The following is a 144,179-nucleotide window of genomic DNA, read 5'->3' on the forward strand; positions in this document are numbered from 1 at the left end:
TGAAGTAAATGCAAATTTACTTAAGAACTGTTTTTTTTTTTTTTTAAATTATACCACTTTTTTCATTTGACTTGGCTTTTCCCTTCCAAGATTAACATCCTAATGTCTTGATTTCTGAAATGTGTTCTCTTAAACACAGTGAATGCTGGACTCTTTTTATGTAAGGGAGTGTGTACAGTGAGAAGCAGACTTCCGTCCTAGGAGAGGTGGGTAAATGAGCTCACCACTGTCTCTGCATGCTTCAGTTACTCCCCGAGGACTGACTGCAGTCAAGGGCAGCATCGTGAGATCAATGCGACATCTAAAGTTCTCTGTACATAGTACCCTGCTCAAGAAATAAGAGCTAAAAATAATCTTAATTGTTTCTCTTCCCAAAGACCAGGTGACAGTAACAATCACACTGAAAGAATTATCTATGGCCTTTCCTCACATGCGTGGAGCCTGGCTCACACACACTGAAGCCCTGACCTAAAATGGCACTAATTTGCATGCACCCCACACTATCTTACTGGATAATTTATTTAACTAGAACAATGCAAGGTTTCCATGGACGGTGGTTATGCAGTGATGTTCCAGGAATTATGAAAAGTCCACATGTTCAGTATAGACACACTTTCATCACTGCTCACATACTTTCTGTCCAGCATTGTCTGAGTCTGCAGAGGTACATGGAATGTTCAGAGAGCCCACCATATTTCTTGCTATCTATTTTCTGATGTTCAATTAATTTTACCTCTATCCTACAAGATAGTGAATTGTTCTACATTCTTAATATTTTTCTGAAAGCAGGTCTTGGATATATTATGTTGACATCCTCTGTATAGTTACATTACCGTGTATACAATCTGGAATTAGAAAGCATATGATGATGGTCATTCTAAATTATATGTCCCAGGTCATTCCAGACTTTGAGAAAGGCTTCACCAGCCCACAAGAATATAGAGATAAACAGCAGAAGCTTTCATGCAATCTGTGTGTGTGTGTGTGTGTGTGTGTGTGTGTGTGTGTGTGTACATATAATTAAAAAAATCTATATTTTCTGATTTCTCTTTTGAAATATTCTATGTGTTTTTTTCAACATGTTAATTCTGTATTTTGTCAATTTTCTTTTGTGTTTAAAACTGCTAAATATTGTAGCTTTCGACTATCAAGAATCAGTCAACAATGCAAGCTAGGTTTTAAGAAATGTCTAATCATCATCCATTTTCTTTCACAACAAAATTAGCCTTAAAGGCTGCTGAAAAACATCCACATTTTTAAGAGATTTGTGAAAAATAATTTTCTGTTTTGCAAACCAAAAATGAAATGATAATATATTGTAAGATATGGATGATGTACATAATCTACAATGTTAAGAATAAATTTTGTGAAAATCATATCACTTACACACTGAAAAGAGCAAACAACTAACCCAAAAAGTAATGAACATTTATTTCCACAGTAAAATACTAACAACAAATTTTAAATCAAAATGAAAACATAGGGGAAGTCATTTGCAAGGGAGACAAAGTGCTTAAGTTGTCAAAGGCTGAAAACCCAAGGGCAAATATAAAAGAATAAACAAGTTACCAGAGTGAATTAAGAGGACTGTGAAAGAAGTCCACTTATCTCCATACAGGCTTTCCAGGCACTGAAGAGAACAAAGGGTTGATCCTCCATTTCCTTAAAAAAAATTCAAGAGGGAAATTTGCCTCACAGAACGATATGAAGATTTTGTTATGATGATATATTTAATGTTACAATTTTGAAGATGTGACAGATTCAGAAGGTACTGACAGAAGAATACAGCAGTCACAATCAATAAGCAAACAAAAAGCCAATTCAGAAACATATCAAACAGCAGCTAATAATCTCTCAAGGGCAGTAATGAAAGAAATGATAAATTACACAATCTATGACCCTAGGCTGAGAATTTATGTGCAGCTGTCAATCAGAAAGCTTGCTTAATGACTTCGTTCAAATGACACAACTCAACTCACAAGTTTCAATGTTTTTTAAATTAAGAACTTGGTTTGTTAAAATATTTTAAATATTACTAACATATTGTGAGCCCAATTATCCCTCTACAAAAGGGATGTCATACAAGTGCTGATCTTCTTCCTTGGAGGAATAAACCAAGAGTAACTCATCAGAAAAATTTCACATGCGTTCACTTCGTGGCATGAAGGGGCTTTAGCTTTTCTTATCATATGAGCTACAATTTTAGGGATAAATTTTATAAAAAATAATACCACTTCCAAGTGAAGCATAGCAAATAAATAAGTAAATAAAAGATGAACAATGGCTTTCAAAGCAAAACACTTTTAAGCAATAACTACAAAAGTGTAGAAGAAATTATTTGCAATCCCTTGTATATAGAATCAAAGGTAAAATATAATCTATTCATTTCCAATGATGACAAAGTTTGAATTAAACCAAAGTTTAAATAAATATTCTATGTCACTTTAAGTGACTGGACCTGGTTCATCTTTATTCCATGTTTTGGTCCCAAGAGACCAATTATACACATACATTTCCTGCTTTGTTTTCCTTGTACAGATGTGTGAAGAAACTACTGGGTTGGGAAAGACCTTTGAGAAGTTCCAAGGAGGTCTACTGGAATTGTATTAAAGAAAATAAAAAACAAAAAATTTCTTTTTTTTTTTTTTTTTGGACCAGTTTCTCTTCACATCATAGTGGCTTAGGTCCTATGCTCTGAATTTCATCTTGCTAAGAGGACTTAATTTAGATTCAGATTTTAAAGACCGTAAAGGCCATGTGTGTAGATAAACAGTTTGAACACCATAAAGCTCAGAAAATTATCCAATTATTGTTTTGCTCCAAATCTGTTGTAAACATGTGCATGAAATGTATACCAATCTTGGTCCCAGGAGGGTCACTGAAGACATGATAGCGAACTCCGAGGGGCAGTTCCTTTCTCTTTAGCTTTTCTGACAACTGTTGCTTGTAAGCAAGCTCCTGCTTTTCATCGGCTGCTGTTATTGCAACTACATCCCAGAATTCCCCAGCTGCCACAGGTTTGCCTATTGGAAAACAGCAAGAACTTTTTTATTAACATTATTATAATTCTCTATTACAAGCCTGCCTATTCCAAATGAGTGGAGGACAAAGAACAAAAGCATAATCACTGCCAGCTTCCTAAATAACAATGCGATGCAGAAACAAAACAAACAAACAAACAAAAAAACAAAAACAAAAAAACCCACAACAATCTTTAACCTAAATCAAGCAAGTTCCAGGAGTCAGGTCAGATATTTCATGAGAAACAACAACTCTACTCTCCTTGCATGTTTCTGTACAGACATGCGGGTTTGTTTTGGTGCCACTTAATTTTTCTTCTCTTTAGTTTTAAATTGCCTTGTGGTGGCGCAGATAAAACACAGAGCCCTGTGTATGCCAGGAAAGCACCCCATCGCTGAGGTATATTCCCAATCCCCTTTTTATTTATTGTTTGAGAGTGCCTTACTAGTTGACAGGCTGACCTTGGACTCTTCCTGTCTTCCAGGCAGGGCTTGAGCCAAGACCCAGATGCCTCAGCCTCCTAAGTAGAATCTGTAGCACCAGGCTCAACTCTTAATATTTTTAATTAACTTACGAGGACCCAACTAAACTTAGGTAGGCCATCAGATATCACGCAAAACTTAGGGTCAAATTCCCCAATAAGCTCGTTAGATGACAAGTTGCTCTGGCAAACAGTGGGGCCCTCTCCTTTACCAAGGAGGCCGGCGGCCCTGCCCCTCGCTACAACCCCTTAGCTCGCCTTCCCAGAGCCACGCGGACACAGGGTCTGTCCGTCTGTCCGTCTACTGCGTCCCCGAGGCTGCGGATCCAGGTACGGCTGCACTGAAGTCCGGCAATCCCTCTCCTGGCCTGCACCGTTAACTTAAATTAAACCCCAGTCTGACCCTGGGCGCCCCGGGCCCCTTCCCTGCTGCCCCTGCGCTCTCTCCCGGGCCGAGAACGTGTCACTGGGGCCGTGGGAGGACGACGAGGGCCGGGGGAGCGGGGACGGGCGGGGCCGCGGCGGGCGGACAGGAAGCGGCAGCGAGGGTCCGCCGGCAGAAGGCGCCCTCCGGGCGGGCCCGCGTCCCGAGCGCCTCAGTTCCGCCCCAGGGTACCTCTCAGGGCCGCAAACCGCCGCAGTCTGCGCAGGGCCGCTTCGCGGACGGACGCCATGGGGCCGCACTTCCGGGAGACGGCACGGCGCGCGCCCGCCCGCGTCACCGCGCAGGCGCATTCTCCCGCCCCCGTCTCCCGGGCAACGCTGCGCGGCGCACACGGGCCCCGTCCCCGAGCCGGGCTGCGTGCGGCCTGCGCCGTGCGGTCCCGCGTCCTCCGCGCCTGACGGCCCAGCCCAGCCCAGCCCGCGCTGAGGTGACCCCGCCCCGCCCCGCCCCGCCCCGCCCCGCCCCGCCCCGCCCCGGGAACTCAGCCTTAGGGACCCGACTTTGTGGTCGCAGCGGGGTCTGCACACAGCCTCCTCTCCAGGCCCACACAGAGCGCACACTAAAGAGCAACCCGGGGAAGACTTCCCAGCTCGAAGCCAGAGAGCCTGCCGTCCCCTACAATTTGACTTGAGAAGGCTCTCTTCATTAACTTCTTTTTAATATTGTTATTTTTTTCCCCTTATTTTATGTATCGATCCCAGTTCCCTTTCCCTGCCTCCTGTGGGCCCGAACCCCCACCCCACCCATCATCAAAATCCCATCTGCCCCCCCCCCCACTCCCTCCAGGAGGGATCATCAAAATCTGTCAAGTCATTTGGAGTAGGGTCTAGGCCCTCCCTCCTGCCTCTAGGCTAAGGGAGTATCCCTCCATGGGGGATGTGCTCCCAAAGTCCTTTCATGCACCAGGGATACATCCTGGTTCCATTGTCTGAGGTCCCTTAGACTGTCCAGGCCTTCTATCTGAGACCCATGTTCAGGGGCTCTGTCGGTCCAATGCTGGATTCCCAGCTATCAGTCTGGGTCCATGAGCTCCTCCTTGTTCAGGTCAGCTGTCTCTGTGAGTTTCTGTAGCCTGGTCTTGACCCCTTTGCTCATCACTCCTCCCTCTCTAAAACTGGATTCCAGGGTTTGGGCTCATTGTTTAGCTGTGTGTATCTGCTTCTGCTTGCTCAAGAATTCTACAAAACGATTTCCAATGAGCTTAGCTAAGATTCTAAGTAAGCTTAGTTTTCTTTTTATCTATCTAAAATTTGACCTTGGCATTTAATTCTGTGAAGTAGAGACATTTGTGGGGAAAGACTACTGTTTGACAGTACACTCTTGCTGAAGGAAACTTAAAGAATATGGAAAGTTAAAGGATCTGAGAGTAACATCAATAGAAGTCAAAATTTGTGGTTTTACTCTTGAGTGAATTGGAGTCATCCCGGGGTTTTGATAAGACTTCCCTTATGTTTAATGGGGACACACTGAAATGTATCAGCCATGTAGGGCAAGAATATAAGCAGATAGCCTTATTTGGAGGCTACTAAAGCAGTGCAAGCTGCAAAGGTTTGATAGAAATTTATAAGATTATAATGAGGTCTGGTAAGATACTTCTTAGAGTCTAGAAACATTCTAAAGGCAAAGCCAACAACATCTGTCCACTAGTGGAGGATGAAATGGCCAGCGTATGAGATGAGGAAAGCTATATATAATGACACATAGTGAAGTGGTAAGAATGTACCTTTAATTTAATATTGGCTATGTAGAACAAACATGTATGTATATGTAGGGGATATTGTTGTGTGTGTATGTGTGCGCTATGTATGTGCACAAGACAGGTCTGACTAGAAATTTCTGTGAATTGTTAGAATATATATAGAGTTTATTTTCAGCTATGGAGCTAGGTTGAGATCCAAAAGGGATAATGAAGGTAAAAAGGTCCTACATATTAAAGTACCACACATTCTTATAAGTGGAAGACAGAATATCTTAGGGCGTTGGATTGCTATGAAGAGACACCATGACCATGGCAACTCTTACAAGGGAAACATTTAATTGGAGCTGGCTTACAGTTCAGAGATTTGGTCCATTGTCCTCATGGCAGGAAGGCTGTTGGCACACAGGAAAAGACTGGGCATGCTTAGAGCCTCTGGGACCTTAAAGTCTCCCTCCCCCCAGTAACACACTTACTCCAACAAGGCCACACCTCCTAATAGTGCCACTCCCAAAGAGCCTATGGGGGGGCATTTTCTTTCAATCCAATACAGTAACCAAATTTAAAGATATATGGGACTTAGAGGCCCACCTTCCCCGTCCGTGCTGGGATTTACTCTGTCTTGAGCTGGTGTAGGTGTTTTACAGCTTATGCATGCTGTCACTACCACCACGAGTTCATTAGTGCAGTTCTCCTATTGTATCTAGCACTTTCTCTCTACTTCCCTTCCACAGTGGTCCCCTAGCCTCTGGAGGAAATGGTATACTATAGATCACCAGTTTAAGAAGCTGAGCATTGTACAGTCCTATTCTCTACAAATTGACCAGCTGCAAGTCTCTATGCTAGTTGCCATCCACTGCGAAAAGAATCCTTTCTGATGAAGGTAGAGTCTAGTGATGTATCATTAGGAGTTAAACAACTATGTTTAGCAGATAAGCAGTAGTAGGGTCTCAAGCAGAGTCTTATGGCCTCTCTGGGCACAGGTTCTTGGTGTCAGGTATGGGCTCTCTCTTAAGGAGGGTGACTTAAATCCTGAAATTCAAATCAGAATGTTGTTTATTACCCCCATGAAATTCTTTTCCCTACTGCACCAGTAGTTGTATTTTCCAGCTCAGTTGTTATAACTTGTACAAGTCCTACCCCTAGCTGAGGAGCTATGGACACTTCAAATGCATAGCTGCTGCAAGAGGGTTTGTCAGTTTCCTTTACGGCTGTGGCCTTAGAGAGGGCAACCACGTTCAGTGAATCACCTCATACACGATGAACTTTAACAAAAGAGAGAGAGAGAGATGAGAGAGATAAATATGTTTGAATAAATATATTACATTGCCAAAAATATGATTCAAAATAAAAGATATAGTCAGTATGATAAATAATTTGAAATACTTTATATACAGTGATGAAGTTTTATAAAATTACAAACATATACATACGTATTATCTGTATACTGATGCAGTGAAACATGAAGTCACTTTCAGTTGGATAGAATCTTGACTCTTGATGCTTTATGTGATGGATGATGTTTGTATAAAGCATCATTTTTTAAAAATATGTTTTTATGTGTTGGAAGTAAAAAGAAAATTAAGAAAAAGGAAATGGCAAGTATAATGACTCTTTTGGAGAAAACATTGTAAAACACTTGAGTAATGAAAGGTTGATATCCAAATAATACAAGGGTCTCAAACTCAACAGTAAGATAGCCACCAAGCCGACAATAACAAACAAAAAACAAAACAGAAACGTGAGCTGAAAAATGCCTCATCAAAGGACACATTCATGTGGCAAACACATGTAGAGAAAGATGTTCAGCATATATCTGTAGGAAATGCAAATTCAGAAAATGAGGTACCTCTCTATATCTATCAGACTAGCTTTGATTCAAGATACCAATCCACTAAGCACTACTTAGAATGGGAAGCATGTTGCTGATAGAAACACAAAACAGTACAGCTGATTCCAAGAGGGAGGCAGTTTATCACCAGACAAAGCTATCGAGGTTAAATAAGGATTAGGATAAACAAATAGGCTGAATAGATGTTTATTCAGGGGGAAATAACTTACAACCTAGACAGATGAACACCAGGAAATTCCACCTGATGCTTTCCTGTCCAAGTCCCACCAGCAAGAGAGCTTTTCCCGCCTCTCTCTCTGACCTCCTTCCACAGGTCACTTCTGCCCATCGCTCCACCCTCCAATGGGCATGGTCAGTGCCACAGAAGGACTATCTCACTACAATTCCCCTTTTAGTCTAAAGAAAAGATTTAGGCTTAATACAAAACTATATAGAAAACAGTGAATAACAAGTGTGCTCTAAGAAAAGGAAAATCGAGAACAAAATGACCTACATATCTAGTCCTAGGGTGAAGGCATAATGGAGTTTACAATAGAGTTGTCCTAAGCTGGAAAACGTAAGTCTAGTACCTCATATATCTAACTAGGAAGAGAGAATAATTGTGATAGTTTAATCTTCAACCTCATCAAGACCTGAGAAGGAAAATAACGATACTAGAGTAGACAGGAAGTGCGGGTGGACAACTTCCAAAAGGTGCAACAAGGACAGAAACAGCAAGTCACCTGGACAGTCACCCTAGGTCTCACAGCAACGTTGGTACACCCAGTTTGGCTAAGGCCAAGAGAACTTGACAGACCACAACAACAGTAGGGAGGTAGAATGGCTGTCTTACCCTGACTTGGCAAGGTCCAGCAGTCTTCTATATTTGTCTCCTGCAAGCACATATAGGACTGCATGTCCAAATCAGTGGTCAAGGTGGGGGCCCAACAGGCATTAGCTGAGGTGAGAATGAACTCCAGTAGGAGCAACAACAGTGTCCAACATATTTTCGGGAAAGTGTACGGTGCTGTCAGGAGCAACAGTGTCTCATGTCAATGGAGTACTAATATTAAAACATTTAAATGCCATGCTCTGCATGTCTATGAAGTGACTGAAGATTAAGCATCATATATGACTAATCTCATAGGTACAGGAAACATGAGTGAAGATAATCTGTAATACTCGGGGACTTAGCTAAAAAGACTGATTAAAACTTTCCTGAGTAAAGCAGGAACAAATACTTAAACAATATAACTATTTACATATACATACATGTAAATCCCTAAAATAGAGGTAGAGTACAAATGTCAAGACAAGAGGTAGAACTATAAAGGGCAGCATGATAAATATCCCAAATTGTATCAATATACAAAATGTCTTGAATACAAGAAAAGTATACATACATAGAATGTGGTAAAAAATAATGTGCATAAAACATCGTAAGTGGAAAGATTTCACACAATATAACAAAATATAAACTTAATTTTATGTAGCTTACCACATATAAGAATATATAACAATGTAAGCTGTAAAATAGCATCTCATTCTTACTCAAATTGACAAGAAAATAGGCTAATCTACCTATATCCCATCTAAACCATACCTTTCCCAACCATTCCCTATTACTGTCTAAAAGATAAACCCGAGTGTAAGCATCACCTTCCATGCCCAAACCTAAATAACTAAAATCAACCCAAAGATGATGATTATTATCCCAAAATTCCAAGGGTAGGGAAAGGGGGCGTTGTTATCTTAAGGTTACTTCCTGCTGAAATGGGACAATGATTGATCCTGTAGGAAGAAAATTTTTAGCAACCAAATTTCTCAACAGAACTGGCTGTGACCTATGTAGCTAGTCACTGTGTGGCAGAAAATTCTTGACTGTAGTTTTATTTGAAACTCTGGCCAGGGTGTAATAAAAAGGTGCACCATTACAGCTAGCTAGTCATGAGTTGTCTGGAGCAAAACAGTCTCAAACCGGTTTTAGGGTGATGTTTGTAGTTCCAATGCATCAGGTTGAGTCACGTGGAAACAATGATGTGGGGCCCCATCTTCTTTCCGGAGAGTTCAAAGACTGCTGTAGGAATCGTTATTATTCCTTGTGGAAAAGTTACACATCAATATTAAAGTAAAATTTTCAAGTTTTAAGGTATGCATTAGGGAAAGACAACAATAAGCATTAAAAAGTATGTGAGAAAATTAGGATTTCAGAGAAAAAATTGCCTTACACCAATTGGCTTCTTGATTTAAGGCCATGAATTTAATCTTAACAACATGCTTGAATTTAGAGAAGGAAAGCCAAATCCAACTGCAAAGCCGGCATTGGTTTACATAAATTGGGACTTTAGGAATACTAGATAGTAGAGAGAAATAGATTTCTGTATAGAAATAGTTTACTACAATAAAATATTTTTACCATATATCAGATTTTGTATGATTAAGTGATTGTTTCTGAAGAGCTGTCTTCTGTAGGTACCTACATGTTTAGTGTCTTTTGGCTGTTTGATAATAGTTTTTTTCTGTTTTTCTGTAAGAACAAGAACAGAACATTTCACCTACCTTTGAGAGGCCTCCGCCCACCTCATGGGACCTAATTTTTTGGATGACTTGTCCTTTCTCTTCATTAAGATGTTTTTCTTGTTCAACTCAGATCTTGATTAACTTAGATGGTATCCATAGTTTTTCTTCTCCTGTAGATTAAATGCAAAACCCCTACCCCAATGTAACACATATCCTGCTTTCCATTCTGAGGTCAGTACATCCTTGAAGTACACTGGCTGATTTAGTTCAGAAGTTTTTTCTATTGTCCAGTGTCTTTCTGCAGCTGTTTTTCCTTTTTCATCAGCATTAAGAAAGTTTAATGTTAATAAAGCATTATGTAATCTGTGTTTGGGTGTTTTGGTTCCTCCTGCCTGTTTATGGAGCATTTCTTTTAAAGTACGATTGGATCTCTCAACCACTGCTTGTCCTGTAGGATTGTGTGGTATACCAGTTATGTGCTTTATCTTGTAATACTCAAAAAACTGTTTTAATTTGCTGGAGACATATGCTGGAGCATTGTCAGTTCTTATTTGTGCAGGTATGCCCATAATGACCATTACCTCTAATAGGTGTGTGATAACAGAATCAGCCTTTTCAGAGCACAGAGCAGTAGCCCATTGAAACTCTGAAAATGTATCTATAGTGTGATGTACATATTTTAATTTTCCAAATTCTGCAAAATGAAACACATCCATTTGCCATATTTTATTCCTATTTATACCTTTAGGGTTACTGCCTGGTGGTAAATGAGTTTGGTTATAGAATGAACAAGTAGGACATTTCCTTACTATTTCCTTGGCTTGTTCCCAAGTGATAGAAAATACTTTTTTAAACCTTTACTGTTCACGTGGTGTTTCTTATAAAACTCTGAGGCTTCAAGTAAACTTCCTATCAATAAACGATCAATTTCATCATTCCCATGTGCTAGAGGACTGGGCAGACCTGTATGGGATCTGATGTGTGTTTTATATATATATATATAGGATGAGTCCTCTTTCTGATAGTATCTTGTAACTGTATAAACAATGAAGTTAATTCTGTATTGTCAGGAATAAATTCTGCAGTCTCAATGTGTAAAACGACTCTCTCTGCGTATTGTCAGTAACTACATTGAGGGGTTCTTTAAAATCCATAAGTACCATGAGAATGGCATACAATTCTGCCTTTTGTACAGAATTCTAAGGGCTTTGAATCACTTTGTTAATTTTTCCTGATTTATATCCTGCCTTACCTAATTTGTTTGCATCATTGTAGAATTATGAACTCCAGAAATAGGTGTCATGGAAGGATCCAAATCGTTTTCTTTATGAACTTGATTTTCTCTGTTTTTGGATAGTTGTTGCTAATCATTCCAAAAAAGTTACTGCAAGCTCTCTGTCAATATTCGCTATCTTTCCATAAGGAGGAAATTTCCTCATTAGTTAAAGGTACTATAATTTTTGTTGGGTCCCTTCCTATTAGCTGACGAAGTTTTAATTTACCTTTTATAATCAAGTCAGAGATCTTTTCTATATATGTTTTTAGTTTTTTATTCTGTTTATGTGGTAGGAATATCCATTTTAATATGATATTTTCTCTCTGTATCAAAATCCCTGAAGGATATTCTCTAGATGGTAATATAACCAGAATACAGTCTAGGTTTGGATCCACACGGTCCACATGTGTTTTTAGTATTCTCTTTTTTACCCATTTTAATTTCTTTTCAGCTTCAGCTGATAGTATTTGTGGACTATTTAAGTCCTTATCTCATTTTAAGGGCCATTTTTAGGTTTTTCAAATCATGTCCTTCTATTCCAATAATGGTTTGCAGTTGAGAAATCTCTTCTAGTAATTTTTGAAGATCATTAAGAGTCTGGTAGCGATCGATCTCTTCTGATCTGTATTTTTTTTTTTTTGGTCTAATTTTTTGTAGACCTATTTTATATCCTAAGTAGTTGATAGACTCTCCTTTTTGTATTTTATTTTTTTAGGTGTAATTTGTAATCCCCAGCGAGGTAAAACTTCCTTTACTTTCTCAAACATTTTTTAAAATATTTTTCCTTTAGAGTCAGCTAACAATATATTGTCTATGTAATGATAGATTATGGATTGTGGAAACTGTTTATGAATTATTTTTAATGGTTTTTGTATGAAATATTGGCACAGGGTGGGGCTATTTAGCATTCCCTGTGGCAAAACCTTCCATTGATATCTCTTCACCGGTTGAGAATTGTTATAATTAGGTACCGTGAAGGCAAATTTTTCTTTTTCTTGTTCTTGTAAAGGTATAGTGAGGAAGCAATCCTTTAAATCAATAACTATAATAGGCCATTCTTTGGGTATCAAAGAAGGCAAGGGCATTCCAGGCTGTAGAGAGCCCATTGGCTGGATAACTTTATTGATGGCTCTCAGGTCTGTAAGCATTCTCCATTTACCAGATTTTTTTTTGATCACAAATACAGGAGAATTCTAAGGGCTGGTTGATTCCTTGATATGTCCAGCATTTAGCTGTTCCTGGACCAGGCTTTCTAAAGCTTCTAACTTCTCAGAGGTTATAGGCCATTGTCCTACCCAGACAGGTTCCTCTGTTAGCCATTTTAAAAGTAGGGCTTTTGGTTCCTCTGTTTGTTCAGCATTTGTATTCTGTTTTTGTACAGCCTGGATATTTGGTATCTGTCTTGTATAGTACTTTATAATATTTTTTCTACAATCATGAGGTCGTTTATGGTTCCTATCTGATACTGGAGGAATGTTAATCTGTGTATTCCATTGCTGTAATAGATCACGACCCCATAAATTTATCACTACATCAGCAACATGTGGTCTCAACCTTCCTCTCTGTCCTTCTGGTCCTATACATTCAATCCATCTCATGCTTTGTTTTTACCTGAGACAGGGTTCCAATCCCTAAGAATTGAACATTTACCTCATGCAGGGGCCATCTTCGAGGCCAAGATTTATTAGATATGATAGTTACATCCGCCCCTCTGTCCAGGAGACCGTCAAACAGTCTATTATTCATCTTAACTATCAATCTAGGCCTATGACTATTTATAGTGGTTTGCCAAAATATAGGTTTTTTTATTTCCTTCTGTCATGTTTGATTCAACTTCCATCACTAGTTTGTCATCCAGAGCAGTATGAGTTTTTATAATAGGCACAGAATTTTCTAATTGTCTTCCACTGTGACTAGGAATGTTTGGACCACCTGTGACATGGGGGCCTTCGAGAGGCCCCCGAAGGAGTTTCCCGATGGTAAAGGGTTTCCTTGCTTGTCTCTGGTCGATCTACACTCATTTGTCCAGTGTCTGCCTTTGCCACACCTTCTACATAACCCAGGAGGCTGAGGCCTTCTGTTTGATTCATTCCTGGGAGTGTCATTTCTAGGGAAGCTTTGCCTACAATTTCTTTTTAGATGTCCTATCTTACCACAGTTATAACATCTGACATGTTGATATCTCTTCAAACCTCTGGAGATGGCTTCTCCTACCCAAGCTTCTAAGTCACCATAGTAAGGAACTCTGTTATCTTGATGTCTTCTCAGACCTTTAGATATGGCTTCTCCTACCCATGCTTTAGTTTTATTGTCATTATATTCAGTGTTGCCTGTATATAGGACCCATTCATCCAAGGGTGCTGATCGCATTTTTAAAGGCCAAAGCACCTGTTTGTATTGAGGATTCACATTCTCATAAGCTAAAGATTCTATGAGTATTTGCCTAGCATCTATGTCTGCTACCTCTAATTGTACTACCCTAGATAATCTTTCTAGAAAGACACTAAAGTGTTCTCTAGGTCCTTGCCTTATCTTGGTATAGGGTTCTATCCTCTCTCCTAATTCATGAACCTTATCCCAAGCATTCAGAGCTGCTGTACTGCATAGAGACAAGATTTGTTCATCTCTCACTAAATCTGGTCAGCTGATTCTGTGGGTTTCCCCATCATGGTCATGACTCCTTTGTTCATATTATGGCTCCCCTCCCCTCACTTTGGTTTTAAACCAGGAGCTATGCCCAATGGTTAGTAATAGATCTCCACATCTGCTTCCAACTGTTTCTGGAAGAGGGATCAAACTTCACTAGGGTTGTGGATTGTAGGCTGTATATCTTGCTTTATGTTTGGTATTCACTTATGAGTGAGTAGATACTATATTTTTCTGGATTTGTGTTACCTCATTCAGTATGTTTTCTTCTAGTTCTCTCCATTTGCTTGCAAATTTAAAGATGTCATTGTTTCTTACCACTGAGGAGTTCTTCATTGTGTAAATGTACCCCATTTTCTTTATCCATACTTCAGTTGAGGGGCATTTAGGTTGCTTTCAAGTTCTGACTATTATAAACAATGTTGAACAAATGAACATAGTTGAGCAAATGTCCTTGTGGTGTGTTGTGAGTGTGCCTGCTTTGGGTATATGCCCAACAGGGTCTTGAGGTAGTTTGATTCCTGACCTTCTGAGAAATTGATATACTGATTTCCACAGAGGCTGTACAAGTTTGCACTCCCATCAGAAATGGAGGAGTGTCCCCCCCTTCCTCCACATCCTCTCCAAAATAAGCTGTTATTAGTGATTTTTACCTTAGCTATTCTGATAGGTGGTATTTTGATTTGCATTTCCCTGATGCAATGTTGAACATTTTTTTTTTTAAGTATCTTTGCACCATTTGAGATTGTTCTGTTGAGAAGTCTGTTTAGGCCTGTATCCCATTCTTTAATTGGATTGTTTGGATCATGTAGGTTCAGTTTATTTATTATTGGTAGGAACTGGTTCTTCTAATAGGAAGGATAGTTTATCTGCAAAGGAGTCACCAGGTAGATCATTTATGCTTGCAAGTCCTTCTGAAGATGATGTCTAACTGCCTTCTATTGAAATCTGATATTACCCATAGTGAGGGCAAACTCATGGAAAAGACTATACTGTGTTCGGGTAGCTTTTTAAAACTTGAAGGTAATTCTTTGTAAATATTTGTATGTTAAAATGTGTGTATATCTCTGTGTCTGTGTTTTGTATGTGGCATTTGCATATGGCTTTTCTTGGAGGTCACCAAGTGGGTATCAGATTCACTGAAGCTGGAGTTACAGGCATGTGGGTTATGGGAACCAAATTCAGGTTGTTTGGAAGAGTAGCAGGTGGTTTGAAATGCTGAGCCAATTCCTCAGCTCCTGGTGTCATTTGTAAACATGTGTGTCTCCTTCTGTCTTAGATGTTTCATGGAACAATCACAAAAGAGCTTACCAGTCATGAAGAATGGAGCCACTACAATGAAAATATCATAGAAGATCAGAAAGACTTTGTGTTTGTAAAGTATAATGGCCTCCATCTGAAGTCCATGGAGAACCTGCAGTCCTGTATCTCCCTGAGGGTGTGCATCTTCTCCAACAACTTTGTCACTGATATCCAGCCACTGCAGAACTGCATAAAGCTCATCAAACTTGATCTCCATGGAAACCAGGTGAGCTCGAAATACTAGTCTTTATGCCAGTGAACTTATCCTGTTAATCCACAGCACTTCCCCCCACCCCAACCCCCCCCCCCCCCGCCATTGAAAATATAAAGACAAGTTTGAAATCATATACAAACGAGGCACACAGGCACAAAATATAACATATAATCCAAACATTTTAGACAATATGTAAAAATGTATGACATGTTTCACTTCTCCTACTTTTAAATTATGCGTGTATAGAGTCTCTCTGTGCCTATGCAAAGTGTGTGTAGCTTCCCACGGAAGCCATGAGAGGGCATCCAGTTCCCGGTGTCTGTAGTTAAAGCGGTTCTGGGAACTGAACTCCAGGAAGCGGAAGAGGAGTGTCACTCTGATCCACTGAGCCCTCTCCCCTGTCTTTGTTCCACTGCCTTTTAGACGGTTTTGCATTAAGCATTCATGTTTTTATTTGCATTTGTATTTGTGTGTGTGATTGGAGCTCCTCATGCCAGAGAAGGCGGCAGGTCCCCTGGAGTGACCCACAGTTGTGAGTTGTCAAGTGCGGGTTTGGGTCTAGTGGAAGAGCCGCCAGAGCTCCTAACCCCGAAGCCATCTCTTCCGCGCAGTCTAGATGAATAATGCATCCTGAGTTCTCAGTTCTTCATGTGAGGAACCTCATTTGGAATTGTACTAAGAACTTTTCACTGGAAGATCTAGATCTTTCCATGCCCGTGAGTGTGTGCATACATTCCTTATGTTACTAACTGCAATGCATTTCACATGCCCATTGTGCCCTGTCTTTGCAGTCATCAGGTGGACACTTGGAGACCCTGCTGTTATTTATTAGGCACTCACCATTTGCAAAATACTGAAATTTAGGTGATGTTAAATGTTCCACCATTTTTTTCTTGCAGATTTTATGAACCATATATATTTTAAATATTTCAGATAAAGACTCTTCCAGACCAAAATTTTTGGGGTGGACTCAAGAACCTAAAACTCCTCTATCTCCATGACAATGGTTTTTCCAAGCTGAAGAACATCTGTGTGTTAGCTGCGTGTGCAAGCCTTATCGGGCTGACCATGTTTGACTGCCCCGTGAGTCTTAAGAAAGGCTACAGGCATGTTCTTGTCAACAGTATCTGGCCTCTCAAAGCCCTGGACCACCACATTATATCTGATGAAGAAATCATTCAGAACTGGAATCTTCCAGAGAGATTTAAAACATTCAACCACAGGCTATTCTTTAACCTTTGCCCAGCATTGATAAAGGTAACTCAATGAATAGTTCCTTCAAAATCAGTTTATATATATAAAATTTCAGCTCTAAATGCTATACATAAATATATAATATGTTTAACAGTAAGGTTTCATATTTTTTATAAAAATATTCACTGGTGAAAATATAAGCAGTGGACTTTCTATCTGACAGTTTATTAAAGTTTGCATATGTCCTATGCAAACATGTCAATTCTAAAATCAAGTTGTATCTAAATACATTTCAACTGAAAGATATTAATTTTGTATAATTATTGTGGGGACTATTTTTATTGTTTATATGGCATACGTTTATACAACTTACATTATTATTGGAAAAGGGTAAAAGTACTTACTTGCTATTCAGTTGATTAAGTTTAATTGGAATAACCAAATGTTTTTGACATAAAATACCGAAAGTTCTTAGGAATACTTGAAACCCTGAGATTATACATTTTTGTATATATTTAAAAGGATAACCACTCTTCATAGCACTTGAGTTTTGGAGCAGACAAAATTTAGAAGGAAAGCTTAATTCTGCAGCTCTTAGAAAAAGATTAATTAAGCATAGGGCAGAATCTGAACATGGGTTTGGAGGACAGTGTGTTCAAATGTGACAGAAATACAAGGAACCTGCATTTTGAGGGATTACTAGGTGTCTTCATCACTGCCAAAATCACGGAACTTTGAACAGATTAAGAGAGTTGTGACAAAAGGTGATGTGACCTCGTGAGACCATCACTACATATGTGATCTCTCAGTGACCAAATGTAATTATGTATTACATGTCTATGTTTGCACAGGAACTCAGAGTAAGAACAAGGGTTAGTGTGGACAGTGATGAAGTTGGGAGAGCGTGTGGACTCTGATCCTGGGAAGGGTGAATCAAAGCTGCTGTAACTGCTAGAGAGCATGGCTTTACAATATTAGTTAAATACATTTGGGTTTGGTAATTATTTTCTAATAATTAAAACATGGGGTAGCATTAAGCCATGTGTCTTAACCTGCACCCTCAAAGCAAAGGGTCAGAGTAGCTGAGGTTCCTTTAAGGGAGTAATAAAAAGTCTGGGGAGGGAGACAGACGGGATAACCAGGAGAAGCAGATGAAGAGCCTACCCTTCCCAGTACAGTGCAGTTATACTGACTGCAGATATAGCCGTTCCCTCAAACTGTTGACTCTGCACACAAATGACAAAGGCAGGCGGGAGGGGAAGGAAGGGAAGAGCAAGTAGCCAACAAGATGAAAGGTGTGCGAAGCTAGTCTCCTCAGCTCTAACAGATGAGAAGACCTCTCTGAAAAGATCTATTCGGTCCTCTGCATCCCCTTTGTCAGGATCAGTACTGTGAGGATTAAAAGCTAACACATTGTAAGATACAGTGTTGCAATGCTGTGAATTCAAGTCTGTTCCCCTCCCAGGGTCTCACAGCCAACAGCATATCACAAAGAACAGTGCAGACATAACGGTCTATGTTTAATACATAGAATGTAGGGGGAGAAGTAAGGAAGCAGATTTCTAATATTTTGAACATGAGTGACTGGCATAAAATAGAGTGGTTACATGTAAATTTGCAGTATAAATATGAATTTTCATCCGGTCCCATTACGTTTCTGTTTTGCATTTTAATGGGGGAAAGATCAAATATGCTTGGAAATGAAGAGCTAAAATTCAGAGGGAAGGTTCTGGGCTTGTGGTGTGAACCCAATCATTTGCTTGAAGTGATAGATGGCCTAACATGCTCAGGACAATGGAGAGATGGATAAAGACTGAGATAATGAGCAGCCATTGAAACATATTGAAACATATTCTCACTTTGCATGTAGGAAGTACTAGAACTAGTGAGGACAGAGGGAATTGATCTTGGTGAGAAGAAAAGCAAAGACACAGCAATTACTATCAGGTTGGTTAAGGAAAAACAGGTTTCAGAAAGAAAATGTAAAATGTTTCTAAGGGCAGAAGAAAATTAGCACCAAGACAGCATGGAAAGGTGGGTGGGTATGAAAGAACTGACCCAGGTTGAGCCCCCACCCACAAGCCTGCAAGTGTCAGGAATAAAAGGACAGAGGGCAGTGTTACTGCCCCTATAGAATATCTCCGCAGAAGTCTACACCGAGCAAAATAAAACTAATTATAGTAAATAGGATGCAGGGAAGAAAGCATTTTGACTACACAACAAAAAGATTAAAATTTTCAGAAATATGGTTATAGTTGAAATCATTTTGGAGTCAATGATGTTTCAGGGAGAGATTAATGGGGCCTCCCCTCCCTTCTGAATTGCTGGCTAATGTTGGAGTCCAGAGCAGGGAAATCATTGTCTTCATTTCTGTACCACTAAAGTGACAGCAGGGCTCCAGGGGAGAGTTCTAACCCCATGGTTACACAGATGACCTTGTTGGAAGCAATGCAGCGAAAAACAAAGAAATCAACTCAACGTTGTCCATATGTGTGGGTCTTATTGGGAAGAGGTGGCTAATAGAGGATCGAGGGAGATGGGTGTTGTAATAATCAGAATTATGAAATGGTCAAAGAATAAACTCAGTAGTTTCTACAAAATAATTTCAGTGTGTACTAAATACAGCACACACAGAACAAACTCTGAGCTCCGGGCTCAGAAGATGCCCTAGGGGGCACGGACTGAGAGATCTGCTGAGTAGTGGCTTGGGCTTTGCCTTTTGAGTGGTCAGAGCTGCTGCAAACAGTATTCTTAAGTCACTAACTGGCAATGCAAAGACATAGCAGAGAATATGTGTGGAGCAATGCATGCGAGTTTATGGACGGTATTTATTGATTAATGCTTAAAACATTTACTTCAGAATATAACATTGTTCTTATATAATGAATGTAAAATAATATGAGAATTAGAAACAATGAACATTGTCCACACACTCTCAAGTGTTTTTAATGAGAAGAGCATGAATGTGGAGAGTATGGGGTGTATTCTTTTTGCAATAGAAACAATCCAGTAGTGTAGTTCAAAATTTTGCCCATAACTTAACAATAGGTCTCACATGCTTTAAATTGTGACATAAAATGAATTCTAAACTTGTTTTCTTTTGGTAGCGTTGTAAAGTATGTAAACTTGAAGGAAAAGAATGGACCCTTTATCATGTGGGTCAAAGTACTTTTAGAAATCTGAAGTGAATAGTTACAGATGATCAAGGAATATGCTTATAATTTATTTTTATATGTTATTTATCATCTGTCATCTATATCTATCTATAATCTATCTATCTATCATTGATCTATCATGTAATATAGCATCATCTCCTATCTACCTACCTCTCTATCTATCTATCATATACATCTATCTCTGTATCATATATCTGTTTACTATCTACATCTGCCCATCTAGTCTTTGTAAATACAAATGTGACCTGGCTATGTAAGTAATGGTATCACCTGGGACTGCATTTTGTTTTCATGTAATAATGAACTAATTATTCAAGCACTATTGTTTATAATGTAATAAAAATTCAGGTATAGGAATTAAATCTGTCTAGTTACTAATTGAATAAATAAAAAAAGCATCTACTCTAGCTTCCCATTTGCTATCTTTAGTTATTGTCCATTTTCTGTGACATGCAATGACTTTCTTCATGTCCATCCATGTACTTAGTGAGACTGAGGGTATTGTGAGGTACAAATATTCAGGTGTGCTAAATCTAACATGTTATCTATCTATAGCTTGATGTTAGGAAAATAGCAAGTCTTACAGTCTTACCTAATTGACTTCTGCATCTGTCAAAAATTCTGGTGATGTAGAAAGAGCAATATTTTATGTAGACACATTTTATTGTTTAACAGAAAGCTATATTCTACAAATTAGAAAGAAGAGATGATAGATCTTGGAAGGTAGCTAGTACTTGTCACAGATGATGAGTATAGGAATGTTAATTCAAGTATTTAAAATCTGTTGTTCTTATTCTCGATGAAAATATTAAAATACAAAATTTTATCCATGTAATTATCAAATAATAATTTAATTTTCCTTTGTTAATAATTTGTTTGTTTATTTGCTTGTTTTGGTCTTTTAGAATTGAGAACTTATTTTTATATTAGGTTTCCCAGGCTAGTCTGACTTATTCCCATATGGAATCCAAGAATGTTCATTGCTTTTTTTAACATAGTACTGGCCAATGTGTTCAGCACAATAGCAAATAAAAGAACTAGAGTCTTGGAGAATAGGAAAGGTGGCACAGAGCCCAAACTTCACTGAAATGACCGCTCATGTGGAACATCTTACAACTTGTTACCAGGTCTGAAGATGCTAGTAAAATGTGAAATTCAGACATTTCTATATACCAACTATAAAAGGAAGCCAAACCATAATAAAATTATATCCACTCAAAATGAACAAACAAACAGATAACACCAAAAGTGAAATCACTCCTTAAAGATTTATATGACAGTGTGTGTCACTGGGTATAGGGTGCAAAGAGAGTTTAGTTTGGTAACAAAGCTACCTGCTCTATGACCAATTAATCCATTCATGTATGCAGAATCCTCAGAATCCAATTATGGCCAAAGCCAGTGCCTCCAGCAGAACATTAACATATAAATTTATGAATTGTTTCCAACATGAGGAATTTGGAGGATACATTCAAGCCATACCATTTACAACCCCCTAATTTATGCCTTTATATGAAATAGACTTATTTCAATTTAGTAATCCAAAAGTGAAGCCCCAAATCCAAAATCCAGAGTCTCGTCTAGACCAAATGTGGTATTTGCTTTAGGTAGATGTGTACCAGCTGTAGGATTCAGCAACTTACCTACCCAACATCTCAATCCAGAAAGAGAAGGGGGCACTTAGACGGAAGTAGCAGGCTTTACAGGATCTCTTGAGAAAGTTTCAACCACACATTTCTGACTCACACTGCCCTAATGTAGGATGTTTATACTGACTTTGTCCTAATGACAAGTACTCTTTCTGAGATGCGAGTTTGAGGTTAACTAGAACATCCTTAGAAGTCTAAGTGGAAGGAAGTATCCCTGTGTCTGTTTCTATTCAGTTCTGTATTCCAGGGTAGTTGGCACAATGTGAGCATTTCCTGTAGTCAGAACTTTCTTTGGGCCACCAGCTCACTGAAAATGACACAGATTTACTATTAATTATGAAAGCTTGACCTATAGCCCAGACTTTTCCCTCTACCCCTTGTAACTTAAATGGACCCATTTAATCTATGTGTTGCCTCATGGCTTTTTATCTTTCTTCCATCTTGAACCTCCTGTTTCCTTTCCGTGTCTTTGGCATTGATCCTACATGTAGATCGATTTCTTCCTTCTCTCCCTCAGGGCACAAGTCCCACCTAATCTCTTCCTGCCTAGTTATTGGTCATTCAGCTTGTTATTAAACCAATCATAAGGTTCCTTGGCAAAGATAAATCTTCACAGTGTTCAAAAACATTATTCCACAACAATTTCCTATGATTATCGCTTGTGTTCAGTGAACAGATCGAGTCACAGCTACTTGAACCATGGTTTCAGTCACCAAGAAACCATGGGATTTGAGAATAGTGTTAAGGTAACTTTGGACAGTGAGGCCTTCGAGGGAGTCATAAAACCATGCTGCCTTCTAGATCTTGGGACATATGATGGGGCAGATTGATCTAATGACCCCTCAGTCCTTTAATCAGGATTAAGAGCTGATCAGATTCTAATTTCTTCCGCAACAATCTTTTCATTCTCAGACACAGTATTTTATTATATCCCTTTCAATTAAATACTGTCTCCCAGTCATTTTCCTATCTTGCAGATTGTGATAGTTGCTAAAAACAGCAAAAGCATGGTGTGAATGTGTCATTACTTACATTATTCTTTAGACAGATGCCCCTGCTTCTTTCTCTTAAAGTCTGCATTCCATTAAGCCCTCAGTCAGGGTTACACTGCAAATGAATTCTTGGTCAGGTTTTGAAGATGATGGTCTTCAATGTATTTTCAAATACATTTCACATTCCATCAGAGATGTTACAGTGACCCATTCTTCACTGCTCTATCAGCAATCATCTTAAGAGTGTGTGTTTAAAAGCAGGTGCCGCCCTTGGTTCAGTCACAATGAGGTCGGATGAGTTACTGTGGAGATTACAATGAGCTACATTAGGGATTACAGTGAGACAGGAAACATGAGGAAGCATGGAGGTTCAGGGGCTAGGCTTGCGTCTTCTGTCATAACACAGGAACTAAAGAGTGTTGTGTAAGAAGGCCTTCTGAGGCTAATCCAACAAGTCACCAAGTCATAACAATGAGGCCATACCTTCTACACGCTCTAGCATCTCCTACCCCTGTAATTCTGAGAAGCAAACTTCCCAGAGTCATAAACCGTCGGGACTCTTGGGAAAGTCATGTCCAAAGCATATTAGTTGCAGGTTTGGTGAAGTTTAAGTTAGTGTAGTGATGCCTTCCCAGTGCATAAGAACACAATGGCAGTGTCATCGTAAGAGAGTAAGCATGTCCTAGAGAGCTCAGTGTGGTAGCAAAGCCATCCCACTGACAAACCATCCATTAATTTATCCCATAATAGATGAAAGTTTACATCTATTCAAGAGGGCAGAGACTGCAAGAGTTAACCCCCACCTTGGTGGCCCAATCTCCCAATGCCATTAGCATATGTTTTGGAGTATTCCTTCAAGTCACAGAAGTATTTCTTCAGTTGGATGTTAGAAGTTCAACCAAAATGAGGGCATGTGCAGTAAAACACTCCACCTCATAGAAAGAATTGTTTGATGCAGACCTAGAATTTGTGGGACATAAGCATCTTTCAAATCTGAGCTTCCAAAGCACACCTACTAAACCATGATCCAAGTCATTGGTGGCATTTCATCAAAGGAGGTGCACAGAGCTGATGTTTAGTGTTGTGATCTGTTAGGGAGATACAAGCTAGATAACAGACTCTTTTCATTTGTTTTGTTTTAGTTTATTTTTAAGTAGAAGTTATGGCTAAAATTACAAAAAAAAAAAAAAAAGGAAAGAAAAAAAAAAAGCGAAGAAACAAAAATGCACTGTCACCAAATTCTGACAAGCATACAGAGAAACCTCTGCGAAGGATTTTGTTACTGTGTTAAAACTGACCATGGAGTGACAACCTGACTCATGTGTTGCTTATCTCAGAATTTATCCCACAGAAATAAAGGATTAAGTCTTGCAGTCATAAATTCTTCATGAATGTCTTTGTGGGAAGCCACAGCCCCAAGATGGCACCTGGTTGGATGCCAGGTCATCCAAGCTTAGCTGTAAACAAGCCTTGTTTGGAAGTGCTTGATGGATCTGGTGTGCTTCCTCCTTGTGTGGCCTATCCAGGATCGCTAGGTGGCATGAGCTGATTGGGCAGTGAGCACACATTTAAAGGCTTGCTGGGGCTCGGGGAAGAAGAGGCAGAGCAGAAGCAGAGCAGAAGCAGAGCAGAAGCAGAGCAGAAGCAGAGCAGAAGCTGATGTACAAGGTTCCTGAGTAAACTGCTTGAAGAAGAGTCGTGTTTCCTTCCTGGCTGAGGTAGACTCTGCAAGTGGTGGCCTGTATGGGGAATCCTCTCTCTGTGGTTGAATGGCTCAGAACTTCCTGCAGTCAGGGTAGTCGACTGGTAAAGTCACAGGTAAGGTGGGACCAAGTTAAGGACCTCGGTAAAGAGGCAATAAGGTCTCCGGTAGAAGCTATAACGTTCCAGGATCGGACAAGGTAAAAGTAGCCAAAAGTGAAAGTATGGGGAATTCAACATCACAACCCATTTATCTCACTCTTCAGGAGCTGTTGCATTCTGAGAGAATCTGGATACTGTACGGTATTATATTGTCTTTGTATTGTTTGACTACTGAGGAAACAACTGTTAAAGGAAATGCTGCTGGATTAATCCAATTTATATATTTTAAAAATGTTTTGACTCTAAAATGTAAGTCTAAGGACAAGTTACTGGGGAAAAGGATTTCTATTTTTGTTTCAACAGAAAATAAAAAGCTGTGGATTCCTTCCAGACTAATGTGGTTTGAGCAAGTCAGACCCCTCTGAAATAACTGCTGCTTTTGCAATAGTGCAGGTGAAAGCTCTTAATTGCCACGTGGTGAAACCATTTTGAAGAGTAATGCCACCTGGATTAGAGGTTGATGTCCTAGTGTCCGGGAGAGGGGTAATTGGACTATTCACCCGCAGCCCAGGTGGGCTCCTTATTGTAATCAAAACCCAGCTCAACATGGAGCCTTTAATCCTTTTGTGTTTGTGATGAGCAATAGCACCTTTGCAAGCTCTAGTGAGAGAATGCTAAATTGTACACCTCAAGTATGCTTCTTTCTATTCTTTATGTTTGGATGGAGGAAAATTTCCTTTGGCCCTTGTGACCAGAATGCCCAGGTACGTTCCCGTTGCGGTAGAGAGCCAAGCACCATGACCCTCTTTAGACAGAGGAGAGATTTTGGAATCACTGCTGCTATCATGGTTGCCATTACAGCTGGAGCTGTGGGAGCCACCATGGCTGCCATTGCCATGCATTCCACTGTCCAGACTGCAGCTGCCTTAAATAACCTATCAGCGAAAGTAGCCACTGCTTTGGACATACAATCTTCCCTTAATGCTCAATTAAAAGGTGGCGTTGTGGTCCTGAATCAACGAATTGATCTAGTTCAGGAACAGATTGACACTTTGTGGCAGTTGGCACAAATAGGATGTGAATGGAAGATGATGGGGCTATGTGTGGCCTCTGTGCCATATCAAAAGTATTTGGTGGCTGCCAATATTTCTAACCAGCATTCTCAGTATCTTTTAGGCAATTGGTCCGGCAAATTTGATAAGTTAATGCAGGACCTGAGACTTTCCGTCGTGCATGTCAATTCCACCTGGGTCGACATCTCGGTTGCAGAGGGACTATCTACATGGATCACTCAAGCCATGAACCACCTGAAAGAATGGGTGGGAATGGGTGCCCTGGGAGGGGTGCTTATCCTAGCCAGTCTCATTGCTTTATGGTGTATCTGCAGGATGAGGGTTACACAGCGGAGAAGTAATGCCATGATTGCACAAGCCTTCGAAGCCCTGGAGGCTGGGCAATCACCTCAGGCTTGGTTAACTGTGTTAAAAGCTAAGCAGTCATCACACTCAGGATGCGAGATGAAGTACTGCACTTGAGTCCAGCTTCTAGCGGCTTCATGGAGGGCAAGTCTGATTGAATATGGGTTGGTATCATAATCCCATCTCTGAGAAAAGATACCAGATGGGTGTGGCACCAGTTTGGCTGATAACTGGGCGAAGGGCCATTACAATGCTCCTTGTTCATCAGAGATCAGACCTCTACCCTTGCCTGTTGCGTTTAAAACAAAAAAGGGGGAAGTGGGAAGCCACAGCCCCAAGATGGCGCCTGGCTGAATACCAGGTAGTCCAAACTTAGCTGTAAACAAGCCTTATTTGGAAGGGCTTAATGGATCTGGTGTGCTTCCTCCTTCTGTGGCCTATCCGGGATCTCCAGGTGGCATGAGCTGATTGGGCAGTGAGCGCACATTTAAGGGCTTGCTGGGGCTCGGGGAAGAAGAGGCAGAGCAGAAGCAGAGCAGAAGCTGATGTACAAGGTTCCTGAGTAAACTGTTTGAAGAAGAGTCATGTCGTGTTTCCTTGCTGGCTGAAGTAGAAGCTACATGTCTTGTGCAGTTTCTCTACACCTGCCAAGCATTTGATTTTTACTATCATAACAAAACACCAGAAGGAGTGTACTCATGGAAATACGTGGCCATTTAACTCACTTCTGGAAGCTAAAGGAACTCTGTCATTGGCCTCATGGTAAATGTTGGAGCCCATGTGGAAGGGAAGGTTATACTAAAAATGAAAAGCAGAGAAGCTTGGGTGAGGGCAGACTCAGGCTTCACATTTATCTGCTGAGAGCTTTCCTGTTCCTTCTTGTGGGCAGTACGGTGATTTGAAGACCCTATTAGGCACTAGCTCGTAAAACCTTCACCTCGAAATGCTCATTAGGAATAAAATCTTCAATACATAAACTCTTAAGGGACAAACCTCCAGTCCTCTGGTTAACTAGAGGCAACCTCCATTCTCTGACCTTCAGATGGGCAAAAGCCCAAATGGAAATGATTCCTCAAGCTGGTCCACACTTAACATGTGATAACCATCATGAATATGTCTGTAACAAGCTAAATGAGCATGTTGGAATACTATGTGGGTTAAAGTATCTCATAAGAAAGCAAAATTCTTCAAGTTTCCTGCTCTGTCATGCTTAACTCTTGCACACACCCCCCCCCCACCTTGTGCTCTGAATTTGCTTGGGAGATCTTGTCCCTCCCCCCTTCTCTGAGGGACCATGTATGTCTCTCTTAGGGTCCTCCTTGTTTTCTGGCAGTGTGGATTGTAGGCTGGTAATCCTTTGTGCTATGTCTAAAAACCATATATGAGTGAGTACATACCATATTTGTCTTTTTGTGACTGGATTACCTCACTCTGGATGGTTTCTTCTAGTTCCATCCATTTGTCTGTGAATTTCAAGATTCTATTGTTCCCCTCACCCCCACTGAGTAGTATTCCATTGTGTAAATGCACCACATTTTCTTCATCTACTCTTCAGTTGAGGGGCATCTAGATTGCTTCCAGGTTCTGGCTATTAGAAATAATGCTGCTATAAACATATTTGAACAGATGTCCTTGTATGAATGTGTATTTTTGGGGTATATGCCTAAGAATGGAATTGCTGGATCTTGAGGTAGACTGTTTCCCATTTTCCTGAGGAGCTGCCAAACTGATTTCCAAAGTGGCTGTAAGAGTTCACACTCCCACCAGCAGTGGAGGAGTGTTCCACTTTGTTCACATCCTCTCCAGCATAATCTTTCCTTGGTGTTTTTGACTTTAAATATTCTGAAAGGAGTAAGATAGCATCTCAGAGTTGTTTTGAGTTGCATTTTGTGGATGGCTAAGGATGTTGAGCACATTCTTAAGTGTCTTTCATACATTTTAGATTCTTCTATTGAGAATTCTCTATTTACTTCTGCACCTTACTTTTTAATTGGATTATTTTGTGTTTTGGTGACTGGCTTCTATCGTTCTTTGTATATTTTGGAAATCAGCCCTCTGTCAGATGTGGGGTTGGTGAATATCTTTTTCTACTCTGTGGGCTGCTGTTTTATCTTGTAGACTGTGTCCTTTGCCTTACAGAAGCTTCTCAGTTTCAGGAGTCCCATTTATTAATTGTTCATCTCAGTGTCTGTGCTACTGGTGTTATGTTCAGGAAGCGGTCTTCTGAACCAATTCCTTCAAGAACACCTCACACTTTCTCTTTTAAGAGGTTCAGTGTGGCTGGATTTATGGTTGAGGTCTTTGATCCACTTGAACTTAATTTTGGTGCAAAAGAGATACCATAATAGCGGGAGCCATTGTAGGTTTTAAGAGAAATCTGGCACTAGGCAAATGTTCAGAGATCTACAAGGATGAACCCAACTAACAATCTAAGCAATAGTGAAGAAGATAAATTAAATGCCCTTCCCCGATAATGAGATTGATGACTACCTTATATGCCATCCTAGAGTCTTCATCTAGTAGCTGATAGAAGATAGAAGCAGAAGCAGACACCCACAGCTAAACATGAGGCGAACTCTTGAACTCTTGGAATCCAGTTGCAGACAGGGAGGAGTGATGAGCAAAGGGGTCAAGGCCAGGCTACAGAAACCCACAGAATCAGCTGATCTGAACAAGGGGTGGGAGTGTAAGAAGTACGTTTTTTCCGCCCGCCGCCATTCTTGTCCCGCAGCCGCGCCAGCCAGCCCCAAATATCACACAGAGATTCTGTATTCGATATAATCTGTTGGCCTGGTTACTTGTTTCTTATTGGCTAGCTCTGTCTTAAGTATTAACCCATTTCTGCTGATCTATGTATTTCTCTTAATGGGGAGCCGGCTGGCATACTGCTTTCTCCTGACTCTCCATCTTGACTCCTCCTTACTACTTCCTCTTTCCTCCCTGTCTCCTAGTCCCTCCTATCTCCCTTTCCTATTGGTCAACAGTGCTTCATTTATTAACCAGTATGAGAAACATATTTACATAATGGCATCTCCCATCAGGGGGGGGAGGCTCATGGACTGCAGTCTGCAGTCTGATAGCTGGGAAACCAGCATAGGATTGATCCAGGTTCCCTGAATGTGGGTGTTAGTTAGGAGGATTGGGAAGTCTATGGGACCTCTGGTAGTGGATCCATATTTATCCCTATTATGCAAATGGAATTTGGGTATCCATTCCACATAGAGGGATACCCCCTCAGCCTAGACACATGGGAGAGAACCCTGCTCCAAATGATGTGACAGACTTTGAAGATCCCTATGGAAGGCCTCACCCTCTCTGGGGAGCTCAAAGGAGATGGGATGTGGATTTGTGGGGGGAACAGGAGGGGACGGATACTTCAGAAACTGGGATTGATATGTAAAATAAGCTTGTTTCAAATTTAAATAAAATTATAAAAAATGATGAGACTGATAATGTATTTAATAAATATTATGCTGTGAATAATAGTAAAATAAGCAAAATTTTTATTGCCTACTACCATCCACATTCCCTTTATTATGTACCTTTGAGCTATTCTGTTACACTTTTATTCTGTGTCCTAGTTCTACAGTGCTTAATAGAAGAGAACCCTCCAGTATCTATGTGTTAGCCAAGAGGGTTTTATAAATACTCATTTAAAATTCTACAAAATTCTTTCTTGTATATGTGGAGAATTCCCACAATTTCACCATCTTATATGGTGAACAAATTACTCAAAAGAGAATATGCATTTCAAAGGATAAAAAGGTAAAATAGTTGTGAAGTACAGTTTTATTTTATTTGAAACACTTATGCTTATATTAGTATGTTTTATAGTTTTCCAATATCTTGAGAAACAGTGAGCCACGTTAGGGCATTCTGAAGGAAAACCCCTCACAGACAGTAAAGGAAGTGGCAAGCCTCATAGACCCAATACATATACAAGGAAACATTTTCATAACTACGGAAGCTACTTAGAATAAGAAATTGATTGAAAATGATTCCATCTTAGAATTTTATGCAGTCAGAATAGCATGTGCTTTTTGAATTAGTTTCTAAAGTTTTTCCTATTGTCAACATGTAAAGTAGATTCCATTGGAGTCATATGACAAAGCCTTATTATTTTTCTCTTGAAATGCCTCTCTATACTTTATGGCAACATTAAACTAATCTCTACCACTCTGCATGCTATTAGGATACACTTTTCATTATTGTTATACCACCTCTCCTATTTTATTGATTATTGATATTTCTGCGTAAAGGTATATGTTCTTTGCCAAGATTATATTATGATATTTTCACTAGACTGGCTAGTATCAATCATCTTTTTAGCTAATGTATTAATTTCAGAGACATACATTGAGCAAGCTGCTTACTCAGTGCTGCTCTTCCTATTAATTTTGTGATAATGATAATTATGTATTCAGAAGTCTCAAAAAGTCTGTGCCAATGTCATTTTCTTTAATGTTATAAAACTTTTGAGTGTTAACCTCACCTTCTGTTCCAAGCACTTAATCAATGGTCCCTAGTGAGAGAACACCATTTCTGTCTCCATTTTTCAGATCATGGAAATGGATAGACAAGTTATTTAGCCCACATCAAAGAGCTACTAAGGGATGGGTGTGGTATTCAAGGCAGCCAGCTTTTGTATGGTCAGAGCTCCATAGATGGAGGGAATGGCTTTTCATTGGAAAAGGGATGATTCCAATTGCTTAGATATCAAAGGATTTGGCTTCTGTATAAGTCAGCAATGACATTCTTGTTGGCATTTTATAAGATAATCATCTAAAGACTTTTGGAAGCTGAACATTCATTGTTCAGTTACTTTGTGAAAATATTGAGAAAAAAAATACAAAACAGAGTTTATATCTAGAACATCTATACACATATGTAAACCATACAGAACAATTAGTGCAAATTCAAGAGACACAATAAAGACAGAGTGTAAAAGCCCATGCCTACAATGCTAACCCTGGGAAGTGAGTTCACACTGGGCTACATAGTGAAGTACAGAGGAAGACTCTGTCTATGATGGAAAAGCAAAGAAAAGAGGAGCAGGGAGGGTAGGAGAGAGGAAAGAAAAATAACGGGACAGATCATGAATACGGGACAAGTATGGAATTTAAAAGATCATTCAAGTTGTTAAATACTATTTAAAATAAGTTACACAATAAAAAGGAAGCATAATAAAAATAAGACATTTATACTTAAGTTTGTTTTTAATGCAAGAAATCTCTGGAAAATTGAAAGTTTTGGCTTTGGTACTGAGCAATTGAGACAGTAGGAGACATTTGCAGACACAGAGCTGTTGAACCATTTTGACAAATTGGAGTGATGGCAGAAAGTGGTTTGGGGTTTCTGGAGGTCAGGGGGACATGTTTGAGCATGCCAGCAACACAGTAGTAAAACGTTAAATATAAGACAAGAAGATAGGACTTCATTCTGTAAAATCCCGAGGAAATATTTAAGAGCTTTGCATTCTAGAAAAGTCATTCTGTATTCTTAAACATCCCCTGATTCACATGTCTGAGGAGCGTCAGAGTGCAAGCAGTTAGCATGCTAGGGGAAGGGAGGCGTTTTAAGTCATGCTCGTGGAATTAGGACAGTCACAGTCTAGGTGTCAGGTCCTGATTGGTACAGTTGCTAGTTTACCCTGTTGTTTACACTGGGCTTTGCTTTGTTCTCAGGGGGACTTACAATACCAGACCCATCCTAGCTTAATGGCTTCTTGATTTTTTTTTTTTTTTTACTAGAGTGGGTTAGAAATGAGAATTTATTACTGAAGTTTGCTCATGGCTAATAAGGTCTGATTTAGTACACCGGTAGAGAAGAGGGTTGAGAGAATTAAAGCATTCCATGGTGGGAAGAGATGGAATAGAAAGAGGAATTAAGGGTTTATTAACTTAGTTGACATGATGAAGAGTGGTTTTAATGACTTTATAGACAACATAGAATGAAGTGTGCATTGGTTGAAGTAGGGGGCATAATGGCTTCAGCTTTTGATATATATGCAGAGAAATGGAACTGGAAGTTCATTTTACAGGCTGTAATTTAAGAGGTAACTCCTGACCTAAAGTGTAGCTGTGAGGGTATTTTGCATAGGTAAGGCAGAAAAAAATGTAGCAAGGAAGGTATCATCAGAGGTTAGCATATAAAGGTGAAACTAACTAACTAACTCACTAATTAACTGAATAGAAACCATTGGCTGTTGAAAGTTTGTAGAAGAAGCACACTTCAGATGGAGAAGAGTAGTATTGGGAATAATAATAATAATAATATACATACACATATATGTAATGTATAATTTCAGCTCATTAAAAGAATTAAGGTAAAGAGTTGGTCAGTGGCTCATATAATCCCTGCATTAAGGAGGTTAAGAGGGTCAGAAATTCATGGCTGTCATGCACAATAGAGAAAATAATGTCTCACAAAGAGGTAGGTGACTGTGGAGATCGCTTAGTGGGTGAAGTGCTTTCTGTACAACACTATATACACTGTTTTAACTGCCAGAACCCGCCTAAAAGCCTGTCAGTGGAGCATGTCTGTGACCGTTGTGCATCTGGGGTAATATGTGGGGTAGAGACAGGAGAGTCCCGGGAAGTTCCTGTGCCAGCTGACCTGTGTACAGAGGAGTGAACAATAAAACTGTCTCAAAACAAAGTGGAAGCTGAGGACCAATAACCTCCAAACACGTGTATACTCACACACATGATCATATACATACATATATACCATATCCTCACTCATATACATACATGAAATTTTTAAAAGAGAGAAATATATCTGTAGGGAGTAGGGAAAGTATAGAGAAGGGAGCTGTGAGAAGAGAGAGAAAAATGAGTGTGCTAAGAATAGATTGATTGGCACTGTCAAATCAAACTCACAGGCCTAAGTACAGGTTACTTAGTAAGAAAGCAGTCAGTTGATGCCCAAGTGCTAGTGATAAGCCAGAAGACCTACAGATGTAAGTGTAAGGGTTGTTCAGCTGTATAATGTTTATAATTATAGTGTATGTAATTGCATTATGATAAAAGCTAGTCTGATTTCAAAACAAACTAGGTCTTGGTGAGCAGATCTGTCTTTTGGGAAGGGGTTACTGTCCCAGAGAGGAGGGCTGGACCTTTGCAGAGGAGGTAGCAGCTCTGTGCTCTGTAGAGGTCTTAGGGGGTGGCAGAAGGGTTTGGCTTTAAATTAAGAAGATGAGATGAAATTGTTCCATTCTGAGACTCCCTCAAGCAACAGTCTTAGAGATTGAATCATGACTCAAATCCAGGGGTACCCACAGTACTCATGAGCAGGGAAAGGAAGGAATATTGCTGGCTCACAAACCTCTTATTCTCATAGGTCAGTGGGAACCAAACAGTTCATCAGATCATCAGTAGGTAAACTATGGAATTTGGAAGATCAGTGTCAGGTCTCAGGTAAGCACAAAGGGGGAATCCAGGAGCTTTACATAAGCAGAGATTAGAGAAAGAAAGATAATCTGCAATGAACCATTTTGGGACACAAGGAACATTACTGACTTCCAGGATTACTGAGTGTGTTAGCGAGCATTAGGTCAACTTAACACAAGCTAGAGTCACTGGAGAAGAGTGAGCCTCAATTGTGAAAATGCCTCCATAAAATCGGGCTGTGGTCTTGATTAGCAATTGATGTGGGAGGGCGCAGTGCATTGTTAGTGTGGACACCATAGGTTCTATAAGAAAGAAGGCTGAGCACCATGGAGGGAGGGACAATCCAAACAACAGCACTCTTCCATGGCTTCCGTATCAGCTCCTGCCTCTATGTTCCTGTTCTATTTGAGTGCCTGTTCTGACTTCCTTCAATGATGAACAGTGAAATGGAAGTGTAGGCCAAATAAACCCTTTCCTCCCCACATTGCTTTGGTCATGTTTTCTCATCCCAGCAATAGTAACCCTAACTAAGATGTTGGAGTTAGGTAAAAACTCAAGACTGTGGTGTGTAATGGAGGATTGACAATACATCACTGTCTCAGAAGGAGATGATTGATCAACATCAAAAAGAAGGAACTGACTCCAGAAGACTCATACCTTGAGACAGTAGTTCAGCCATTGGAAAGTGCTAGGCTGTCTGTAAGATGCTTTGAAATTTGATTCATAGCAAATGCTCAAGGATTAAGCAGAAGGATTTAGAAAAGTTAGAAGTGTTATTTAGAGAACAAAGCTAGGTGAGACGTAGCAGCGAGGAAACCTCTAGACAATGAAGAACCAACATTGTGCGTCAAGAAATCCGATGCTGACCTTTCACTGCGGTTACAGAACTGTAGCTAGCTCTAATGCTGTGTGCAAAGATGGGCGCCGTGGACTTTCTGGTTTGCTGATAGCATGTATGGCTTCTCAGGACGAGGGAGAGAACAGGAATCGATTCACACATCACTTAGCAGTTGTTTGTTCATTTTTCTATGATTTTACTGCTATTGGGGAAGAAAGTAAATGATGGACCAATAAAAAAATTTGATTATCTGTAAAGAATGCAGGAATCTGCAAGCTTTGTGATTTAATTGAGTACCTGGAAAGAACGGTGGATTGTGAATGGATCAGAAGTGATAATATTTTAGGGTTAGTCTGGTGAGCTGCTTAAGACTCAGTGTGTTCCCAACGAGAGGCCGATTAAAACTCTGGAAGTGCATGAAGCCCATCAGATGCACGAGCCCCAGCTTTCCCCAAGGTTATGTAAGCAGTGCGGAAGGCTGAGGAGAGTCTACCAAGCAAGGAGCCGGGAAGAGGCCCAGAGCAGCATGGAAGACAGCTCAGATGTGCTGAGCTGCCCGTATGTTTTATCACAGGAGCACCATCTTCTGACCACGTGTCATCACGGGAGGGCCATGCATCCGCCCACCTGTCATCACAGGAGGGCCATGCTTCTCCCACGTGTCATCACGGGAGGGCCATGCATCCTCCCATCTGTCATCACAGGAGGGCCTTGAAGTAACCTCTCACCCACAGTCCTGTAAATAAACCCAGTAACTTCATTGGTTCTCCAAGTTGGACATTTGTATTTTCCTGTCAGGTTTGAGTAGGCATTGGTTTACATCTCCCCATTCAACAGCACCTTAAAACAATATAAATATTTAATTTCTAATGTACTATTATGCAGTTAAAACACAAGGAAAAGTGACTATTTCTAAACAGTCAGTTTTCAAGGAGACTTAGTGAGTCTATGACCCCAAAGTCTGTGAATTTGCAAACAGTCACAGTTAGTCCCCACAAGAGTGCCCAACAGCAAACCTGACCTATGCAGTGCTGGGAAGTGGTGTGATGCTCAGGAATTCCACGTGTGGCCCCCTTTTACAATGGTGCACAGCAGAGGCAACAGTTCATACCACTGCCTTCTAGACAGGAGGATTACTATGGTGACAATTTCATGCGTGTTTCCAGACTGGCAGAACAGCCTGGGATAGATGACGCTAATCAGAATCTTGAGTATTGTGCAGAAAATTGAAATTATTTAAAAATACTGTTTAATATTTTAATAAATATTAAAGTACACTTACCATTATGCTGAAAAGACTCTGCTGAATGTTTCATTAACTTATTTAAGATACCTTTAGTAAATTCTTTAATGAAAGATAAAAATTGCTGAATACATTTTTTTTCCATTCAGGGTACAACTTATGAGGATGAAATTAATAATATCAAACATATGATTTCAAGGATCAATGGGATTCTGGCTCATAACTCACCAGTGTTGATTATTCAGAGGTGGATTCGAGGTTTCATAGTTAGGAAACGCTTGAGGTATGTTTCCTTTTCTCTACCATTTGTAAGTTGTAATGAGATTAAAGTATCAAGGATAAGAAGTAAGTCTAGAATAATTGCACTTTTGTATTCTCTGTTCTCAAAATGTTATTTACACTATGCTTGACTTCTATGAAGATCAATAAGAAAAAAAAATGTTGCATCATGATATGTAATCAGAGTTTGATGCCTTTATTAGTACTTTAAATTTGCTATAAAATAAGTAATAAATACAATTTTTGTAAATGTCTGACTACTATATATTTTACAAACTTAAAGATGCCAACCAAGAACCTGTGCTGAAATTATTTTATAATACTCATAGTCATCGTCATCTTATGGTTTTATATATCTATAAGATGGAGGCAAGCTCTTCTATATAACTCCACAACATGGTAATAGAATATAAATATCCCCATAAAGTCTAAGATCTTCTTACAATTTTAAAAATGTAAGAAGATTTTAGATTTTATGGGGATATTTAGTTAATGCCCTTAGGATTGTGTTTTGTCTCAGAAACGAGGCGTCTTCTGGTACTGATGTAACATGAAATAAAATCCCCGTTCACTCAGGATGTAAGCAGATGCTGTGTGCTGTGGGAAGGAAGGGTGTCTCAGGTCATGCTGATGTAGTATCTCCTTTTTAAAAGTTCTGTTCCATTAGGCACATCTGGGAACAGCTCTAAGCCAGGATGGTAAAGACCAGAGCCTATGCATGTACTCGTAGACACTGAGATGATGAGTATAGTGTAGCAGCACTCAGCAGCAGTGGCCACTGCACTCTTAGCAGATCCTGCTTTAAACGCGCCTCTACTGTTGCTCTCTGGAGCTGTCCGCGTTTTCTGGCGATGTGGAAAACATGCCTCGGTTTCTCGTTCCTTCTTTCTTCATGTTTCCTCCACACACAGCATAACCTCTTCAGAGTAGAGCTCTAATGAGGTTATTCACCAACGCCAGGTCCTCCAGTGGCTCCATATTTCCTAGGAACAATTTTACATCACAGGGCTCTCATCATACATATTATACAGGGCATTGCAAACTGTGGGTATCTGCATCTTTATCTGTTTTCAGTTCTGTGTCTCTAGAACGAAATGGTACTTGAACACTTGAGTGTTCACACGTACTTGAGGAATTGATGAACACAATAAATGAAGATACCATGAGCGCTGGGATCAGCTCTTTCTGGATCAGTCTGAGGGAGAGTGAATGTACAGGCTAGGAAACACAGGAAAGGGAGCCATGACCACAGCCTGGGGTCCCTGCCCATTCCAGGACATCAGTCCTGCAGACTGCCTCCTGGCAGCAAGATATTTACATTTCCTTGCAAGTTTTCTGTTAAAATGTCCAGGCACTTTACACTTCCCTTCAACCCCGTATGTAGACTAAAACTAGAATCCCTACCGATCTTGCGTGTTTCAGGTCTCCTGGCATATGGATGGTAGGGTGAAGGGAAGTCTGACTGGCAGCTAGAATGAGGTCACAGGGAAGAAGGGGAGGCACTAGTATGATCATGTTAACAAGCGTGCAGCTCATATTAGAACTGGGCCCATGCACTTCACATGTCTTGATACACAGAGCTCCAGTTGGTTTTGTCGTTTGTGTCTCAGTCTTTGCAGAGGGAAGATTTCAACATTTGAACTTTATGGGCAGTTGACATCTGAATTGAACATCAGTGCTGCTCACCTGTGCATGGTTATGAAGAAAGGGGCTGTGTCGTGATTCCTGTACACTTTTCTGTTTTGTCTTTTCACTCCTGTCATTAAACATCATCAGTTCTTTCAGACCAGAATGGCATTTGAAGAGTAACATTTAGGAGCCTGATGTGCTGTGTGACAGCGGAGATCCTGACTCCTCAGCCACGGCAAGAGGTTCAGTGTTAAGTGGATCATTCCTTCCCATAACGACTTCATGTGCTAATCTGCCACACTGGGTTCTTCTATGCCTTCATAGAGTACTGACCTACTCATCCTGCAGGAGAATTCTGATGATCAACTTACCAATGATTTTATACATTAGCTTAATCCTGCAATATACACAAAATACTGTCAGAATTATAATGTCCAATGTAGCCACAGATCTGCTGGGTGTTTTGTGTTTAGACTGAGGAATCCTGCAGAATAGTCATTTCATTTATCAGAATGATATTGGCTCTTTATTTAGTGATTTTACCTCATTAGATATGAATATTTTATTTTAACCAATTTTTTTTAATTGGGGAATTTTCCATCATGTTTGCTGATAGTCATGTCCCACCTCATTTGGTCTGAATGGATTTTAAAGTTCTGATTCCTTTTCCACACTCTATCATTATTTCTAAACTTGCCTGGTTATAGCTAGTGTTGCTTTTTTAAGTGCTGTGCAATTTCATGCTATTGTATAGTTCATTTCATGGTAATAGGCTGTTGTTTCTTTATTTTTTTTAAAGTAGGTTTTTATCTCTTGTTCTTACTCTTTTTTTTCTTTTTCTTTTTTTTTTTGAAATATTTTTTCTTATCCTCCCATGTCCCCCACTAACCCATATATCCCATCCCACATCCACTCCCCAGGGAGTGTTAGGCCTTCCATGAGGGATCATCAAAAGCTATCAAGTCATTAGGGGAGAGGAATAGCCCTCCCTCCAGCCTCAAGGCTAAGGGGAGTATCCCTCCATGGGAAATGTGCTCCTGAAGTCTGTTCTTGCACCAGGGATACATCCTGGTTCGACTGTCAGAGGTCCCTTAGACTGCCCAGTCTTTCTAACACCCACTTTCAGGGTGTCTGAGTCAGTCCTATGCTGGTTTCCCAGCTATCAGTCTGGGTTCCATGAGTTCCCCCTTGTTCAGGCCAGCTGTCTCTGTGAGTTTCTCCTGCGTGTTCTTGACCCCTTTTCTCATCACTCTACCCTGTCTGAAAGTGGATTCCAGGAGTTCCACCCAGTGCTCAGCTGTGGGTGTCTGCCTCTGTTTCCATCAGCTACTGGATGAACGCTCTAGGATGGCATATAAGGTAGTCATCAATCTCATAATCAGGGAAGGACATTTAAGGTAGCCTCTCCACTATTGCTCAGATTGTTATTTGGCCTCATCTTTGTGGGTTTCTGGACATTTCCCTAGTGCCAGATTTCTTTTCAAATCTATACTGGCTCCCTCTATTATGGTTTCTCTTTTCTTTATCTCCTATCACTATTCTTGTCCTGATTCAATCTCCCTGCTCCTGTTGTTGATGGTAATCCTGTTATCCTCTGTTTTCTGCTTGTCCTTTACTATTTACCCATCTGTATGGGATTGGATGGGTTTGCTGAGTTGTGTAAGATTCCTTCATGCTTCTAGTCCTAAAGCCATAATTTCCGTGGTTTTGGGGTGTTTCAAATGTGTCTGTCCACCATGGACCTGTGAAGGGGATCCCACCGTTCCCTTTATGCTGTGTACCTTCCTCCCTTTTGATGTTTCCCTTCTTAATTTTGTATTGAGCTTTGTGTTTTTACCTAGAGTTGATCTTTGGTTAATATCAGGTCTTCATAGTCCAAAAGCATTCCAAACCTTATCCCTTATACTTCATCTCTTGTATTGAATATGTGTGTGTGGGGGGGTGGTTCAGGGCTCTTCAGTTGTCTCTCCAGACTCTCTGGGAGTGTATTTCTGTTTTCTCTCTATTCATCATTTATCTTAACTCTCCTGTCTGTCTCCTTCTTTCTGACCCCCAGAGTCTTACAGGTGTCAGTTTATTTTTTTTAATTAGATTTTCTTTTTTTAAAACCACCATCATTCATATTTTATGTTTTCAGAAAATAACATTTTATACTTAAAACACCCTGTAGTTATGAGAATAACTATTAAGGAAACTGATATTTAAGCATGGTGAGACTTTACAGGTTATTTCAAATAAGTGTTTCAGGTGGTTGCATATTTCTTGTGTATAAAATAGGTAAAAGCATTAAGCATATTTCAGAAAGATAGTTTCATTAAAGTAAAGATAATCTTAGAAAAGACCATATGCTACTATAGTCTGCACTGTGTCATTCCAAGTTCCTTTGATAGACAGGGCCATATGGTGAGAGCCTTTTAAATATTAGGTTTCTAATTAATTAGATTTTAGTGAGGTCAGAGATTTATGACTTATACGTTAAAGATGCTTCCTCTGTATCTAAGTAATTATGATGAAATGCATTTATAAACATATAATAATGTGGTAAGAGATAGTATATTATATTCATAGTCTGAGTAAAATAGTAGGCCCTATAACCATTGCATTGTTAATTTTTAATAGCTTTATTATACTTGGTACTGTGTTTCCAAAGAAGAAATGATATATTTACATATCATGTATTTGATGGATTTGTGTTTAACAGAGATCACCTCAATTGTGGCTGAGCAGAGGCATAAGTATTTTTTAAGAGTTTTTGTTTCGGTTTAAGTTTATAGTCAGAGAGTCTGAGGTCTGTTACTGCAAACAGTATTCCTGACCCTAACTTTTCCTTCACTTTTCAACCTTGTGTTTGGCCTTGTGGTCCTCAATGGCTGTCAGTGTTCCTACCACGGTAGTCTTCCTCATGACAGCCAGCCAGTGAGGAACCAAACCGTTCCCATGTTTCATATTCTCTGATGTCTCTGACGTGTCCTATTAATTCCTAAGGACGCCTTCATCAAATGAGTAGCCCCTCTCAGTTATTGTACCGGAAGGTCAATTGTAACAAACAGCCATAATCACATCCGCAAAACATCACATTTCCTGTAACATAACACCTCCAATGGCGCAATAGTGGGGGCAAAGGTCCCATGGGACACCTGGAAATCTGTCCTGTCCTGTCCTGTGTGGAGTGAAGGAAATAAGACGGGCCCTTTGAAGCACAGACACATCGCAGCTGTGCACAGCATAACACAGCAGGGATGTCTGTCAGCCACTGAAGGAGGTCTTCATGTTCGTGTGCTGGTAGTGGGGAGAGGGCAGAAGCTTGGGTTCTCTCTCATCTCCCCACAGATATGAAACTTGGCTTCTGTTTCTAAAGCTGAAAGGGAGAAAGGGAGTTGGACACTGCCCATCAGTTTTGCTACAAAATACATGGAAAGGAAAAAAAAAATCATTTGTATTCTGTAGCACATCTGATTATATGTATGGAATGGAGAAAGACTGATATATCAAAGCCTAAGCATCTGTCACATTAAGAGGAAAAACAAAAATGCATTCAATATGAGTGTAAATGAAGGTAATAAAAATATAAGAAACTGAAGAAATACAACACGAATATACAATGAACAATGAGAAAGTGTATATAAAAGTCAATAAGTCTAGAATTGGTTTTCTTCAAGGAGCAATAAATTAATCATGCTCCACCAAGACCAATAAAATAGAGAGAGAGAAGGAATAAAAAGAAAGCAAGACAAGGGAGCAGTCAGAGTGGCAGGTACCGAATGCAACAAAATGACCACATTGTGACTGCCTGCCACAGGCTTGTGAGAAATGGATACATTCCCTGAAAAGAATTCCATTTCCAAATGTATCAAAGAACATGTAAGAGCAACCAATATAATCAAACACATGCAGTGTATATTAGAAACGCCACAGAGGCTGCATGCCCAGATGACTTTCAGAGTGACACTGTCTACTTCCCTAAGTTTTTAGACAGCAAAGACACACATCTTGGCTGTTTCTTTGTATGAGTCCAAAGCTGGATGACAATTCCACAGTAATGAAAATTTAAGTCCGACATTCCAGGAGCCTGTATGTGGGATTCAGCAGTACATAAAAAGTGTAATGCCTTTTACAGGGTTAACTTAACAGAAATAACAATAAAGGAAAGACACCATTTTTGATCTGTCCATTGCTGTGAGTGGATCCCTGTGCAAACCGAACCTTTTGTGTCCGTGGTTCAGGAGTCCCATCTCATCTTTCTGGTTATCACTCTCACAGTTACCTTCAAGTGGTGTGTCTGAGCGGTTCCAAGCCAATCAAGTGAGGACTTGACAGGGTTTCCCTGGGTACGGATGGGGCAGCTCGGGAATGTGAAGCACCTGAACAATCTGACCCTCTGTCAGTCCCGAGGAAAGGACTGAGCAAAGGATCAGAGTCGTCCTCATTAGTGGGACTCCGGACAGAAGGCAGCCAGAATACAGAGAATTCAGTCTTAAACAAATGACCGTGTTCTGCCTTCCAGAGGTCTGAATGCAATCAGAAACGAGTGATCGTTTAAGTTTGTGCTAAGACCTCCAGGCCAACTCGATACACAGGTCTCACTAAGAGGTAGTTTATATGGTAGCGAGTACCATCTCATTGTCTCAGAAAAAAATCACCTTATAAAATGCAGCACCCCTCCGAGGTTAAAATGAAGTTCAGTAAATTAGAATTAAAAGTTGATTTCATTTTCAGGGTCATTAGAGTGCTTGCGTGGCAAACCCAATGCCTTGGTAAGGTAAAACCTTATATAGTGGTGCTTGTTTGTAATAGAAACATGCCAGTGGTGTGGTAGGGACTGAAAAATCAGGAGTTCAAGACCATCCCTGGATATACAGTAGTTTAAAAGCAGTCTATGTTACATCTCTCAAAAACAAAATACAAAACCCTACCACCAAACCAAAACTCACCACAAAACCAAAAGAACTCAAAATACACTTAACAACCAAAAAGGGTCTCCATTATATATTAGACATATAATGCATTTATTATCACTCAGAAGTGAAATAATGAACTAATTTCCTTGAGGTCCTCAGTGCATTAGGTTGCCAACTATGATTGCTGTTCTCTCGCAGTTTGCAAGATCACAGCCATAACCCCCAAATTAAGCTATTTAGATGTATGAGTAGTTAGGCATTGGGGGAAAAGGTGATAATTGTGACATCATATCTTAATTTTATGTTTTTTCTTAGAAAGACAGACACATGAGATAAGCATTTCAAATGGGTACTGGAGAAATGCATCTCACACACAGCATGGGGTAGGAATACAGCTAGAGGTGGCAGTTTATGAACCTGATGCCTGCGAAGGGACGGAGAAACCTGGCTAGGAAAGCAAGTGGCTGAGGAAGAGGAAGCCACCTAACTGAACAGTGTTTGATCAGGCTGTCTGAGGGTCCTCGAATGAGGTTGTATAGTGCAGGCGTCAAGCAGAAACAGGCTGTCAGCATTGTCTTCCACATGCTTGACCCACGGCTAGGAAAAGCCTTGTGGTAAACAGGGAGGAATGGATGTCAGCCAGCTGAGCATTTCTCAGTGAGCTCCACTAGGAAATCCGGGCAGCCCATGCCACGGCCGTCATCAACTACAAAGGGGTTGTCAGGTGACTTGGTTAGGGTTTCTGTTGCTATGAAGAGACCGTGACCACAGCAACACTTTTGAAGAATACATTTAATTGTGGTGGCTTGCTTACAGTTTCAGAGGTTCAGTCCTCAGAGTTCAGACTTGGGCAGCATGCAGTCAGACATGGTGCTGGAGGGGATGGCTGAGCATCCTACCTCCTGCAGGCAACAGGAAGTTGACTGAAGCCACACTGTGTGGTATCCTAAGTATAGGAAGCTTCAAATCCTGTGTCTGCAGTGACACACTTCCCCCAAACAAGGTCACAGCCGCTCCAACAAAGTAAAACCTCCTAAGAGTGCCACTCACTTTGGGAAGCATTTTTCAAAGCACCACATCAGGAAAGATAAGAACCAAATCTCAGAACAAAACCTCCAAACAGAGCAAGTCCAAGGTAAGTGCAAGGATGAGTCGTTTTCATGTATAAGATGTGTAACATGAACAATGAAAACATAGAGACAGGTATAGAGGTTCAAGCTGAAGATCAGAGAAGCAAAGCAGCCAAGCCAGTAGCTTGGTTAACCTCTCCCAAGCTGCAATGTCAGTCCTGTGTCCATCACTTTTCACAGATAATGCTCTTCACAAATCCTCAGCAGAAAACGCTCTGAGTTCTTGGATCCTCCCCTCCTTACATTTCTTTCTCCGCCCAGCCCCATCACTCCCTGCCTCTGCCTCCTTAGTCCTGGGATTAAAGGTGTACACCACCATTGCCTGGCCTCTGGCTAGCTACTATGGCTGCTGGGTCTAAAGGTGTGTCTACCACTGCCTTTCTCTATATCCGTGGCTAGCTTTGCATTTTGATCTCCAGTGGCTTTATAACTTAAGTTATAAGTAATATATCACCACAAATATCCATGGTTCAACAAAAACTCAACACTTTGGGATACAGATGTAGGCAAGGAGGTCCTGAATAGGACTCCAATAACTGCAAATAAGAGTGAACATTTACATGTAGGATTTCATGAGATTCAAAAACAAAATGAAACACAAAACCGGCACCACTAACAATGAAATACTCTGTGAAATAAAAGAAGTCGGCCCGCAATTAAGAGAGAAATTGCATAACTGAGTAGAAGGAAATTTCCACGTATGCATCTCATAGGGGACTAATAGCTAGAGTACACAAAGAACTAAAGCAAACAACACAAGCATATTCCAAAATGCCAAATAATCCAGTGAATAAACAGGGCCCATGAATTGACCAGACAATTCCCAACAGAGGTGCAAGTGGCTTATGAACACGTGAAAATGAATTCATGTTTTTCACCCATCACGGTTATGCAACTGAAAATAACAATGAGTCTCTACTTCAACACAGTCAGAATGGCTGTCATCAGAAGATGACAGCAAAAGTTTTCAAGCACAGGTGGGCCACAGGCTCCTACTACACTGTTCATGAGAGTGTAAATTGTTGTAGACACAATGGAAAGGAGGCAGAGATTTCCTCAGACTCTGATGACTTAAATGTCCTCTTCCCAGTGATGTGCTGAGAGTAAACCTGCTACACAGACACTTGCACATCCATATTTACCGTGTCTCCAGTCAGAGTGTCTAAAATACAGAGTCGACCAGCAGATTTGTGGATGAAGAAAACATAGAATATAGTTGCAATGAAGGTTTATTAGGCCATAAAAAAATAAAGTGTCATTTGCATTAAATGGTAGAATCTGAGGTCATCATTTGACAGAAATAAGCTTGACACAGGAAGATAAATGCTTCCTTTCATACATAGAAACCTTGTTTAAAGCATTATAGACATACAGACATAACACTATTGCTAGTGGGAAGAGACTGGTGAGGGCAGCGAGCCTGGTCATGGCCAACGTATATGATAAACTCATGTGAATACCCAGCAGTGAGACCCAGCATTTTGTACAAATGACAAAAATTGTACAACATCGAAGAATTTTTACAAATTGAAACTTGGATTTTTCTTCAAAAATAAACACTTTGGAAGAAAAGAATGATAATGTTGTATTGGTAATCTCTCCCTACTCTTCGGTGGGTTTCTCCAAACATTCAAAAAACACCAGAAAGACTAGGGTGGGAAGAACATATCTTGACATACAGAAAGCGGTAAGTGGAGCATGTCTCAAATCTGTAATCTCAGGTCCTGGGAGCTTGAGGCACAAGGATCGAGGGCAGCCTGAGCTGTCTCTAAAAATAGTGGGAAACAGATAGCATCGGAGAATGTATACATTAGATAATACTTGCTTGTTAACTTTTATTAATCATAAGCAATTCTTAATAAAGGCTGCACTTCACCCTGTTCATTCTTTTATGAGAAAATCATATGAAAGTGTTTGTATATAATAAATTTCCCTTAACTATTTTAGATGATTGGTGTGTTGTCAAGTTGAGAACAGCTTAGATTTAGTAGTTTTGCATTCAAGTTCTAGTTTAGTATTATAAGCCAGGTGTTCATATAAATCTCATCAATAACTTTTCTGAGGTTACCAACTTGTAAGTTATACACACAGTACTCATATCCCTAAGTTATGAGCCATGGGAAATAAAGCCATTATTTTTCTTTTTCTGCTACCACTGGATATATACTAGAAAAGTGATATTCTTGAGTCTAATTTTTATGGCAGTGTTATGATGATTTTTCAAGTATTTGTCTCACAGGCATGCGGAACACAGCACTTAGATGTTCAAGTTAGGTATATTTTAGGATAGTAACTACATTTACTGTATTTTAATAGTAGCGTTTGAAAAATGTTAAAAGTGATAGAATTGGCCTAGGACTGCTTTATATCAAATAGAGGCATTGGCCTCTGGTAGCTTCCTAATTCTGTGTTCACAGAGCCTGTGTTGTTACATTGTAGCATCGTCAAAGCAAGTACATGTCTTGCTATGGGCCAATCTCTACCTTGTTTGGATGTAGTAACCAGACCCTTCCTAGTGGTACCAGTTAGTCTAAGATTTCTTGCCTCTAGGACTTAGAGAAACATGTTCTTCATAAGTTAACCAGTCTGGGCGTTCTATTGTAGCAGCATCAGGCAGACAAAGACAAGCACTAGAGTTCCTATGGACAGTGAGACTTTTGTCTTTATGGATTTAGATTATATGGAGACTATATATATATATATATATATATATATATATATATATTAACATAGATGCTGTGCTGATCTGTAAAATGAAAATCAAATTCAGGTTAGGGTAGAGCATGTTAGCACCACAGGCAGACTAGTTTGATGGTGTCAGTAGAAGTCTATATGGCTAGAATTTGCATCTGAAATGCCCTCTGGGGGCTTTTGTGTTGAGGAGATTGTAGAAGCCAAAGAAAAAAAGCATAATGAAGCAAGTGGGCCATTGGGGGTAGCATACGTGTGATGGGGTGTGCTGTGTGATGGTGTTGGGACAGATATGTGCAACTGTCTGTCCACACCAGAGAGGTGCCACTGAGAGAGTAAGAACAGTTCTCAGAGTGTGGCGTCATGAATCATTATGGGGCTTACTCACAGTCAGAAACAGGCCTCACTCAAAAGCCACACACCACTGAGCAGCCCCCTGGAGCTCCTGTAAGCCCAACTTGTAAGCAGCTTCACACCAGACTTTCTCTTCCACAGCTGTTATATATTGCTTGTGTAGTCTCAGGGTGGAGCCCAGTATGCCCTAATCCGAAATTCCTGTGCCATGGAGTCCTGTGAGCTTCGGGAAACTTGCCTTGTGAGTGTTCCTCCTCCAGTAAGGAATGTCCCCTTCACAGCAAACAGCCACACACAAGGTCTGTGAGGACCTGAGTTTCTTCTTGCTCTTTGCTTCCTAGAGGCCACCGTGAGCATCCTGGTCTACTAGATGCTACCCCACCATGACACTCAGCCTCATGACAGACACAAAGCAACAAAACCGAGCTGGTCACAGTCTGAAACCTTTGGCATTGTGGGTTGGTAGCAATCTGTCCGTAGCTAGCAAGCTCTATTTTTGTTTTGTTTTGTTATTTTTTTGTACTGCAAGCCCCCAAATCATGACACAGAGACTTATTATTAATTAAGAGAGCTTCACCTTAGCTCAGGCTTGTTTCTAACCAGCTCTTATAACTTTAATCAATCCATTTCTATTAATCTATATGGTTTCACGTGGCTCATGGTTTTACTACTCCTCCTGCATGTTCTGCTTCCTCTGCATCTGGATTGGAGACTCCAACTTTTTGTCTTCCCCAAGACCTCTCTTTCCCGAGAAATCCTGCCTAACCTCTTCCTGACTAGCTGTTGGCCATTCAGTTCTTTATAAACCATCGCATCTTCACACATTGTGAAGGAATATTTTACAGCAATTACCCCCCCCCCCTTTTGTCTAAATAAAAAGGAACAGTTTTAACATTAAAATAATAAAACTATAAACTATACGAATAACTATCAGGTAAGAATTATGTTCACAGTGTCCAGTCCATCAGCATTTGGCAAATTCAGAGGAAACACACCATTACCTCTCATCTTTTGGTGAGTTCAAAGATTTATACCTAATTTACTTTCTATAATGATTAACAGAATCTGTAACTGTAACTATCTAGTTTTCAACCCCATCAATGACCCAAAATAGATATATTACCTGAGTAAACAGGAATTGAAGAGCAAGAAACTTCCAAATGTATGAAAAAATGGCATGAGCTTTGGCTGACTGGACAGTCACCCCAGACTCCTTTGTAACATTAGGGCATCCATCTTTGGTCTACAGGCCTCGAATATCAGACAGACTTTTCCGTGAAGCTTGAACTTTAGAAGGACTCTCCTTCCTTGTCTTGGCAAAGTTTTGAAGTTGCTTTTCTGTGTCCTGTTTGTCCAGTTTGGACAGCAGTTGAGGCAAGGGCAGTTTCTTGTTCAAACAGCCAGCTTTTACCACATAGAAGCAAACTGCATATGAAGGATCTTCAATGCTCATCATCCTCGTTTGGAGTAGATTGGTGCTGCCAGGAGCAGACGTGTCCCACTTGTCATGAAAAGCCTCATGCTAGTATATTTTCAATGCCATACCTTGTAAGATTTTGCAGATCACCTACCTATCTACATGTCACCAAACCTACCCAAGAGACCATGGTCACCATGGAGCCGAGTTTCTCTTCCCATTCTGCACATTTTCAGCTTGCTCAGGCCTTAAGCCTGTGGTGCCATGTTGGCCACATACATAGTAGAAGCTTTTGGGCCATCAGCCCCCAAATGATGACCCAGAGACTGATTAATCATGAAAGCTTGGCCTCAGTTTAGGCCTGTTCCTATGTAGTTCTTATAAATTCACTTATCCCATTTCTTTTAATCTGTATGCTCTCACATGGATTATCATAGATTTTACCTCTCCTTCTGCATGTCCTGCTTTCTCTGCGTCTGGCTCTACACTCCAGCTTTCTTATTCCCATAGACCTCTCTATCCTCAGAAGTCCCCCCTAAACTCTTCCTAACTAGCTATTGGCCATTCAGCTCTTTATAAAATCTACCACAGTGACACATCTCCATGGAGTGTAAAGGAGTATTCTGTAACAGCTGTTCTTTGGTAGATTTTCTGGTGCATCTCACCTGAGGTGCCCTGTCCACTCTAATATGTGGACTATCATCTTCGTATTTTATGCCTCCTTACCAGGCTGATGTGCCTATATCTATATTAAAGCATCACCTTAATAAACTTAAACTTTATTTTCTCAAGAATGTATTTTAATGGCTAAATCTGATTTATGTTTCTGTGTACACATGTGTTTGTGCTGTTTTCCCTGAGTCTCTAAGGCACAATGGAGAGGTGTATATGCATGTGTCCATATGTGTCTGCATGGATCAGCCAGGATCTGATCACACCGGACTGGCTGAAGGCACAGCAAGAACTGGCATGGCCTGCATTTGAGGAGGCATGGTTTTAGAGTTTAAACTGTCATAAATATGAAAAACATGCAAACAACCTACATTGTAAAAAGCTCAAAATGTTTACCTGCTTGATTTGTAGAAAACATAATTGCTGACCTTTGATGTGAATGCTAAATTGAAGATGAAGGAAAAGGCTTCTCTCATGATTGCAATCTCTGTGATGTGTTATGGTTGTTGCTGTTTTTTGTTGTGTGTTTTGGGTTACTTTAAACCACAAAAAATCTTTTTCTCTATGATTTGTATATTGGAAGAAAGGTATTTATTTACTTTACATCAACTGTAATCTTAAAAAATTGTTATGAGGCATTCATGCTAAGCATAACTACAAACCTTTGTTCTGGTTTAGATATGGTAACTTAGAAATTAAAAGTAAGTGTCCCAGAAAGTGAGAAACTATTGGCAATACTCTATGGGTTTGGAAAGGTGCAGAATATTATTGAGCCATCAAGTTTAATGTCCCATTGGTTGGATGAAAAGAAAACAAAATAACTTACCAGTTGAAAGGCACCATCAGGGATACAGAATATGTAGTAATTGATTCCATTCAATTATAATTGAAGCCAAACCTTAATTTACTAGCAGACACTGTCCTGTACATTCATCTTGTTACACATAAGTGACATAGGAGTAGTTTTTAAATGACATGGCAGATTTAAGTGGCAATATTACAAGCAATAGGGACTACAAGTCACACTGATTTAAGATTTTCTCATTAAAGACTTGCCTTAAAGGTAATAACAACGCACACTGTTAGCCACTTTTCCTGGAGATGCTGTGACCTTCGCCGCGTGTGGCCTCACACATGCTCCTTTCACCGTAGTCCTTTTGGGGGTTTATCACAATACTCATTTCAATGCAGATCTCTTCTTGATCCACTCTAGCAACATGTATTAATTGGTATTGTATTTTCTGATAACGGAATCTTATTTTTTTTTTTACATCCCACCTTACAGAAATCTCTGTTTAAAACATACTTTCCTCATATATACAGACACTGTTCCCCTAGAAAGGCCACTGACTCTTCCCAGAGCTGGCTCCGTGGTAAGTTCCTTTTAGCATAGTTCACATCCTTACTTCTTCGTCAGAACATTTTAAATAATGCACCCACCATAACAGGTTATGGTGCTTCCCTACACGCAGGATTTATTCTTTACTGAACGTGTCTTCTAGACTCTTTCAGCTACCACACATTTCCCTTGAACCATGAAGCATGTTACTTTAATACAGTGCCCAGACTATTGCTAATGGCTCAGTACCACAGCCTTCCATTTTTCTATAGCAGCTGTAGGCTGTAGTCTCTCTGATCAACTTACTTTACTTTGGAAGTCAACGCAGCTTTATGACTTCATGTGCTCATGCTCTGACTTCATTCCTGGGGAAAACTTTATGCCCATGCTTAGAGCAGGGAGGTGACAGGAAAGGACAAATTTCTTCCTAAAGCAGGCGCCAAGCTGTTGCGACATTGCTTGTCTATGTGCCCCTGGAGAGGGACCATCAGCACTCCAGTGTTCTGAACTTGATGCACACAGCTGGAGCTTTCCCAAGAGCAGGAAGAGATTGAAGGGTTACTGCCCTTCTCCCCGGCCAGTGCCTTGGCCATGAGGCCAGTGCCCTTCTTGTCTTGAGGGAAGCTGTGCCATGATGTGAATCCTGGTTGCAGAGGAAGACAGTGTAGGGAGATTCCACCACCTCAACTAGACTTGCTTCTCATGGGTTGGGTAGAGTATGCAGGTGATGGCTTGAGTAGTGTCTGCTCTTACATTGGACACTTGGGCTTTCTTGAGTAAATGCTTATTCTTTGGCCCTACACCCTTTGAGAATTCTCAGAGGTCTGTACCTTTTAATTTTTACTAATTGTGGGGTTTCTCTCACAATGTTTCATATCTCTACTCCAAAAGTCACCTACCCAGACTTCTTTTCAGGGGTCTAGAATGGTTTTCATGCTCTGTAGCTTGCTTTATTGCTCAGAACAGGTCAAGGATGGTGTTGCCTAACTGGTCTCTTGCCCTTAAACAATTTCTCTGGAAAAATGCTTTCCTCAACTTCTCTTTATGTCCTTAGCCATGTTAATATAGATAATGGTTTATTTTTGTATAACCTATCTCTACTTAGATAACTTAGGCTTCATGGATATGAATCTTTGGGGCATATGTGAAATAATACCTTTTGATGAAAATTTACGCTTTTATTTACCTTTGACAACTGGCTGATAATGAAAGATTACATCAAAGGTTTGTCTTGTTGATAAACATGTTCATCTAGCTGCATCACTGGGGGGCAGGGTACGGCTGCTTAGCACGTTCACATGGTTACTGTGTTCTGCTTGCTTTCATGTTCTTCCTTCCCCAGGCTCTCACTTTCCATTCTTGTGGAGTGAGACAGACCAGCTTTGCAAAGCAGAGCAGGTCTCTGGAGAGGAATATGACGGCTCTGAACTGTTAAGAGTTTATTGTCTTACCATACCCTATATTACCTGATTGGTAGACTTTTAAAAACATCGAGAATTGGTGAATAAATAGAGCCAGTTTATGATGTAGGAATGCTGTGCTATTTGGACAGCTTTGTTTTGGTACTACTAAGGATACATTTCCTACTTGGCTTATCGTTTCAACAAATGATCGTTTTAGTCACATAGAATGGGTATTTCATGAGATTGGCTTACTTCCTTTTGATATGCCTTTGAAGGTTGTTACATAAATGGTGCCTGCTTCATTTTGTCCAATCCATGTCACTTGTCCATTCATACCATAATGAACTTTTCCTCCAGGCCTGTGTTTCTGTGACAAGAGATGTAAACACCGTTATTGTGTTCCCACTCTGTTGGCATTTTTGGGGTCTTTACACTAGAACTGACTGCTTTCCTCTGCAATCAGAGGCGGGGCTGGCCCTACCTTTCCTTTTAATTGTAAATGCTCTCACAGGGTGGATTAGCTAGATGAGAGAGGATATATCTTCAATTGCTTCTGCTTTCAGAGGAGGAAATATCCAGTACCTTACCATCAAGTGTGATGTTAGTTCATAGATAGCATCCGTGAGACATTATCTCTTAAATACATAACAAGATTTTGAAAATGCGATTTACCTCTATGCCTGCCTGTTAGTGTGGCCAGCAGTAATGTCACAGTTCCTTTGTGGCTTATGTTCTGAGGGTATCACTGCTGTACACACTTCTGTATTCACAAAGGGGACAGATAGCAACTCTTAGGCTCAGAAAATCCTATGCTGCCACGCAAGCCACTTCCCTAGACTTGCTGCCGGTCACGTCCTTCCCAGTGCCAGCCTGGTCCTGCCAGTCCCTCCTCTGTCACTTAGAGCACAGAGTGGGTAGAATGTTGGGCTCTGTTTAGGTGGTTGCACATTCGTTCCTCAGCTTACTCATCAAGAATGGAATGTGTGAGTGTGGTAGCATGCTCTTGGTTCTTGAATAGCAATGAGGTAAAAACAAATAATGCACTAGACTCATCATCGTGAATGCTAAGATACAGTTAAATCGTAAGTAGTTTTGATTAGGAAAAAAAATTAATAGTTGTTTTCTCCTCCCTTATACTCAGCCCCTATTTTACACGTAAAAGGCCTCAGGAGAAAATAATTAGGGTACTTGAAACAAAATGGATCTGCATAGGTGGAAGACATGAAGACAAATTCTTGGAGGATATCTTCCTTTGCAAGCCTGAATCTAATATAAAAGGGAAGGTTGCACATTGGAAACAAGTGAGTATAATTAATTACCCTGACATGCTTATCATTTACAATACTTGGGTTGTAATCCATATGATATTAGTAAATTGTCTTTGATCTCACTTTAGTAGTTTTCATTATGCTGCTTCAGAATCTGTTGGCATCACACCATCACGTGATGCTGAGAGACGCTGAGAATGGTATCGTACGGGGCCGTAGCAGCCCCCGTGAGTGTTCTGTGATGTTTGCCCTGTCCGCTCAGGCTTGCCTCTTACTCAATTATTGTGAGCAGTGAGAGTCACATGAAACCTCTTACTTTTGAAATGTAAAAACATATCTACACTTACTTTATTAAAGACTGGTCATTTTAATTTTACGTGGAGTTATTGTTTACACACTCTTCTTGATAGTCAGAAATTGCCTTGAGAAAATTCTAGAAAGAGAAAGAAACCCACTTCCTTTTTCTGAACATCATCTATGTACCATACATTATGCTAGCTAGCTCTTTTGATTGTGGTTTGTAATTTATTCCCCATGGGATCGGTGGACCCAGGTGTTCTGACACATGGCTTGTCCATTATTTTTGGTGTTTTTTGTTTTGGTTGAGTGTTAGTTAACCTTAGAGATGAAGATTCAGCAATGTAGTAAAATTAACTGTGATTACCTTTGACAGTCTCCAGAGCACTGTGTTTGTGATCATCTCTATATGTGGAATTTTCTTGTGAACAGCCTGAGCTCCATTATCAAAATGGGAAGAGGGTCACTGATGTGATTTCAATGTCCATATGCTAAATTGAGGTTATGACTGCCCTCCACTCCTCAAATCCAATAGCTGTACCTTGAATACAATGATTGTTTTGAAGACAGATGTAGCCTACCCTCACTACCTCCTCTCACAAATCAGTGAATTAACTCCATGAGACAGGACACTTCATGAAGTTAGAGCTCACAGGCAGGAAAACGGTCTCTATGGCCACCACATGAGTGGCATGGGCTTAGACAGAGACTCTTAGTGTTGTAAACTAACAGCCAGCTTACTCTGTGCTGACAACCAGTAGGCATTTTTCCTGTCTTTGGTAACACAAAGACTGGAAGAAGACAGAAGATGGACGTTAGGGATGCATTACATCACAAGCTGTGAAGGTGCCATTCCTTAGTGCTGTACAACATGGCGGCTGCCAGTCAAAAGAGGGTGTGTGATTTCACACACCTGGGAACTCAATTGGTAGCTATTGTTCTAGCATTTTTACATATGCTGTACTCAGATAAATTGTGAATGAGAGAATAATTCTTATTCTTATTGTTAGGACTTGGGCATCTGTAGTGGCCTGTCCTTGGAGGTTCTGACAGGATACGCCTCAGGAGCAATCACTAAGAGGACCATCTGTGCCCACTCATTGTGTTCCCCTTTAAAAGGGCCCTGCCCACCTCCCATCCTTCACTCTTTCTTTCTCTCTTTCTCTCTGTCCTCCCCTGTCCCTCCCCCTATTCCCTCTCTCTCTCTCTCTCTCTCGCTCGTTCATTGACTGATAATATCCTCCTTAAATACTCTCCTCCTTAAATGCAATACATAGTCTCTCTCCACATTGCCTGTAGCACAAGTTCTAATTGGTCTTAATGATAAATACTCAGATATCAGGGTAAATACCGAAAGAGCAGAGAGACAAAGGAGCAAGCCACGGCCACACCTTACCTTGCTAACTTGTCAGCTAAAAGGAGAGCCAACCCCTACCTCTTCCCTGCCTCTCCACCTCTCTCCACCTAGCCCTGTCATTCCCTGTTTCCTAGTCCCAGATGCTGGGATGAAAGGTATAAGCCACCACTGCTTGGCCTCTGAGGTTAACTAGTGGCTAGCTCTGCACTCTTATCCCTAGGCAAGCTTTATTAGTTAATTAGCTAGCACACAAACAAAATATCACAGTTCTCCTGTTTTGTCTAAAATAAAAAGGTTATAACTAATATAAGAAAAAATTACATAATCAGTACAATAACTAAATACAATATATACAGGTAATAAATATATCAACAATGTCTAATCCATTTGCATTTGAGAAATTCAGGGAAATATTCGTTGCCTATCAGATCTTGGCGAACCCAAAGGTTGTGCCTCATTAACTTTCTATCCTACTTTGCTTTAAAAACTATCTTTTAATGTCTCTCAACTTTAACATTTTACACCTCTTTAGTCAATCTCTTTTATAGTCAGGTAACAAGGGAAACTATCACTATAATTATAAAGTCCTCACTCCACCAGAGACCCAAGCAGGAAATAATATGAACTGAGTAAGCAGGAAGTGCAAGCAAGTGACTTCCAACACATGTGAGAAATGACAGAAACTGCTGGCTGTCTGGATAGTCACCTAAGTCACTCTGCAATATTGGGGCATCAATCTTCAGCCTACAGCCCTAGCATATCTGACAGACTTCTCCGTGAAGCAGGGAATTCTGGAGGGCTGTCCTACCTTGTCTTGACAAAGTTTGGCAATCCTTTCTTTTGTGTCCTGCTTGTCCAAACTGGACAGCATGCTGTCAGCAGTTGAGGCAAGAGCACATTCTTGTCCAGTGGCTTACAATTGCCACAAAGAAAGTAAACTCCATGTGGAGTTTCTTCAATAGACAAATCTAAAACACACACACACACACACACACACGTGAGCATACACATTCACACATACATAAATAAATGAATAAATACAGGTAACTTTTAAAAATAAAAATGATGCTTAGGATTTTAACAAATAAGGACAGTGACTTATAAAGTATGAACAGGCTCTCTTCTCTGAAGCAGATTGGTGCTGCCAGGAGTAGACATGTCATATTCTGTAGATCACTGAAGCGTTTGAAGATAAACTATCTATTTAAAATATCTCTGTTTGACCTTGGAAGCAGACCTAATATGACTACAAGTTTGATTGTAATAGGTGGCTAAGTGCTAAACTGCATTTCCTTATCATCAATAGTTGGTAACAATAACTTTAAAGGGTTAAACATTTACATTGCATTGTTAAATGAGCTGTATATGTTCAATACCTTGAACAAGATTAGAAACATAAGTAAAGTATGTTCTAACCAAAGAATCTTAAATTTGTATCAATATACAAAAATCCAGATCAATCTAAAATTTTTAAGACTAGTAGTTACTTTTTTGGTTTAAAAATATATTCAATAATTTACCCTTTTATTCTACATCTATATCCCTTCTTTTCAAAATAAGAATTCTGAAACTCATATCCTTTATTTACCCTTTTCCAATAACATTACCAATAACAACTTGTAAACAACCATCCTAAATGAAGACAAATATCCATAACCCATTAAACAACCAAAAAATCAGACACCCCACTTCTTGGGAATGTGGGTGCTGTATTCCCAAATTTAATTCCTGCTGTCTGGGGGCAATGGTATCTTTAGGGGATCCTGGAGAGAAAAATTTGGGTTAATTATCAAGTCCTGGGAGAGGTAGCTGTATCGTTTGTTATCCACTCTCTGCATGATGGGAAAGTATAGGTAGAGTAGTCTGTGAGACTGGATCATCTCAGCTAGCCACCTTGAAATTGTTCTGAACAGTCTGTAATTCAAAGCCAATCATTAGGTGGTATTTTTCAGCCTAGTGGTGTTGTCATAGTCCTGGTTAAATTCTCATTTTCTCCTTCTGGAGACTTTAAAGGTCTCTGTTAGGCATTGTCATGGTTCAGTACAGAAAAATTAAACATTTTAAATGCCATATGCAGCAGATCTCAAAGAGGTTAAAGGATCAATATTTGTTATGTATATCTAGAGTACAAAAACTTCATTCCTAGTTACCTGATAGAGACTCAAATTTTAAGCCATGTAACGGAAGCTAGATGAAGCCTTTTCTAGAGTATGTTAGTACTCTATATGACCATTGATATCATGACAAAAAGTTTAATATATATATATATATATATATATATATATATATATATATATAAGCTAAACTCAAAACATTTGAGATAATATTAATACCATAAGAAGAGCTTGGAAGGGTCAAAATAAAACTAGAGAATTATGAGAGTAGTGGCAATACAATAGTCCTTTAATTTTTGTTTTTTCTGTTGTCCTATATCAGGTCACTTTCTGACATGAGACAGAGATTTAGGATTTTATTTTATTTAACAAGTATGTGTGGGTTTAGAAAAGGAGAGAGCCACACTCCAACTCCAAAGACAGCTTAAATCTTTAATTGGACTGGAACTACAAAAATACCATTTGCATTATATATCTGTAGAGAATAGCAGAACAAGCCTTTGGGAAAATTTACGAAATTTTATCCTGTTGGAGATGTGATATACTAACAGACAAATTTACTCTTTTCTTTGAGACATTTTTTCTTGATGATTTGTCTTTGTCTTTTTATTTAACATGTTTTGTTTTTCAAGTGGTCTTCAGTTTCCTTAGGTGGATGCCTTAATTCTCCTGAAAAGACAAAAACAAAACCTTTCCCAACCATAATTTTTGGAAGGTTCCCTCATGATAAGTTATTTCTGATCAAATTCAAAGCATTTGTTAGTTTTATAAGTTAGTTTAGATTGGATTTCTGTTTGATAAACTATCAGCTCTTTTAAACAAGAGGTCTCTCTTGTTCATATTGAACTTTATTAATTTTGATGGTATCCATAGTTTTTCTTCTCCCGTGGAAACAAAAGCAAAACCCCTCCCCCAGATAACACATGTTCTTATTTCCATTTGAGGTCAAGACATCTGTAAACAAGCTGATTTAATTCTGTAATATTTCCCCCTGTTTTCCAATGTCTCTCCACAGCTGTTGTTTCTTTCTCATTAGTATTCAGGAAATTCAAAGTTAATAAAGCACTATTCAGTCTATTTCTGGGGATCTTTGTCATCCCTTTCTGTCTATTGACCATATCCTTTAGAGTTCAATTTGATCTTTCAGTAACTGCTTGCCCTGTAGGATGTGTGACATGCATGAAATATGCATTATATTGTATTACACAAAAAAATTTCATTTTACTAAGGGCATACATTATGTTCTTTTTTCCGCCAGCCTTGTCCCAGTGCTGTGTCAGTCTCAAAATATTACACAAAGACACGCTGTATTAATTATGAAACTGTTGGCCGGTTAATAGTGTTTCTTATTGGCTAGCTCTGTCTTAACCCATATTATCCCATAATCTATTTCTACATGGTCTTATCTTACCAGAGAAAGGGTCCAGACCTCTTCTCTTATGTCCCACATTTTGACTCCTCTCTACTCCATCTCCCAGAATTCTCCTTGTCACTTAGCCCCGCCTATCTTGCTTTTCTATTGTCCAACAGGGCTTTATTCTTTAACCAATAAGAGAAACATATTTACAGAATGACATCTCGCATCAGATTTATGCTGGAGCATCACCAGTCTTAATTTAAACAGGTATTCCCATGTTTGCCATAATTGCTCATAAATGTGTGATTACAAAATCAGGCTTTTCAGAACTCAAAGCAATTGTCCATTGAAATTCTCAATAGATATCAGTGGTATGGTGTACATATTTTAATTTTGCAAATTCTAAAACTTTTAACATCCATCTGTCAGATTTTATTCCTTTGATTACTTCCAGCAGATAGTAGATTTCATTTATATAAAGAAGATGTAGGACATTTCCTTATATTCTCTTTGGTTTGGTGCCAAGTGATGGAAAAATATTTTTTTCACACTTTTGCTATTGACATTTTGTTTTTTATAAAATTCCTGGGCCTCCACCACATTTCCTACTTGTAGTTGATTTATTTCATTATTACCTTGTGCTAGAGGGACTCATAGGTTGAGTATATGGGATCATTCCTATTCCCGATTATTTCATGCAATTGAATAAATAATAAAGTCAATTCTGTATCATCTGGAAAAATTCAGCAGTTTCAATATGCAAAACAACTCTTTCTGCATGTTTTGAATGCGTAACTATGTTGAAGTTTCCATAAGATGCATTAATACCACGAGAATAGCATACAATTATGAATTTTGGACGAAATCATAAGGGCTTTGGTTAATTTAGCTTTAGTTAAATTTCTTGATTTGCAAGCTGCCTTTTGTGATTTATTTGCATCAGTATAGAATGTAGGGGCCCCAGATATTTGTGTTCCCTGTACAATGAGAAGAAGCATACACTTAGTTCTCTATAAATTGAATTATCTTGCTTTTGGGATATTTGTTGTTAATCTCTCACAAAACAGCTGAAAGCTCTTTGCCAAGGTTCATTTAGTAAGAGTTACTACAATTTCTGCTGGATCTATTCCTGCTAATTGATGAAGTCTGGATTTTCCTTTTACAATCAACTCAGAGAACTTTTCCACACACATTTTTTTAATTTTTTAACTCTTTTTATGTGGTAAAAAGATCCATTCTAAGAAAATGTCTTCCCTCTGCATTAATATTCCTGTAAGAGAATGCTTACAGGTTAAAATAATAAAAATACAACCAAGCTTTGGAACCAAAGGCTCACCATGTTCGTTCTGTAATTTCTGTACCACCAAAGTTAATTCTCTCTAAACTTCAGCTTATAACTCTTTTGTACTATTTAAGTACTTGTGACCTTTTCCAGTTTTGAACACATTACTCAGTGCATCACTGTGTATTGCAGTACTGGGCTATACATATTAAATGTTTCCTAGAAATCTTTGAAACTCATTAAGGGTCAGCAATCAGCATCCCCTAATTTGTACCTTTTGGGGTTTAATATTTTGTTAACTTATTTTGTGCCCTAAATAATTAATAGACTCCCCTCTTTGCATTTTTAGGAGCAATTTGTAATCCCCAATGCATCAAAATTTTCTTTCCTTCTTAAAACATCCTTTCCAACGTATATACATTTCCATTACCTACTAAGATGCCATTCATATAATGATAAATTGTTGATTGAGGAAATTGCTTATGTCTCATTTCCAATGACTTCTGTATAAAATATCAGTAAAGGGTAGGGCTATTTAACATTGCCTGTGGGAGAATATTGTGTTGATATCTCTTAGAAAGCTGACAGTTATTATAAGTAGGCACTGTAAAGGAAAATTTTCTTGTAAAGGTACAGTGAACAAACCTTTCTTTTAAATAATAACTATTGCAGGACATCCTTTAGGCAATAGAGAAGGCAAAGGAATTCCAGCCTGTAGAGTGCCCATTGGCTTTATCACTTTGTTAACAGCTCTTAGATCTGTTAGCATTCTCCATTTTCCAGATTTCCTTTTTAATAACAAACACATGATACTTTCAATGGCTGGTTGCTTCTTCGATATGCTGAGTCTTTAGATGCTCCTGTATCACCTAGTCTAAGGCCTGCAGTTTCTCTGTTGTTAATGGCCATTGCTGAAGCCATACAGTTTTGTCTATAAGTATTCTAAGGTTAGGGCTATTGGTGCCTGTGAAAGATCAGCAGCTGCTGCGCCTGTTCTTGTATAACCCGAATGGCGGGTGACTGTTCTTTATAACACTTTCTTAGTTTTTTCCCCAGAAACCTATGTTAGTTAATTCATGGATTATTATGTTGATTGGGAAATGTTAATCTGAGTATTCTCTTTCACTAACAAATCACATCCCATAAGTTCATTGCTAAGTTAGCAACATATGGCTTTAATTTTTCTCTGTCCTTCTCCCCCTGTACATTTAATCTATCTCATGCTCTGTTTACCTGAGATAATGTCCTAATCCCAAAAAAAGATGAGCATTAACCCTGTGAAGAGGATAGTTTGGACACCAAGATTCTGGTGCAATTATTGTTGCATCTGTATCTGGTTTTATGAAACCTTCAATATCGGTGTCAATTATTTGTATTTTTCCTTTTGTTCTTTGTTCATTTATAGAAATGTGCCAGGATATTTGCTTTATTGTTCCTCCAGAAGTTTTTGTTCTTTATTCAATATCTCTTATATCATCCAGAGCAGTATGGTATCTTAAATATGCATCAGGATATTTAATGGCTCTGGGAAGGAATTTCCTCCACAGTTACAGGAAATGACCAAACTGAATTTGTCATGGGGGCCTGGGAGAAGCCCCTTAAGGTGTTTCCCGATGGCAAAGGTTACCTTGATTATCCCTTCTTGCTCTATATCCATTCGTCCTTTGACTGCCTTTGCTATGCCTTCTGCATAACCCAGAAGGAAGGGCATCCTGTCTGAATTATATTAGGGACGCCCTGCTTAAAGTCCCTTTTTAGATGGCCTTGTTTGCCACAATTGAAATACTTGACATTTTGATTTTTCTTCTAACCTCTGGAAATCCCCTCACCTCTCTTCCAAGCATCATCATGAGACTCAATATTTAATGTATCTGTGAACCATTCCTCCAAGGTTGTCTATCTTGCCTTAAATGACCCGATTACCCATTTGCATTTTGCACTAGGATTTTCAAAATCAGACACTCAATTATTGTTTGCCTGGCTTATGAATTTGGTATCATTCTATTTAACTGATGAAGTCAGTCTAGGTAGGAATTTAGTAAATAACTCAGTTTTTTTTCCCACTTCTTCGGTTCTGCTCCAAGCATTCAAAGCTGCTTTGAGGTGCAGAGCCAGGGCATGGCCATCAGAGATTGCTTCATTGTATTTGATTGTCAGCATAGTCTCCCTCTCCAAGAAGTTGGTTTTAGCATAGTTCCACACCTCTAGCCCTGTTCACCTTTCCACCAGGTCCCCCTTTGTAGTTGAGGACTGGGCTCCAAGTCTGCTCCAGCCAAGTCTCTCCAGTCTTGAGAGATAATTCTTTTACAGTTGCCCATGAGTTTAACATCTGCTTCACAAAAGGTGAATGCATGCCACATGAGACTATTATTTCCTTGAATCTCCAAACATATAACCTTTCAACAGGAGTCCATTTAACCCTTGCATGGCCTTGGTAATGTCTATCATTTGGCAGTTGTTTCCATAAGGTGACTAGATAAATTAAAGTGGCTGTTTGAAAGCTATTGGGGGTTCTCCTCTAACCTCATAAAGCAATACTGGAATTAATTCCCCTTTAAATTCCAATGTCTGGATGTGAATTATCTCTATCATCTCTTTTATTAAGTCTTTCTAAAACTTGTGTCTTAGCACTCATATTAACCAAGGATTTAGTGATAAAAATGATAAAACTGATAATGTTTATAATTGACATTACATACATCCCATCTAAATTAGTTATCCTCCCATTTAATTGTTACATTTTCAAACTGTTCAGAATATTATCTCACAGAGACCTAAATCCCTCCATTGTTACAGGGTTTCTGATTCTTTTAAAGGGGTAAATAATCTCTTCTTTTACGCCCTTTAAGAATTTCCAGCAGTTTCATGAAATCTGCTGAGGAAGGCAGTGGAGTATAGGGCTGCCCAGCACATCTGATCAGAGGACACAGGTGGTGAGTAGCCTGGCCCAGGACAGCTGCACCTGCTAGCAAGTATCCCTGAGCTAGGAGTGCAGTCTGAGGAGAAGGAATCTAGGGGAAGCCCAGGCAGCCCCTGGGGAGAGGGCGCTGGCTGTTTGAAGGAAGTGCTGTGGAGCAGCCTAAAGGCAGAACCAGCAGGTCTGGGAGGGGGGCGGGAATCCTGTGGCGTCTGGAGCCCAGGTTCCTGGGAGTGTGAGGCCTGTGCAGTTCATTGCAGAGAGGCTGCAACAACCACAACCACAACAATAACAAAACCCCAGACTCACTCGGAAGCTTAGGGAATAAGAGAAGATCCTAACTGGTGGGGCGGTGGCTCAGGCATCAGCACCTAGAGCAGCTCTAGGCCCGTGCTGAAGTGGCCTTTTCATGAATTCATGCCTTAACATTGGGCACCAAATGATCAGACAAAAAGAGGAGCAAGCCACAGCCATACCTTACCTGGCTAACTTCTTAGCTGGGAGGGAGGGGTGGGAGGTGGGGGAAAGACAAACAGAGAGACAGACAGGCAGAGAGAGAAAGACAGGAGACAGAAACAGAGACAGAGACAGAGAGACGAGGCACACACACAGACAGAGAGACAGGGACAGAGAGAGACAGGCAGACAGAGGCAGAGAGAGACAAAGAGAGACAAGACACACACAGAGAGACAGAGAGGACACACAGAGAGGGAGACGACACACACACACATTCTCTCTCTCTCTCTCTCTCTCTCACACACACACACACACACACACACACACACACACACACACACACACACAGAGTGTGCTCATGCTCATGTCTCCCCCTGCCACATCACTTCCTCTCTCTACCCAACCATATCATTTCCTGCTTCCTTGTCCCAGGTGCTGGAATGGAAGGTGTGTGTCACTGCCGTCTGGTCTCTGGTTAAGCAGTAGCTAGCTCCATACTCATCTCCAGCCTGGTCTAAACATGGGGAAGAGGTGCTGTCTGAGTTCCCCACATGATCCTCAGCAGCAGCAGGGGTCACTCAAATATGTTTACACACTGGATTATAGCTGGATTAAAACATTCTGTAAGATGGTACTGTGTTTGCATTGCTTAAATGAGCCTCTTCGATTTTAGTTCCGTTTGAATGGAGAAGTCTTTTGTGTTTATTAATTTTAGACTTTTTTAAAAAATCTGTTATCATAAATAAAAGGATAATGTTTTTCTGTGTGTGTTTGCCTTTTGAGATGTTAGTATAGAATTGTGGTCAATCTTTCTGACATATGATATCAAATCCTTTTCTGTTTATGTTTTGCTGTGAGTATCCATTCTTTCTTTTTTATTATTAATTGATTTTTCCAATTATCTTACATCCCACCTGCAGTTTCTCTTACCTCCGCTCCTCCTGTTCCCTCCCCTGTATCCGCTCTGCACCACCCATCCACTCCTCTGTTTCTGTTCAGATAGTGGCAAGCCTCCCATGGGTTACCAAAGTGGGGCCTATCAAGCTGAGGTAAGCCAGAGCTACTGTCTCTGTATTACTGTTGAACAAGGCAAACCAGGGTGGGGAATAAGTTCCCCAAAGACATCTCAAGTATTAGGGACACGCCCTGGTCCCACTGTTAGGAGTCCACAAATAGACAAGGCTAATCAACTTTCACCCACATGCAGAGGGCATAGGTCAATCCCACATAGGCTCCCTCACTGTTGGCCAAGTTGGTGAGCTCCCTGAAGCTCTGGTTAGCTGTCTCTGTGGGTCTTTCCCATCTTTACCACCATTGCTCATACACCTCCTCCTCCCTCTCTCGGACTGCACTCACAGAGCTAGGCTTAGTACTTGACTGTGGGTCTGTGTATCTGCTTCCATCAGGTACTGGATGAAGACTCTGTGGTGAAAACCAGGGTAGTCAGCAATCTGATTACAGGAGCTTGCAGTTGCAGGAGGCCCCATTTTATGTGTTGATCTTGGTATTACTCAGTTGGTTTCATGTTGAGAAGGTTGTTTCCTGTGCCAGTGCATTCAACGCTATTCACCAATAAATATGGATATATTTGTGTACTTCTACACACTAACATCCAGTTATACCAGCACCATTTGTGGATTTTTTTTCATTGTGTAATTTTTGGCTTTTTTCTTTTTTTAAAAATCAAAAGTCAGGTGTTCATTGGGGTTTCATTTTATATCATGTTCTATGATTCCATTCCATTGATCCATCTGTCTGTGTCTATGCAAGTATCGTGCTATTTTTTATTACTATAGCTCTATACTTGATCTTGAAATGAAGAGTGGTATTACTTCTGGAAGTTTCTGTGTTGTACAGGATTGTTTTAGCTATCTTGTGATTTTTTTTTCAATATGAAGTTGAGTATTTTTCTTTCAAGGTCTGTGAAGAATTGTGTGAATTTGCACTTGAAACTGGTTTTAAAGGTCTGTTTAATGGAATCCAATTGGAATTCTTGGGTGTGCACTTCCTTCTGAAGATGTCCAGGGTTTCAGTTCTGATTTCATTTGGTTCCCAATACTTCCCTCCTGTCTTCACCTACCTCACTTCCCTTAACTCATATATTTGGTTTACATAATGTTGTCCTGCATCTCTCATGGCATTTTCCCCTTTCATATAACTCAGCTGATTCAGAAGACTTGTCCGAAAGTATAACCTCTCTGTCTATTGTTCTTTGGAAATTCTTTGGTGTACTTTTTCCCCATTGGGATTTAGTTCTATGACTTCTGATTGGTTGTTTTATGGTTTGCATTTCTCATGCATACCTTAAATCCCCTTTGTTTTAAAAATTATAGTGTTTGCATTCTGTTGTATCTCTCTGAATTGACTTATGATAATTTTATATGATTTTTAAAATTATACCTTTCAGATATTGTTCTAATTGAAATAGGTGTCTAGAGAACTTTTATGCTTTTGAAAGCTTTATACAAATATACATTGTACATCTGGTGTGGTGGTTATGTTTTCCATGCTCAGGATATGGATAATACAAACTGGTTATTTCACTTAGATGGAATCTAGAATGGAATTAGAATGCATGTTTGAAAGCCTCATCCCTGTGTGGGTTACTACCTATGGCCACCAGTATCTCCAGTGATGAAGTGGTTTATGAGGTGAACTGAATAAGTTTACAGAGGGCATGCACTTTTATACCTCTGTTTCTTCAGGCTCCAGAGTGAAGCTCAGATTTCAACATGGGGATGCAGCTAGTTGCATATCACCAGCATGGAATATAGAGACAATTTCCTTATGTCCATTATAGAAAATACAGGTGACTCTAACACAGTATCATTGATAGTAATGGTCTTAGTATCATCAGAGTAAACATGGTATATGTCCTAGTCTGTTACTTTGAAGGACTACTCTTCTCATTTATAAGATATTAGTCCCTTCCAAGGTCCTATAGGATGAAGTAATTCCTACAGGATTGCTGCTGCAGTCTAAAGAGTTGATCACTATGAGCCTGTGAATTTGAAACCCAAGGAGGACCTTCCTTATGTTGCATAAAATGATTGCAGTTAATGCTATGGCTTGTACATGGTGACCCCCTTTCACTGGGATTCTGCATCCTTCTTATATCTGAACAGATCCCAGGTATAAAGCATAATTAGGAGCAGGTGCAGAGGCAGAGGGTGATTTCAGAATCCATGACTATGGAGGAAATATTTACTAGGTCTTTCTGAGCTTATATGAGTAATATTTGAATATATGTCAGTAATACCCTTGATGCAATGGAGCAATGGAGGGATTGCTCATGTAGGTCTGAAAGAGTGAATGTAGTAAGTGATTGTGAGGTTGTAGACTTGTTATCCATGCTCTTTGAGCTTCAGTCAACAGGCAAACCTATCTCTAGGCTATGTAGGGTCTAACTTCTCAAATTGTGAACCGAGATGCATATCTGAACACAATACAGGAGGCATGAAACACTTGGAAATAGTGAAAACATCCTGAGTATGTAATGTAATAAAGTAATTTAAAATCAAGCACCTAATGTATAAGAGGGCTACTTGAGGTGCCTTGGCTCTAGTCTAGCCAACTGTTTCTGATTGACATAGTTGCATTGTGGAAATAAATTTTACTGTTTTTGTAGAATACAGAACATAAAATCTTTAAACTTTCCCTGCCCTTAAGTGTCTCCATACCTCAGTTATATTAAGTTAGTATTTTGGGCTAACTCTTATTAGATTATTTGATTATAAAAATGCTATGTGAATTTTGAGTTAGAATTAATAATTACATACAGAATTTCTGACAGTGACTGAAATGGCCCTAAACTGACTGCTGGTATTATATATTATTTTTATGTGAAATAATTGAGGACTATAAAACAAAATATCAATCAACCCTGAAAAACACTCTGAGCCCTGACTAATCTAATGTTCATGTGAATTTAATTCTTTATGCAAACATAAACAAACCACCCATCATTAATATGCAAATTCACCAATCTTTAATGTTAAAATTTTACTTATACAAAATGAATTGTCTTAAAGTAAATTCCACATGTTTTATTATCAATAAATGATTGCTTTGGATCTTTATATATTAACAGCTGTGTAAAATTATCCCTATTGAAAATAGACCTTGATTGTAAAATGTTTAAAGAGAATAGATGTAGTATGCTCTTTGCTGGGAATGAGTCTTGAGGGGATAATGATCTCCTTGCCATGAAGCTGAAGAATATGGACAGTCCTTTTACTGGTACCAGGGGAAAGCTTGCATAATCTGAGACTTTAATACCAGAAACCAGTTTTGAGTCAATGGCTGAGAAGGGGATCTTGTCTAATTCCTGCTGGGTGAGCACTGTTGTGGCCCATGGCTGGGCTTACTGGTAGGCATATTCTTGGCACTTGAGAAGTGGGTTGACCTTTCACAGATTTTTATGGATTTGCATGGATAAAACTGAGACTTTTCAGTGGTGGCTACAATCTCAGTACTTACTAGGGTAGAAGTGTAAAAAGTTTGGGTATGATCAGGGCTGTAACCACTGGCCCTGAGGTTTCAGGATGCTGAGGGGTTCTGTCATTCATCCTGAAAACTGTGTCTAAATTTCTTTCTAGGCTAGGGGTTCCCTGCCTGCCCCTACTATAATTGCATTCTTTGGTTATAAAAGGTACAAAGAGGAAGTACAGGGGTCATTTTAAGAGTAGTCAGCTCATCAAACTGGATTCCAAAGACATAATCTGTTGCTACCATGGATGTTTCTGGTCCCTTCACACTTAACTTTTATCTGACAGGGGAGGGTTTCTAATGCCTAGCTGTGGAGCCAGGATTGAAGCTGTGAGTTTCTCATTTTATGCAGCATGAAGTAAGAATTTGGCTTCATTATTTCATATGTATATATCCAGCCATTCAGGCACCATTTCTTGAAAAAGTTACTGTTCCACCTATTGTTATGTTGGTCTCATCAGAATTCATGTCATAATACATTGGAGTTTATTCCTAGATTACAGGTAATATTCCTTTGAGGTATATCTCCATCTGTGTAAGAATTTTGACCTTGCAAAATTTTATTAAGAAAAAGACCAACATCTAAGAGTCTTTACCTGTATAGTTTCACCAGCATCTCCTATATAAACTTCAAACCCATTTTTATTTTAAAGGCTTTCTATATTTTTTGTGTAGGTTGGTGTGTGCTTACTTGGTGTGTGTGTGTGTGTGTGTGTGTGTGTGTGTGTGTGTGTGTGTGATTGAACTATCTAATGTCATGTGATTTCTGTGGCAAGTGTTTTAATCCACTTAGCCATCTTGCTGGCACTATACTTCAAATATTGCACATCAATATAAGTTAAAAATCACCATACAATATTCATACATATGCTCATGTGTAGGATGTAAATGTTCTATTTTACTTTCTCCTGAAAATTGTTCTTGAAAAGTTTGTGATTCTCAGATGCATGGAAGGATAAAAATATATCTTATAGAGTTGACAAATAGAAAAGATCCCAATTCCAGAGACAAATAATAACTTTTCTGTTAATAGAAATACTGACTTATACTACTGAGAGGCCACAAGATATAGGACCTATAATGGTTTTATAATTACAAAGTTTTCTTCACATAATTTAAGTTTTTATTTATTTATTTGTGTGTGTGTGTGTGTGTGCTCACCTAAGGTTATAGCTGTAAATGTTAATAAAGGCATAAATACATTCACATTACATGGCCACTCAAATATCAAATTTCATTTAAAACTTTCCATTCTGGGCTACCAAGGCGTCCCCATAGGCAGAAGCTCTTGTGCAGGCTAATGAACTAGGATTGATATCAGGACCATAAAGGTGAACCCAACTCCATAAAGTCATCTTCTGGTCTTTTGATCATGTGCTCATTCTAGTGCTCACTCTAACACACACACACACACACACACACACACACACACACACACACACAAATTAACTCAAGAATAATAAGTAATGACTTCTAAAGTCTTTTAAAAAAAACAAGCTCTACAGTCTGTCATCAGTGTTTGTTCTACCTCTGTGTGGTCTTGGAGAATGAAGAGCAGGATACTTTTTCTTTTTCAAATTGTTCTTTAGATGAGGAAATAGCTTATCAGAGAAAATGGCACCATTATGTGGTTGACTGCAAACTCTGAGACTAGGAATAAGGCATTCTTGGTGGAAACAAATGAAGGCCAAAGGTATGAGCCTGTCAAAATATGAAATGGAAGGAAACTGTCCTCATTACAATAGCAAACTCACGAAACAGAATGTGGACACAAGTTGGTTAAGATCATTGGGCAAGGAAGGTAACTCTTTATTCAATAACACATGTGCAGCTGTGTGTGATGACTCTTAAGACACCTTTAAGTAGGAAGTCACATTTGCTATTCGGACTGTTTCTTACACAGCAAATGTTAGGTTTCTCGTTTAATTGAATTATAATTTCAGGGAAAGAGTAAAAAAGGAAAGGAAAGTTTCCTCGTTGGTGTCCAGCTTTCTGGCAAGGAAATGCCACACTTGTCAGACAATTGTGGGAAAATTCCTCGTGCCTGGGCAAGAGAGCCTGGCAGGCTGTGGGTTGTCTTGGAAACACCTGCTTGCCTCTTCTGTCTCCTTGCTTACTCATCTATTGTTAGTGATGTCCCAGAGCTGCTCCACTCTCCTTCCCACTCTTATTTCTTGGCTTTTCGCATCAGGCAAATGAAAGCCTACTCTTGCTCACCTGTGATCCCCTATTCCTAGGTTCTTTAAGATGCTGTAGCGAGATAATCCTTCTGTAGCACTGACCACGCCCATTGGGGGGTGGAGCCATGGGCGGAGTGACCTGAGGAAGGAGGTTGGAGGGGGCCAGGAAGGCGCTCTGTCTTTCTGGCGTGACTCGGACAGGAGAGGATCGGGTTGAATTTCCTGATGTTCATCTGTCTAGGTTGTAAGTTATTTCTCCCTGAATAAACATCTATTCGGCCTATTTGTTTGTCCTGATCCTTATTTACCGCAATAAGATGCTTTGTCTTGGGTTAAAGGTATCGGTGTGTCATAAGCAATGAGTTGGGTGGGAAACAAGAATGTGGAGTTGACGACTAGGACAGCATGGAAGCAAAACCTGCAAAGGGGAGTCTGCCTGGTAAAGACTAACTGGTTATCATCCCTGAAGGGAGAAACAGTTGGTAACAGCTATGAAACACTGGCACATGTTTCCAGTCACTCTCTGAAAGAAAGCAAGCATTGACGGTTTTTTGTTTGTTTGTTGTTTTTATGAGAGATCCAGCCCCCTGCATGACCTTAAGCTGTCTTAAGAAACTGAGAACCTTTACCACCTGTATTCATAAGGTTTTGGAGTATGCCTTCTGACTCAGAGATACAGTATATTTTCTAAAATGTATTAATCCAGCGTGCTACTTTGGGAATAATACACTGTCATTCTGTTCTCTGAGATATATATATATATATATATATATATATATATATATATATATATATATATGTATATATATGGCAAGAAGAATGAACGATGCCACTGAAAGAATATTAATTAAAATTATGATGCAACAAAAATACAAGGAATGTTGATTTAAAAATAAACAGTACTTTTACCTGCCCTGGCCTACTATAAGTTAGCATGCTTTTCTGCAGCCAAACAATGAACAGATCCCTGGTACTGTGATTCTAACGGACACCAATATGGTGGTCTTTTAGTTTGAGGATAAGGACAGACTGAACAGAAAGTGTGGTTGACTTAATGGGTAAGAGGCCTTCCAGGGCTGTTAGAAAACACAAAGCCTTTAGGAGGTAGCTTTCACATCACCTTCCTGTGTCCTGTGATTAGAAGAAATGTGGTATCCAAGCAGTGATCTGGCTCAGTATGCCATGGTTGTCCCCTCGAAACATAGTAGATCAGTGTATTCTTAAGAGCACCCATCACCCATCAGCACACCATTACCAATTTCTATTATGTACCCACACTTCCATTTTTGTTTTGAAAGTGGTGTGTAGCTTTTATATGATAAGTAAGCACACTCACTCCGCAATTATATGAAGAGGCATTTCATTAGACAGAGCCTTCATGAGCAGTACATGTGGAAGAGGTGGGTTCTGAAAGTGCCTTGCAGACATGTATTTGATGTGGTAAAGTGTTGAAATTCACACTGTGGCTTCTGCTGCCCTGTGGTATCTGTGGGCAGGAGACCTCATGAGCACTGTGAAGCAGAGCGTTGAGGACCATTTCCAGACTGAGTTAACGTTTGCAGATGTGTGCTAGCTATTGTCACACCCCAAGTGTTCAACTGCATGTTTCCCATCTTTAAACTTTATCACTGTATTTTTCTTCAGGATAAAACAAAATTATGGGTCAATTTTCACTGAAGTGGGCTGGATGTCTGCACTCACCTTTCATCAGTGCAAAGAAATTACGCACCTCTCTCCCCGGACAACAGCAATGAAAACCCGTCTCTGATTGGACACTAGGGATGTCAGCCGTATATAGAAGACAAATGTGAGGTGGAAAAAGGCAACTCCACCTAGTAATACATCCAGGACAAAATATTTTAACAATTTGAAACTTGCATTAAAATTCTCATGAAACTATTCTTCATCTAAGGTAGCTAGTGTCACCAGTCTTAAGCTGCAGGAAATGCACCACCGTAAATACACTGCTTTGCAATGACTTAGAATATAAAACTTAAGCTGCCATCCTATTCTAATAAAAAAGACTACAAAATCAATAAAAGTATCATTCCTCACCTAACTTACTCAGAAGGAATTTTTATTGGTTTACAATAGAAAACATCGTCAGTTTCTGTGTGTCGCTCTATCAGTGAAAGCCCCTGTGACAGCTTTCTATTGCCCAACTTGTCTCTACACCATCAGTGGATCTCTAGGAAACACATTAAATACTATGTCCTTGGAGAAAATATGTTAATGCTGGCCCCCTGCTGCTTTGTAGTTTATGTAAGACAGTGTTCAGACTCTGATACTATTTCCCTAAGCAAGCCTGGAGACACTCCTAAACACAGCCAGCACTTTGTTACATTTTCACCTTTGAATAGTAAAATATACACTCCTTGTAATGCCAATAACTATAAAATAGGCCCATTTGTTACTTTGCAAAATTTGGCAACTACAGTTTACTTTTAAATGATTGAATTTATTTTAATTGATAGTCATTTTTTTTGAAATACATTTTAATGATGCTTTTACTACTATGCACTGTGGAGTGCTTATATCAAAGATATAATATCTCTTCTTTATAGAGAAAGTGTTGCATTACATTATTGCCATTGTGCACTAGCACACCAGGACATCTCCTAAGTACAGCTATGCATAGATTACCCTTTCTCTCTCTACCCATTCTGCATAGCTGCCCGGAGTCACTTTTTTTTTTTTTTTTTTTTTTTTTTTTTTTTGGCTTCTCAAAGATAGACTTGACATTCCACAAGTGAGTGAGATCATGCAATACCCATTTCTCTGTACCTGGCTTATCTAACATAATTATATTTAGCTTCAGCCTTGTCACAAATCATGGTATTTGGTAATTTTTGTTGCCAAATATTTGTAACATACTTCTAATCCATTCACTAGCTGATAAATACTGGTGCTGTATCTCTATCTTTCTTTCCTTCCCTCCCTCCCTCCCTCCGTTCGTTCCCCTTCACTACACTGAGTGCTATGAAGCTGAGTGGTTGTGCACAGCTTGTGCTCACAACATGGAGAGAGGAGCAAGCAGAAACCACAAGTCTGAAACCATCCTACTCTGTATAGAGAGATTCCGTTTCAAAAAGCGAGCATCCAACCAAAGGAGCATCCAGGATGGAGAGACTATCTGAGACTGCGAATGCAAACCTTGTTGGATATCATCGCATCTGATTTTGTGATTCTTTTGAGGAAAGTATATACAATTCCAATATTGTTTGCAGATAATTTACATTCCCATCAGCAATTGCAGAGGTTTCTTATTTCATGTGCTGGTCAGTACTGACTGTCTTTAGTTTATAAATCAGTCCTCTTTGTTGAGGTGGGAGATTGTTATTTCATTGATGTTTTCATTTGTTTTTGCCCAACTGTTAGTCATATTAATGTTTTTATGCAACGGTTGGCTATTTGTACATCTTCTTCTAAAATAGAAATCAGTATGGAAATCCCTTCCCAAAGCAAAGACAGGCCTCTCCTAGGCCTTTACATCTAAGTTTGTGGGAGCACTATTCAGAACCACCTAGTTGTGGCCCAACCCAAGGGTCCACTTACTGAGAAGCAAATAAAGAGAAGGCATTTCTATTTACAGCAGATGTGTAAATGGAATAGTGAAGATGTTGTTTGCAGTAAAATGGATGCAACTGAAGATATAAGATATATCAGTCACAGAAAGATGACTGTCTTACATATTCTCTAATCTATGGGTCCTGAACTGTGGATATATGATTGTGTATATACAGCTGGCATAACAGCGAAATCCAAACAGTCTATGGAACTGAGAGGCCTAGTGTTGGGGGGGTATGAGAGGGAATATGTTCAAGTAACTGTATACTTTCAAGACACTGGTCTTGTATAACCCTGCAGTGTAAAACAGTGTGTGTGTGTAGTCTGCCATACTTTTAATTAGGCTAAGTAATTATTTTGCTGTTGACGATGTGAGATATCCTTGTGTGTGCTGCAAATATGTGTTACTTTTATTGGTTGATGAATGTAAGTATTTTGGCCAATGGCTAGGCAGAATATAGCCAGGTGGAAAATCCAAACAAAGTCATGGAGAGAAAGAAGGCAGAGTCAAGGAGACACCATGTAGCTGCCAGGGAAGCAAGGTATAAGGTAATAAGCCATGAACCTCATGGTAAAATATATAATAATATAAATAGGTTGATTTAATTGTGAGAGCTAGTCAATAATATGCCTGAGCCATTGGCCAAGCAATTATAATTAATATTAAGCTTCTGTGTGGTTATTTGGAAACTGGCAGGTGGGAGAAAAACGTCCAGCTACATTGCAAGCCTGCCACAGCTCTAATCAGATTAGGCGACTCTTTTGCTGTTGAGTTACAAGAGATTTATAGGATTCTGGGTATCCCCTGACTGTTTAGGTGGCATATGTATTCTTGTGTTGTATAGGTTGCCTCTTCACTCTGTTTAATTTGGTGTGAATAAAACTTGAATTGGCTTTACCTCTCTTGTCTCTTTTTTGTTTAGTTTTCATTCATTTTTGTGCTGGTTTGTCCAGGAAGGATTTACACATTTATATTTCTTTGAAGTGATGAGTGTCAACCCTGTCTCAGTCCGTGGTTTAGAGCGAGGTCTGGCTGCACCTTCAAATTCCGCATAAACTTAGCTGTTGGTTTATTATATATTGCTTCATCACATTTAGACAGGTTTTCCTATGACTGGTGTGTTAATTTTTTACCATAAAGCTTGTTAAGTGTTATAGACTGCTTTTTCTCCATCTGTGAAGATGGTCAGATTTTCTGTCTTTAATTCTGTTGCCATGTATGCTACTTACCTATTTGCATACACCGAGTGGTCATTGCACCTGAATGTGGGATTTGGTTCCACGTACTAATACATTTTGGGATTTCTTTTTGATATATGTCTCTAAAGGATGTTGACTATAGTTTATATTTTGTGGTTGTTTCCTTATCTCTTCTGGATATTTGAATATTGCTGGCCTTTTGAACATATTTGTAAGCATTAAATACTCTTCTCTGTGTGGAATCACTCAGGCATGTTGTTAGTTCTTCTAGTGGTTGTTAGAAATCAACAGCAAAGGCATCTGATGCTGATCTTTAATGAGATAGTTTTCATGAGTGATTTAGACTTTTTAAATGAATCTCGGATTTTGTACTTATGCACAGGCCAGTCTTGGTAACATGTAGTTTTGGAATTTGTCATTTCTTTTACTTTATAGGGGATGTTTTATTTTTTATAGTGTATAAGCATATGTTTCTTATGAGAGTGTGAGCCTGTGTGATGGGTGTGCACGTGAGGGCATCTGACTCCAGTCCAGAGAAGAGCACCACTTCTACTAGAGATGGAGTAATAGGCATTTGTGCGTCACCAGACATGGGAGCTGGGAGTCACACTTGGGTCCTCTGAAAAAGCAGCATGCACTCTTAGCCTCTGAGCCCTCTTCCCAGCTTTTGGTCTTTTTTCAATTGACACCAGAGGACTCTACCCATCTCCATCTTGCTACTTCACCTTTTGTGTGCTTGTCTTGGATGTTGGCCCTCGACTTTCACTTGGTTTTGAGATAGTGTCTCTTTCTTGCCTGCTTCTTTTTATTCTAGGCTAACTGGATAACAAACTTCTGAAAGTTTTCCATCTTCATCTTTTCTCTTAGCACAGGAGCACTGGGATTATAGGTGTAAACTACCATGCAGCTCTCCAAAGGGCTCTGTGGATTTGAACTCCAGTCCTCACACTTGCTTAGCAAGTGATTTTCCCATTGACCTATCTCTCCAGCTTTCCAGTGATAGTTTTCATCATTTCATCAGGTAGCTTCCATATTATATTTATGTAAACAGCATTAGACATTGGCTGAACTATCTCTCATATGGTGTGCCTGAGATTGTTAAGAAACTGTATCCACTACATTTTGATCTTGAACAAAATGAGGTTTGCACTGAAATATAGAACCTATGAGCAATGTGCTTTTGGGTGACTTTGTGGAGCCTACACTAAGCATTGCTTTACCTCATCTTGAATTAAAAGTCTTCAAACCTCATGGAAGTTTGCAGTGTCTTTTCTTACTAGGTTCCAAAACTACACTACTCAGTATCCACTCCATGGCAAAATTGAGGGATCAATAATGGACTTATTGGTGCCTCTAATGTTGGTCATGGTGGATCTTAAACTGTAAAATGTATGAACTGAGCAGACATGGTTTTCCTACAATAAATTTTCCATATGCCCTGAAACTGAACATTTTCAACAACCACATTCAGCATTTTCATTTCCCATGATTATGTTTGTTGTAGTTTGGTTCTATATAGAAGATTTATGTTTCTTCCTATATGAACTAACTCCCCTGTGCTTATCTGGGTCACCATTTGTTCATTTTCTTCCTTGCCTTAGGGTACTATCTTCCTGAACCCTCTTTCCAATAAAGCAATATTGACATGAGATATAAGGTAGTAGCAGTTTGTGAAGTAATGGTTAAACCTACTGTTTTTCAAAGGTTAGCATCCTTAATATGTATCTGGAATGATGTCCACTTCCTATGTCTGCTTGTGGGAACCAGCCCATAGTGTTGAATGTTGACTATAAATGCTACCCTACAATTAAGGGTGTGCTTGCTACACAGAGCACACCAGCTCCTTGAAGTGCAATACTTTCTGCTCATTCAATAAAAAAACTGTGGATCTGAACAGTAGAGCTGAGAATTTTCATTAGGAGGAAGGAGATACCCTGTATTATTGTAACCTGAATGTTACATCTTTTGAGTAGTGTTTGAAAGCTTTGTGTCTGGATTGACACTTAGGGATCTGGAAGCCCACTTTGGCATTCATACTTTGGGCTATAGAAGTATTTAAGGATAGAGCCAAGCATAGAATAAGATACCAAGGACCTGTGGATCAGCTATGATTCTGAACAGATTTCTAGGGTGATCCTTTAACACTTGACTGTTTTTACTCACAGTGCAGCATATTGCTGTAGCAAATGCTTCTAGATGTAGAAATAGTGCTAACTGTACCAAAAAATAAAGTGTCTCATTATCTAACCACTTTGATCAAAACTTTACAGTCTACTTTAAAATGGAAAGTCTCTGATTTCATAGCAGAAAATGTGGAAACAGAAGCCCAACTGTAATCAACAGGTTGGAAAACAACCTAGAAGGCTCACAATGTAACTTGATTCTGTGACAAAAGGGTTTATTATAGCATGTTTAAAAGTAGGTCAAGAATGAGGAAAGGAGTATCATCACTGAGACCCACTTGTCAGTGTTTGAAAATAGTAAATCATTATCTCCTAGGAAAGAAACATCAAACATAACCATCTATCTGCATATTTTTGCAGTACAGTATCAATGTACTTTTTGAAGTGCAGAACTTCAGCAAATTCCTCAGTTAAGCAGCTTGGTATTTAGTGATGCCCCAAGGTTTCATTTATTGCTGGGAAATATGCAATTCTATGATTGAATAAGACTTGTGTCATGTGATTGAAGTCTCCATTTATGATTACTTGTTAGTGTTTCCAGTGAATCCTACCATTCTAGAAGATTTCCTTACTTCTTCCCTGGCCTGTTGACTTATTATGATGTGAGGCAAACAGAATGTAGGGGTGGCTGAGGATTGATGCAGTAATTCCTTCCAGAGGCTTTTATTTACCATTGTAAGGATGCACAGATTCAATTAGTAAAGTTACAAACATTCCAGAAAATCCTATGTCTGGGTTGGTGTAGAGAAAAAAGAACCAAAGAAGGGATGTGATCATCATGGAGAGTTGCTGAGTGGAAAGTTCATTCAGTGGTCATGAGGTACAAAACATTCCAAGACAAATGAGAGAAGCATTGAAAGTTCTAGGTGCTATAAAAGTTAAGTCATAATTCCTTTAAAGCTTATTTATGGCTTTTCGATTTTTCCAAGACAATGGAGGAGCTTCATGATCTAGCACATGATGACAGAGCCCAAAGCTCCACACACTGTCACTGGATCCTGTTGGTCGGTCGGTCGGTTGGTCAGTGGTTGGTTGGTCACTTGGTTGGTTGTTGTTTGAGTCATGACCATGACTCATGAAACATTTAATGAAAGAATTGAGCATATCCTGAGTTCCAGGGTGATTTACTGTAAGGACCAGATTTGTGGGGTAAGTTTAGGCCAACTAAGCATACATTGTGATATATGGATGATATAATGTGGATAGGATGCTGAGTGGAGACTGGGAGCAGGGAGACTTTCTCATAAGACTGTGACAAGTTTTTCTGAAAAGAAACTATTTGTAGTGAATAGTTAAAGCCATGCACTGTTCTGGAAAGACAGACAACTTCACAAGGCCCTGGGCCATGTAATAGCTTGTTTTGTTTGGGATGTGTTTACGAGGCTGAATGAACCCCAGTGTGGAAGGAGTTCAGTGAACTACAGCCATAGATGAAATGAGTTTGGTGATATGGTCACATGTTATATTTTTCTCAGTTTCTATAACTCAGAGTAAAAAGTTAGCAACTCAAACAGCCATCCAAGGTATTTGAAACCACAAAGAAATGTGTTTAACCAACATAAATACATCTTATTTCCATAAAGGATTTGTATTAGATTGGAAATAGATGATTCTAGACTTAGTCTACAAGGATGACAGCAGAAATGCACAGAGTCATATTTGAAGTATATTAAAGAGATAGAAGTGCTAAGATTTCATGCAGTGTTAAGTAAGACATTTTAGGACATGGTTAGTTAGCATGGAAATTATAAGTTTTGTTCAAACTTCCATTAAAGGTTGAAGGATGCTGGGGAAAGTTGAAGCCAGAATTGCTCTCTTACCATTTCTCTTCCCTGCAATCGCATATAACTTAGTTACACAAGATGCGTTTTGATAATATGTTAGATGTAGATTGCATAGTTGGTAGAATACATTACTTGGTATACGACTTTTCATGGTCTGTAGTTATATGAAAGTATATTTTTAGTTGTCTCATCAGACATAATTCTGAAGGGAAAAATGTGGTTAGAGCAATTCCCTCAATCTAGATGAGATGCCAGCACACTCCCAACAAGGGCTTTCTAAGAATTCCTCAAAGATGCCCAACCAATCCCCCATGTTTTGAAGTACAATATATACTGAAGTTATTTAATGTAATTTAATTTAGTGACAGTTATTCAATTTAATTTGTTCAACTGCAATATCCCCACCAATTTAATTCCTCTATACCGGTAGCCCAATGACTCCAGTCTGATGGCAGTATTATGAATTTCTGGTTGTTGTTAAGTGAATTGTTCCTTTGCCTTCTCATCAGAAATTGTGATAAAACTATCTTCATTCAAAGCTTATATATAAGTATTGATAAATATAGGATTGAGAATAGAATAACTTATGGCATTAGAACAGGCTCTTGATGATGATATCATTTCAAAAATATTTATTCTTCTCCACCTGGGCACTGAGTTTCTTATAACTCTAACTAATTATTTTATCATTTCATAAGTAACAACACATGTTAGCAAATATTGCTCAATGAAAATTTATCATACTCTTCACATCAAAACCTAAATTAATTCTGACCTGTTGAAATGAATTTATATCTGATTTATTGAATTTATCATCATTTTATAATGTCCCTTGACCAAATAGCCAGACATATTTCCTAAAGTCATCACAAATGAGTCTCTGGAATACAACAATGTGGATAATATATATTATATATATGTTGGTGAAAACAAGGTGTATATTATATATGTCTATATTTTGATAACTTTTCTTCTCTGTGAACTCAAGGATAAACAACATGTTTGTGGCTTTCCCTCACCTTGTTAACTATTGAAAATGCTGACTTATTTATATATTTGACTATTTGATAATATTTCTACAGATTTATCTCAATTTAACACATGAGCTTTCATCATGTCTTTTTGTCTTATAAAAGTAATGAAAGTAAAATTTATTTTAAATGATGAGGGACAACAGGTGAATGCATGAAGAAGAATAAATTGGAAAATTGGAGAATTCAGTATTTATTTATTTATTTATTTATTTATTTATTTATTTATTTTGAGACAGGGTTTGTCTGTGTAGCTTTGAAAACTGTCCTGAAACTTGCTCTTTAGACCAGGCTAGCCTTGAACTCACAGAGATACACATGGCTTTGCATCCTGAGTGCTTTGATTAAATATTTGCACCACCAGAATCTGACTAAGTATATATATATATATATATATATATATGAAAGTCCTTACTTAATTAGACTTCCTATATTTGAGCCTTTATATACATTGGATAACCTAGTATTATTTATGATAAAGACTTTATTTCTAAAATCTGACAGGTATACCTTCTTTTTTTTTTATTCTTTTAGGTAATGGAATGGATGACTACTAGTAAAAATATGATTGCTAGGAAAACTCATTTTCTAATGGGTAGGATAATGTATGATATCTAGGGAAAAAAGTGGGTCATTTTATGTCTCAAGTGGAATTTACCATGATTGCTTTCATCTCTTTGTGTTGTTCTTTGGCAACATTATCTGTATCCATATTGAATTAGGGCGCATTACACTTCATGTTGCCCTCCCTCGAGCCTCATGTCTCCTGATGAAACTCTGCTTCTTCTGAACAACTCTCTCCCACTTTAATGTCTGGTTTTTATTACATTTATTTTATGTTATTACTGAGTTTAATGGTGGTTTCTTGAATGAGCTTCAGCATAGTCTGTTTAATGGAGCATAAGCAAATTGTCAGTAGATGCAACACCAGCACTCACTACCTGGAAAGGGTCTCTCAAAGAGGGTGGGGTCTCACTAGTCCTCATCTTCATGCACGAGGAAATGGCGATGTGTCCATTCTGGTATAGGTCTTTACAGTGACTTCATGAGTTCAACAGCTTTGTCATGTCTGAAATACCCAGTTTTATAACTCTTTCCCAAACTCTTGTTCTTATAGTCTTCTCAACCCTGTTCTGCAGTGTTCCTCGATTCTGGGATAGTCTAATATAGATGCCCAGCTTATAATTCAGTACGCAACCATCATTTATTTTATACACTTCGATGAGGTGTGAATCTCTGCAACGTCATACTCCACTGAAAAACAGAGCGTCACTAACCAAAGCTGAGAACAACAGTGATCTCTGGGTTTAGACAGGAATATTAAAAGTACAGAGTGAAAACCCAGACAGAAGAGAAATGAGTGAAAAGGAAAAAGAATAGAAAAACTGTAAAGGGAAAGATCTGTGTCATTTCTATTTATCAATAGATAGTAGTAGGCAGTCTTTGAGGACTGCAACCTCTACAGGCACCATTGGCCTGAACTTAGAATGATTTGCAGCATGTGATCAATTGAATATATAGTAATGTAAAAAATATAGGGAGCACCAACACAGAGAAGAGGCAGGAAGATGATTGATGGAAAAAGCATTTGGTTTTACAGTTGACCATCCTGACTTTAGTTGAAAAGTGATGGTCTGTATAATTTTTGTCACATTTCTTTATTATGATTGGGCTTAAGTGACAGTAGAAACATCTTTATTTAAAATCATGCCATATTATGCTACCGTGCTTTGATGTTATGAGTTGTAAAATGTGTGCTTGTCAGTCTTAGGAAACAGGGTGTCCATGAGCTTAAAATGCCTACTTATTTACTTGCACTTCTAACAAAAATAGTGGAAGACTTTTCACTGAAGCAGTAAGCGCAGAGGGAAAAGTACAAAGTATCTGCTTTGAACAGCAAGTTGTCATTGTTCTGTCACTTAAAGCTGGAGACATGTGACTTTCAATCCATAAAGCAGAGAATATTAAATGAAAAAATTTTTAAAATATTGAGAGTCAAACTCACTACGTAGCCAAGGGTGGCCTTGTAACTCTGATCCCCCCCCCATTTCTGCCTGCAGAGTGTTAAGGTTGCAAGCATATAACCACACCCAACTGAGAGACCAGATGTAACTACAAATACCTGTATTTCATGGTATAGGGCATGTGACAGAAAACTAAATACAGTATGAGGCAATGTCAGTGTAGAGTGCAAATGTAAGGGTTTTCCACCACAAAATCTCATTAGAAATTTAACTGACTTCCTTTTAGGTGAAGGAGGTACCATTTGTCCAAGCAGGGTTTGAATCCTGATTCATCTGGGATAAAGATATGGCTTTAGTCTTTTGAATAAATTTATTTCTGAGGGTTTACACAGTAAATGGGCACAGCTGATATCTGTTCAGGGTATTAAATGATGACAAGAACAATGGCGGATGTTATTCTGTATGCTGTGAAAATATGTTTCTTTTATTGGTTGATGAATAAAGCTGTTTTGGCAAATAGGCAGGCAGGATGTAGCCAGACAGGAAGTATAGGCAGGACTACCAGACTAGGAGAATTCTGAGAAGAGGAACACAGAGAGTCACCAGGGAGATGTCATGCAGCCTCTGAAGGAGTGACATCCCAGAGCATTATGGGTAAGCCACAGCCTCCTGGCAATACATAGCTTAATAGAAATGGGTTAAAAATTAAGAGAGCACTAGCCAATAAGCCTGAGCCATCGGCCAGTTTATAATTAATATACTCCTCTCTGTGTGTATTTGGAACTAAGCAGCTTCAGGACAGAACAGGACTGAACCTCCATCTACACAGTAATCTGTGAAGTACATAAAACAAAGACAAATCATAAGTACTGTGTAAGTTTTCCATAACATGTCTAAACAGCAAATGGCGCCGAGGCATGCGAGTTTACGGAGTTTCAGGGTTTGGTCTTTCTTATCAGAGGAGGCATAAAATCCTGGCCAGTTTCAACACGGTATATACTGTGGCAAGTGAAATGTCTCAGTATATAAAGCTGCTCGCTACCGAGCCCAACAACTTGTCTTTGATTGCTGTGACCTACATTGTGGAAGAGAAAACCGACTTTCTCCAAAGTTTAACTGTGACCTCCACATGTGCACCATGAGACCATGCACGCGTGAGCATGCATGCACATGCACGCATACACACACACATCAATAATAACAGATTTTATAAAACACAGTATCAATTTGCTGTGCCATATGTTGTTAATGATCTACTAACATGGTTATTTTTTTTTTTTCCGTACTGTTTCTATTTTTACCACGACATCAATTTTGTTCTAGCCATGCCTCCTCCGAACTACACCCGTCATTTGCTCCTTTGAGTAAGTGGCCTGCCAATGAGATCTTAGTAGAGTTTTCTGTGGGAACACTCATTTAGAAACACAGCCTGTTCCCTTGCATCATTTTTCCTTCTTCATCTTTCTGAGGCAACCATGGATACCATGTTCCTGGATGGAATCTGTGCAGATACAGTGCGACTGATGGTGAGGGCTTTCCCTGATGGGTTCTGGATGACCTGCAGAAATCTCAGTGTTGTGTAGCATCTGTGAAGACCAGAAGATAGCACGTTGTTACTGACACCTCACCCGTGCGTTCACGCCACAGTCCACATTTGACATCACTCCTAGTCTCCAAGAATGTCCCTACAGATTATCTGTTTGTTGTTTTCCCACGCATATCTGGTCCAATTGTATTAAAAGGCTTTGCTTCCATTCAAGGTTTGTTCCTATATTACTGTTCTCCTATTTATGGTACATTAAATGTTAGGTAAGGTAATTTTGCATCCTTCCTTTCTTTCACTGAACCACCCTCAGGCTTTATGGCAAAATACCTTGTGTCTATTATTTATTTAGACAGCGTTTTCTTTCCACTGCCTTTATAGAATTACCCCCTGGGTATCATTATCTGTTCCTCTTAGAGTTCTTCGCAAAGGGATAAAAATGGTGCTTTTAAAGTTTTTGTTAATGGTACTTGTCTTACAGATTTTTTAAAAATCAAAATCATAGTGCTTTGCCACACATGAGAAAGATCTTTGAGAATGTTGAAACATTTGTTATCAATCGTTGTGGTTAATTATTATTATCAACTTGACACAATCTAGAGTCAGCTGGAAGAAAATTCCCACACAGGTTTACTCAATCAGCTTGGCCTGTGGGTGTGTCTGAGGGCCCGGTAGCTTGGTTAGGTTGAAGCAGGAAAACACATCCACCATCACTGTTGCCATTCATTAAGAAGACGACTCTGGGCTATAATTACTAATGGAGAAAGTTAACTTGGCATAGCATGTATATATTGATTTCATGCTGTTTGCCCTCAACTGTGACTATAACATGACTAGCTGCTGCAAGTTCCCACTGCCTTGACATCTCCCAGGTGGTGTACCATAACCTGGAATTGGGAGGCAAACCCTTTGTCAAGATGCTCTATCAGCAACAAGAAATGATTCATCAATGCTTTTATTTGCTTTCACAGATGAAGTATACTCCTGATGACTTTAAATATACTACTGACTACAGAAAACGCATTTCCTGTCTACCATATGAATTAAAAACAAAAGATACTGACACAAAACTAAAAACACCAAGCCATCACATTCAGAAAGGTTGGTATGTTTTAATGTGAACTAAATAATACAATAAGAAATTTTTGAACAGTGACTTTGAGCTATAAACACTGCACTTTAAAATATGCTTTGAGATATTTGACGACATGTGTATCTACTGGAGTTTGAAGATGTCTTCCTTGTTGGGAGTGCTTGTTCCCTTCCACAAGAACTGAACTGGGTTGTTATCACTGACATCATGGTTCACAGCTGCCCAAACATAAAGCCTGAGGGGACCTGATACTCTCTTTTGGTCTCTGTAGCACTGCACACACTTGCCATACACATCCACAGACAAACCTAAAAATCCATACCTCTTCTCTTCTTTGAACTGACGTGTTTTATTTGGCTGAAGCAGTTAGTTAATTCCACCCAGAACTTCGAGTTTTGTGACTTAAGTTAGGCTACATTTCTCTTAACTTGGAATCTGATTATTTTTCTGTACAAATGAACCACATCATTTTAATGGAAACTTAGTTTTACTTCTTCTTTTAGAGAAAGTCTCCTAAAGTAAATCCTCCTTTGCTGAGTGGTATTTTCCCTATTGTCTAGGAGAAGAATTATGTAAACTCACTGTACTGTCCAGGCCATCCAGCTTCCAAGTCCTAGACTCAAGCTGGCCCTGTACTTATACACCATTGTGTCTAGGCTCTGAAAATTGCAATTTTGATTATTTTAAATTTATTCTCATTCTCTATTTTATGTGCGTGAGATCTTTGCATGCATATAAGCCTGGAATCCACAGACATCACAAGAGAGTGTGATATTCTAGAAAGGCCTATATAAATCAGCATCCTCACCATGGCCTCTTAAGTGCTGTTCTTACCATGGCTGTCTTCTTGCTTGAATAATAGTTGGGCATTTAAGAAATCAATTCCATTTCTAGTGTTCAGATTTACACAGGGAACTTTCACTGTTGAGTGGCAATCTAACTCCTAAAATCACTGGACAATGAAAGATAATTAAAGGTTTTGTGATACCTTTCCTGGGCATGTGTAGTATCTTAGCCACTACACAGACCTTCTAGTTAATTTAATATCCTATTAGTCGTTTTTTGCCTGCTTTTATTGTTTCAACACTCCCCCATTGTATTACCAATTCATTGCTTAAATGGAGTGCATTCTTCCTTTCTCTCTCCCTCTCTCTTTCTCTCTTTCTTTTCAAACTTAAAACTCTGATTAATGCCGATGGAATAAGCATTTTGTGTTCCTTTCTGTTATGATAATATGATATGTTATGATAATATTTTCCACTTTCCTATCTCAGCAACTCTCCTTCTTTGCAGTATTACATTGTAACTACATATTAATATTTAGAATTACAGCCTTTAAAATATTGCCTTGAAGTTATATGATGATAACTGGAGTTATAATAATAGATTCTTCCACATCTGCAAAAGATCCCTTCTACCTCAGTCACCTCAGGTTTGTTTGTTGTCTGACTTAATCAAATGTTTTTCGTCCTGAAATTTACTTTGCCTCATGATCATATTGTATTACCCTTTGTTTGTTTGTTTGTTTTGTTTTTATGCACACCAAATGCTTAGTCTCAATTCCTCTTCTGTGAGGAAGTATTCCTAGAAAAATAACTTGAGGAAGGAAGAGTTTATTTGGCTCACAATTCCAGGGTACGTTTCATCATTCCAGAGGAGGTGAGGCAGAAAGAACTGGAAGCAGCTACACCTCATGTCCATATTCAAAAGCAGTGCTGTGAATTCATGTGCATATGTGCGAGTGATGAGCATAATTTCTCCAGGACCTCCTGCCCTTTTGTGTATGGGGAATGCCCACCTTCATTAAGGTGGTCAATCGTCTCCACAGAGATGCCCACAGGACAGCCTGACCTCGACACTCCCTTCCTGAGAATTACTCCCGTGTCAAGTTGGCGATGAAAGCCATCAGACCCCCCAGCGTTGTACTTTTACATGATTTTCTTGGCACAATTTCAGTTTTCCAAGATTTGAACTAACTCATTGACCAAGGTGATTCAACTCTACTACTCTTTCAGAGTTTCTCTTTTACGGAATATACATTGTGCTCAGAGTACCCTTAAATGCTCTCCAAGCATGAATTCCGTATTCTCCCAGAGAAGGGGGAAGCACATGGCAGCCGTGAAGCTGTGGTTCTGTGGGAGTTCCCTATCCATTGCTCTGAAACACAATTGTGATGATTTTATTGCATCCATTAACTTTTCCAACAAGCAGTTAAGAGTGAAGTCTGGAGAGCCGGTGTGAGTCAGGGCCCTTTCTTTCCTTTTCTCTCTTATTGAAACGGATTTTTGTTTCTCACAAAATATACCCTGATTATGGCTCTCCTCCCCGTGCTCCAGTTACACTTCTGATATCCAGGTCCACCCCTTCCTTCCTCTCCGGTTTCTAAGGACAATGAGTTTAAAAAACCTAACATATCATAATAGGACAAAACACACGAAACAGAAGGAAAATAGCACACGAAAAGGTGCCGGAACATTGTAGATTCAGACAACCACTAATTCACACACTTAGAAACCCCACAAAACCAAACTGAACACGATAGTATATATGCAAAGGGCCTGTAGGTTATAAGAGAAGAAAAAATAATAGCATAGAACTTAAAAAAAAGGAAAATCCCTGACATGAACACATGAGACAAAGACCAACGATGACATTGGGTATATTTTCTGTTGGCCATCTACAGGCATGATTACAGCCTGCCCTTAAGAGCACACTGTTTTTCCAGTGAGACTCCCTTGTAGGAAACTAAATGTTCATTTATAAATGGTTGGAAATGATTACAAACTGGAGATAGTTTCTGGGGTAGGGACGGGGGAATGTGCCCTTGTCTCCTTTAAGGTCAAGGACCCCAACTGTGTAGACCTGTACAAGACCTTTGGGTTATCCGCCAGCCTCACTGGACGGTTAGGTACTACTCTAGCCTCACTATCTTCATATGCACATCAATACTGCTGATTTATAGGACCTTGTTTCCTTGGTACCCTCCATTCCCTCTGGCACTTTCTTTCCATCTCCTCTTTCATGGAATTCTCTGAGCCCCCAGGGGTATAATATGATGGATACATTGCATTTAGGGCTGAATGTACCAAGGTCTCTCACTTATTGCGTGTGTGTGAGTGTGTGTGTGTGTGTTCCCATCTGCTATGGTAAGGAGCTTCTCTAGTGATGGCCTAACAAGGCACTGATCTATGAGTATAGCAAAATATCATTACATGTTATTCCTATGTTGTTGTTTGTCTTAAAGTAGTATATTGTTTTTACCCTATGTCTCTGGGTTATCTAGTCTCAAGGTTCTTGGTCACACAAGCAGCATTTGATGTGGGTTTCTTCTCATGGAATTCAGCTGAGATCAGATGTTGGTTGGCTACTCCCACAAGTTTTGTGCCACAATTGCACTAATAATCTTGCAGGCAGGACACCATTACAGATCAGATGGTTTGTAGCTGGAGTGATGTTTATGTTCTCCTTTGGTATCATGCAGAGTACCTTCCTGTATCCAAGATCCTTGTGGGATCCCAGTATCTTTTCAGAGACTTCAGAGATTGCATTAAGTCAGAATATTTCTTTCCTTGGTAATTTTTTTAGTTGTTTTCCCTCTTTCTTTGGATGCCTATTTGTCGAAAGGTCTTTAAATTCCCCAAGATGTTTGTTTTAACTGGATTATTTGTTTTCTTGATATCTAGTGTTTTAGTTTATTATATATTTTAGATATTAGCCATCAATTGAATGTGTTGTTGGTAAAAAAATGTTTTCCATCATGTAGGCTTAACCTTTGTTAGAGTGATGGTGTTCTTTGCTGTGCAGAAACTTTTCAGTTTCATGAGGTCCCATTTATTAACTATTGAGCATGGTGTCTCTGCTATTGGCATACTGTACAATACACAAAAGTCATATCCTGTGCCGATTCCTTAAGGGCCGTTCCCCACATTCTCTTATGTCAGGTCTTATATCTGGTCTGATGTTGAAGTCTTTGATGCATCTGCAGTTGAGTCTTGTTTTGGGTGTGTTTGGATTCTTTTACATTCAGCTGTCCAGTTTAACCAGCACCATTTGTTGAAGTGGCTGTCTTTTTCCCAGCGTGTATTTCTGGCTTCTTCATAAAATATCTGGTATCCATAGGTGTGTGGATTTATGTCTAGGTCTTCATCTTGATTCCACTGATATACACATCTGATTTGGTGCCAATACCATGCTGATTTTGTTACTGTAGCTCTGAAATGCAATTTGAGGTCAGAGATGTTGATACCCCAGCAGTTCTGTTATGATTCATATATGGTTTAGCTACCTGACTGTTTGTTTGTTATGTGTGTACTTGTGCCACAAGAAGCTGAAAGTTGGCCTTTCATGATCTGTGAATAACTGTGTTGTAATTTTGATAGGGATTGCATTGAATCTGTAGATTAATTTCAGTAGGATGTTCATTTTTATTATATCAATCCTACCAATCCATGAGCATGAGAGACCTTTTCATCTTATGATATCTTCTCCAAATTTTTTTTCAATGTTTTAGTTTTTATTGTACAAGCCTTTCGTTTGTTTGGTTAGAGTTTCCCCATGCTATAGGTTTTGAGGCAATATTTTCTCCTGATTTCTTTCTCTGTCCATTTGTCATCTGTATATAGGAAGACTACTGTTTTGTCATTTATTTATTTATTTATTTGCTTGTTTTTACCACTGATTTCTTTCTTAAATTTCTCTAGTCATATTTTTCATTCAGTATTGAGTATTCATGAACATATAAACTGTCTGTTGTTGATATTCATCTTCAATGTATGTTGATCAGATAGGATGCAGAGTGTATTTCAGTTTTCTTGTATCTGTTGAAATGTGTTATGTATCTGAGTACATCATCAATTTCAGATAAAATTACATGAGATGCTGATCATAAGGTATATTCTCTTATGTCTGGTAAAATGTTTTATAAATATCTATTAGGTGCATTTGATTCATAACATCCAGAAATTCAATTGTGTAGTGTTTGTCAAAATTTCATCAAAATGTTGAAAATAATCTATACATATACCACATTTAAGTAAGCTATTTTGGAGAACATATCTGTGAGGCTTAATTCTGAGTGTACCAAAGATTATCTAATGGGCTATCTTGATGCGATCATTTGAAGTGGAACGACAGCGTTCTGGAAGGAAGTTTTGTTTATGTCTGTATCCTCACTCTGGCTGGCAAATTCTCATCCCCTGTTGCTTCAGTGTGCCTTAATTTATATAAGAGCCCACCTTTCCCTCGATTTCAAATCCAGTTTTAAGACCAACAGTTCCCCAGGAATCCTACAGGTCTGCAATACCAGACTGGTGATGCTGTGGAACCAATCCTCATGGACCAAGAAATTGCCAACTACTACATTATCTGCCTTACTAGTGTTAGACAGTTGTTGTTGGACTATTGTGACGGTTTGAAAAAAAAGGGCTCCAAAGGGAGGGACACTATTAGGAGGCATGGCTTTACTAGAGTAGTTATGGCCTTGCTAGAGGAAGTGTGTAACTATAGAGGTGGGCTTTTATGTCTACTTTGCTAAAGGTACATCCAGTGAGACAAACTACTTTCTGTTGCCTGCACAAGATGTAGAACTCCCAGTTTCCTCTCCAGCATCATGTCTTCCTACACATTGCCATGGCCCACCATGATGATAATGGACTAAACCTCTGAATTATAAGCCACCCAATTAAATATTTTCCTTTATAAAAGTTGTATCGTCATGGAGTCTTTTCACAGCAATAGAAACCCTATCTAGGAGAGAAGGCGGTACTTGGTACCCTGGATGTTCTGAAACTCACTCTACAGACTATTCTGGCTTTGAACTCAGACATCTACCTGCTTCTTCCTTCCAATTGTTTTGATTGTAGATGTGTTTCAGTGCTGACTGGAGATATGGATATTTTTACAGTCAATGTAATTCTTTTAATTGTTTTCCATAGTCATATCCACATTGTAAATTAAATGAATGGGTGGGTGGGGGGCTGATCCCTACCTCCTTCCACCTGCTCTCCCATCAGAGTTTGCCATTTAAATGGTAGTTTGTTTTATTCAGGCTTCTATTCACTATGTAAAGCACTTAAAATAAAACAGTAAAACACAGAAAAAAAATAAGTGCAACACAGTGGTTGTGTACTTTCAAATACACTCTAATTTTTGTGGAAATGTGAAGTGAGTACCTCCCATCCTACTTCTTGTGGTATTTGTAATTATGATGTGCTCTGTGTCATTTTTTTGTGTGTAAATTACTGAATATACTAGTCAGTTCAATGTGAAGCCCAATTGCTACTGAAGCTTTTTGTAAATAGTATCCAAGATGGTGGTTGTAGAAAGCATTTAACTACCAGCAAATATTTGCATCTACTTCGTTACCTTAGATTCATGCTCCGATGCTTCTAATTTAAATTTTATTTATCTTGCAAAAAATTTCAATTTTCTTGTTCAAAATGATATATCATTGTAAGTCAAAATTTACAGTTAATATTGTACTTCATGTGACTGGGGAATACATTTAATATTAACTTAAATTACTGCAATACTCTACAATGCATATTATAGTCTGTAAATTAGAGTACATTTAACATTAGAAACTGGACACTCAGATACATATCTTGTTGCTGAAAGGCTACACCCAGCCCAACTTATAGAGTTCACAGTGTCTGAAATGCTAGTATTCTTTAATTCCTCATTAGGACTGGGATGGGTGGAATTTCTAGTCATTTCTGAACACCATCTACATGTCCTATGCATATGTAAAGAAGCCAGTTCTGGACTCTGACAGGAAGCACCAGCTGTTGCATAAATGGAATTTCTGAGAATGTTTCCTGTTCAGAGTATAAGGTCACAGGGTTAATTATTTGAAGGTCATCTTGACAAAGTACCTGTGATCATGCTACAGTCTCCAGTTATTTTCCTCCATTACATCTTCTGTCTTTTTCCAGATACACTTAGCTTCTGAAGTGGTGCCTGGGGAATTTTTCTTTCCATTTTCTGCTTCTTTTTTATCTCCAAACTTACCTATAACATTTTGCTAATTTCAGCTCACTTGTCCGTACATGGTTTTAACAACCCTGTTGCTGAACCACTCAGTTGTTTGTTTGGATGGTGAACAACAGTCTAGGGTCTAAAAATAATGCCAATAGATTACTTTAGATGGACAATTAGAGTGCATGCACATATAAAAGTATAACTCTTTCTTTAAATTTCAACATTCAGACAAACAATTCTGTACTTTGTTTTTACTTCTATATAATAATCCATATTTCTTTGTTCTTAATGTCACTGGCAGCAATGGATGGGGATGAGACCACATGGAAATAAGTTGGCTATATTCGGAATTATTCTGTAAGGGATCAACATTCCTCCACTCTGTTGCACAGTTGGGTGGGAATTACGTGGGCCAGTCTCTCTACCTGACTCTGAGCCAAAGTGGAACACTCATCACTCCAGAGTAAGAAATCAATACGCGGAATTATTCCATTGGCTTCCTTGTAAAGCTCAGAGCATGCGCGCTCCACTAGCACAGCTGTGAGACCTTCCTGGCCCATGTGCCTCAACTTCATTGCTCCCAGCTACTTATTTTATTGTTTGCCCGTGAGTGAGTACCACAGTACCAGGCCCCGGCATACACTCACATCTGTGCAGTCAGTTGTCAGAGGGGACAAAACTTGTGGCTACGGTTTACCTGGAAAGATGGCAGCCATACGCTGTGAATACCTTGCGTGTTGTCTTAGTACATGAAAGGCCAGTCATGTGCCAAATATTCTGTAGCTATAGGAAGACGCGACAAAGCCAAGTACAGATGATGTTAATGGCACTTGATTGCACGTGGCCACTCACCACACAGAGAGAAGTCCAGCGTGGGAAAGCTTGTGGCTTGCAAATTACAGTATGCTTACGTGCTGGGGAAAGCCATCTCCTGAGGTTTAAGTGCTCAGACATTGTCCAATAAAGCCTCTACACAGTAAAGCCGTGCTGAAAATGCTGACAAGGGTAAGACTTTACATCGAGAATACCGACTTCTGGTCTATTGTCGTGGGATAACCCCCTAGTAGCTTCTATTCAGTTCCTAGAATCTTGTGATGGCAGTTAAGACAACGATGAAGAAAAGGGTATGAACGCCACACATGCCTCAACAAGAGCCTTGGCTGTGAGAACTGCATCCTGAACCGGTGGGATGTAACAGACCAAATATCTGCCGTGATACGGAGAGGTATCAGATCAGCAGGAAACAAGCAACGTTTCCAATGTTAACACACAGAGCTGGGGGGCTTCTGCAGCTTGAAGTGCTTACCCAGGTTCCCATGTGAGAATTTCGGGAGCAGATAAACAAAGCAGAAACTCAGGAGGCTCCAAAAGGACTCAGGGAAATCAGTATGAGGGACGGTCGGTCAGGAGCCGGTGAGCTTGAGGATGCCAGACGCGGACATTGCTTGAGAATCTTGTGCTGCCCTCTACTACCCGAGATTGAGGTTTCCCTCTTCTTATTGACATACAGTTAACATATGTCAGGGGCAGGTGGGGCAGGTGCTTTATGGCTTTTGTCTTTATAATAAATGTCATGCGTACCTGTTGGGAGACACCTCATGAAAATACTGAGACTCTGCTGTCCATGGGAAGCTGAGTTAGTCTTTTATCAGTTACATTTTAGCTCTAGTTAATAGATTGTGACTAAAGTATTTGAGTCGCTTCTGGGCTAAGGTAATTGTTCCTCATTCTAACATGGGTGTAAAGTGTGTGAGTGCCTCATTCTAACATGGATGTAAAGTGTGTTAGTTCCTCATTCTAACATGGGTGTAAAGTGTGTGAGTGCCTCATTCTAACATGGGTATAAAGCACAGTGATTTTTTGCATGTCTATGTGCTGGTATTTCTCTGATTTTTAGTACTTAGTGAATTTATTTTATTCCAAATGAATAATCTTCAAACAGTTCAGATTCATAATACAGTATGCATTACTAGATGTAATGCACACACATTGGCACACATGCACACACGCACGCATGTGCGCGCATACACACGCGCGCACACACACACACACACACACACACACACACACACAGGGTTTTCTCGAGGCTCTTAGTGGTTCATACAGGTAATAAAGCAGATACTGAGGACTGCTCATCCAGGGTGTCTGAAACAGTCAAAGGCCCTCCTTTTATGGGATTCATGTTCTAGTGAGTAAACACTCAATTAACAACTGAGAGAATAAAGGAATTGTAAGGGCTAGCATGTCCTGTGAAGAAGCTGTATGAATGCAAGGGAATTTGGAGAAGAGTGATGGGCTTGTAGGTAACATAAAGAATTTCTATTTGTCTGTCTACATTATACATATAAGGGCAGAGATAAAGACATGGAATCCATTCTGTGATGAACAGAAATCATCCTTATGAAGATTATTCCAAGGAAAAAGAAGCAACCAAAGCTACTGGTTGAGAACAGAGCTTCAGAGATTTCAGGTGAAATGATATGTGCCATGAATATAGCAAATGATGGCTGACAAGCAATGTGCGTATTAGAAGTCTGGGCAGAGCTGTGGTATTCTTTTCTAGTCATACATAATGATAATGCCTTTCAATATACCTTCATCTATATTCATGTCAGAAGAAATTACATTCATAGATTCAGAAGTAAATGTATCTCAAAAATAATATTGTTGAAAACAGCAAGAGAGAAATAATTCACCATTTACTGGAGAACTTCAGGGAAATTGATAAGTGACTGTTTATTAGAAATAATGGTAACCCTGAAGGCATGGAATGACCTACCCTGAACACTTGAGGGAAGGTGAGGAGTAATGCATACCTTCAACAGAAAGAAACCTGAGGAGTATAGCTGCTAAGAGATTTACCTAGAAGAAATGTAAAGATTTTTTTTTTTTTAGGCTAAGAGAAAGCAACATCAGATCTGAAATCCACATAAAAGGTGGCTATGGAGGAAAGACCCCAGCAGCTGTGAAATGCAGTGCACTCATGCAGCTCCACATTGCACTTGCCTGGTCTTCCTCTTCCACTGAATAGAATCTCTTGACCATCAGTGCTCATCCTCAACTATAACTGTCACTTGCTTAGAAATTTCTCCAAGAGAGCACAGCCATCCTGGGTACTCCAGTCTACAGAAACCAAAGCTGCATGTCTTCTCACGCATTCCAACCTGACTTCTAAACACGAGGAAGCCATGAAGGGCAAGCTTGAGCCAGAGCTAGTAGGACATGTCTGTCTTGTCCTTATTTGCACTTTAGACAATTGTCAGATTCTAGCTAGGGCAGGGTCACATTTGTCAGCTAGTACTGTCTTCCTATTTTAAAAATAAGGCGTGAGTTCAAATTCTCAGAGATATGGGAGATATGCCAATGCTCAGCCAAATATTATTAAGTAATAATTCTTTATTTTATTTTACAGATACTTTTTAAAAGCTTCTTCTTAAGGAAAAAAATACTGAAAAAATAGTAAATATTTTTCTCATATTTGAATCATGAAACTTTTTAAGGGTAAAGGGATGTGATAAGCTAAAATAAGTGTTCTTTTCAAATGGGCTTGTGTCTGTTTTCAGGTCTGTGGGCCTCCGTTTATTCCTTCTATGTGGCGTGTGCCTCGTGTCTCTTTGGCAGGGTTTGCAACCCTTCATGGTCCCTTGTTTTTCCCGAGGAGAGCTGAATGGGAAGATCTGCACTTTTCACGGGGTCATGAGGAAAACAAGCACACCTTTTACACAGGAAGGTTTTCCAGTTTTTTCTCACTTAGTCAAAAGTCATACTCTGTTAAAGACAGTTACTATAGCCTGAGGACAAGAAGAAACAGTCACTTCTGGTGAGCTTTAAAGGAGTTTCTGGGGACACCTGTGGTCGTGCTCAGTTTTCCTCATAACATTTTACCCTATTGTGGTGCTTCAGCTAGAAATTACACTAATATCTGGTTTTCATGTAGTGTCAGGGCCACTCCTTAAATCAGTGGAGTTGCTGTTATTTCCAAGGCTGCATTTCAAATGCCAGTTCTTTTTACTCTAAATTAAAATAAAAATTATTATATGAATGAGGAGTTTTAAACTATATGAATCATGTTTCCCACTGTGCAGCGAACTGAATAAAAGGCTGTTTCAATGGCAGTGTAGAGCGGTGTCTGAGAAATGAGCGCCATTGTATGTGCAGGCATTCCTCGGCGCTCATCCCGGGTCGGACACGCAGAAGGAAAATGTGCTAACTAATGTCACTTCTTCCTCTTCTTTGTTTGCACCGTAACATGACAGCTCGCATTATTTTATGTCAGTGCCCTTTGTATCCAAAGGTTGTGCCGTAGCTGCTATTGTCCCCTCCATGTATGTAGACATGTAACCTTTAGCCAGTTTCTCTTGAAGTATATTTATTCTCATTTAATTAATTCAAAGGTAGGATGCTAATTTTAAATCAAATATTATTGAAACATTTTTCACTAATATTATATTTATTAAAATGTTATTACAGTTTTGTTCTTCCCCTTTCCTTTACCTCCAGCCCCATGTTGCATGTTTCCCGTCTGTGTTCCTCTCAGGTTGATGGCTTCTTTTTCTTTACTCTCTCTCTCTCTCTCTCTCTCTCTCTCTCTCTCTCTCTCTCTCTCTCTGTCTCTGTCTTTCTCCCTCTCTCTCTCTCTCTCTCTCACACACACAGGTGCACAAGCATGAACACTTCATGCTGAATGTCTTACCTTATGTGTGTATATGATCGCAGAGCTGACTATTCTGTGTTAGGTAAATGACTCAGGGGTTCATGCCCGGGAGAGGCTAATTTCCCGTCTCTCAAAGGCATTAGTTGCCCCTAGTTCTTCACCTCTGAGAGTCTTCAGGTTGGGTGGCAGCATGTGTTTTACTTCTGTCATTCTATAGATCTTGCTGTAATCTTCCACGAGACTATGTCTCTTAGAAATATCTGCCGCAACAAGCAGACCCTGAGCAGTGACAATTTTATTAAATTATTTGACATGGAGATACTCTAGACGACAGAGTCTGCTGTGCATGTGATTGCTAAGAGTTCAGTTCTGAACTCTAGAACACAGAGCTATAGTGATCTCCACTGCTGATCTGTATATAATTGGAGGAATCTTGGAAAACACCAAAGGATCCTCTTATCCACATCACCTTCTCCATTAAAAATATCCTTTGCCATCTCCTCACCTAAACATAATCCCTCTCTTGTCCATGCTGATGTTCTCACAAGGGTCCAGTAGGCACTGTTGGTCCATTAGCTGAGTTGAGTCATGGGCATGGCACAAAAGAGATCCATGTGGAGACTGAACACGTGAGTGTGACCAGAAGAGGTAACCAAACAAGGAGATGATATTTGTCTATTATTGAACTTTCTGGTCTCCTTATTCCTAAATATTGTAGAAGGACTTTGGACTTATAAAATAGTCTCTAAGTAAAATGGTTGTATGTGGAAACATAATGATAATTCTTAAAGCTCTACTGTCACCAAAACCTACATGAACCAAGGGCCATGTGTGCCATCAACTAACAAAGATACTAAAATAATTAGCAAACAAGCTTAGCAATCAGGAGTGTTGGAAAAGCTGGATATGGATATGTACACTTCAAACAATAAAAAAGGACTCTTATACCTTACACACACACACACACACACACACACACAAAAGCAATGTGCAATTGACAAGAAACTTAATCCTCATAAAATCTGATACTAACAATTGTAGAGAAAAGGCAGAGGCATGACTCTTGACAGGAATATTACGAACACTTTATTTTTATATGTACATAAAATGGGCAACAGAAGTAAAAATAAGTGAGACTACATACATTAACTCTGCTGTATAACAAAACAAACAAGCAAACAAAATACCCAAAGAAATAATATATGGAATGGGAGAAAATATTTATACATTTCATATATGATACAGAAGGATATAAAACACATAACAAACTCATATAATTCATTGACAGAGAAAAAAATAAAATGGGAAGAGGACCTGAATATTTTCCTGACAGAAGTAAAGAGTTAATAGGTTTACATACGTAGGTATAAGGCAATTAGGCATATAAGTTACACATTATCCTTTCTAGGTGGGGTTTGAACCTGGTGGAACTGGCTCCACACTCAAAGCTTTAAATAGTTCAAGCAATTTCACTCTTGAGGGTCAGATCAGTATCACCATCCTCCCTTCTAACATCTTGCAACTGCTGAAGAGTGATGCATTAAATCATCACTCTACAATAGCAGTTTTGTGTAAAATGCTAGGATGGAGTTGACATCAAAGGAGAGGGATCTCTCTGAAGAGACCTTGTTACCAGTACTTTCCTTTTGTGGCAAATGGCCAACTACCATGATAAGGAAACTGACATAAGACTTTAAGAATCCTTCTTGCTTGTTGATTATAGAGAAACGCTGCATGAAAAGACATTGAAGATGGAAAGAATGTGAACAAGCAAGGTTATAAGCCATCTCTGTGGGGCTTCAGTCGGACCCAGCCCACTTGCCTGATTCATACCTGAAGGGGGGAGTGTGGGTTGAAAAATAGCAGGTAAAAACACTTAAGGAAAAGGCAGTCACAGGATAGAGTTGGGAAGGCAATCCAGTGAATACTGGATGCCCCAAGTTTATTCTTCAACATTCTTAAATACTCCAACCTGAAAGGGGAACATGGCAAAATATTTCCTTGTCATATATAAGGAACAAATAGACTTTCTTCCTTAATTCTCCAAGCATTTAGTAACCACACCGTAGACGCTATTTCCCATTATCTGGTCCAGAGGGTCAAGAGTAATCACACCTCAGACCAAGTCTGTTGTTATTTAGATAAGACATGCATTAGACCTTTATGTCTTATGGCTTACTGAGGACAGTTTTGATCTCTCTGACCTTGAGCCAAGATGAAGCAGAGCCATCTTTGTGGGATCCAACTATCCCCCATGTAAATTTAATTAACATCTGTGCTTCTACCACAGGACAGATGACTGTGCCTGTCTTAGGTTGTCTTCTTTCACCTTCCAGCCTTACCAGTCATTGTAACACACATTCTGTCGTGTATGATCTGTCTTAGGTTGCCTGAAGACAAAAAGATATTACCTATCTTTGACTACCAACCTCTGTAATAAAATGGTTAGGGCATACCACATGGCTTGATGTCATGCACCTCTGAGCCAACTTTTCATCAAGCATTCACAAGCAAGCAAGCTTGATAATGCTAAGCAATACATATGCTTTTGTGGCTATAGCATCTCCCATTAAAGTAATAAAGGATGATCAAAATGAAATGGCCTTTAAAAACCAGTCTAGCATATCTCTAGACAGTGGCAGACTCTACCTTCATCATCGTGGATCCTGCTGTCTGTATTTAGCCATGTTCTATATTTGCTTTTGGCTGCTTTGCCTTTGTATTCTCAAATAGTACCTTTTAAAATTATATGGTTCATGTATAGTTTAATGCTACGCACTGCTTGATCTTCGCATATGGGCATCCTTTGGGCATTTAGTTTAACTACCAGCCATTGCTCTGTTCCACTGCCTCTTTGTGGCATATACCATGATCTTCCTCATCGCTACCTTTGCTCCATGAACCTGCCACTGTCAGCTTTAGCATTTTAACATAAAGACACTAAAGGGATCCTGCAAGCGTGATGATGTGAAGTCACTAGATAGGGACGCACAGGTGCAGTCTCTAGCAGGGAAATGAAATCTCACATAGGATGCATTTCTTTCCTGAGATTAGTAAACTTTTATATCTATGTCTTATTTATTTCTTATGCACAGATAGATTTATGAAGATTAAATATGGGGGAATACAGAATGCTAGTTATTGTATGTGTCAGGCTGGCTGTCATAAAAAATAGACCCCCCCCCAAGTGAATATGGTCTGATGCATGGTTCTAATTTATTTTCAGCTCCATCACAGTCACAGCTGGATAATTCTAGTGTATGATTAGTGTTTCAACTGGTTGTTGTAGGGTAAAAGGGCCAGACAAAGAAATAAAACAAACCCTGGCCCTGAAACCAGGACCAAGAAAAACACTTTGGCTCTGGAAACAGAGCCAGTGAAAGCAATATATCCTTGCCCTGAAAATCGAGCCAAAAGGCTAAAAAGGTGAAATAAACACAGTTTGGCCCTAAAACCAGAGCCAAATCTGTCCCTGATCAACTAAACCAAAATCTTCTCACTGTGGAAACTCTATGCCTAAGAAGCCCTGTAGAAGCTCCTCTGCCTGTTGAGTTGCTGGATGTCTTTTCCCTCCCTGGCAGAGGCAGCCACTGTCCTGAACTTCTCCTGCCCAAATATATCTCTTTCTTAAAAGAGTTTTGAGTGAAGATCTTCTTTCACCAGCGTGGAGCATAAGAACCTTTGCTGAGATATTCCCTTAGCTGGGCTGTCATTGTAGCCAGGGAGATTGCTACATTTCTGCAGGAGTTTCTACTTTATTAGAGTAAAGCAGAAGTGTCATCTTGGGCCAGAGCAGAAGAAAGGGTTAGCTCTACTAGGACATTCCCCAGTGGGAACCCACCTGGGTGCAGCTGCAGAGGCTCTCTCTTAGAGAGAAGTGGAATTGTTACGCTCTTCAGGAGTCCACCCCACCACACACACACACTGTACTGTAGTGTCAAGGATAGCCTGACTTCCTGAAGAGTCCGCATACCTTTCCCTCCAGAGCTGTGACATTTTCAGTACTTCTGTAACCAGGGAGGCTTTTGTCCCTTGGGTTCTAAAAGGGTTGTTTCATTCTCGTGTTTGTACAGTGGTCAGAAGAAGCAACAGAGGAGATGTGTGCTCTTTAAAGCCTTGGATAAGATGGGATAATACATTTTATTTCACTTTGGGGGGGAATACATCTCATCCTGACATGCAGTAGCAAACCAAAGAGGCTGAGTGTCGTAAATGTCTTTTGAAAATAAAAAAGAAATGAGAAACATTTTGGTTACAGCTACTAGATTTCACTATAGGTAGAAATAACACCACCACTGGCAAAACACAGGTTAAAACACTGCCTTCTAAAGGTACATTTGGACTAAAGTTTCCTATTCATGGCTACCAAACTCAGTACAAGCACACACTAATATGCTTGTAGGAGAATTACTTTGAAACAAAGAGCTACGCTACAGCCAATCATGGCAGTAGAGCTCGGACCACTCTAGACCATGCCCAAATGGGACAATGATAGACTATAATTAATGTAGTTTTCCTAGCACAGAGCAGATGAGTCATAGTCATCACTGGCAACTCACGATGTACTTGTTCCTTGTAGCTTATTCAGTTCAATGTATGTGAAGTTTTCCCTTTTTAGCAATCTACCCAAAATTCTGTGTCTAAAAGTATATACAAAAAAAAAAAAGATGTCTAACTCCACAAAACATATCTGAGTATGTAAACATTATGCCCAAGTACACAAAAACTATGTCTAAGCACTATACATTTAGTAATAAGTACTACGTGCTACTGCTGAAGGTGTATAGGTTAAATGATCATGAGAGGAGGTACAAGGGACAACAAACCATGTGAAGAAAAATTGCATGGGAAGATGGTGCAATCTGGCTCTCTTGTCCAATATCACAAGTTAAAAACCTGAGGAAAATATGGATAAAATGATTATGTGTTCCCCCTGACATAGTTTGTGTAACTTCCAAAGTATTTGAAGGGAAAATAAACTTAGCTCTTATATTGTTTTTCTGTCTGCTCTGATATAGGTCAGAAGGCGTCCAAAGCTGAGGAAGAGGACGAAGAAGTAGACACTAGGTTTAGGTTATCTACCATGAAGATTCCTTTATATTCTCCTAGATCGCTCAAGTATGGTGCAGTGTTGAAGGAGATGAAACGGGACTACTTCCCAGACTATCTCCAGCCTCTTCCAGCTACTCGGCCAAAGCCACCCATTATAAGACTGCCACTAAAGGAGCTGAGGGAAAGGAGAGAGTTTTTAGCCACACAGAGGGCGGGCTTGGAGCTCCAGGCCTTTAAAGACCTTGATAAATACCACTCAGACCGAAAGCACCAAGAAAAGCAAGCAGAAAAATCGACCATTGTAGTCATGGCACAGATTGACCAGCAAAGAGCTAGGTTCAGCATAAGAGAGACTTTAAGGAGGAAAATGTATATGGCACAAAGGCAGATGGAAAAGGATAATGAGATGATCCAGAAAGGCTTACGGCAAATTTGGAGGAAAAAACTTGCCTATCTTGAAAAAGTTAGAGAGCGGAAGACCATGTTTTTAGCTGAAAAAAAGCTAAATGCTCTTGACCATTCCTTAGTGCAGAACATTAACAATGAGCGGGCCCTTCTGCTCAGAGGGATCTTTCAAGTTGACAGAATGAAGAAAAACATGAATGAGTTAGAACAGAAGCAACATATTGTTAACGAAAAACGGAATGCAGAAAAGTATAAGCAGAGTTTGCTCAGGCAGCTGAAGGAGCTCAGGTAGGCACACTGCTCAGACACAGCCAAGCCTTTACTTCACCGTCAGCCTTGTAATCCCGGTGTCCATTGGGGATTAAAATGTCATAGTCTCTAAGAACTCCCATGATCCTTCTCCCCCAGATCCCTACCTCTGTTCTCTTCCCTTGAACTCATTTCTGAGTGTCCTCTGTAAATCTTCACTGGTTCTGTTTGCTTCTTTGAGACAGGGCCTCATGTAGCTCAGGTGGGCCTCAAACTGTGTAGCAGAGAGTAACTTTGAGCTTCTGATCCTCCTGGCCCCACTTCAAAAGGGCTAGAATTTGAGGCACATGGCACCATGCCGAGTTTATGTGGTGCCGTAGCTTGAAGACAGGACTCCATAGGGTTGAGGCAGGCACTCTGTCACCTGAACAAAGAAGACAGGACTCCATAGGGTTGAGGTAAATACTCTGTCACCTGAACAAATCCCACCCCTTAACAGCTCTGACTGAAGTGGATTCCTTGCCACTATTCACAGGACATTCGACCTCTATTTTAATTCAGAGTGGTCTTTAAGTTTTCTGCTTTTTACTGTCTCAGTAACACTAAGCATTGCCACGGACAGCAAATGGCTCACTCTTCTGCTACGAATCTCTCCAGGGCCTGGCAAGCCTGCCATGTGAAGGAGGCCTCTACAAGCACACTCATCAGTGTTATGGGGAAAATCACAACACTTTCCAGTATCCATTGAGTGATAAGGTGCCATGTGTATGTACATGAAACTTCCCGCCTCTGTGTGACTAGTTTTCATCTTTAGACTCTCCGTCTACAGTGCCGAGAATACACACGGTGGAAAAATTATCTTTTGCTATCTGCTCAAAAGAGCATGTTCACTTGTTTCCCCACTGATTTTTCTTTTAGTTTTAATTTTTTTTAATTTAAATTAAAAATAATCATATTGTATATTACAATCTCAGCTCCCTCTCCCACTCATCCTCCAGTTCCACCCACCAACTCCTTACTCCAAACCCTATCCACTCCTCAGAGAGGAAAAGCATCCCAGGAGAGATCATCAAAGTCTGTCATATAATTATGGACAAAACCAAGACCCTCCATCCTGTACCTAGGCTGAGAAAGTTTCCCTCAATTGGGAATGCGCTCCAAAATGGGAGCTCATTGAGGGGCGCCATAAGGTGCACAAGCCCCCTTACTGACTCCCACATTCAGGTGTGCTGACTTGGTGTTTTGTAAGTTCCCCGTCTGTCAGTCTGGAGTCTGTGAGCTCCCACATGCCCGGACCAGCTCTTCACCCTTTCTTCATCACTCCTCCCTTTCCAGAAATGGACTCATGGAGTTAGCCTCAGTGCTCACCTGTGACTGCTTACCTGTGACTTTCTACTTGTGTTTCCATCATTTATTTGATATAGATCATCAATCTATTTATAGGGGAAAGACATTTAAAGTAACCTCTACACTACAGCTTAGATTTGTAGCTGGATTCATCCTTGAGGTTCCTGGGAATTTCGCTAGTGGCAATTTTCTTTCTGTGCCTGGGTTACCTCTATGAGCATTGTCCTTCAATTTCTTTCCCCCTGTGGAAAAGCACTCCACTGTTTATATGAGGAGTGTTGGTTCTAGCTCTAGCTCTTCCTCGAATTTCTGGTAAATTCTGCACTGAAGCCATATGACCCTGGGCTTTTTTTTTTTTTTTTTTTTCTTTTCTTTTTTTTTTTTTTTTTTTTTAGTTGGGAGGCTTTTAATGACTGCTTCTATTTCATTAAGGGCTATAGATATATTTATGTTGTTTATCTGTTCTTGATTTAATTTTGGTAAGTGATAGTTATCTAGAAATTTGTCCATTTCCTTTGAATATTCAAATTTTGTGGAGTACACTTTTTCAAAGTATAACCTGAAAATTGTCTGGATTTCCTCTGTGTCCGTTGTTATGTCCCCCTTTTTGTTTCTGATTTTCTTAATTTGCATGTTCTCTCTCTGCATTTTTGTTAGTTTGGATAAAGGTTTGTCTATCATGTTGATTTTCTCAAAAAACCAACTCTTTGTTACATTGATTTTTTGTTTTCATGGTTTCTACTTTATTGATTTCAGCCCTCAAACTGATTATTTTCTGGCATCTATTCCTACATTGTAAGTTTGCTCCTTTTTGTTCTAAGGCTTTCAGTTGTGCTGTTAATTCTCTTATGCGACTATCCTCTGTTTTCTTCATATGTGCACTTAGTGCAATGAACTTTCTCGTAGCACTGCTTTCAAGGTGTCCCATGAGTTCAGGTATGTTGTGTCCTCATTCTCATTGAATTCTAGGAAGTCCTTAATTTCTTTCTTTATTTCTTCTTTGACCCAGATATGGTGCAATTGTTCATTGTTCAGTTTCCATGAGTTTGTAGGGTTTCTGTGATTTGTGTTGTTGTTAAATCCCAACTTTAAAGCCTGGTGATCTGATAAGATACAGGGGACTATTCCAATTTTTTGGATCTGGTGAGGTTTGTTATGTTGCCTAGTATGTGGTCAGTTTTAGAGAAGGTTCCATGTGGAGCAGAGAAAAAGGTATATTCTTTTTTGTTTGGATGGAATGTTCTAGAAATGTCTGTTAAACCCAGTTGAGACATAACTTCTGTTAGTTCTTTTGTTAAATTTCTGACTGGTGGTCCTGTCTAGTGGTCAGAGTGGGGTGTGAGGTTTTATGTGAGCTTTGAGTTTTAGTAATGTTTCTTTTATGAATGTGAGTGACTTTTTAGGGGCATAGATGTTCAGAATTGAGAGTTTGTGTTGATGGATTCTCCTGCGATGAATACGAAATGACCGTCTTCATCTCTTTTGATTGATTTTGGTTTGAAGACTAAATTGTTAGATATTAGGATAGCCATGCCTGCTTGCTTTTTGGTTCCATTTGATTGGAAGATCTTTTCCCCAACCCTTTTCTCTGAGGTAATGTCTATCTTTGAAGCTTAGATGTGTTTCTTGTATGCAGCAGAAGGATGGATTCTGTCTTCCTATCCATTCTGTTAGCTTGTGTCTTTTTATAGGTGAGTTAAGACCATTAATGTTGAGGGAGAGTAAGGACCATTGATTGTTAATGCTTCTCTGTTTTATATTTGTTGTTGGCAGTGGTATTGTGAATATATTGTCTTGCTTTACTCTTGGGTTCTGGTGAAGTGGGATTATCTATTGCCTACGTCTTTGTGAACGTAGTTAACTTCCTTGGGTTAGAGTTTTCCTTCCAGAACTTTTTGTAGGGCTGGATTTGTAGATACATATTGTGAAAATCTCACTTTGTCAATAAATATCTTGTTTTCTCCATCTATAGTGATTGCTGGGTACAGTAGCCTGAGCTGGCATCCATGAACTCTTAGTACTTGTGGAACATCTATCTAGGACCTTCTGGCCTTAAGAGTTTTCATGGAGAAGTCAGGTGTAATTTTGATAGGCCTGCCTTTATATTATTACCTGTCCTTTCTCCTTCACTGCTCTTAATATTCTTTCTTTATTCTGTATGTTAGGTGTTTTGATTATTATATGTCGAGGGGTCTTTCTTTTGGGTACAGTCTATTTGGTGTACAGTATGCTTCTTGTACTCTTATAGGCATGCCCTTCTTCAGATTGGGAACCTTTTCTTCAATGATTTTGTTGAATATGTTTTCTGCACCTTTGAGCTGGGATTCTTCAACTTCTTCTATGACTATAATTCTTAGGTTTGGACTTTTCACAGTGTTCCACATTTCCTGGATGTTTTGTGTTACGGATTTGTTGGACTTAAGATTTTGTTTGGCCAATGAATCTATTTCCTCTAGTTTATCTTCAGCACCTGAGATTCTCTCTTCCATCTCTTGTATTCTGGTTATGCTTGTGTCTGTCGTTCCTGATCGTTTGCCCAGTTTTTCTATTTCCAGCATTTCTTCAGTTTGTGTTGTCTTTATTGTCTCTATGTCAGTTTTCAAGTCTTAAACTGTTTCCTTCACCTGTTTGATTGTTTTTTCTTTGCTTTCTTTACTTTCTTTAAGAGAATTGTTCATTTCTTACATTTTTGTTTGGTATTTTCCTCTATTTTTTCTGTTTGTTTTTTTTTTTCTTCCATTTCTTTAAGGGATTTTCTCACATCATCTATCATTTTTATGAAGATAATTTTTAAGTCGTTCTCTTCTGCTTCATCTGCTTTGGTGTGTGCAGGTCTAGTTGGTGTAGAGGCCCTGGATTCTTGTGGTGAGACACTTGTCTTTCTATTGTTAGGTATCTTTTTCTATAGCCTTCTTCCCATAGCTTCTTCCAGTGGGTGCAAGTGGGGTTTCTCTCTCTTTATGATACTCCCCCAGTAGGCTTAGGTGGGTCAGAGGTTCAATGTCTGTAGCTCTGTGTGGTCCAAGCTCTCTAGGAGGTCTCTCAATAGGCAGCGGCCCTGCGATGGGGGTCAAAGACAAGGCAGGCAGGGACTCAGGGTGGCCTTGTGTGGATAGGTGGGTCTAGCACGCTCAGAGAAGCTCCAGGAAGTTCCTAGGAGGTGGCAGGATTACTGATCCAGTGCTCAACCAGAGCAGTGGGGCAGTGGTCAGGGTAGGGCACATGGTGGGGAGATGCAGGCTCTGGGGGAGGTTGTGATTCAGAGCACCAAGAGCGCTCTCACTGGGGACAGGACACGGGGGAGCGAGTTTGATGCCAATCCAGGGAGTTCCCAGGGAAGGGTATGGGGGGATTCAACTGGAACTGGTCCCAGACTCATGTCCTACAGAGGCCTGGCAATAGGGGTCAACAGTCAGGCAGGCGGAGACTCAGGGTGGTCCAGAGTGAATAGCCTGGTCTCTAGCAGAGGCACAGCAAAGTCCCCGCTGATTTTTGCAGTTTATTTCTTCTTTTACTTTTACATTTTAATTTCTTCTCATGCAACATATTTTGATCATGTTAGTTTTTTCTTCCAACTTTTCCTGGCCCTCCTTACCTCCCTAGCCACCAGTTTAAGTTCTCTTTCTCTCTCTCTCTTTCTTTCTCTCTCTCACCTCTCTCTCTCTCTCTCACACTCACACACACACACACACACACACACACACACACACAACTAACAAACAAACAAAAGACTAATAAGACAAAAGACATTTAAACCAAAAGAAACAAAACTCCACAGCTGGGAACAATTGTTAAATACGCAAGCCAATGGAGAGTATTTCACATTCAAGCCACATCTTTCACTGTGGTCTTTATATTTTGGGTTATAAAGTATTTCTCCAAACAACATCTTGTATATTTATAATTTCCAAATGGAAAAGACATCTCTCCTATATTATAGCAAGAACATGTTAATGTGAAAAGTTCTCCAAGCACTTTTCATATAAATAACTAGCTAATAATTTACCTTCACATACACACAAAAGACCACTACTTTTAGGAACTGCTCTATCTTTGAGCTTGTAAACTCTTGCATATTTACTTGTGGCTAAAATATATCAATGTTTTATTATTTTGCCTTTACCAGATGCAATTATAAATTATGTGATGATACTCATCTGTCAAATGCCAACCTTATGCATTTCCTGTCGCTACTCCCTCCCTCCCTTTTATCCTCTCTGACCCCTCACATGCACCCTGACCACCGTCCTCTCCCATCCCCCAACCCCAATTCCATATGTAGGGTAATGACATCCAGATGGGGTCATGTAGATCTGAAAGTTCATTTGAAGTAGGGACTAGGGCTTCTCTCCTGTCTCTAGGTTAAGGCAGTATCCTTCCATGAGGGATGTGTTCACAAGGTCCTTTTGTGTACCAGGAATACATCTTGGTTCCACTGTCTGAGGTCCCTTAGACTGTTCAGTCATTCTGGCTGAGACCCATATTCAGGGGGGCCTGAGTCAGTCCCATGCTGGATTCTCAGCTATCAGTCTGGGGACTCTTTGCTCCTCTTTGCTCAGGTCAGCTGTCTCTATGTGTTTCTGCAACCTGGTCTTGTCCTCTCCATCTGTATCTGGGTTCTAGCTCAACTCAGTGTTTAGGGTTTTTGGTATGGGTGTTTCCTTCTGTTTCCAACAGGAGGGCTCCATGGATAAGTTAGTTGTTGATCTCACTATCCGGGAAGGGCATATATGGTAGCCTTACAATAGATGCTCAAATTGTTAGTTGGCGGCAGTCTTGTAGGTCTCTAGACTTTTCTTTGGGTTCAATTTTCTCTTCAAACCAATATTGGTGCCCTCTTTTATGTTCTCTCTCTCTCTTTCCCTCTCTCTCCTGTCTTCTATTACTACCCTGACTCAATCTCACTAGTCATACATGTTTTCCTCTCCTCCCCCTCTAATTCTCCTACTCTCTCCATTCACTGCCCCCCTACTTCCCCTGTACTCTGGGGGACATGTCCTTTCCCCCTTGTGTGAGGGACTTTATAATGATCTCTTAAAATACACCTTGTATCCTAGTTCCTCTGGTGGTGTGAATTATATGCTGGTGATCTTTTGCTCCAGGTCTAAAATCCATATATGAGTGAGTACATACCATGTTCCTCTTTCTGTGACTGGGTTACCTCATTCAGGATGATTTCTTCTCTTAAACGTCCATAACTAAGTATGTCTTTTTTTGTGGGTTAGGTATAATTGACTTCCTTTTCCAATTATTATATAGCAACATGTCCAAGGAAAACTGATTAATGTTTATTATAACTCATTGAGTATTTTAAGTAACTCTTTTATTAACATTTGTTTATATTATTTCAATCATATGATTTCAATATACTTCTATGTCTTACACTTTGCTGTTCTTTTTATGTTTGAAGTTCTTTTAGCCTTGATATATAGTCAGCTGCATGGCCGGCCATGTGCATTATCTGTGTTCTACTCTGAGAACAGAATAACTAACCTCAGCTGAGTGATTATCAAATGGTAATCACATCTTTTTTTGTTCTGCACTTGAGGTTGAAGTAGGGCTTATGCCAGACAGGATATCTACCCCTGTGCTGTGTACTCCTTCTGTTCAGTTGCTTCACACTAAATCTAAGTGTCGGGACTGAATTGTCCTCTTCAAAATGATGAAGAAAACAGACATAAACTGTAAGGAGTAAGGTTTCTCCTTCCCGCCGCCTGGTCTTGTCCTGCCTCCACGCCAGCCTCAATTAACACACAAAGACTCTGTATTTGATATAATTCTGTTGGCCCGGTACTAGTTTCTTATTGGCTAGCTCTGTCTTAAGTATTAACCCATTTCTGCTGATCTATGTATTTCTCTTACCGGAGAGCCGGTCGGCATTCAGCTTTCTCCAGACTCTCCATCTTGGCTCCTCCCTACTACTTCCTCTTTCCTCCTTGTCTCCTAGTCCCTCCTATCTTCCTTTCCTATTGGCCAACAGTGCTTTATTCATTTACCAATAAGAGAAACATATACAGAATGACATCTCCCATCAATAAACAGCTTAAACAATGCATCTAAAATTACAACCTTTAAATGTCAAAGGTGGATTTTATATACCGGAAGATTGGCTCCTAAGCAGACTTGCTATGGCTAGCCTCTGAAAATGATCACAGGGACAGCCCAAAGATAACTGTAACCTCTTTCTTACTTAATGCCTCTCCATGCACTTTGTATTAACCATCCAGTAAAGGGACTTATGTAATGTTCAGCCATGTCTCCCCAAAGAACTTACAACTTGCAACTCATCTTGACTTTTACTGAATGAACCTTATGAATTAGAATATCAATTTCGTAAAGATGAGGTAGAGAAAATCTAAAGAACTCATTCAAAATGGAGTTAGTAATTTGCAAGCTTATAATCAACTTTTGAACCCACACTGGGTTCTAGATTTCTGATTATACCTGTGTAGAAATGTACTTCATGAACTAACCCTTTTTTAACCTTTTGTTAAATTTTAAGTGGAAGTTCTTACTAGCCACGTGGGTGCCATTTGTAAGGCGTACGGTTTTTCCGCCGCCGCCTGGTCTTCTCCCGCCACCAAGCCAGCCCCAAATAATACACAGAGACTCTGTATTAGATATTATACTGTTGGCCAGCTACTACTTTCTTATCGGCTAACTCTGTCTTAAGTATTAACCCATTTCTGCTGATCTATGTATTTCTCTTACCGGGGAGCCGGCGGCATACTGCTTTCTCCAGACTCTCCATCTTGACTCCTCCTTACTACTTCCTATTTCCTCCTTGTCTCCTAGTCCCTCCTAACTTCCTTTCCTATTGGCCAACAGTGCTTTATTATTAACCAGTATGAGAAACATATACAGAATGACATCTACCATCACTTCATGGGGTGTAAAGAGTGATATCTTTGGGCTCTCAGAGCATGGGGTGATATGCTGCTCCCTCTGCCTCAGATTCAGCCATTCATGCTGTTCTGACAAAAATGATTTGTCTCTGAGTCTCTGCCTGGAAGTGTGTGTGTTTTCTTTTCCTTTCTTTCTTTCTTTCTTTAAGTCGTGAGTTATTTCGTGTCTTAATCTCTTTTTGTCTTTTCTCTACTCATTTTGTAGGCTTGATTGTCAACTTTTACTTCATTTCTTACCTTATTTTGTCTTGTTCCATAGTAAGTTTCTTGTTTTAGTAAGACATTTGATGCAAGCTCTCTCTGCATCTTTCTCTTAATTTCCTGTGCACCTTTGTCGAGGATAACTAGGATAAGTTTCTATTTATTCTTATTTCTGTTTGAAGCATGTGGAGATGCTGTCATACTTTGAAAATGAATGAATGAATGAATGAGTGAGAATAACTGAATGACTTTTTTCTTCCATCCTTTGACATTTCCTGGGTGTAATCTGATCTAGGTCTTTCTAACTTAAAATATGTATCTGTCTTGTTGATTTACTGTCTCAAAATACTATAGGCTGAGCAGTCTGAATACAAGAGACTTATTTTCTGACTTCTCTGACTTGGAAGTGCACATAGGTTTGGTTTTTCCTCAGCTTATTATTTACTCTGCTTCAGATGGCTGCCCTCTTACAGTGGCTTAACATGTGTTCTTACCGGAGCACCCATTACTAGTGTGTTCCTTTTCTCATCAGAGCATTAGTCATGTTGGATTTGAACCCATCCACATGATCTCCCATCTCCAAAGGCAGTGAAATGCCAGGTGGTGTGCTATAACAATAAAATTTCGAGGGTAGACCATCTGTGCCTTCCAGAATCATGAAAGGAAGCACAGAGTTCCTAATTCTAGTGGGGAAGTTCTGCTCTTCATAACACAAGGATTGTGGGTCCTTTGGGGGGGGAAAGTAAGAAAAACTGTGAGAGGATTTTCAGGGTTTTCAATGAAAGTCTCATAAATTTTAATCTAACATGAATTGACTATCATTTAGTAATGTAATAATACTGTGGAGACTGACTTTATCATTTCCCTGTTTATAAATGCCTGCTTGAAAACATCTAAATTCATTTACAGCAGCTCAGTTTATATGGTTTTACTCTTCCTTTTCCCTCACAGGACTGAAGAAATTCGTAGAAGACATGGTGAAGAGAAATTTGTTATTGATACACTCATCTTTCAAAAAGCCTGTGCAAGACTAGAGGACGCTAAAGCAAAGGCTGAGTTTATTAGGACAAATTACACATCTAAGTCTCTTAAAAGAGAATAAGAATGAACCAGTACCAGTTCACAGCTGATGATAATTGTAAATTGTGGCCCTATCTTTATTGAAGGCATCTTGAAATAATACTTGGAGGACATGCTCTACACAAGTGTGTCCAGGCATGAATGTGTTCAAGTTGAAAGAGAAGAGAGTTGTGTTTTTATACAGATTATGTTGTACAACTGGCTGACTTTGCAATCAGTTATATCCATGTGTCCAAAAAATGAGTCAACGCTATATGACTTCTTCAAAAAGTCTTCAAAAGACTGTACAGTTCCATAGGCTCTGATGATGACAATTTATGAAACTACTTTCAAATTTTCTGCTACTTTCTTTATTGCTGAATTTTATTAATCTATAATATGCAGCAAAAATTTTAATTACCCAATTTAATTATTATGTATTTCCCAATTATGTTATTAAAGCAATTTCTGAATTTCATTTTCCTTTGTCAAAATAACGGTTTCACCAGTGTATCAGTTATTTTTACCCATAAAGACTTAGATGATATAATGTGTTTTTTCTATTAACTCTCTGGGGGGGTCCTCTACCCAGCTTCCTTATAAATACATGGAGACTTATCCTTCCTTATAAATGATTTTCTTAGCTTGGCTTCTTTCTAGCCAGCCTTTCTAACTTAAATTACTCTATTTCTCTTTAACTACGTTTTACCTTTTGCATTTTTATCTTTGTTTGCTGTATATATGTTTCTTTCCCTCTTTCTCTGTGGCTGTGTAGCTGTGTGGCTGAGTGGCTGTGTGGCTGTGTGGCTGTGTGGCTGTCTGACTAGGTGACTGGGGTGGCTGTGTGGCTGTGTGGCTGTGTGGCTGTCTGACTAGGTGACTGGCGTGGCTGTGTGGCTGTGTGGCTGTCTAACTAGGTGACTGGGGTGGCTGTGTGGCTGTGTGGCTGTGTGGCTCAGTGGCTGTGTGGCTGTCTGACTAGGTAGGTGACTGGGGTGGCTGTGTGGCTGTGTGGCTGTGTGGCTGTCTGACTAGGTGACTGGGGTGGCTGTGTGGCTGTGTGGCTTTGTGGCTGTGTGGCTTTGTGGCTGTGTGGCTGTCTAACTAGGTGACTGGGGTGGCTGTGTGGCTGTCTGACTAGGTGACTGGGGTGGCTGTGTGGCTGTGTGGCTGTGTGGCTGTGTGGCTGTCTGACTAGGTGACTGGGGTGGCTGTGTGGCTGTGTGGCTGTCTGACTAGGTGACTGGCGTGGCTGTGTGGCTGTGTGGCTGTGTGGCTGTCTGACTAGGTGACTGGCATGGCTGAGTGGCTGGCCCTTGGCATCCTCCTCTCCTCCTTTGTTTGCTCCTCCCTCTTCTCAATCTTCTTTCTCGCAACCATCCCCATTGGTCTCCTCTGTCTAGCTATTGGCCTATCAGCGCCTTACAGTCCTATAAGGAATTTTAGATAGGCAGTGTAACACAGCTTTATAGAGTTAAACAAATGCAACATAAAGTAATGCAACACATACCTGCAAGATATTCCATGGCATAAATGAATGTAACACATCTTCATCCAATTATTCCACAATAGTATAAACTATGCAGATTCAACATGCTTCCATCCTCCTTGGAGAGTATAATGTTTTTTACTTACTTTTGATGCATTTGTCCTTTTTACAGAGATTTTAGCACAGGGAAGATAGGGAGAAAACCAGGATAAAGTATAAAACTATGCCACAGCAATCATAATTTATACAGATATCACATTTAACTATTTAATATTTAGTAGAAGAAAATTAAAAAAAAATAGAAAACATAAAAACTATAAAACTACACTTCCATCATGTAGGACAATACATGTACTGATGACATTGTGACATCACTGCACTGGGTAACATTCAGATCTGTCTTTAATTTCACCAGACATATGCATAGGCTTTAAAGTTGGGGAGCTTTCTGACTCATCAGTTTATTGCAAGTTTCAAAAAATTAAGTACTTGATAATGAAATTTTCATGTGTATTTCAATGCTCTATGGTTATCAAATATAGGCAAAGTTTTCACAAGATGATAGTTGTCTACTTATGTCCTCAACAACAGCTTCCACTGTTCTTATTAGCAAATAACTAACAAGGGACTCATTGGACATTTTGGATCATTCTATAGTGAGAGAAATGGGAGATAGAGTAGGCTACAGAAAACCCTGCAGAATGGTCTTCCACAGCAAATGAGTGAATCTGTTACTTCTCTATTCAGCTTTTGAAAGTTATATGCTGGACATTGGTGGTATGCCTTTAGTCCCTGCACTTGGGAGGCAAAGGCAGGGGGATCTCTGTGAGTTCGAGGCCAGCCCAGTCTAAAGCACTAGTTCCAGAACAGGCTCAAAAACAATATAGAGAAACACTGTCTTGAAAATAAAAGAAAGTTATATGTATAAATTATATATTTAACAACAATTTATCTATGTTTATGATATAACAAATAAAACTTACCTGGAGATCATCGTACAAGTCTAGTCACAGCCATACAGGCCAGCCAGTGGTAGTACATACCTTTAATCCCAGCAGACAGAGACAGATGGGTCTCTGTGAGTTCAAGGGCACCCTGGGCTACATGAGAGAGAATCATTCGAAAAGAGAAACAGAGCTCACCCCGATGATCCCAGCACTAAGGGGGTAGAGACAGGTGTGATATGGCTGGGTGAAGAGAGGAATATAAGGCAGGCTCTCATTGCATTCTGAGGCTTGGTGAAGACCGAGGCATTCTGAGATTTGGTAAGAAGCAGTGCCTTCTAGGCAGATGGCAGTCCAAGGTTTGATGGAGACAGATGAAGTCTGGAGATGTAATCTCATGACTGGATTGCCCTTTCAGTCTGAGTATTGGTAGAGGTGAGAACTCTCTAGTGGCTGGCACATTGCTTCTCTGATCTTCAGTTTTAACCCGAATATCTGTCTCTGGGTTTTTGTTATTTGTGATACACATATCAGTTAGTGTTTTTTTTTTTTTTTTTTTTTTTTTTTGCGGGGGGGGGGTAATGGGTTCTTTTTTTTTTTAAGATTTAGATGTGGAATAAAGCATAAATTAAGCAGCATAGTTTGTCTTACAATGTGAGCATTTACCAAATGTCAGTCCATGTAACTGGGAATGAATACGTTTCTCTACTCACAGGAGCATTTGTTAAGTCTTTAGGAACTATTTGACAGGCATCAGCAGTAATAGGAAGACACACAGACATTTGATGTATTAAGAACAATTTATTCATTTTGTATTGACTTTGTGTATGTATTTTTCTATTCTCCCACTCTGTATTTTACAGCTTTTATCTCATAACACACAACCAGCAATTTTCTTGACTGTTTTGGTTCAACTCTGAGCTAGAAGGCAAAGAATATTCATCTTCCAGTGCCTTTACTTCTTCATACTAAAGCAGATGGCATGCACACATGCACATGCACATGCACTTGCACACATTCACACACACTCTTGCACATGTACACACATGCATGCATATACACACTTGCACATGTACACACATGCATGCATACACACACACTTGCACACATGCACACACATGTATGCACAAAGACATATGCACATGAGTGTGCTTTTTAATCATAACTCTCACATGTGTTGTCATAAGTTGATCTCATTGTTTTAATCTCTCTCACTGTTCATTTTTGGAAGAATCTAGGATCTGTATTCCTAGGTTATATCTCTAGTTCTGACATGTCTCTGATATTTCCAAAATGCAAATATGATGCCTCTATTTAAGGCCTGAAGCATTTCTAAAGTTACACATTAATATTAAATCAATTTGTATTTCTTTCCATTCTTCTGTCCCCTCACATCATGAGCCTCCAATACTTTCTGGCATCGCAGTTACATAGCATCCTATGTGGCCTCTCATCCCAAATGCTTAGGTTATAACTCACGTCCTTTTTTATGTAATATTTAGTTAAGTATTTTATCCTGTCAATTCTGTCACCCAAAGGTCTCTATCATAGACTGGCTAACTTCTCTCTCTTCTTTCTCTCTCTCTCTCTCTCTCTCTCTCTCTCTTTCTCTCTCTCCCTCCCTCTCTCCCTCTTTTGTATGTCTGTGGATCCTCAATGAGTCTCCCACCAGTTGACCAGTGAATGGGTAAAACAAGACAAAGGCTACTGAGCCTCTACTTGGAAACTTATCTGAGCCCCTGGTTTGGTCTACTAAGTGCTACCCATTAATTATATTTCGGTGGCAGATAACAGCTATTTTTTTTTAATTCTTCTCTCATACAATACATCCTGACTGTTGTTTCTCCTCCTTCCAAACTCCCTTACATGTCCTCTCCCACTCCTCCATTTCCCTTCATAAAAGAGCAGGCCCAAGGGATATCATAACAAAATACATTAACACCAGATACAAACCCTCATATCATGGCTGGTTGAGGCAATCCAGTAGGAGGGAAAGGCTCCCAAGAGAAGGTAAAAGAGTCAGATATACCTCCACTTCCTCTGTTAAGAGTCCCACAGAAGACAAAGGTAATAGGCATAATAGATATGTATAGGATCTAGGACAGACCTATGTGGGCTCTGTGGTTGTTGCTTCAGGTTTATGAGCCTTGCTTAGCTGGCTCTGTGGGCTGTGTTCTCCTGGTGAATTCAACCCCTCTGGCTCTTAGTGTTCTTTCTCCTATAAGTCATAGAATCATAAGAGCTAACAGTTGTTTAATAAGTGGACAATAACTAAGCCTGTGTAGTTCCAGCATCCCTGTTTACTAAGGAAATTTATATTGAGGATAGAAATATGAACCATACTGGCTGCTGATGGTAGCCCACGGGAGAATGAAGTTTTCCTTAAGGACAGTCAGTACATTAAGACTGAGGCTCACACGAACTGTCATAGCCACTCAGGTCTTGTTTTAGTTCACATGTAACCATGGTAAGAAGTTTGTAGTTGACTGTGACTTCCCTGCTATAGTGTGGAGTTCACAGAAAAGCGAACCAGAGCTAGCCTAGACAACATAACCCTGACTCTTTCATAGAACAGGCAAGCCATAGCTAGCCTAGACTACATAACTCTGACACTTTCCATAAGTTTTTTTGTTTTGTTTTTATTTTGTTTTGTTTTGTTTTGCCTGCAACGTTTTAGACCTGAATCATGAAACATTGTTGGGTACTCTCTTCCAAATTAATAAGCCTTAAATGTTACAAATTCTCAAATAAATGCCTACTATAACTTCCCTAATGTTCAAATGTTCGTAAATCACACTAAAGCATGGGTGCAGGTGAATGCAATTTTACTTGCCCATAGTATGAAAGTAATTTAAAAGTAACTGCCACGAGAACAGCACACACTTGGAAAATTGATCACAAGATAAACGATGCACTGAACCAAATGTTATCAGAAAAGGAAACTCTACAAAGAAAGAGCCTACAGCCTCTCTTTGAAAGTGGTCCATATAACACACTGGCACATGGCTGGTTTCTTATGTCTGCCTCAGGGCCCTGGGGAGAAGCTACCAAGGGAGGCCCTGGTAGCCTTTAATGACAACAACCCACAATTTAGAATGAACCACTAGTGGTTGCTATTAACTTCCTTCCACATGTCTTCCTTTCCTTCAGTAATTAATCCTTATTTTGTATCCCATGAATGATATAGCAGCCCATTTTGATTACTTTTGATACACTATGGAACCATGGTTAAAACCATAATGAAACCAGGCTTTGGTTTGCATGTTCTGTTACTTTCCCATTTTTATGGCTCTGTGAAGGAAAATCATGGAGATACTCTATGCACTGCAGTATCTTCATTTTTAATTTGGTGGTTAGGAAATCAGAAGTCCAGAGAAGCATTCAGTATGGAAGTGATACTTAGGTACAAAATAGCAGAGATTTCACAACTTTTGAGAAATGATTTTCTGGACATTGCCTGCTTCTTTATTGCTGTCTTAAGTTCTCAAGGGTATTTTAAAGAAAATATTATCTATCCTACCATATTTCTCATCAAGAGTTTGTCTTGAGGGTCAATGGGATGACTTGGCAGTTAATCCTCCTACCTGTTAGCTGAAGACATGGTTTATGCCCAGAACCCATATGGTATGAAGGATTTGACTCCTAAAGGTAATTTTCTGACTTTCAAATGGATGTCACAGCTCAGTCTCCACCCCCCACATGTCCCCCCCTCTCTTTCTCTCTCTCTTTCACACACACACACACACACACACACACAAACACACACACACACACATTTAGTGAGATATCCATCTCATCATACCAGTTGTACTGAATAGGGCGTGGTAGGGTCAGGTCTGGGAGTGACTGATGGAGTCTAGGTCTGAGTACCAACCTGGATGCTATCACTTACTTCCAGGTCAAAGATGGAGAAGATCCAAGGACATCCTTAGAGCAGAACCTGTGTTGGTCATCTGTTGCTTGCTAAAGTGAATTCTACCTAAATAAACCTTAAACAGCTTATATTGTATCCCAGAATCTTATTACCGGTATCACACGCATGTACACACAAACACACAACCCCCACACACATTATCAGACAGTGATGGCATACACTACACCTTTAATCCTAGAACTTGGGGCTCAGGGGAAGAAGCAGGCAGATCTCTGAGTTTGAGGCCATCCTGTTCTATGGAGTGAGCTACAAGACAGCCAGAGTAACAGACAAACCCTGTCCTGAAATTCAAAAAGAAAAAAAAAACTGTTGAATGTTTTTTCTCAGTCATTTGTGTTTCATCACCATAGAACTCTTAGTTCTATATCCTATTTTTATTTTGGGTTATTATTTCCTTGATATGCAGATTTTTAGTTATTTATGTAGTATCGATACTCTCCATCATAGGTATTATTGGTCAAGATCTTTCTTCATTTTGTATGCTACCAATTTGCCAAAATGATGGTGTGTTTTGACTCACAGAGTGTCTACCTCTTCATGAGGTCAGGTTTATTGTGACAATTCTTTCCTAAATGTCTCTAGTGAGTCTTATTTCTATGATGTGGTAACTAAGAAGACAATAATTTCACTTAGGAAAGTGGGTTATGTGAAGAATGCTAACTTGGGATGGATACAGCTTTCAGGGTGACTGAGAACATCAGTAATAGGAGTGTGTAGGTGAGGTTTTACTTTGTTTGTTTATTATTAGGTTATATTTGCTTCTGATCTGATTTTTCCTCTTATAATCTAAATAACACTCTTTTAAGACACCCTCACTGACAAAATTATATTTTGAGGAGTGGACCATCTCATAACAATAACAGCAATAACAAATATCTAATCAAATAATTTCATCGTGGATCTCTGTCATGTAAGGTCAGTGTGGTTTGACTTTAATCTAGAATTTTGGTTATCACACTGTCAAACCCAAGCTGTGTAAAAAGTGTCCTTATGCTCACAAAATGTATCTGTCTTTGTCACCTGCCAAGTGGCTATCACAATATCTATCCTGACAATTTTGGTAATAATGACTATCATGCACCCATATTCAGCGCTGGGACAACAGAGTAGGCCATATAACTACTTTCCATCATTGAGCATTTCCTGTTCTGTGACTCTTCCAGTGCAGGGAAATAGACAATGCATCAAATCTGCTAATCTAGAGGCACATGGGAGTGAAGGTGAGTCATGAAGCAAGGAACGCTCAGCCATATGGCATGTATCCTAGCCAATCCTTTGTTTAATCACCTTAGTTAGATTATACAATCTCCACGCTCAAGGAAGAGGTGGTACCATCTTTTTCTTCCCAGCCTCTCCAAGCAGTGCTCCACTTAGCGGAGTGTTCTTCAGTGGCTACTTGCCGATGGCTTCCTCAACTCTGAATTACTGAGTAAGTGCAGGGGTATTCTTAGAGGGCACACCTAAAGAGAGCAAATTTGCATGTGTAACTGATGAACTATGAAATATATGCCTTTAGGATAAATGTGTGCATTCAAATAATCAAATCATTACTCCTACTTTGGTGAATGATTCTATCCATCCCAGATTTCATTCAGCTATTTACTGTCCCTTCTTTGCTAAATGTATGCATTCTCAAGCCATTCAAATCTTATTTAAAATCACTTTCTGCCTAATGATATCTATCAATCCTGTGTAATCTGAGTTCGGTCTCCTTATATTGCATTTCAGGCTTTGAAAATACCTTCAACCAAGTTACCAGTGACTTTGCCTTCTTTTCTGGAATCTTCAGAAGCACTTGATAATAGTAAGTTTCCAGCATTTATTATTCATCTTTGGGGAATTTATTCTACTTTATTTCATCATTATATTTTTATGTGTATGTATGTTTTGCCTGCATATGTGCAGGTGCACTATGTGTATGCCTGGTGCAGACAGAGGTCAGAAATGGGTATAAGCACTGGACTTAGAATTATGAATAGTTGTAAACTACCACGTGGCTACCGAAACCCAAATTCAGGTCTTATGAATAACACCAAGTGTTCTTAACCACTGAACTACCTCTCCATCCACATTTCCCACTTTAAACAAAATATATTTTGTCTCTAAAATTCCGTGCATGTATACAAAGCATCTTGATCATATATATCCCTACTGTTCCCCTAATACACCTCCACCAGGAATGCCCATCCCACCTCCCTCCCATTTTTTATTTATTCATTTATTTATTAACTGCATGAGTCTATCTAGTGCTGCCTATATTTGCATGGTTGGAGAGACATCAACAAGGCATGGGTAGCATACCAGCGCCACACTCTCCAACAAATTTGACATCTTTTCCGCCATGGTGTCTATTTCTTCTCATGCTGTGCTTCATACAAGTCCTTTCTTTTCTTGCTTCTTTAAAGATTTGTTTTTGTTTATGTAGATGTGTATGTCTATGTGAACATATGCTATGTGAGTGCAGGTACCCACTGGTGCCAGAAGAGGGCATGAGATCCTATGGAGCTGGGGTTACAGATGGCTGTGGGGTGTTTCTAGTGTTCTTAGAACTGATTGGGGTCTATGGAAGAAAAGGAATTGCTATTAACTGTTGAGCCATCTCTCCGGACCCTTCCTTTTACTTTGTGATCCCTGCTGTTCTTTCCATGAATGTTGTCGATATGTGTGTAGAATGATTATTTGTTATCCACACACAACTCATATGCTGACACCCAGCCTCCGAGGCGAGGGAGTTTAGGTTTGGATCTTGGAAGGAGAATCAGTGATGTGGAAAGAAAACCCCGTGAATGAGGCAAGCTCTGTTATATGGAAGTTCTGCAGGGGACTTCTGCCATGAGATAGCCAAGCAAACCTCCTGGCAAGCCGTCAGCAAGCACCCAGTCCAGCTGCATTTGACTTTGGACTTCTTAGTCTGCAAAGCTGAGGGTCCCAGTCTTGTTTTCATGGCTAGTGTGCGGAGTGATGGTGCAGGTGCATGTGCACATTGATCTCTCATGCTTACACATGCAGACTTCTTCTCAGTCTTTGTGGTTTAAGGCTCATGGTCTAGGGGGATTTTTTTAAACCAACACTTCCATAATTAAAATACTATCAGTGTCTCCTCTAAGCTCCTGAAATATCTTTTCAAAACAATTTACCCTCTCACTCCCTCTCTCTCCCCCCTCTGTGTGTCTGTGTGTGTCTGTGTGTGTGTGTGTCTCTGTGTGTGTGTCTGTGTGTGTATCTGTGTCTGTGTCTGTGTGTGTGGTGTGTTTCTATATGTCTGTGTGTGTCTGTGTGTGTATGTGTGTGTGTCTGTGTGTGTCTGTATCTGTGTGTGTGTATCTGTGTGTGTGTGTCTGTGTATGTGTCTGTGTGTCTCTGTGTATGTGTCTGTGTGTGCCTGTGTGTGTGTCTGTGTGTGTCTGTATGTCTGTGTGTGTCTGTGTGTGTGTCTGTGTATGTGTGTGAGTCTGTATGTGTCTGTATCTGTGTGTGTATGTGTCTGTGTGTATCTGTGTGTGTGTCTGTGTGTGTGTGGTATGTGTCTGTATGTCTGTGTGTGTCTGTGTGTGTATGTGTGTGTGTCTGTGTGTGTCTGTATCTGTGTGTGTGTATATGTGTCTGTGTGTGTCTGTGTATGTGTCTGTGTGTGTCTGTATATCTGTGTGTGTCTGTGTGTGTGTCTGTGTGTTTGTGGATGTGTGTGTCTGTGTGTGTGTCTGTGTATGTGTGTGTCTGTGTGTGTGTATGTGTGTATGTCTGTATCTGTGTGTGTCTGTATGTCTGTGTGTGTTTGTGTATGTGTATGTTTGCGTGTGTCTGTATATGTGTGTGTGTGCGTGTGTCTATGTGTGTCTGTATGTGTGTTTGTTTGTGTGTGTGTGTGTATCTGTGTAGAGCTTATATGTTGGGTGTCCTATCTCTCCATTCCTGGTCTTTAAGGCAGGCTCAGTTTCTTTGCTACCTGAGTCCAGCAGGTTCGTTGTGATTTTCTTGTCTTCCTGCTCCTCAGAGCTGGGCATACAAGTGTGTACTGGACTATCAGAGTGTTACATGGATGGTGAGAGCTTAGCTCTAATCCTCATGGTGATGCCATAAGAACTCTCAGCCCTTCGGTCATCTCCGCAGCCGCCCAACCCCGATCCATTTCTAACCACTCACTGAACATGTATGTCTCGTGTGGCCCACAAAGTCGACACTCTGGAGGCTATAATAGCACTGTCCCTCTTGGGACTTACTTTGGCCTCAGTTCTCCATTAACCATGCCTCTCTCTTCTTCCCCCCCTGCTGTGTGAGCCCCTCCTATCCTCTTCCCTCGCCACCCTGCCCACCCTTTTCTCGCTGCTCTGTGTGGGCCTCTTCCGGGTCCTTGGAGAGAGCATTCAGAGTCCTCTGCTTGAGCTGTCATCCCTGTGTGCATCAACTGGTTCTGACAGCGAGGGCCTTCCATTGCACGCACTGCACTCTCTCGCCATTTCTTTGTTAACGCCGATCTTGGTACTTGCATGGAATTACAATTTGATTAAATACTTTTTTCACCCGGTTAACTATAGATCCTGTGTATTTACTTTAATTGCTTTTAGTTAGGAAACAGGAATACTTCTAATTACATTTCATTATTATACTTAATTACATTACTTAGCCCTCGAAATGATTTCAATAACAAAGGATCACCCTGTAAAACTCTTGATTATTTATACGCAAGTGTTTTGTCCTGTGCAGCAGCAACAGGTTGAGGAGTGTGTTCTGTACCCTGGGGAAATGCAGGCAGAAACATTCAGTGCCATGAGACCTTCAGGTTAAATGCACACCTTTGCAAACTCCATTGAATTAACTGTTCCAACTGCATTTCAGCGGAATCAACTTTCAGGTTTAATTCCTGTTTGATACCACTTTTAAAAAATACCTACTTTCTTTCTTTCCCACACTTAGAGGGGAGGAAAACTAAACCTGAAAGCCAACTTTTCTTTTAGAATTTTACTTGTAAAAGTGTGGTTTCTCAGATAAGGAGTAAGAGTGATTACGGGAGCCAAGAAAGGAATGAAGTACTTCATCATCGCTTTGGAGACGGTGCTCAGGGGCTAACTGCATGCACACCGTTCCTGGAGAGCTCTTCCTATCCTCTGCAGCCGTTGCTTCCTAGCCAGCAGGAACAGCATCACCGTGTCCCTGACTTGAGAAAAGGATGTTGGAAGAGACGAAACACCGTGTCAACTCTCCTCCTTTTGAAAAGAGTCAGAGCTGTAGCTCCAAAGACGCTGGCTTGCAAGTTTACCGTGTTCAACGCAGTGGGTGACCTCATGAACAGAGCTACGTTGCTGTGCGTCAGTGGTCTCCAGACCCTGGCCTTCTCATCTTTTATTGATAACGCTTAGATGTCCCCATTATAACGAATGCCTTTTGTGGTGTCTTGAGTGAGAACTGTAAGCAAGCCCTCAGTTAAATACTTTATTTTAGAAGAGTAGCCTCGGTGGTGGAGTATCTTCAGAGAAATAGACAGTGACCAAGACAACTTCTGTCTGAAGTGTGTCCAGGACTCTATGGGCTCCTGTGTGTTCATGATGCGCACATGAATACCCGTGGGCAAAACTGGCTAACCAGATACACATCTTCGGGAAAGGAGTGACTTGACCACTCCGCATGGGATCCGTCCTCATATCTAATACCCTGAGGACGTGGAATCCACAGGGCGATTCTCCATGCTGTGAAGAGAGGCTGCTTCATGCTTTTGCAGAGTGAGATAAATAACCGATAAAGGCAGAACAAGAACCCACCCCAGAGGACAGCTGGAGCTGAGCCAGGACCACGGAGGGATCTGGAGCTTGTTCAATTCCCACGGATCCATTTTTTCCCAGAAAAAGTACACAGAATTACACAAACGGAGTCCAGGAAGGGGCCCATAAAAACGAGAGTTGGGCTTAATGTCCTTGTTATAAATGTCTTCTCAACTGGACTACCTCGGATAGATTGGAGGAGGATGGCTGTAATAACTGAAGAATCTAGGCTTCTCGTGGATAGAAGTAGTCACCAACCAGGCAAGGATCACCCGATTACAGCCATATGATGAACGGTTGCTCCGCACAGACAGTGCATGCACCTCACTGTTTTAATTTCACGTCTATCACTGTGACAAACTGAGCCAGCAGCATTCGGAAGAGGAAGGGTTGGTTTCAACCAGTTTTCCAGGTCATAGTTCATACTTTGGGGGAGGCCAAGGAAGGAACTGAAGTAGTCCTGTCCCACCTTCTGTGAAAGGAGGAGAGAAATAGAGGTATGTGCGCTCACCGTCTTGTGTGCTTGCACCCAGCGGGATTTCTCCACACGTTTACAGCTCAGGGCATTGCTTTAGAGAATGGTCACATCTTCCCGCAGTAGTGAAGACAATCCTTCACAGAGACGTGCACAGCAACAACAAAATGCAGACAATCCCTCCGTGAGACTTCCTTCCCAACATTTTTCAAGCTGACAGTGAAAACTGCTGCATTTGTAGAAACAATAACGACTTTCAAAATTTGTCTGTTCATTTGTGTATGTGCCTTTCCTGGCAACAGCGTGGAGGGCAGAGGTCAACTTCCAGGAGTCAGCGCTCAGTTTCATCCCACTGTGCCTGAAATAGGTTAAGTGAGGCTCAAAGCTTAGCCCAGCATGGTTCATTTGTTTTTGGTAATTGCATTTTTAGGTCCGTTTACAAGGTAATGGGTTTCATCATTAGTATATATTTAGAGAGAGAGAAAGAGAGTTATACTTTGTTTATTACACCCCCTCATCACCCTCCCGTGTAGCCAGACCTTCCTCTCCTCTCCTTTGCGTCGTTTCCCCCAGAGAGAGCCACCATCTCTCCTAGTGTCACATTTACTTCATCACATCCCCTTCATCTTTGTTTCTTAAGATGTCTCTCTCCTCCTCTCTCCACACACACGCACACACACGCACACACACGCACACGTGTGTGTTTAATATATCACTTTTAACATTGAGAATATTTCTTGCTGGGGTGAGCTTGTTTCATCATAATTTCCAGTTGCACTATTTTTCGTTGCAAATGTTGTGTTTCTCTCTATGAATATGTGTCTGTCTCTGGTAGGACCTACATACAGTTGAGTATACACACATGAGTGGTGTAGCTGGAGCACATCATAGTACTAATCCAGTTTTTCTATATACCAGAAAACTTACACCCATGTGCCTAAAGCTCTTTGGCCAGAACTTTCCACAGTGCCTCTTCAAGACAAAAACAAACAAGCAAAACAAAACAAACAAACAAACAAACCCCCAAAAAACATCAAAAACTGTCCCGGAATGCAAAAGCAGGCAAATGTACCCCTCATACAGATAGACTCAAATATTACTTTGAATAATAGTCAGTAGGAATCAATTTCACATACCTTATACATACAGGTGGCAATTTAGCGCTTACAGCATAGTACAGACTTTAGAATGTCTCTTATTCAAGTGAATAAATGATGCTATAAACTCTGCTACTCACCGTGGTTATCAGTCTTAACAGAGACAGAAACCAAAGCAGGGGATCCTGAAGCATCAAGAGCCTCACACCACAGTCCAGCCCAGTGCCTTGCCCTCCTGGTCCTTTCTCAGATTTGACCCACTCAATGCTCTTGGCTAAACCACTGTCATTACAAGTCTTTGTAATCTGTACATTTCCGTGGTTTCTCTCCAGTATGAAGTTTCTTCTGCGTACAGAGACTTGAGCAGCCGCCACAATTATGTGCTTTCTCTCCACTATTAATTCTTTGCTGCTCAGCTCCATGTGCAGAACCCACAAGTTTATCACTTTCTGCATACCCTGTCTTTATGGTGTGGATACTCTGATTTAGACTAATATCAGAACATGAGCACTGGCCGCAGTCTTTACATTTGGAAGGGTCTTCTCCAGTGCACACATTTTTATGTCTGTTTAGGTCTGACAATTCAATAGAGGCATCCCTTGGTTACCACGTGTACAGTTGATGCTTTTTTTTTTTTTTTTTTTTTTTTTTTTTTGTATCACTTGTGTTTCAGGGTATACACTGGGAAGTTTCATGAACTGTTATTGTTTTGCCAAGCTGATTAGATTTGGAAGAATTCTCTTGGGTATTCTCGCACTGACAGACATTACGGTTTGAGCCTTGATTCAAGACCTTCTTGGGTTTACCACACATGCCATGGTTCTCCACAGAGACCAGGTTGTAATCTGTCAAAGAAGCCATGCTAAAGAACCAGATCCATCTCTTCTTTGAACCAAAATACTTTCTAACAATTAAACTTTGAGCTTGAGAAATAAATGTAGTGAAAACTCAGGTTGAGACCAGGAAGCACTTGGTTGGAGATTACAGATCCACATATCAGTTGTGACAAAGGGACCTTTTCAGGAACATTGAATAAACAGGAACTAAAATTTGTATTTTCTTGACTCCAGCCACACCAACCTTTCTTTAAAGAGGGGAAATACAAAATTCTAATGCAAGATTTTCCATGATTCTTTTACTGCTTTTGTTTATAGATGACATAGAGATTGTTTTATTTTTTTCAAGCATGTTTTCCTACTGTATGCTTGTTTATAATATTATCTGTAGTTATACAAGTTTGTGAACTACTGAAATTTTAAATGAATGTATTTCCATTTATTCTTTTTTATAATGCTAGGTTGTGTGTGGATGGAAGTTTCTGTCCTGCCTGGTGCAGCAGCTGTTTAGGCCCAAATAAACACACAGAGGCTTATATTAATTATAAACGGTTTGGCTGATGGCTCGGGCTTCTTATTGGTTAGCTATCTCTTAATTATTAGCCCATTTCTATTCATCTATGTATTTGCACATGGTCTTATCTTACTGGAGATTGCACAAGCACCCTACTGTAACGTGTATGGGTTTTTCTGCCTGCCGCCTCCCGGTCTTGTCCCACCGCCATGCCGCCAGCCCCAAATAATACACTGAGACTCTGTATTTGATACAATGCTGTTGGCCCGGTTACTTGTTTCTTATCGGCTAGCTCTGCCTTAATTATTAACCCATTTCTGCTGATCTATGTATTTCTCTTACCGGGGAGCCGGCGGCATACTGCTTTCTCCAGACTCTCCATCTTGACTCCTCCTTACTACTTCCTATTTCCTCCTTGTCTCCTAGTCCCTCCTATCTTCCTTTCCTATTGGCCAACAGTGCTTTATTATTAGCCAGTATGAGAAACATATACAGAATGACATCTCCCATCACCCTACCTTCCCAATAACTACATGGTCTCTCCCCTCTGGCCCTCTCTCCATTCCTTATCCCAGAATTATCCTAGTCTGGTAGCCCTGTCTATACTCCCTGCCTGGCTACATCCTGCCTGTCCATTGGCTGACACAGCTTTAGTCATCAACCGATAAGAGAAACATATATTCACAGCATACAGAAGGACATCCCCTATCAGTAGTGCAACATTGCTTGCTTGACTGGAACGCAGAGAGACTTTGCTGTCTGTTACCTTTCAGTGGTTGATGTCTGCCCCTGAATTATTTCAGTCTCAGTACCCTGAGAAGTGTTCTCCTGCCTCTGCCCTTCCCTTCTTCGTGTAAATTAATGTGACAGCCTTTGTTCTCCAGATTTCTGTTAAGACAGAGACTACCCTTATTGCCTGGTGCCTGAACCCATCACCAGAAAAGAGCCTCCAGGATGCATTTCTAATAATGAACCATGATTTATCCAGTGTGTATAATTTCACCCTTGTGCTCACAAATAGTTAATATCCTTTTGTTACTATGGTGTTGATACTGGCGCTGTGTTTTCAAACACTGATGGATTACAAATCACCAACAATTAACAAGATTTGCTTGCTTCCTTCCTTCCTTCTTCCTTCTTCCTTTCCTCTTATATTTCTTCCTTTCCCTTCTCTCTTCCTCCTTCCTGTCTTGCTTCTTTCTTTCCTTCCTCCTTCCTATCTTCTTTCATTCATTACTTCCTCCCACACTCCCTCCCCCTCCCCTCTAATTTTTTTCCTTGTGTTCAGACTCTTCATACATATACAGTATGAAACCATTGTTCTTTGGAAAGGGCATCTCAACAGATTTGATTTTCTTATATATCCTTGCTTTCTAAACAACTAGATGAGTTGCTTCATTAATTTCTTGGTCTCCCTGCCTTTCCTCCATCTGGCCACACTAGCAGATGGAGACAGAATTGCTCATATAAAAAGAGAGAGGCTACAACTACAAATATATCACAAAGATGACAAAAACTTTGTGGTTGTTGGACAGTAAAACGACGACATCCATCTACTTTGCCATAGGGATGACTTAAATATGCACCTTGCCTCTGTAACCCCACTTTGTCACAAGAGGCATTATTCAAAACTACATTTGTTGAGTACCTGCTATGTTTTGTGAGAGTAGGTTGGGTTAACATAAATATAAAAATAAGATGTAATATTTGTGTTAAAACATGTGAATGGTAATTCCTAAGATGCCACACATTTGGCATATAGATTGACCATATTTAGCACGGGATTTTCATGAATACACTCTGAACCTGCACTTTTACCCGTAGACATAAAAGCTCTGCAAATCCTTTCTAGGTGACTATTATCCCACTTCACTCAATATGTATTAAGTCAGTCCATTGCAATCAGTCTGCCCATTTGTCAAGAAGAAAATGAATCCTTTCTAAGCCCCTCTGCATGCGAGCAATACAGTGTGCTTGCCCTGAGAAGATGTCAAAGGATTATAAGGCACTGGCTCTTCTTTTTCCCAGGAAATAGGAAAAAGGAGAGTGATAAGATTAGAAATGCCCATGAAATGGTAAGTGACAGATGATGCAAATGTGTGACAGATCCCTAGTAACTCACAGAATTACCATCTCTGATTGGGGATGCAGACCCTCACGCTTTTCACAATGCAATGTGCCTATCCTCTCCCGCAGTACTTCAGGGTCCCAACATCCAACAACAGTTGTTGGGATATAATCACAGATCTCAATGTCCCATTACCATCACCTAAAAGTCTAGTTTATTCCTATATCCACACATTTTAAAAACTGGAGTACATGCTTCTATGAGTGCTTTAGGGGCAACTTCATGTACCATGATGCAAGGAAGTAATAGAATGGAAAACACAAAAACAAGAAAGCAACTCTTGCTTGTGGGTTTGATCAGTCAGTATTGCTAAAATGGCTATCCTACCAAAATTCCATATAATCCCTGTTAAAATGTCAATACTCCTTTTTAAAGAATCAGAGAAATAATTCTAAATAATATATGGAACCAGACAGAAACCTTCACAGGTAGCCAAAGCCATCTGAGAAAAAGAAGCAAAAGTCATAACACTGTCTGACTTCACAATATAAGAGGAAATTATAGAGGTGGAAAGAATGGGCCACAGGCAAAGAAGAGATACCTAGAAAAACGTTGCAGAATTGTAGACTTCAGGAAACCAGGGACACCTACATTCAGAAGGTTTTCAGTGAGGATGCTTATGATTGACAAACACTATTTGTGGGCAATTTCTCCAGCACATGCAGTAAAAGAGACATTGAAACACCGAAGAGTGAAAGTAGACTGTTGTCTCTTACCAATTACAAATGTCAAGTCTAAATGAATTAATACCTAAGTGTCCAAAAACAAAACAGAAATAGGAAACTGCTTGGGTAGAGCAGAGGGAAACGACAAAGGCTTTGAAGGTGGGAAGGATGGTTCTCATCAGATATCAACAGCACAGGATACAAGAGCCAAAACAGACAGGTGACAGACAGTGCGTCAAACTGATGGGTTTGTGTATGACACAACGATGGAAAACAGAGCGGAGAGCAAGCCTGTGAGCAGGGAGAAATGCACGTGACAAGGAGTGGCATTTGGGACGTGTGAAAACCTCTCCAGATTCAGAACAATCAGCAAGCTAATTAAAAATGGACAATGTTTCTTATTAATTATAAAAGCTCAGCCTCAAGCTTAGGCTTGTTCCTAACTAGCTCTTATAACACAAATTATTCCCCTTCAGTTAATTCATATTCTGTCACATGATGTTACTTCTCTTCCATCCTGCACCTCCCTCTTCTTCTGTCCATGTCTCCCTGGCAACTCTGACTTCCTTCTTCACAGATTCCTCTCTGTCTCCAGAATCCCCACCCCTATCTTCTGCAAAGCTGTTGTTCATTCAGTTAAGCTTTGTATTGTGCCAACCAGAGTAATAAATTTTCAAAGGTGTACAAACATCCCATGATCTTCTCCCATTGTATCTAAATAAAGAGGGAATGTTTTAACATTAATGCAGTAATATTATATACAATAAGAACAATTATCAAGTAAGAATTACATTTACAAAAGTATACTCCATTTGTATTTGTTGAGTTTGGAAAAATTATTCTGTTGTATATTTTATCTTGATGAGTCCAAACTTTTATATCTAAGTCATTTTCTATCATTACTTGTATTACTATGCTAAAAATAACATTTTAGAACTTAAAACACCTTAGATAAACAACTTAAGCTTTTATTGTTTTGACCCATAAACTTACATCTTTAGTTCTCTCTAAATTTAGTAACAAGAAAAACTGTACAACTATCTAACTTTTAATCCCCACCAGAAACCCAAGAAGGAAAAATACTACCAGAATAAAAATGAAGTACAGAGAAAACAACTTCCAAAACTCTAGAAATGACAGAGGCATCTGTCTGCCTGGACAGTCACTCAAGGCTCCTCTGGAATTTTTGGGCATCCATCTTCAGCTTATAGGCCTAGAATATCTGACAAACTTCAGCTCCCAATGCCACTGCCATGGTAAGTCAAGAAGTGTTAGATAGATGGAGAAGCAAGGTGGTTTTTTTTGTTTATTTTCCGCTTAATTTTTAATTAATTTGTTGGGATCATGCTGCAGAGGAGAGGGGAGGAATTTGGATGCATCATGTGAAATTACCAAAGAATCAGTAAAGAATTGTGTAAAAGAAAAGGAAAAGAAAGAAAAGGAAAAAAAAAGTAATGTAAAAGCAGTAAGTGCTCTTCAACTGATCAGTGAATCAAAACAATATGGAAGTTCCAAAGAGTAGAATATTATTTATGCCTCTTGTTTGGAATAGAATGTATACAACCGAAGGTTGTTATCATAAGCAAGAAAGGCAAAAGGAAAACAAGTCCTGTGATCACACCCAACCTTGGTGTCCTGAAAACATAGTCTGATGAGGAGTAGAACCGTAGTTACAAAGGGCTGAGGGGAATGGGAAAGAGAAGGATCTGAGAAGCTTCACAAAGCAGCACCTTCCAGTTTGGAGAGCAACACAGATTGTGGTATGCTGTTGCATACAGAAATGCAGTGTTTTAAAATGTATTTTATAAGCCTGGGCCACACAGAAATGATAAATGTTTAAGGAAGTGAGTATGCTCCACCTGGTGCAAACACTACACAGTGTTTACTTAACCTGGTATTACTTTCATGATGTGCAAAATAATTATGTTTGGAGGGATCAGTTTAGTTACTTTGATCTGGGTTTTAAAATTTTAACAAAGAGTTGGGGCTTTGCACTACTTCAGAAAGTTCTCTTACTCTAGCTTTCTATTTAGATTGGAATTCATTGACATTCCAACAGGCATTCACAACCCTGTGCAGAGAGCGTACTGCCTTACCAGACGATGTTTTCTATTTATGTTTGAAAGTAGAGACATGTCTCTTTGCCATTCTCTCCTGTACAACATCACAGACTGATAGGTATGTGGTAGTTTGAATGTAATGGCCCCCATAAGCTTAAAGGAACTGGCACTATTAGTGTGCATGGCTTTCTTGGAGTAGATGTGCCCTTGTTGGGGGAGGCATGTCCCTGCGGGGGTGGGCTTGGAGGTCTCCTCTGCTCAAGCTTCCTTAGTGTGGCAGACAGTGCAATATGTAGGACCCTCAGCTACTTCTCCAGCACCAAGTCTGCTTGCATGTCAGTATGTTGCAACATGATAATAATAGACTGAACCTCTGAATTGCAAGCGAGCCACCCCAGTTAAATGTTTTCCCTTATCAGAGTTGCCATGGTCATGAGTTTTTCAACAGTAATAGAAATCCTAACTAAGACATATAATGAACAGCAGACAAAAAAGAAAAAAAAATGCCAAACTGATCCACTAAATACCATAGACGCGCAGTAAAATGAAAGATGACTTCGAATTTTAAAGACTAACTAGGAGCAGTCCTTGGTAAGAGGCAAGCTGCCTAGCACACAATGAACACTAGGTCCCTCTCCTTTGAATTGCTAAAGACTCATTGTGATTGAACAAAGAAAGATGAGATAGGGCAGGCTTATAGATTGGCAAGTGTGTCTCAGGTTGCTAAGAGGTTTCTGAAATAAAGGAGATTTGTTATAAGATTTAAGACTTGCAGAATATGTGAGAATTTGATGGGGGAGTGTATAAAAGTCAAAGAGGAAGAATAGACCTCGTCCCAGAACGTTACAGCCAAGGAGGACAGTGAAGGAGCATGTAGCTGTAGCATCTCAGAAAACCGTGCATCTGACTGGGGGAAGATGAGGACTGTTTCTACCTTTGTAATAGTGCAGACAGTGGAGTCATCTCAGTTGGTAGATTCCTTGCTTTGTAAGCATAAGGCCCTGAGTTTAGTTCCTCTAATCCTCCTAAATAAATGTGTGTGGTGTCTGGTATTTGAAATCCCAGCACCGCACAATTTTTTTTTTTTTTTTTTTTTTTTTTTTGGGCAGAGAACTTACCAAAAAATGTGGATGGTGCCTAAGGAACAACATCCAAGGCTGTCCTCTGCCTCCAAATGTGGGCATACACGTGTAAACCCATACAAGCTCACATACCCAAACATGCTGGTATTCCTATCAGCGGCGAGTTATATCATGACACCTGGAAAAGGACCATGGGGTCATTGGCTGTGGGATAATAGTTCTACACAGAGAGAAAGATGCCAAGGAAAAGCAATCAGTTACTAACCATTTGCTGGAATCAGCCAATAGAGAGTGGGCAGAAAGGCCAGGCAGTAAGAACAGTAAGTACAGAAGTGTTGGTTTGTGCTGAGGAAATGAGAAAAACCTGACTTTGGAGTAAGAGCATTTTGTTTTCTCTCTGTCCTTTGGTATCATATGTATTCACATTCCTACTCAAACAGTTTTTCTAAGAATGCCTAGCCAAATATGGAAACTATAAGGGTGATGATTAGTTGATGATTTGTTTAGTCAACAACACAGTCTAGAACAGCCTTGGGGTAATGTTTCCACGAGGGAATGTCTATATTGTGTAGGCTTTAGTCCTGTCTGTGGAGGATTCGCTTTGATGATAGATGTGGAAAGACCTCAGGCCAGCTCACTGTGGGCATCACATTCCTTAGCATCTTCTAAAGCATAAAAAATATAAAAACCAAATTGAGCAGGAACAGGCAGATGAGCTTGCACATACCCATTTTCGTTTGCTTCTGAGTGTGGGTGTGCTGTGACTTACCAGCACTGACAGACAGCAACCTTCACTGTAAACTGGATAAATATCCTTTTTCCTTAAGGTAATCTTTTCAGAGTATTTTATCAGAGCAGCAGATGTGAACATAGAACAGGGGCCTTAACCCCAGAAGCTATTTCCAAAAATTAAGTGAGAACAATGTGAGTCTCAGTGCTGGCCTATGGACAGCTTGTGAAATGACAATTTTACTTGTGTAAATGAAACTGATTTTCCTAATATTGTCAGTAATGACATTACGATGAGCTCTTATAAGCAGATTCTTTACTTTGATAATTAAATTTGGCATTTGACCTTGGACATTTATAATGTGTTTCTCCAGGAACACCACATGCTTCTGAGAGCATAGCTACATGGAATCCATTAGCACACTCAATCATGGAGGGCTACAGCAAAAAGGCTGCCACCCTTTATTCCCAAGATGCAGAGGGCCACCCGAGACAGTACATAATGCTGAAGGCTGATTAACTGTATCAGGAGCAACTCTTTCGATCTAGGAATTGGAAACAGAGAGAAGAAAATGTTTTCTTTATTGGAAAGGAGTTAGTCAAGCATAATCAATGACTAAAGAGGTACATAACATGTAATGAGTTGTAGGAACTTAAGTGTGAAAAGGCAAGCCTTCAATATCATAAAAATAACTTCTATTGTTCTTACTTAACCTTTGCTAAGAGGTTGGGTTAGAAATTATCACACAGATATTTTTCTGATGACCTTGTCCTTCTTGAAGTAATAAACACATGTGTGGACATTTACATTTCATAAGGTCATAGCAACTTATTTTCTTGCTTTCAAAATCATCAACAATCTGACTGTGAAGAGCCGGGCTGGGATAAGAATTTGTTTGCTACCAATTGTTTTCTCCCCCGTCCTCATTTGTCTTGGGTGCTTCATGTAATCTGTGCTAACGTCCACAGAACATTGGTTTCTCTATGAAATAAGAAGGCAATGGAAATGGAAACCAACAACACAGTGATAGGTAAGCTTACAATTTTTCTTGAGTTTAATGATGCACAAAGTATTTTCAATAAGTAAATTCAAATTGTTTGAAAACCACAAAAGCAGGGAAAGAAAATGATAAGAATGGCCAAATGCATCCATCACCATTATGGCATCTCATATTCTCCATGGGAAATAATTTTGCTCTTTAATTCAGAAAATATGGAATAATATCTAAAATTCTATTTTGTCTATTTCCGTGTCATGAAGTATGTGGTTGATTTAAATCTCAGGAGGTCTTCTTCAACTCAGTAGACCAGTAGTTCTTACAAGAAGAAATAACAAGAATGTGTCAGTTGTTTTTATGTTATGGAGACAAAATACCTCAGATAAACAGATTTAGTTTTGCTTCATGGTTTCGGAGGATTCAATCTGAGATCTTTTGAACCTACTACTTTGGGTCTTTAGTGAGGCCAAGACTTTTAGAAGAAAATGCTTAATGTATGGCATCCAGGAACCAGAAAGATGCTAGAGATGAAAAACAGCTTCTGATTGCTATTCCCAGTGACATATCTTCTTCCACTAGCTCTTGCCTTCTATAGTGTCACCATCTCATAATGTTTATTTACAATTTGAATCTGTTGGCAGATTAAATCCTTGATTAGGTCAAAGCCTTTGCAATCCAAATCTCAGAAAATTCCATACAGACACACCCAAAAGTATACTTTCCTGATCTCCAAGGCATCTCTCAATCTAATGTGTTGATAGTTAAGATTAAACATTATAACTAAAATGATACACATCATGATAAAAATGAATTCTAACAGTGCATTATATCAGGTGAAATGGGTAACAAACATATTCTAAAACCCCAATGTGCTTTTTATCATGCATTGAGCCATCTAAAAGGGTGCTACAAAATTCTTAACTTAGCATTTGATATTTTCCTGCTTTAAAATACATTGCAAAACAAAATCAAACAGCACATGCAGACCAAAACACTCACAGGATCTTCATGGCAAGTGCATAATGGTAGAAGGAGCAGAAATGAACTAACCCTTCTGTAGCTGTGAAGTCTGCATTCTCGAGAATAACATTCAATGTCTTCCCCTTTGACAAACCTCTCTCCTCTGATCCCTGAACTTTGATATTCATATTCTAATTAAAAGTTTTCATTAACACTTTGAAGATTAATCACCATTCACTTCCATAGGACAGCATATTACATATGATCATGTCTTAAAAGCAGGTTCACCACTTGCAGAATAGCAAATTTTCTTTCTGTCAATGTCTCTGTACTATACTTAGATTATGGGAATGCATTCATATAAAAATAGGTTTTGAAAGCCTTAGTTAAATGAGTTTTCTCTGTGGTTTGACTGTTATGTTCCTTGTAGATTCCTTGAGGAGCTACTGAGAGATTATGTATACTGGGCATGTCACCCAGCTTACAGTAGACAATGCTTTTTTTATTGCCATGATGAGAGGGAGGGCTGAACATAGTTATATATCTACAAAGGCTCATGATTGCTTCTGAAAAGAAAGGGTTTATACAAACTTGAACAATCACACACACACACACACACACACACACACACACACAAAATGCTTGTATAAATAAATGCCCTCTGCTATCTGATCTAGTACCTGAATTGTCATCCTAGGGTAACTGGATTTATGGAGCTCAGACTATCTAATTAGGTAATGACTAAGCAAAAACTGTACATGTTCCTCTGATTCCATTCTAAATGAAAGTCATATCTAAAGGGTAATTTTAATTTAAACTATTGAACAAAAAAGACATAAAATGGAGGTGGCAAGGATGAGTAGAACCCAAAATTCACACTCTCAGATTAGAAGATACAGCACCATAGTCATTCACTAACCTGTACAGGATGCCTCAGCCATGTTTTTACCACCTTATTTTGGAATCTAGTCTTTAAAGACAAATTATGAAGATGGATGCTAGGTGACCAGTATGGAGATTAGCAGATGAAGACTTTTCAGTCTATATATAGTCTTGGGAAATCAGGTAGAAGTCAACATTTTAAGATTGATTCAACTGAAATTATCAAGGAAATGTTTTGGGTAAAATTAATTTTCTTTATTAACCCTAAGACTTATCAGAAATTCTTTTGGCTAGAAACTTCTTACTTGCTTTACTAGTTACTATGAATAAAATGAGAGACTTTCATTGTTTGATATCATATCATTATCAATAGTGTAGGACTGTTGATGGACCAGCCTGACTCCATCTTGAAGATGAAAGACATTTTGTTTTAACATCAGAACAAAGTAGGTGCCACAATGTTTGGTCTATCCCCATCCAAAAGTAAAACTATTTAAGAGTTTTTGCTTTGTTTTGTCTTATGGAGGAAACAAACAAGTAAAACAACAATCCAATCCACCTCCTGGCTGAGGGGGTATGCTTATTAAAATATAAATAAAAGGACCATCAGAGATTTAATGACATGAGATAAGATCTGGGGAAAATTTGCACAAAAAAAAGAATCAGTATTATTCAAGATAAAAGCCAGAAACATTAGAGCCACAATACAAGCACAAAAACTTAAAAGATATTTTCTTTTTGGTAAAACACACAGGCCTAACCAAAGTCTGTCATTGTGTCCAGCAAGCTTCTCCTTCTGCCCATGAGTTACTTTTTGTTTGATATTTTAATGCAAGAAAGGAGGACTTCTGCTGACAGACATTGCCAGAATATTACATGAAATAATGTCCAGGTAGCCATAGATATCTACAAATATGCATGTGATTTTCATCAACTGAAGAGCCAATATGTGTCATAAAAGGTTCTCATAGAAGCAGGATCTTAAACTCAGAGTCTCGATGGAAACAGGTAAAATGGGTTCCAAAGAAAACAGTAAGAAGATGATGGAAAAAATAAACAAGAGTTGAATAAAGATTTTATAAAATATTGCTTCTATGGGGAGTAGTGGAACAAAGACTACGTCTTAAAGCTTGTCTTGCCTAGAAACAAAGACGCTGACTTTGGTATCACACACAGGTAAAGCCTGTTGCTGGCTCTTCAGAACCATATGGTAGGATGGAAGCCTTTATACTTTGATGTGTTGGTGCAGGTTATTGGTAGCAAACTGTTTTTACTGCTGGATGGAGAAGGGACCTCAATGGCTACTGTTAAATTCTTCTATTGGACCTGCAACATAGCCAGTAGGAAACCTCCACTGAAAGTTCAACATCCTAAGGCCTAAGGTTAAAATAAAGATGATAACCAATTTAGAACTAACTGAATCCTAATCTTATAAAAGCTACTATCTCGTTATAAACTGTTAAAAAGTAATTGGGACATGCAGGTTGATAGTCGGCCACCTTATAGTGACCATATTCTTTAATATGTTAAGAACTATGGTTGTGGTCATGCTGGGTACAAATGTAATTTGTTTATAGGGATAAGCTCTGTTTAGACGCCTATGTGTGTTTTCAAAATTAAGTCTAAATCAAATAGCTGAAAACAAGTTACATTTTTTGTCAGAGATCTGTCGAATATGGCAATTAAAAAGCTCCCTATGATAGACATACATTCTAGCACCCAGATGTGACCCTAAGGTCTCTGAAGAAGAGACCTAAGGGGCACAGACCTGGATTGTGATGATGCTAACCACAGGGAAGTACCTGTCCCATGCCTCACCAACCGCTAGGTCTGCCCAAACTGTGGACACTGCAGCTAACTGCCATACTGTGCCTCTTCAAAGTTAGGTCAGTTTTCCTAGCTTTCTTCTCCACAGGAAAATCTTTCAGCCTTTCTGGATCTAAGAAGCTGAAGGCCTATGCTCAGTGCTTTTCCGTGTGACACCTGAAGGCAACTCTGCCCCCAGGAAAACTGTCACCAGAGCCTAGGGTCACCATCCAGGTGAGTCTCTGCCATTTTACTCTATACAGGGACTATTTGGATTATACTTCCTGCTATAATGTATCCTCAGATCTCTGATGGTGTTGATGACTAACTGTATCTTTACTAGTTTAACAACAGCTCCTGGTTAATGCTTTTCATATAAGAGAATCAGGCTTTGTCTTTCTAGAGCTCGTAGGTCTCCTGATGAGAAAGGCAAACTTACAGGCTGGTTACCTGATTAGCCTTCATAGTAAAGGATGAACTGGTTTCAGTTGTAAATTTTACTGTTCGCTTTGCAATTACTGCTCTCATAATCAACCACCTATATCTCAGACTGGTTATTTAAAAAAGAAAAAAGAAAGAAAAGGTTTTAAATTTATGTAACTTCTAAGAATTTAATAAAGAATTTCAAGATAAGTTCCAGTTTTAAAAGTCTAAGGATATAAAATCTTTTTTTAAATTTATTTTTCTTATTTTACATATCGATCTCAGTTCCCTCTCCTTCCTGCCCACCCTCTTCCCACCCTCCCATCCCCCCCAGACTATCCTCCCCATCCCATCCTCCGCCCCAACTCCACTGGGAGGGTAATGCCTTCCAGGAGGGGTCAACAAAATCTGTCAAGTCATTTGGAGTAGGGACTAGGCCCAGAAGGCCTGGGCAGTCTAAGGGACCCCTGACAGTGGAACCAGGATCTATCCCTGGTGCACAAAATGAGTTTGGGAGCACATTCTCCATGGAGGGATACTTCCTTAGCCTAGGGAATATAAAATATTAAATAATTTGTAAAGATCTAAGAAAATAATGTAATGTGTACTCTGCACCATTACTGTACAAAGATTTCACAGGTTGAGACTGTAACATTGCTCAATGTAATTCTGGTAACCTTGTGAAACAGTGCTGTTATCTGCCACAAGCTCAATATATAAGTTTTCTTTGGTTGTCCTCTAAATATAGAATCAGAGTTGCTTCTGATCATACAAAAACAAATCGCTCTCCAGTCTATATCCAGCCCTCTGAATAAAAAAGAATGTTCATCCTTTTTAAGCCAAAGCCATAGCTTTGGCTATGACTCAACAGCATGAGTCTATTCCAGCTGTTTTTACAGCCACCTGTTAGTGCCTTTTTCTACAATGACAATTTTAGTACAGATTTCAAGCAATGGTAATACTAATTTATCTAAAACTTCTCTCTCTTTTTGTAAACTAAAATGATTCATGTAAGTTTCAGGGGTTTGGGGAAGTCCTAAGTCTTTCATCCAACTCTCAAAGATCAAAAGGACTCCAGGTATGTAAACCTGTCAATAATAGCCTGATTTTGTCCACCTGCTTATTCCTAAGGGTAAAATCTGTCTCTATTACCTGGTTCTTGGGATTCTTCCCCTCCCCTAGCTACTAGGAATATAGGCCTGGAAATTATCAAAGTTTTCTTTAAGTTCTTTAACTTCTGCCCCTAGTCTGTATCTCTCTTGGCATAGTTCTACTCAGCTGGTAGACACCATCCAGAGATGAGCTGTGAATTACAAACTGTGCCAAGGGTAATCGATATCACCCCTGCACCAAGGAGTCCTAAAATCAGAAAGCTGAGGACTTGCTGAAAACTTGCCAATGTGATTGCTCACCGTCTCTTCAGCTGGGTCAGGAACCCAGATGCTTCTGATGAATGTCCTAATCCTCTCCTGGACTTTGGCTAATTGCCCAGCCTCCTGAGGTCCTGACAATGACACCCTAATTTCAGCAGGAAATAGTTAAGAGAATCCATCACCCCTTACCTCAAAAAAAGGATGAATGTTAGAACCAAGGATACATACAGAATCACTCACTCACACACACATAATTACATTTCCTCCTGCAATACTAGTTTCTTTTGTTGTGAAAAAGGTAACCATAAAACTAGACAGACCAAGATCTATCAAAAGGTAGGTTCATTAACTAAAATATTTCTACAACGTGATAAGGTATTCATCCTGCTCTATGCAGAAGAAATAGGAATGCCTTTAAGAAAAATTTATTGTTTCTATTCTAACCCATCAGTGATATACCCTATCCATGATACAAATTTTGTTTCCCTCCAATTAGAAAATGATAAATGTTTGCCCTCCTCTGGCATTATCAGCCCATAGAGCAGATATTAATGACCATTCCCTAACAAAGGTATGAAAGAGACAGGAGGTGAGAGATTCACCCAGCTGGACCTATGGCACTGACCACGTCTGTAGTCACAGGAGCATAAGTGGGGGGGGTGTGTCACTGTTCACACCACACACACACACACACACACACACACACACACACACATTGATGTACAGATTTTGATATGTGGGACAAGGATAAAATAAGCGTTATACATTTATCTCTGTGAGAAGTCACTTACACAAGAAACCAATGACCCGAAAGTTCCTGCTCCAAGGATCCACACCCAAGAGAACAAGTCTGCCCTGGACCCCAGACCAAATACCATAAGCTCACCTACACACCCATACCCATGCCCAAATGGGCGTGGTCAGTGCCACAGGTGGAGCTGGGTGAATCTCTCACTACAGGGACACACAAGACAAAGGAAAAATAATGGACCAGCCTGACTCCCTCTTAAGGATGGAAGCCGTTTTGTTATAGGGTTTGAACAAGTTCTCTGATTTTGCTGCAAAATTCAGTTGACTATGCTTTAACCTGTATCTCAAATTTGCCATCTTCCCCACACTCTGATAAGATGTTCTGCCAAATAATTTTCAAGTGTTCAACAAAGTTCTCACACAAACACAATTCCTTTGAAAATACTCCAACCTTTGAAAACCTCCTAGACTTGAAGGTTTTAGACCATATAAACCTTACCCTTTCCTGTATTTGTTGTTTTATTTTCAAACGTCCTTTTGTGGATAGCCCTGTCCAACAGAAAATAAAGCTTTTGTTATTTCACCGAAGAATTCAGGTAATGTCTTTATTCGCCTTCAATGGAGTTAAGACTGTATATTTAGGCCTAATGTGTACAATATTTGTAACATAGTAGTTGACACCTTCCATCTAACACATGGCTAACAAAGGTCTTCTAAGTTGAATTACCTCCTGGTTACCTTTAAAGTGTAGAGAAAAATTGTTGACTTTTTGGTTTCTGTTTCCATGAACCTTTTATTCCCTAATAGACTTTTCTTCATTAATTACATTATTAATTATCTGTAATCACTCAGCACCCATTTCCCTTATAGATCCTGAAGAACAGCAATGATAGCTTCCCCAGTACTCTCAAGCATTCAGGAACTATGACAAAAGTGGCTAGGCACCCATGATTAATGTCTTCCTTCTTCAACTGGGTAACCACATTCTTATTCCACAGCTGCATAAATCCTATTTGTTTATTCTTTGTTTATACCATAAAATATATGAGACTTCTGTGTGTGAATAACTTACACTCAGAAAGGATAAACTTTGATTAGGTTTTACTCAATAGCATAACCCTGACCTCTCCTAGACACCCTACCTGCCTCATGAACATGTGTTTTGTTAATTGAAAATATAGCGAAGTTATTTTGCAAAGTCTTTATTTGCATTCATATATTAATATTCAGTATTACTGGTAATAAATGTAAGGAGTATGGTTTTTCTGCCCACCGCCTAGTCTTGTCTCGCCGCAGCACCAGCCCCAAATAATACACCGAGACTCTGTATTAGATACAATTCTGTTGGCCAGTTACTAGTTTCTTATCGGCTACCTCTGTCTTAATTATTAACCCATTTCTATGTATTTCCACGTGGTTTCCTTACCGGGGAGTGAGGCAGGCATCTGGTCTCCCCGGTCTCCATGCTGACTCTTCTTTACCACTTCCTATTTCCTCCTTGTCTCCTAGTCCCTCCTATCTTCCTTTCCTATTGGCCGACAGTGCTTTATTCATTAACCAGTATGAGAAACATATACAGAATGGCATCTCCCATCATCTCCTCTTTTCTGTCTAAATAAAAAGAAGGGTTTTAACCTTATCATAGCAAAATATATAACACAACAGTTATCCAATAAGAATCACAGTTAACACTTTTAGTCCATTAACATTTAGCAAGATTTAAGAAACTATTCCATCATCTATTTTATCTTTGTGAGTCTAAATTTCTATATGTAACTTATCTTTAATCCTGACTAAGGAAAACTATAACCATAACTATCTGTCTTTAACTACATCAAAGACCACAGAAGGATAGTATATAAACTCTAGAAATGACAGAGACAACTCAGTGTCTGGTTACCTGAAGTTCTTTTGTAATCTTTCATCTTCAGCCCATAGGCCATAGTGTGTCTGGCAGACTCTTCAGCAAAGTAGGAAACTTTAAACTGTCTTCTCGTATTGGCAGTTTGTCAGTCACTTTTCTCTGTGCCCTGCAGACTGTCTGGCAAACTCTTCCATGAAGCAGGAACTCTATAGCAATGTCCATCTTGAATCAGCAGTCACTTTTCTGTGGGTCCTGCATGTCCAGTTTATACAGCATAAAGTCAAACAGTCCAGACAAGAGCAGAATCTTGTCCAAATGGCTAGCCATGCCATACTGGAAGTAAACTCCATAACTAGTTTCTTCAATGTCCATATTCCTTTCTAACACAGGTGGTGTTGCCAGGAGCAATTGTGCCTCACTGTCAAGAAAAACCCTAAACCATTTTAAATGCCATATTCTATAGGTCTTTGAAAGGTTTGAAGAAAGCCTATCCATCTCAAATACATGTCTGTATATCTAGAAATCTTAACTAACTTAACTATAATATCTATCATAGGTACTATCTATAATCTGTATTGAATTATACATTACATTTCTAAATGAGCTATATAAACACAATACCTAAACAAAAGGAGAAATATACATATCACAAAATTGACCTTAAATTGTATCAATAAATGAAAATCCATTCCAAAACAAAGTATTCATATCTATACCATAATCTTACCGGGGTAGGGGCCAGCGTCTCGTCTCCCCAGTCTCTCCATCCTCACTCCTGCTTCCTACTTCCTCTCTCCTCCTTGTCTCCTAGTCCCTCCTATCTTGCTTTCCTATTGGCCAACAGTGCTTTATTCATTAACCACTATGAGAAACATATACATAATGGCATCTCCCATCAAATAAATGTTAGTATTAATGGTGACTTTGCTGCTCACCAACACATCAAGTTGAGGCTAGGTGGCTTTATGAGGTTTTGTAGATGCAATGTGGACCAGGAAATGGTTTAAAAATTGTGCTGTGCTTACTGCATCCCACACTACCTTTAGGTAATAGATGATGGACTTACTATACATTAAGGAGAATGAGTTCAGACAGATTCAATTATGACCTTGGTGAGATAGACAAGAGAGACAAATTGCATCAGAAGTTATAACACTAAAATGTAAGGAAAGAGGTGCTGATTGTCTTATATTTTAAAGAGATAATAGATAATAAATGCTATCAAATTCCAATGGAGTTTATATACAGTGTGACTATAGAATAGAATTGTGCCACATTAATTATTTAATTAGGAAGAAAGAGATCTAATTCTCCGTATGCACTGAAAGCATGAAGAGAAAACATTTCCCCTTGGAAGGCTGAGTGACTCTGTGAGGAATGGCTGTAACTGTATTACTTGAGGCTTAACTGACATGTCCTTGAGGGACTATATTGTAAGCAGTCAGGAATGATGTAAGCTAGGGTCCCAGGTTCCAACTCTTCCCTCCAATGTCCTCTGAGCTATCTCAGAACAATACCTAGAAGAAGCCATGCCACTCACTGGACATGCCTGTGGTAGGAATCTCAGTATGTAGACACAGGGAGCAACATACTAGGTCATACTAATATTTACTTTAATATGGGCACTTGATTTGCAAAACAAAATATACCAAATTACCAGCTTTGTATATATAAAAATTTGTTTCATGCTTGAAAGCTAACTAGTGTAGCAGAGGCATAAGTAGTTTCCCACTGTGTGAAACAGAATGGAAAGATCCTTCTAAATGCAACATTTTCCTCTTCCCTTTCGAAATGCTTTTCTACCCACTGTGCATGTGTGTGTGCATGTGCATGTGCATGCTTGTGTGTGTTTAACAACTCTGTTTTGTGAACAAAAGCTTCACATCTGCGTTTTAATATCTCACAACGGCTGTTCTAGTTCAGACATCTTATTGTGCATCTCCCATTTCTGCATTCAAAATCAAAGCATGAAGGAGTCTGGGCCAAGAGATAGTAGATCTGATGGAGACATCTGCATCAACATCAGCATCAGCATCAGCTTTTGACCTCTAAGCTTTGTATTTCTGGATACATTACCACAAAATTAAGAAAGTTAATGCCTAACTTAGTTTGGATGAAATTCAACATTTACTTTAAAGATTTAGCCTAATATTCCATTCTAATAATAGTAGTGAATCTTATTCTCTAAAATGAATTTGGGGAGAGTTCTATATAGAAAAACATCGTAACAGCGACTAATTAATTTTTTTCTGAACATTTTTGGTTATTTTAACAATTCATCCATTCATAAAGTTTTTATTGAATATTATATGAAGGAGTATCACTAGGCTTTAGGGACAAAATGGTGAATAGGATAATGCATGATGCTCACCCTGTGGGCATTTAGAAAGGAGCTAGGGAAATATGGGGCTTCTTTTCTAATACCCAGACCTTAAAAATGATTGAGAGTTAAATACTGAGTAGTCTCACAGATATTGATGAGGTGAAAAATCACACCTACTCTAGCCCATAGAGTATATGCAAATGTTTTTGCAGGAATTACGGGCTGAACTGGGAGATGACCCTGAAAGAATTATTTTAAACAGAAACAAAGGCATGGAAATTTTCCTAAGACAGAAGAGAATGAAGTGCATTTTGAGTTGAGTTTCACTTAAATAAGGGTCTGAAAGGTGGTGTGAGAGTATGGGACACTATCCTGAGGGTCATTATGATCTAATGTAGTATTGTTGGGGGCGGGACAATGCCTTTGGAGAGGTGAGAGTGGGGGCAGGAAGCACACTAGGAAAACGTTCAAATAATCTAGGCAGAAGACAGTAAGACTCACGTGTAGGTGATAGCGAGGCGATGACAGGTGTCAGCACTCTATGGTCGTTAATGTTCCTATTTCCATGTCTCCTGGTCTGAGTGGTGTGTGTCTTCCTAGGGGGTTTCTGTATCCTAACATAATACCTTTCCATCTAGAGCCCTGGGATCCTTCATAGTAGGAAGGACAATTTGGCTGAAGCTTTATAAATAATTCTTGAAATTACTGCCAGCCTCTTTCAAGAGAAGAATGATCACGTGTCATTTGTGGGTTTGGATGGAGGCTGTAAAATGGAGTGAGAGGAGGTCATAATAAAGAAGAAATGCCTTTAAACATTTAATGTAGATGAATGGGAAGGACAGTATCAATAGGAAGATTATAGAAGGGTGGTGTCATGGATCCAATGACAAGGCTCCAATATGTTGAGGTCCTGTCACCACTTTCTGTGAATAGGAAGGGCCTTCTTAAAAGCAGGTACTTTGCAAACTATAGAGAGGATGCATCCTAATTCAATGATTTGTCTTTACAAAAAGCACAGACTTGAATAAAGAGATCATGTTCCCAGGCCAAATGCCCTGTGGATAATAAAATTATGTCACCTTGCACTATGGAACTTGAGGAAACTAGGAGAGAGACCTTTAGCCCTTTATTTGGAGCTTTCAGAGAGTGTTGCTCAGCCCATATCATAGTTTGATTTCTAGCCTTGACAATTAGAAGATAAAGCATGCCTGG

At 39.6% G+C, this 144,179-nt stretch overlaps 2 protein-coding genes across 2 annotated transcripts in view; one reads left to right on the forward strand and one right to left on the reverse strand.

Annotated features, from left to right (window-relative positions):
- The window catches only part of Fpgt (fucose-1-phosphate guanylyltransferase), a 7,368-nt gene extending 3,192 nt beyond the window's left edge, over positions 1-4,176 (reverse strand). Inside the window, exons 1-3 of the mRNA XM_051195667.1 lie at positions 4,119-4,176; positions 2,856-3,023; positions 1,570-1,662 (exon numbers count right to left, since the gene is read on the reverse strand). Of these exons, the coding sequence (XP_051051624.1) occupies positions 1,570-1,662; positions 2,856-3,023; positions 4,119-4,176 (319 nt within the window). The remainder of the gene's footprint in view (positions 1-1,569; positions 1,663-2,855; positions 3,024-4,118) is intronic.
- Positions 4,177-15,195: 11,019 nt separating this feature from the next.
- On the forward strand, positions 15,196-110,057 carry Lrriq3 (leucine rich repeats and IQ motif containing 3). The gene is made up of 7 exons (XM_051196059.1): positions 15,196-15,444; positions 16,366-16,689; positions 35,286-35,419; positions 52,090-52,249; positions 82,908-83,037; positions 99,680-100,406; positions 109,772-110,057. Exons 1-7 carry the CDS (start codon positions 15,196-15,198, stop codon positions 109,920-109,922), a joined length of 1,875 nt encoding a protein of 624 aa, XP_051052016.1. The 3' UTR covers positions 109,923-110,057.
- The last annotated feature ends 34,122 nt before the right edge of the window (positions 110,058-144,179 follow it).

Source organism: Phodopus roborovskii, unplaced genomic scaffold (genome assembly GCF_943737965.1).
Source record: "Phodopus roborovskii unplaced genomic scaffold, PHOROB, whole genome shotgun sequence".
NCBI classification, from domain to species: Eukaryota; Metazoa; Chordata; class Mammalia; order Rodentia; family Cricetidae; genus Phodopus; species Phodopus roborovskii.

Bases quoted from the DNA above. Each gene is read 5' to 3' on its own strand.
- Lrriq3 (XM_051196059.1), top strand. From the start codon at position 15,196: ATGTTTCATGGAACAATCACAAAAGAGCTTACCAGTCATGAAGAATGG. The intron at 83,038-99,679 runs GTTGGTATGTTT...GCTCTGATATAG, and splicing joins AAGCCATCACATTCAGAAAG to GTCAGAAGGCGTCCAAAGCT. The intron at 100,407-109,771 runs GTAGGCACACTG...TTTCCCTCACAG, and splicing joins AGGCAGCTGAAGGAGCTCAG to GACTGAAGAAATTCGTAGAA.